Source organism: Sphaerodactylus townsendi, linkage group LG02, assembly GCF_021028975.2.
Source record: "Sphaerodactylus townsendi isolate TG3544 linkage group LG02, MPM_Stown_v2.3, whole genome shotgun sequence".
Lineage (NCBI taxonomy): Eukaryota > Metazoa > Chordata > Lepidosauria > Squamata > Sphaerodactylidae > Sphaerodactylus > Sphaerodactylus townsendi.
The window spans coordinates 126,241,263-126,384,801 of record NC_059426.1 but is presented as its reverse complement, the minus strand read 5'-3'; the positions used below and the strand labels follow the sequence as shown (position 1 = coordinate 126,384,801).

The 143,539-nt window shown below is 41.3% G+C and overlaps 6 protein-coding genes and 1 non-coding gene across 16 annotated transcripts; 4 read left to right on the top strand and 3 right to left on the bottom strand.

Moving 5' to 3' along the window:
* Positions 1–20,116: 20,116 nt before the first annotated feature.
* On the bottom strand, positions 20,117–21,238 carry LOC125426354 (prolactin-releasing peptide receptor-like). Its single transcript, XM_048484613.1, has one exon. It carries the CDS (start codon positions 21,236–21,238, stop codon positions 20,117–20,119), a length of 1,122 nt encoding a protein of 373 aa, XP_048340570.1.
* An 18,390-nt stretch (positions 21,239–39,628) lies between these two features.
* On the bottom strand, positions 39,629–49,749 carry CCDC32 (coiled-coil domain containing 32). 4 transcript variants are annotated; one of them, XM_048485887.1, is made up of 4 exons: positions 49,605–49,749; positions 45,697–45,952; positions 43,032–43,188; positions 39,629–40,917 (listed from the first exon to the last, which is right to left on the bottom strand). In XM_048485887.1, exons 2-4 carry the CDS (start codon positions 45,938–45,940, stop codon positions 40,779–40,781), a joined length of 540 nt encoding a protein of 179 aa, XP_048341844.1. In that variant the 5' UTR covers positions 45,941–45,952; positions 49,605–49,749; the 3' UTR covers positions 39,629–40,778. The 4 variants fall into 4 exon arrangements, with proteins under 4 accessions (XP_048341844.1, XP_048341842.1, XP_048341843.1 ...); XM_048485885.1 differs by having other exon boundaries at positions 49,510–49,711; XM_048485886.1 differs by having other exon boundaries at positions 49,485–49,641.
* Positions 49,750–50,409: 660 nt separating this feature from the next.
* On the top strand, positions 50,410–66,973 carry LOC125426145 (protein-L-isoaspartate(D-aspartate) O-methyltransferase-like). 6 transcript variants are annotated; one of them, XM_048484339.1, is made up of 10 exons: positions 50,410–50,552; positions 53,961–54,102; positions 55,636–55,740; positions 56,044–56,075; positions 57,184–57,288; positions 57,754–57,874; positions 59,424–59,509; positions 61,327–61,496; positions 63,515–63,776; positions 66,565–66,973. In XM_048484339.1, exons 2-9 carry the CDS (start codon positions 53,991–53,993, stop codon positions 63,756–63,758), a joined length of 975 nt encoding a protein of 324 aa, XP_048340296.1. In that variant the 5' UTR covers positions 50,410–50,552; positions 53,961–53,990; the 3' UTR covers positions 63,759–63,776; positions 66,565–66,973. The 6 variants fall into 6 exon arrangements, 5 of the variants coding, with proteins under 5 accessions (XP_048340296.1, XP_048340295.1, XP_048340297.1 ...); XM_048484338.1 differs by having other exon boundaries at positions 50,503–50,596; XM_048484340.1 differs by lacking the exon at positions 50,410–50,552 and adding an exon at positions 50,620–50,640.
* Positions 66,974–67,948: 975 nt separating this feature from the next.
* On the top strand, positions 67,949–74,578 carry RPUSD2 (RNA pseudouridine synthase domain containing 2). Its single transcript, XM_048484336.1, has 3 exons — positions 67,949–68,474; positions 71,062–71,358; positions 73,346–74,578. Exons 1-3 carry the CDS (start codon positions 67,992–67,994, stop codon positions 74,114–74,116), a joined length of 1,551 nt encoding a protein of 516 aa, XP_048340293.1. The 5' UTR covers positions 67,949–67,991; the 3' UTR covers positions 74,117–74,578.
* A 7,544-nt stretch (positions 74,579–82,122) lies between these two features.
* TRNAS-GCU lies at positions 82,123–82,204 on the bottom strand. The gene has a single exon. It is a non-coding gene; the product is annotated as a tRNA-Ser (tRNA).
* A 335-nt stretch (positions 82,205–82,539) lies between these two features.
* On the top strand, positions 82,540–119,071 carry KNL1 (kinetochore scaffold 1). 2 transcript variants are annotated; one of them, XM_048484828.1, is made up of 26 exons: positions 82,540–82,721; positions 83,382–83,426; positions 83,915–83,945; positions 85,063–85,122; positions 87,331–87,392; positions 87,609–87,637; positions 87,788–87,827; positions 88,455–88,492; positions 89,474–89,526; positions 90,996–96,074; positions 98,212–98,353; positions 100,623–100,687; positions 100,809–100,907; positions 101,902–102,017; positions 104,420–104,510; positions 105,439–105,555; positions 107,922–108,009; positions 109,389–109,472; positions 111,415–111,454; positions 111,554–111,655; positions 112,889–112,989; positions 114,072–114,143; positions 116,946–117,055; positions 117,575–117,693; positions 117,881–118,003; positions 118,101–119,071. In XM_048484828.1, the coding sequence occupies exons 2-26, from the start codon at positions 83,392–83,394 to the stop codon at positions 118,225–118,227; spliced, it is 7,023 nt and encodes a 2,340-aa protein (XP_048340785.1). In that variant the 5' UTR covers positions 82,540–82,721; positions 83,382–83,391; the 3' UTR covers positions 118,228–119,071. The 2 variants fall into 2 exon arrangements, with proteins under 2 accessions (XP_048340785.1, XP_048340784.1); XM_048484827.1 differs by having other exon boundaries at positions 83,375–83,426.
* A 6,358-nt stretch (positions 119,072–125,429) lies between these two features.
* On the top strand, positions 125,430–136,041 carry RAD51 (RAD51 recombinase). The gene is made up of 10 exons (XM_048484829.1): positions 125,430–125,587; positions 127,792–127,938; positions 128,722–128,859; positions 129,246–129,363; positions 130,247–130,338; positions 131,029–131,123; positions 132,700–132,813; positions 134,516–134,645; positions 134,830–134,951; positions 135,139–136,041. The coding sequence occupies exons 2-10, from the start codon at positions 127,852–127,854 to the stop codon at positions 135,260–135,262; spliced, it is 1,020 nt and encodes a 339-aa protein (XP_048340786.1). The 5' UTR covers positions 125,430–125,587; positions 127,792–127,851; the 3' UTR covers positions 135,263–136,041.
* The last annotated feature ends 7,498 nt before the right edge of the window (positions 136,042–143,539 follow it).

Sequence of the window (143,539 nt, the reverse complement as noted above, 5' to 3'; positions counted from 1 at the left end):
ATATTGTTCTCTTTCTAAATGAGTAAACAGTGCTGAATGTCTCTTTCCCTCAGCTGGGTGACTCTTCCAGCTGCTGCTACTGATAGACAAGTATCAGTATTAATATTAGTCTTGTTAAAATTTCCCAGGCTGCCAAGATTGCTGGCAGGAAGAAGATACCATATTTAGCTTGGACAAATGTCTCAGACCTGCTGAGCCAGATAATCCATAGTTAGTGAAGAAAAGCCCCAAGGAAATCATTAAGGGGAAGGGTTTCCAGAAGCCGTTCCAGTTGGCTTTTTAATGAGCCAGTGATCTGAGTGCCAACTTAAAGTAGCAACTAATAGCTCTTTTTCCAGACTCTTTGATTTCAAGAAGCCTTGTTATTTGCCTCTACGAGAGCTCAAGACATGTCTGATATGGCCATAGAAAGAAAAGCATGCCTACTCTCAGGAAAAGTGCATGCAAATTTTCATGGTGTGCAAAGATTGTATCTTAGGCAGACCATTATGAGTTGAAATCAAGATAGTGAACCAAGGCTACATTCAGGCAGCAGTTTCTCATGTGTCCAGTCTTGGTGGGCAAGTACCTTCTTTTGCATTTTCCCACTTCCACTGTATTGACAGCTCAGCCACTGCTGAGCCCATCCTTCCTGTGTCTCCTGTGGGCAGGGATACACTGTGGGTTGGAATCAGGGCATTGAAGCAACATAACCCCCACCCCCACCCCAAGCACTTCCTGGATGTGTCTTGGTACAACATCTACCTCAGGGCTCTTGAATATCAGCCCTGTTGAGGTCTTGTTTATTCACACATTAGTAGATGAATTTTCTGGGAACTGGATTCTACAGAGGGTTTCACAAAATCACTTTGCACTCATAACAGATTATTTAATAAAAGGAAAAGAAATAATTGTCCTTCCCTCCCAAAACTATATCATTCACATAGCGCTTGCCTTTCAAACACTGGACCTAGTTTAAGTACTTACAGAAATTATCATGTAAATGTAACTTTTTATTACTGGGGGCAGCTGGCAATCGTTTAAACCACTTCTGCCCTACTTCTGTGTGCATTCTATGCTTCTGCTAAGATTTCATTTTTGCCAGTTCATAAGTCTATATGAAGGTTATAAACTGTTTTGGGCAGTCATCCCAAGTTTTAAAATTTTAGCATTTAATGATGGCTTTGGAGTAGGATTTCATCAGTGCTGATGATCCAGCCAGCTGTGGTCCTCCTATGATGAGGCAGCCTCCACACACTTTAATTAGATTTGAATTTATCCTGTGTATTCTTAAAAGGTACCTCTAAATGTCATTCCAGTCTTTCTGCAAGCACTTCATGCCATCCTTCCTCTTTGCCTGTGTGTCCTCTCTGTTCTCATGTTCCTCTTATTAGTGTGCTTGTACTCTTGTGTGTAGTGTTTGCATGTTCCCAGTTGACTGGGAATGTAACACAGAACATCTGCCTTAGGTTAGGTATACAGTACATTTTTTTCCCATCATGCTTTCCTTTCATTAGAGCACTGCACAAAGTCACCTCATGCCAGTGTTTTTATGTGTCACTTTCTTTGTTGGGTAGGGCTGGGTGGGTACTGTATTGTGTGGGGAAACAAACATGCAGATCTGTGTATAATTGTTTGGATATACAAGCTCAAGCTAATAGTTCCTCCATGTGCATTTTTCATTGTGCACAATTTTGAGGGTTTTTAAAGAACAAACACGAGCTTATCAAAGTGATATGCATTCCAGGTTAACTGGTGTCATTTGTAGTTTCCTTCTTAGCCACCAGAATTGCTTGGACACTCTGATTCTGGCTCTCAGTTTTGTTATTCTATGCAGCACCAAGCATTTGGACATCTGCAGTCAACCCCAGAAAGAAACTGATTCCTCACACTTCCCCATCTACACTTCTGCCTGAAGATTACAGACCCGCAAAAATTACTTTTCCTTCCCACTATAATTGGTGTCATGACTAAGTGCAAGTGGTGGTGTTTTGTTAATACCCCCAACCTCTGATAGTTCAACCAATCATTCCCTTTCAAGTGAATGAACGGGGAGGCAAATCGTTTTCCTAATTATTGCTGCTGAAACACTACACTACACACACACACACACACACACACACACACACACAAAGAGTCTTGCTGCACCTGAAGAACCAACACATTTATTGTGCAACCACTGTCAAATATGCATGCACACCAGTACAGACAGGAGGACAAGAATAATTACAATAGAGAACCGAAAGGCCAACTCTCCAATCAAAAAAGTCAACTATCTAATAATAATGAGTGGATCATTCAGCAGGTGATGATAAACTGGCCAAGCAAGCTGAACAGAGTATCTTTAAGGACAGACAATTATTAAGAAGGGGCAAAAGGCCATAATGAAAAAAAAGTCCTGACCTTTTTAATACATGCACAAATGGGCAGCTAAATAACAAGGGTATGGAACTAAATAAATTGCCTGCCATCCACTGCACGTCAAACTGATTTTAAAGGCACAGATATTAAAGGAACCAGTTTAAAAGTCAACAACCCTAGTAATGACCCCCAGGCCCTACTTCTATTTACTTTTACTTTACCCAGGTTTATATCCAGCCCTACCCCAGCCAAAGGCTAGGCTCAGGGCAGCTCACACATAATCAATATACAATATAATAAAATGTCAGTCTAATACAATTAAAATTCACATATTGACAAATAATTAAAAACATTGGCGCCACTACACTCACCAACAGAAGGGATGGTAAAATTCTACAACTAAAATCCAAACTCTTCCAACCCCCAATCCTGACTGATCTATTTAATGAAAAGAAGGGGGAGAGAGAAGGGAAAGGGAAAACTAAAAGGCGGAGGGAAGGGAAGGGGAAGAGGTGGTCAGGCAAGCTGGTAGGGCTGTAGCTGCCTCAACCATAGGCTTGACAGAACTTCTCCATCTTATTGGTCTTGTAATGCCCTGGCCTTTATTATGCTTTCTGCTGGACTGAGAAGCTGAACATATATTCATCCATTTTGTTTCTGTCAGCCATTTTACTAATCCTGACAAAAATGTGTGCAGATGGGATTCCAATCCAATGTCTGTGGACCACTCCCTACGATTTAAACATTGGTCACTCTCAGAACACTCATAAAATACATTTTCAATGCCTGTAGGTGTAACCTCTGCTGGTGGGTTCTGTGGGGCAGAACTTGGAAGGAGTTTGCAACAACTGAATTTTTTTAATGGTTTACTTTTCCTTAACATATGACACTTATCATACATTAACATTTAACATAATACTTCAAGGTCCTATTCAAGTTTCATTCCAAGTCCTTCTAATTACAGCAGTGGCAGAGCGACAAAGGGATGGGGGGCGCCGTGCACCGGGCGCACGCCTGGGGGGCGTAGAAAATCACTGCTACAGAGCAACATCCTTTACTGTGTGAATGCACAGAGGGCTGTGTATGTTTTAAGGAATTAGATCTCCCAACTCTCTGTAAGGCTTCAGATTGGCCAGGGGATCTGGACTAAGGACAGCGTTGGAAGGTGGAAGCTTTGAGGAGACTAGTTTCAAAGATGAGATTGGTCTCTGTCAATTTTAGGCATCCCCAAGTGTTACAACGGAGTAACAAATTAAAATAAGTAAGCTCAAAGAAGCTCAAGCCGATACAGAATAAAATTAGAGATCTTTATTCGACCAATTGCGGGCAAAGACAATAATCAGGGGAGCCATGCTTAAAATGGCGATGTGTTCTCACTTTTATAGTATTAATGACAAGCTACATTAAAATGGCAGCAAAGAATACATCCCAAAATGCCAACATCATCAATCAATCACACAAAAGGTGGAGATTTTCCCTGTTCCCACAGCCCTTTGGAGTTGTCCAGAATCCCCATTGGAAGATGTCAGCATTACACCTTTTGACGTTATATGAACCAAGAACCCTTGTTTTCTCTTATCATTGATGTTTCTAGTTGTCCTATTTCTCAGACAAAGAGCCTAAGCTTTCCCATAGGCCTTTATATTGTTTCAGAAAAGGGCAACTTTTTAAGGTATCTTTTGGGTACTGTCTTGAAAACAGTTTAGTTTTGCACATTTTACAATTGTGAACAAAGGGGCATTTTTGGAGTTATTATGCTAAGCTAGCAATAGAAAAGAATACGTTTAAGGCCTGCATGATTTCTTTGGTCAAGTCAGCTGCATTATGGTTGCCATCTCTCCATTATAGGAAAAATAATGGAGGGAAAGAAGAAATAACCTTTCTTGTTAAATCCAAAACCCTTTTATCTGTCTCTCTCTGACTTTCTACCACTTGCTCTGACTTCTCTTTTTTCTGCGCCTACACAATGACACTCTAATCACTACATCATGATGGCATTCAATCAATAAATGGGTAAGGATATCATGACTTGGTTGCATGTGTTTGCATGTCAGGCCCTTGGAGTGCTGACCATGCTTTGTTTTGAAGGTCTTCACTGCACAGCTGTTTCTGAAACTGTGGAGACACCAACCCTAAGAGTGAAAGATGCCAGTTCTGGGTGCAGAGAAAACAAAACTCTCCAAACCTGCAGCTTTAGCATTCAAATAGACACATTAGTGAAGCTTCCTGTTTTCCCCCTATTTATTTGTTCCTATGGTAACAGAGTGTTATTAATTCCAACTTCTACCTTTGTGTAATAATGACCTGCCTACCCTAATTTTCTGAGATTAAGATTGATGATCCTGCAAATTGTAATGTTTTTAGCATTTGGCAGCCCAGCATTGTGCTAATCAGCAATAAACTCCCTTTTCTATACAAACATACATACATGCATGCATGCATACATATGTTTGTCCAGAGCAATCAAAGCAACCATTGCAGTGATAAATATCCTTAAATGAAAAACCACTCTTGTTCATAATTTCTATACTCACTCTTCTTCCCTTTCTCCTTCCCCAAGACATATTCACTGTATACAGGAGCTTGAAACCAAATACACGAAACACAGTGTGCACACTTGATGAGAAATGCACAATCTGGTAACAATTTCTGATAATCCTTGTAAGGAAGCACTTCCTACCAGCAGCACTGAAAAAGCTCAAAAGATTCTAATGTAAGTACTCAGATGTAAAAGCAATCCTGTCTGGAGAACAATGCTGGCTTCCCCCACTGTCCTGGCAGGACACAATAGGAGTGATGCTAAATGGGTGGTTATCACCAAACAGCACCCATGGCTCTCACATTCCTCTTTCTCTTTCTGTGATATGTTGTTCTAGTTTTCCCCACTCTCTGCTAATAGTACCTAGTGATAGCATAACACTGAAATATCTGTATATCAATACAAGTAAGCACTGGATTGGGGTTTTGATGCTGAGAAATTATTATCTTAATACATTTCTTCCAAAATATCTACTCTTATGGTGGAAGTTAGTTGCTGAGATGACAACTCTGAGAAATGAGGGAATCTCAGATTACCAAAAATTGGCCAACTTTATATTTTCTCTGATCAAAAATCTCATTAAGATGGTCGAACATGAGATCTTGAACAGACCAGCAGCAACTATATGGTATCTACACTTCTTGCTCTTTGACTTGCTCAGAAGCAGCAGTGCAGACTGTACTCTCTGAGACCAGGGGAGAAGACAGTGAGAAAAAGATAGCTCTCACTATAAGGACCCATCTTTGGGGAGATAGCAAAACATAAGGTAGTGACTAGGGGCAAAAGTATTCAATCCTTAGGTCACGGTCTGGAGCTCAGTGAACAGGGCTGGGCTATAAAGAAGCAAGGCTAACTTGAATTTTTGTGGTCAAGTGCAGAAGGGGACTTTTGAACGGGAGGCCCAGAAATCTGTTCTGCAGAATTTAAGACACCTAAATATGGATCATCAAGGAGTTGCTGCTGTCACCTGCAACAGCTGTGAAATGTTTGCTTTTCTGCCAGGGGATAAGGGTAGCTACACCTGCAGCAAGTGCAAGTTGTTTATTTTGTTAGAAGAGAAGGTACAGCAGCTTGAAACACAAGTATCTATACTTCAGCACATTTAGAAGAATGAGACTTTCCTGGACAGAATGGAGCAGACAGTACTGGGTGGTGAACACACTGGGGACATCTCTGAGAAGGTGGGCAATTGGAGAAATGTAACGCATAGAAGCAGAAAGACCAGGGAGCATTCTGTGAATTTGAAACTACAAAATCATTTTGAGGTTCTCTCCCTTCTCGATGAGAATAAGGAACAGGCACAGGAGGAATGGACTCAGCTCTCAGAGAATGCACAAGTGACAAAAGGTTCAACCCATGAAATGTCACCTGCAAAACCCCAGAGGAGACGTGTGGTGGTGGTAGGGAATTCCCTGCTAAGGGGAACGGAGCAACAATTTGCAGGCCTGACAAGATGTGTCGAGAGGTGTGCTGTCTCCCTGGGGCAAATATCTGTGATGTCACAGAGAGGCTGAGAAAACATGTCAAGCCCACTGACCATTATCTTTTCCTTTTAATCCATGTTGGAACAAATGACACAGAAAGGATTTTGAGGCTCTCGGAAGGAAACTGAAGGAACTGGATGCAAAGGTTGCCATTTCATCTCTACTTCCAGTTGAAGGGCAAGAGCCCAAGCAGGAAAAAAGAATAGTGGAGGTGAATAACTGGATTCACAGGTGGTGCCACCAGGAACATTTTGTCTTCTTGGACCATGGTCTGCTGTTTCATGAAGAGGGACTCCTGGCAAGGGATGGGTTACACCTCACAGCTGTAGAGAAGAGCATTTTTGCTAGAAGATTAACAAACCTTATCAAGAGGACTTTAAACTGAGTGAAGTGGGGGAGGGAGACAGTATTCAAGTGGGAAGGAGTTCACCTAGTACTAGAGTGAATAGGTTGAAGGCTATAGAGAGAACAGAGTGAAAAGTGATGGGAATAAAACCTTAAATAAGCACCCACAGGGCATGAACCAAAGTCTTAGATGTCTTTACACTAATGAACAAAGCATAAATAATAAACAGGATGAACTGGAACTCTTAACACAGCATAATAAATATGATATAAATATGATATAATATGATATAACTGAAACCTGGTGGGATGAATCTCATGACTGGAATGTAATAATTGAGGGGTACAACCTATTCCAGAGAGATAAATCAATTAGGAAAGGTAGAGGAGTAGCACTATATGTCAGTGATGATTACACCTGTGAGCAGGTCCATGGCTTCAATCCTGGGTATAAGGTTGAGAGCATCTGGTAAATAATAAGGGAGAGAAAAACAACAGTGATCTCATTGTGGGGGTCTATTACAGACCCCCAAGCCAGACTGAAGAGTTGGATGATGCCTTCCTGGAGCAGATTACCAAACTTTCACAAAAAAGAGAAATAGTAGTAATGGGAGATTTCAGTTATCCAGATATTTTCTGGGAGTCCAACTCTGCCAAGACTACCTGGTCCAACAATTTCCTCACTTGCCTTGCAGACAATTTCATGGTCCAGAAGGTGAACAAGGCAACAAGAAGATCAGCTATTTTAGATTTGCTCCTAACCTCCTAAATGATAACATGATTAATGGGGTGGAAATGGTAGGGTCTTTAGGTGGAAATGACCATATTCTCCTGGAGTTTGTTAATCAGTGAAAGGGGATGCCAAGTCTAATTGGATACACGTTCAAAACTTTAAGAAATCTGATTTCAGTAAACCTAACAAACTACTGGGTGTGATCCCATGGTTAAGAATACTAAAAGAGAAGGGCATACAAGATGGATGGGAGTTTCTTACGTGAGCTCTTGAAGGCACAATTTCAAACAATTCCAATGAGGAGAAAAAAACAGGAGGTGTCTAGAGAAACCAGGATATATGTCTGAAGAACTGTCAAGTGAGCTAAAAAGGGATATGTACAAGAAATGGAAAATGGGGGAAATTACTAAAGAGGAATTCAAACAAATAGCTAAGACATATAGGGAAAAAGTCAGAAATGCTAAAGCTCACAATGAGCTCAGACTTGCAAGACAATAAAAAGGTTGTGGTGGGTTTTCCAGGCTGTGTGGCCGGGGTCAGGTAAATCTTGTTCCTAACATTTTACCTGCATCTGTGGCTGGAATCTTCAGAGGTGTATCACAGAAGTCTGTTACACACTGGCTTCTTGGACCATGGTTTGTGGTTCCATGAAGAGGGACTGCTGGCAAGGGATGGGTTACACCTCATGGCTGTAGGGAAGAGCATTTTTGCTAGGAGTAGCCCCCATCTCCTATTAGCTCCCTTTTGGGGGTCCATAAAATTGGATACCCGAAACCAAACATCACCAAACCTGGGTGGTATCATCAAGAGAGTCTCCTGAAGATAGTGCAAGTTTGGTGCCACTAGCTTAAAAATACACTCCCTGCAGGCCGTAAACCATAAAAACACCAAATAAAATCTAGAAATCTAAATGGACCCAAAAAAATTTCAGATTTTTTCGGAAAATCCAAAAATATTCAGGTTTACCAAATCAGATATTTGAGGGTTTTTTTCAATGATAATTGTAAAGCCAAATAAAGCTGAATCCAAATTTTACTGAATTTTTTCAGTATTGCTCAAGCTTATAGATGACGTTTTTTCTGCACACCAATCAGATGATGCAGGTGTATACATACAATTTGAAGTAGAAAGAACTATGTGCAACTTGAAAACTCTGTGATGCCTTGGTCTAGGCCAGTATTTTTCAAACTGGAGCCCTTCCCACCCCCATTCCCCTGTTCCACTGGTGTCTGTAAGTTATTAATCAATAAAGAAATTTCCCCCTTCCTCCCTTCCCCTGCATGCCACCCCTCCCTCTCCCCCCCTTCCCTCTCCCTCCGCTAGGGTGGGTGGGCCATGACCAGATGTCAGGCCCCCTCCCTTCCCTTGCATGCTACCCCTCACTCACTCCCCTCCCTCACTCCCCTTCCCTTGCATGACTACTGTAACTCGCTGTACGCGGGCTTACCTTTAGCCATGATCCGGAAATTGAAACTCGTGCAAAATGCGGCAGCCAGGCTCCTTTTGGGGACAACATCTAGGGACTGGATTACACCGGTCCTGTATCAACTACACTGGCTGCCGATCAGTGCGTGAGATTGAGTAGAACTTTGGTCAGGGTCTTCTGTGTTGTCGCTGTGTAAAACCAGCTACCCTCTAACCTGGATTTGTAGGCCAAGCATTTTAAAGTGTCTCTGGAAGAAAAACTATAAATGAAGTAAATAAAGAATAAATTATATGATTCTCACAGTATTGCTTAGAGGACACAAGAGGACTGAAGCCTCCATGGTCCATATATGGCTCGCTGGGTACAGCTGAAAAGGCCTGATCAGAAAATGGCAGACAATAGCAAGGGACTTCAGAGTGTGAAAAAAAAATTAACCAAAATCCAGGCCTTCATGTTGCTAATCTGGGGAACTGCTGATCCGGGGGGGAGGGGGGAATCCAGTTCCAGACCCCACCCCATGCCGTTATCACCCGCATCAGCCAACCAGGCAGCTGGGACAGGGAAGCCAGAAGTGGCTTGGGATAGTTGTCTCAGGCTATGCCTCTCTAGGACCGGGGACTCTTTCCCATTTACCCTTAGGGTGACTCTCTGAAGGAGGCTGAGAGGACCCAAGCCACGCGGAGCCGCAGTACAAGGACAAAAGAGCCGCATGCGGCTCCAGAACTGTGGGTTGCAGACCCCTGCCATAGATGGTTCCATCTCTCTTTTTTCATTGAGATGATCTGAAGGACTAAACTTTCCTTATGAAACTAACCTCAAAAGACCAAGCGGAGTTCCAGTTGAAAGCATGTGCATCTATTTGTGTTTTTACAAGCTTCCATCCATGTGTTTTTATTTTACAGCTAAGAGAAAGATGCTTATATATACTGTGCATTATTGGGAACTTTTCAGTTACTTACTATCACTAAACCCCAACAGCAGTAGATAAAAACATGCTGTGCTTTGAATGGCCTGGTAGAAAGAATTAACTATTGATTGGCTGAGAGTACCAAGAGGCTGTCTGAACCCTAGAAGCAGAACAGCTACAAAATTCCTGTAGGAAGACAACTTCATAAAAGCCAGCCTGGAGCCTCAAGCAATCCCCAACAAAGATTGTGACAAAACAAGCAGAAGATTGGGATGCCTGAGTTAGCTAGGAAATAACAAAATGTCACAATAAGCAACTGCAACTAAGAGGAGATTTCATGAAAAGATCAATGAAAGAGAGCAACAAACACTTAAAGAACTAGCTGTTTATGAATCACCTGTTGCCATCTACATTTTCACTGCAATGAGCTGATGGTTTTTTTCAAAATCAACAATAGTTGCCATTAGTTCCTTTGAATGAGAAATGAAAAGGGTAGTCTTAGAGAAGAAAGCCATTCTTCTATGAAGGGGTCAGTCAGAACTGCAAAAACATTTATGCCAGAGACATAATATGGTTTAATAGTCATTCTCACCACAGGGATTTCTGGAGAATGTATTTCTGAGAAAGGGACTGTAGGGTCCATTATGCATGCATTACTTACCTCGGACTTTACAAACAATCAACTTGCAATTTTTGATTCACATTCTGTGTTTGTGTTTTGCACCATCCTTTTTTGTTTTCTGTGGTTTATTTATTCTGTTTATCTAATAAAAAGGCAGCTTTTGCTTCCCTGGGCATGGGGTGTCACTAGTCACATGGTGAAGGAAGTGTGCCCTTTTTGTTGCTTTTACACAAGGGGTCTATCACAGCTGCACAGTAATGTCAATTGAATCTTGGCTCAGTGTGGCTGTATGCATTCTTGTGTTCCCCCCTACATTGTTACACAGCCTCCATTTTGGGTGCCCCCTCCCTGCAATTTTAGAGCTCAGTAGTCGGGGATTGTTCCTGAGCCACCATTCCACCCATTTAACCACCCGCTTTCTTTCCCCCTTCTTCATTGCCCTACAGCCTCCATTTTGGGAGGTTTTGGGAGGTGGAAATGATGGAGAGGTAGGGACAGTTTGAAGTAGTGTTTGGTGGGAAAGCAGCCCAAAGCCCAGTGCTGGAGAGCCAGAAAAGAGAAGAAATGTGGGTGAAGGAAGACAAGGAGCTTAGGGAAACTTCCCCCCCCCCTCCCTTTCAGGGCAGCCAGAGCATCTAGCCGCTTCACTGGTTCCAGAAGGGCAAAAGCAAAGCAGGAAGAAAGTGTTGTAATTTGGATCCCACGACAGAACACCACCATTCACTGGAGCTCAATTTACTGGTTAACATCCAGCCACCAGTAATGTATGTTACCCAACATCAGAAATGAGAAGCTAAATGGCTGCACCTAAGCAGGAGACAACTGAAAGTACTTTCTGTACTGGGCTTTGGCTCCTCCAAAGTGTCTACTGATGCCAACTAAACAAAGGCCATTATTTTCGCAGTTGATTACAAGAGACATATTCTAGAATATAAGACCATCAACGCCAAGAATGTTTTGACAGGGCAGAAAAATAGCGAGAGCAGGACACTTTTGAAATTATCTAAATTGCTTCTGTTAGCACGGTTGAGGAAGACACAAGGACAAAATTACTGCAAGAAGTTGGAGCAAAAAACACAGGAATATATTGACATTTCATCATGGAAATACGTGAGTAACATTACATCTGGCACTTTATTGTGCCTCATTGTTTTGTAGCTGTCAGAGTTATCCAAGCAATAATTACATAAAGTTAATGATGACTTGTGCTTGCATAACATCCTTCAGACAATTCTTTGGAAATGTTGTTCGGAGACAGTGAAATGAAGAATAAATTACTCTATAATCGCACTTGTGAAAGCCTGAAAATTGAGGACACAATCCAGTCAAAGCCAGGCTCTTTTAAATCTCACAGATTTCAGTGGGCAAGACTTAAGCACACATGTCACTTTCCCTTTCAAATGATGGGGCACAACACTGCTTAATTTTGATTGGGTCATGCTGTTACATACTTAATTATCAGGTACTAAACAACCTCAAACAGGAATTAAGCAAAAAAAAAGTGGAACTGAGGAGGGAAAGGATACACATAATCTCTGCTGAACGCAGGTTATATATTGGTAATTTACCAATTTTCTTTATCTGGATTCTTTTGCCTTTCACAGATAGGATAGGATATTTAATTTATATACCGCCCTCCCCCAGAGGGCTCAGGGCGGTGTACAACATAATAGGAATAAAAATAACATGATAATACAAAGCCATAAGGCTACATATAAAGACAATATCAATTTCAGTGGATCCACAATTAACAATTCAAGATCAAAATAATACTATCAGGTTAACAGCTCAGAGCAAATTAAACAATTTATGATAACATCCCCAACATTAATATAGCATTTCACAACATTAATATAACATTGCATAACAATATGATAATTACATAATAAAAGTAACATAGTATATCAAATTAAATAACAATAATGCAAGAACAACAGCAATATAACATAACAATAACCCCACTACAATTCCACAACAACCCAGCCTACAATGTATAAGTAGGAGAAAATCAACAGTTGTAGATCTCCCCATAATTAAATTTCCATGACTTCCATTTAAGTTTTTGCATGTCACAGCCCAGGAAAGACTGAAAAGCTTTGTTGGGGACAAAGGGATAATCCTATGCAGCAGCCATACAGAGCAATCCAGTTCAGAAGGGGAATGCTGCTGCGGCCAGAGGTGGTGCAGCAAAGGCAGTGCCAAGTCGTCTCCAAATGGGCTTTGGGCGAAGCAGAAGGCAGGAAAACTTGAAATTCCTCCCACTGCTTGACTCCCTGGAACTTCAGCTCCACCCCTGAGAATAATCCAGCCCTCCCCCTCCCTCACACCAGCATCTGAGAGGACGCTCGTGCTGCCCAGACTTTGGGATTTCACTACTGCAGGGCTGAGGGGTGACCACCCACTGGTGCCTGTGCCCACTCAGCTGACAGAAGTGACTCTTATGCTGGCCAAGGGGCAAATGTGTCAGCCCAGCCCTCTGCAACTCCCTGAGAGCATTCAGCCCCCCTTCCATTTGGATTGGGCTGCCTGACTCTTATGGACATGTGGTTTTCATCGGTTCCTGCCTCCAATTATTTAGGATTTTTTTTCCTTTTCCACATGCATTTCCCTACCTTTAGGGATCAATTCAATTCCTTGTATTTTTCCCCAGGGTTTTTGGGAGCACTTTCACGCCAATTTTTTCAAGCCAATTTTTAGTCAACTTTACTCCCCAAGTGCCAGGCTCCCTTTGGGGGGGGGGGGTTTCTGCCTGTCTGTTGCTCCCCCGCAATGCCCACCCACCCCCACCTATATCCAGTCTTCTGCCACTTGCTCTGCCACTTTCCCTCTCTTCTCCCTTTGACCCTGTGCTACTTCCAATTTTAATGTTATTTTTAAGAGGATGAGACTAGTGCTAGAACACTAATGGGAATGTGACGCCTATTTTTCTCCCACCTTCCCCATCCTTTGGTCACTTGCAGTTGGCTTGTAGTTGAATTTAAATCATCTTCCTTATTTTGTAGTAGACTGCTTGTAAAATTACTTTCAAAAAGGATGTTGTGCCACGTAATAAGGGATACAACAAACTTGAGCTTACAAATTGCATCAGCAGGGCCTTAGCTTCAGTTCAGGAAGTATTTCCAGATAAACCATTTATGGCCCAATCTGGGGGAGGGGGGATGAATGGCCTCCCAGATGTGGGGCAGGCCCATGCTGGCAGATTTTCCCTCCCCAGGGCAAGCACTTACTCCAGCAGAAGGGCAAACAAGCTGGCAGGCAGACACTGTGGCCCTCTGAGACACCCAAACACAACACTGGACCCTATGTCAGTGCTCCTGCACTGTAGCCAGCCTCATCAGTGCAGCAGGGGTTTGCCAGAGGCACTTTATCAAGGGGATAGTATCTATGTGATTGTGATGCGTTCCTGAATCAATGTAACCATTTAAAACAACAAACTGAAGCTGCTGAAAGATATACGTAACCAGCCTGCTATATGTAACCATCGTTATTTGGGGCATTCTTTCCTTGATCCTTACTTTATAACTTCACATGCTTTGTAGATAACTATGCTTCCCCTGGCATTCTGGTCCCATGAGAAAAATAATTGCATCTGTTATCTCATGGGGCAGGAAGCTAGGTAACGCTCTCTTACTATCTGCCACCTACCTTGGAGTGCCTCAGTTCCAAAGACTGTTTTTCTCTCTTTCACAATTTCTCGGGGAAACGGGAGGGGGGATTTACAATGGGGAATAAAGGGATGGCAACAGGCAGGGTAGCCAGAACTGGTTTTGCCAAGCTTGGGTGCTTAGGCGCTCTAATACCTCAACAATATCCAGCACCCTTACAAAACTATAATTCTTGGATTTTTGTGGGGTGATCAATGACAGTTAAATTAGTGTAAAGCCATAAACATGTGGTATACATTTGGATAAGCACATTTTTGCATTTACATTAATGAAACTTTAATAGGTTCCATTTCAGTTTCTGCATTCCAAGTTTATGTTCCATTATGTTAGCCTACTTGGAGGATCAGGATCAGAAATTCATGCTACTATTTCTTTCCTTCATTTTTGTCTGACTGCTCAGCAAAGTTTCATATGAAGCAAGTGCACACTATCCAGCTTTCTCAACACATATTAATTTGGACTGTGCAGCAAGGGCAGAGCGAGGGGGAACTGTGCCCAGGGCATGAGTGCACCCTGCGCCCCGCCATGCCCCTGTCTGCTCCTGCCATGCCCCAGAATGCCACACTTGTACCACATCCCCTTGGTGCTACGCCACTGCTGAACAGCCCCCATCTTTTACTGGAAAGATAGTTCAGTCTACAAGCATTTTATCTGAGCTCCATCCTAATCAAATATATACAAGGTTCCCATAAGAAGTGAATTGTCTGATGGAGTCAGTCTGTGTTGAATTGCATTTTTGAACTGCATGTTAGCCATCTTTGCATTGCATTGAATTGCATGTTAGCCATCTTTGCATTTATTTGCTGTATAAACAACTGGTATAATCAAGCTGATTTATTCAACTTTAAATAAGAAGGATCAATATTCCTGGGGATCAGAGGTGGAGCGAGGTAGAACTGCGCCCAGGGCCCTCCGCACCCTGTACCCCTGCCGCACCGCTCTCCGCCCCAGCCGCAGAACGCCCCTGCAACGATCCGCCACACCCCCTCCATGGCTCGGCCACACCCCCTCCACTGCTCCGCCCAGGGCGTCGCGCCCCACCCGTCCCCGTTGGCACTATGCCACTGCTGGGGATACATGGTTGATAGGGTATTAGTGACAGGGGAGCAGGAAAAAGAGAGAAGTTTGAGAGCAGATTTTTTTTTACTAATCCTCAAAAGTTTACTTCTTTAATGAAGTTCTCCCAACATTCCCTTTGGTAAGGAGTACTTTTTGAGTTCTCCTCTTCTCTCTGTACACAAGGACCAAATGGTGCAGTCAGCTTCTTTGTGTTGCTAGTCTTCAAATACTGTAAGCTCATCACTTGAAAAGACAGACAGATCTTCAGTCCTTTGGCTGCTATAAAGGGATGGTTTTGATTATGTGGAATTAACCTTTTTGCCACAAATGTAGCTTTTGGGACCAGTATTGGACTGAGCTTCTAAAATAGAACCTGGTTTGGGGAAGGTGACAAAAGGTAAGACTGAGTGGAAAGATGCCATTTGTTCTATACTAAAAATACATTGCACTAAGGAAGTTTCTACACATTAAAAATTCTGTCAGAAATCCTACACAATATGGCTTTTTAATGGCTTTATTGAATTAAAACATGTATAGTTTTGTATGTTTTGAAAAATATGCATGCACCAGCTGTCAAATTTATACACAATTTGAATCCATCCAGTGTAAAATGAATCACAAGCATTCTAAATGACATTGCTTTAAGCCATTAATTGGCCTCATACAGTTGTTTGTGAGCTGCAATAATCATCTTTAAAACATACAAAAGCCTTTAAAAACATAGTCATGAGATAGCTCTTCCACATTTGCAACCAGAATTTACAGGAAATTCACTATGTATTTATCCAACCAAATAGTCCAAGTTCTTCACAATGAAATGCATTGATAAGACTTTTCTGCTATATGGGCAGTAGCAGTACATGCTACTATGCCTTGGCAGGGGGAGGCCGTTTTGCAGCAGCCAGGGACGGTGCTGCTGCAGCACAGCTGTACCACCTTCACAGGAGTTTCAGGCAGCACAGGAAGTGTGAAAAACAGCAGAAATCCCTGCCTGCCATGAAACTCCCTATGCAGCCCAATGGGATGTGCCACACTTTTAGCTGGCATAAGTTTACACCTTTCAAAGGGGATGTTCGAAGCTGACTAAAGTTGGTTCCACACCCAGGAATGCCCCCACCAGCATGGGTTCCTGTGGCAGAGGAATGCTAACAAAGTGACAGGAGTGCTGGCAAAGTATCGGAGAGTTATGAAGCTGTGGAGTGCCCTGCCATTGGCATTAGTACCCCTCCCACTGACAAATTTACCTATTGGTGTTCCCTCATATCATCTCCACAACTTTTTCGCTTCTCCCCCCTGTTGACTGCACTCTTAATCTGCAAATTATGTTTACCAAAAAGACATTACTTCAACACAGGTCCAGTTTAGAAAAGCAGAGATGGATATAGCCAGCAAAACCCTCACCTCATATTAAGCCAGAGGGGAAAGCAAGCTAGCTATGTTCATATAAAATAAGATATATAGATATACTACATTACACACAGGAAAATCACAGAAATATTGTTAGAATACTTGGCATTCCTAGTGATTCTTTCAGTAAGTCTTTGCAGGAGTAAGATAGCTGCATTTGCTTGGTTGTTTCTGTTAATGCAAGGCGGGTGAGCTGCTAATAGGTAATTGGGGGTTTCCTTCCTTTTTACATATAATGGTGTAGTTTTGTATGCTTCTTACTCCTCCCCCTTTTTACCCCTTTACCTTATTCTTCTGCCGCTCTTTTCTTCTTATAACGTGCTTTTATGCTGTTTGGCTATTTGTTACTATGCAAGCTTGTTTGCTTGCTTGTGCATTTTTGCACATGATTATTTTTTGTCTTCCTTTTTTGTTGTATATATTTCGTAGCTTAATTTTTATGACTAGAATCCTAGTAAAGGATCATTCCCTTTTAAACTCTGTTGCGTTTTTGCTCTGCTAAGAACGAGGTAATTTCAGTTCTTCTATCAAATCTAACTAAATGGGAATGCTGCTAAAACCTGCTGCTGGAATCAATGGAACATTAAGAAATAGACCTTTGACTAGATCATGCTGTATATTTGTTTAGATCAGGGCTGACAGTTTTAATCTCTCTAATCAATAGATTAATCAACTGCAGGATTAAGGCTAATCACTGTAAATGCGTTGCAATTGCATTTGTTTGCTTTGTGAGTTCTGCAGGGTTATAATAAAAAGGGAATAATAAAATGTTAAGCATGACTGTTTATAGCATGGGATTATTATTTTTCCTGTGCCCCATGTATTCAATACTAAAGTTTTGATAAAGTGTAAATGTATTTAAATGTAATTAGTTATTTGGGTTATTGTTATTGGGTTATTAGTTATTGCCATGAAACACCTAAAATCATGGTGGTGGGAGGATCTTCATAAGAAAGGTTCCACCGTTAAGAGTTGTCAGCCTCTAGATTTAGCTCAGTTCTACAACACCTGCAAGATGGAGATGTTCCCACCATGCATTTGGTTAAGGCAGCAACAGTTTAGTAGACCAGCTGGCCTCCTGCTCACCATTCCTTCCTTTCCTTTCCCTTCCCTCCTTTCCTTTTTCTCCTCCCTGTCTCCTCCTTTTTGGAGGATCTCGTTGCTCTAAGACAGGGGTGTCAAACATGCAGTCCAGGAGCTGAATATGACCCCATGAGAGGACTTATCAGGCCCATGAGCCAGCTGAGGCAAACTGCCCCCCCCATCGTGATCTGGGAGCTCACCAATCCAAGCACCCACCACATTCTGCTCTCAAGTGTGTCCCAGTGGACCATCACCACTACCCCATTATCAGACCAACCCACGATGGATGGATGGATGGGGAGCTCTGATTTAAAACAGAAGTGTCCCTACCCATCCTACCAACCCTTGGGGTACCTAGCAGTGCTTTGCCAAAATGGGGAGCTCATTCTCTACATTGGCTAGTGTACCCACAAGGACAGTAAATCTTGTCTGGACTTACCGTCACCCAGTATCTGCCGCTCCCTTCTTAAAGAGATTAAAGCTAACACAATGTCCCTGCCCTGGAAATCTCTGCTCTCACTAATTCCCCACTCTAAAAGGGACAGACTACCATTTCGGGAAATGTCCCTGCCAATTTGGACTGGCAAACCTGCTGTGGGCTTGCCAGCTAAGGCAGCTACCACCCCAGTGCCAACAATCTTCTCTAGTGCCAATCTGGGCTGGTGAGGTTGCTGCAGCAGCCACTCCCCCAGAATTTACCACCTCCCCCAGTGCCCTTATGCACTGGTGAGCCAGCTGAGGCAGCCACTCCCCCCCCCAGTGCCGACCTCCTCCCCCAGTGTCATTCTGGGCTAGTAAGCCTAATGCAGACTTGACAGACAAGGTCCCCCCCCCCGTAGTTAATCTGGGCTGGCAAGCCTACTGGGGGTTTACAGGCCAAGGCAGCCCACATATCTCCAGGGCCCAGCCCAATCAAGTCACATTTATAACACATCTGACCCCTGTAACAAATACATTTGACACCCCTGCTTTAAGTTATTGTTGGCCACTGTTTATGCTTAACTCAGGACTCTTCTCTGTGCAATAGGCTTGCAGAGGACTCTCCTCATGTTTCTCTGTTTACACACAAAGAAGCAGCCCAGTGCCAGCTGCTTTCTGAAGTCTCAACACTCTCTTTTTGCTGCTTCTCTTAACTCCACCCATCAACAGCCTTAAAGGCACAGATCTCACTGATATTCTCTTCTCTTCCTTTCCCCTTCACACAGACACACACACTCCCACTCATTCACGCTCTTGCTGCTGCTGCTTCTGTTGCAAGAGAGACTTGTTTTAAAATAAAAGCTTGTCTGAAAGAAAGTTTTAAAAATGCCCTCTCAATTACCCAGGGGGGCAGGATCAGAGTGGGGGAGGTGGGGTGGAGCTAGAAAGAGACCCTGCTTGATATCAATGTATTGATTCCCCCGCGACTGACCTGTTATTAAAAGAATGTGCAGGAACAAGAGCAGTAAACATTGAGGATAAGATAATAAAGCAAAAAACCCAAGCTAAGCATATTTACAAGCATTGGTTCAAGATCCAGATGTTACCCAGGAAGACTGGATCCAACAGGCTTTCAAAGTCCAAGACAAGGGCTCCAGCCAGCACAGCTCACCCAGATTCAAAACATGTCCCAACATTGGATGTAATTCAGACAAAGGGATAAAATAGAATAAAAGGTATTTCCTTTATGCTCAATAACCCACGCTGGCATAATTCTAGTTGACCACTCAAATGTATAAAAATTATCTAAGTTGACCAATCAGGGATGTTGCTAACTAGGTACCTTAACTGATAACATAAGATGCTAACAGGCCTGACATTCTGTAGCTGTCTTCGATCCAAACTAACCAAGCGCCTTCTATCACCCATGGGTTTGGGTGATGGAATGAATCCTCACAAGTTCTTGTGACCTTGAAACAGCCAGGCCTAGGTCTGACTGGCACCCATATGTCCTCCCATCTCCTTTATCTAGTTCTTTGAAGCCAGAGCAGCTTGACCTTAGTTATCTCAGATTTCCTGCCTAGGTCTCAACCTGAACTGTTGTTTACATTGACATGAGATGTCAAAAAAGACCGGCCTCCTGATAGTCACTGTTGGGCTGCCTTCTGCTAGATGAGTCACAGGTTGTGCTAGGATGGAATCGGATAACCATGGATTTCCAATTCAGATAGAGAAAAGAAGGCAGGGATGAAAGGAAGGAGAACAGAGCTGAAGGTTAGCTTTTAAGGGTATAAGTATGTCTTTTGCTGGTTGTGGTGGATTTTCCGGGCTTATAACAGCTGCATTTCTCATATTGGTTGTTTTGTCGACCAGAAATCCCACCTGCATTTTTTTTTCTGATTCATTCACTGTGTTTCATTTTGTAATGCCACTTTTACCGATCTGGGATTTCATGTATGTGTTTTGTTTTTTTTAATGAATCCCATATTGTGCCTATATAGTTGCATGGCAGATATTATATCATACATGAAATAAACTCTACAAGAAGATGTCCAGCATGTCTTCTGCAACAGGAGATCAGCTCCATTCATATTTGCACAGTTTCTACAATTACCTTAAAAGGAAAGTTCCCTTGTTGAACAGTTTTCTCTGTTACCCCCACAGGGATATCTCCCAAAGTTGAACAAGTATTTAAATGAGAAGTCTTGCGAGACATGATGCTTGACCTCTTCTTATGATAAAAGTAGTTACTAATGTGGAGTCGGAATTTGTCATGCAGGGAGGCATAGATGAATGGATTGAAGCAGGCAGAGCTCATTGCAATCGCATGGCAAGATATTTGAATGACATTCACATACCTCTTGTCTAGGATTGCAAAATCTTTGTCAATATCTCTGATCAGGTTAACCATCTGAAGCGGGAGCCAGCAAACAGCAAAACACAGGACTGAGATGACCAGGATCCGAAAAGTTTTCTGCTTTTTTTGAGTCAATTTCTCTTTGTTATGATAGGCAGCTCCTGGGATGTTCCTGTTCCAGAGGTGGTGTGAAATGGCACAGTAAGAGATAGAAACAGCAGAAAGTGGGAGTATGTATGACAAGAGAAGGATCAGGCAAGAATACACCAATCTGTCTGTCTCCTGGTGCTTCCAAAATTCTTCACAGATAATCATGTCATGGCCAGCACTGTTGAGATCCACATAATGGGTGTGCATAGATGTGGGTATGGAGGCCCCAATGGAGAGCAACCAAATGAAGGCCACAATGTAGACACAGGACTTGCATCGAATCCTTTTGCGAATGGGATACACAACAACAATATAACGATCCACAGCAATAGCTGTGAGGGACAGGACAGAAACAAACACTGTGGTCACTTGCATGAGGGTGACAAAGTAGCACATGAACATCCCAAAGAGCCATCCATGAACCTCAAACGCATAAGAAGCGGTAAGTGGAGCACAGAAAATGCACATAATCAGATCAGCTGCTGCTAAGTTCCCAATAAGGAAGTTAGTGGTGCAGTGCAACTTTTTGGTGAGAGCGATGAGAAGGATGAGGAGGAAATTCCCTGTGCAGGCAACTGTCACCAGGATCGTGTAGAGGGGGATGAAGAGGGGCTTCAGTTCAAAGAGGAGGTCCAGGCCCTTGAAAACAGGAGTGGAGCTATTCAAGCAGGAGTCATTCGGAAGCTGATAGGGTGCATCCATGCTGGGGTTCAGCTGTGGTGATGTTTATGTAATCTTGGAGGGGGGGGGGTTAAAAAAAGAAAAGCGAAAGGCAGGTTGGTTAGGCAGAAAAAACCCTGACTTGCTGCAACAAAACAATGAAGATTGGATGAAAGTGTTTTGTTCTGGTCCAACAAAATAGGCCCACATCAATAAACCATTAGATATTAGACAGAGGGCAATAAAGGGATATCAACTGTGAGCCTCGTGTTACACAGACCTAAACCTCTTGTTCTTGCTTTTGCAACACTTACAAACTTCATCCTCTATTTTCTAATATCTGCACACTCTCCCTCTTTTTATAATGTGCCTTTTCTATTTCCCTTTATTATTTGGCATTCTTTTCTAAACTGTGTTGGGTTGTGTAATGTCATGTCAGTCCCATCCCTGCCCCTCCCCGCCCCCATCATTTCCCCATAAACTTTTCTCCCTTAAGATTGAGAAGTATTTACAACTATAAATATATTCTTAACTTCTGGCTCTCATTTTGTTCGCATCCTGCTGTCCACCTTTTCCTTTGTCTAATCCTAGACTGCTGCTAACAGGGTTCACATGCAGACTTGTTTTCTATTTTATGCTTGAGCAATGCTGGGCACAGAGCTGTTATTCTACATTTTTAAATATAAATAAGAAACTGCAGAGTTACTTCCATGAATGCAAATGGAAAATCCTTTCACATTTTCTTGCATGTCATTTTAGCCTCCCAATAACGCATTAATCCTGGTTCTCAGCATTGATGGTGCTTTGACAATGATAATGGTCTTCCCTTCATTCTTCAACCACTTTCAACATTATATCTTATATCTTGCCCAGTCAATTTTCATAACTTTAATCTCACTTTAGCCATTCAGAAGATGTCTCTGTTTGCCAGGGAGTCTGCAATGGGTATTTCACAGATCTGGGCCTTTACATAATTGACAGCAAGTAAAACAGGCTCACATTTATTCAGCACCATTTTAGTTTGATGATGTTCTGTGCTTACCAGTGATATAGACATCCATAGAAAAGATTCAGGAAGCTAAAAATATAGGTCAACTTTCCCAGTTTCTGTTTGTCCTTAAATGACAATTTTATCAGTTCCTCCTGTTTTTAATCTTTCCTCCAAAGGTCTCAGGGTGATTTATATGATTCTCCTTTCTTCCACATTATCTTTTCTGCCATAAAGCAGGTCAGGTTGAGAAAGAATGACCGTCCAAAGATTTCCTAATGAACGCCATGGCTAAGTAGGGATTTGAACCCTAGATCTCCCATGATCTAGTGCAGGGCCCAGGGTGTCCAACTCTGGCCCTCCAGATGTTCATGGACTACAATTGCCATATAATATGGGATGCTGTTAGGGGCTGATGGGAATCGTAGTCCATGAACATCTAAAAGGCCAGAGCTGGACACCTCTGTTCTAGTCCACATTAAGACACAGAATTTTTTCAAAATGCACAGATTAAAAACCATACCGAATTTAAGAGCACAAAAAGTTAAACATACAGATTTTAAAAGAACATAACCAAATCTGTTGAACTAGTTTATCCTCCACCAAACATTAATTGATTGCTGTAATTATGGTAAAGAAATAATGTTTCAGAATCCATTTGAAGCAGGACCAAAAGATGCAAGTAACTTTTTTCAGATGGAACTAATTGATTTGCAAGCCAGTGATCATGTAAGACACATTTACAAAGAAAATAGTCTATTCAATTTCTATTGTTGTCTACCTGCTATATTTATCAACACTCTTTGGCACCACAGAGGTAGCAGCTCCCACCTCCTTACTTTCATAACATTATTCCAACGTCAAACAGTCCTGCAGAAAGCCTAGCTAACAGTAGTTAACTTAGGAATTGTCCTGAGTTAGTAATCAAACCTTTTCACTCAACACTTGGGACACATTTTCATTCTAAGGGAACAAGATTAACAGAAACTTTTCCTCTTCAAGATTAAACTGTATTAGGAGGAGAAGGAAAAGAGGAGGAAGAAGAGTTTGGATTTATATCCCCCCCTTCTGCCCTACAAGGAGCTTCAAAAGAGCTTACAACCCCCTTTCCTTCCCCTCCCCACAACAGACACCAGGTGATAACACATCTGGTTACTTTTTAATATTGCATAACAATCAGAGATGTAGATGATTCTGAGGAATAATCACATGAACCACAGGAGGCAACAACCCACTCTGATTATAGCTCTTTACTGGCTAAGTAGAACCACCAGATAGTCCCATTTCCATCTGAGTACTGCATTCATTCTAGCAAATGGCTTTAGGCCATTTTCTGGCAAGATTTTAAAATCTTCCTTGAAACCAATGTACAAGATACAATGTAGAACAGAAATCAAATGTCTATTCTTACCAAAGTAGTTTTCCCATTACAATTCAGCACTAGACACTTTAAATGTTGAAGACACTGGATTCTGTTTGCAGTGAGGAATACTGAGGACTGAGAATCCAGCAGTGAGGAAGACTAAGAATCCCACAGGTTTCCACCGTGATTCACTGCAAGGTAATGTACAAAAGTGCAAAATTATACAACAGAACTTCAAATGTTCCATTACTTTTGTGTGACAGTTGTCTTTGGAGAGAAGAAACTATTTGGAACTAAAAAATGCTACTAACAGCAGGAGGGTTCTCCTTTAGAATCAGCAACCTGTCATTTTACCACCTTTAAAAGTTTTTACCACATGCCTCATTGTCCCTGCATTCTTTTCCTCTTTTCACCATCATCCTATACAGCTCAGTAAATCATCCTATACCACTCAGGTTTTGTCATGACTGAAGCTGAATGACTAAGGAACATCACTCATTTGAGAAGAGTGAAAAATAACAAAGCATAACAATTTTCAGGGACCTGTCAACCACTTCCTTCTCTCTAGAATCTCTAGGATTCCACTTCACTATTGTTTTAGCTGAATAATTGTTTTAAACAGCTTCAAACCTGTCAGATAGAGAGGTTCGCCATGAGCATGCCCACATAGCAAAGTCTCTAGAAAACCAAATTGCTGACAATAAATGTTAGGGTTTGAGTTCAGCAGAACCTTACAGACCAACAAGATTTTCTGGGCATAAGCTTTTGAGACTCAAAGTGCCTTGTGTCAGATATGACTAAGGGGGCTTTGACTCTTGAAAGTTCATACCCCAAAAATCTTGTAGATGTCTACGGTGCCACTGGACTAGCTCTTTTAAAAATTAGTATTTTCATTTATATACAGAAACTGCCTTAAAAGCATTATCTAGAGCAGATGTCAATAGGGTGCCCATGGGCATCATGGAGCCCACCAACATCTTTTCTGGGGCCCACCAAGTGCTTTTAAACACTGGGTGAGGACATTTGGGGCATTTGCCAAACAGGGCTTTTGATGGGACACTAAAGATCCAATAGGCTGAGCAAATTAACACAACCTTGTTTCAGTGGCAGCTGCCGCCACAGTGTTGGTTTTGTTCTCTTTGTGTGTGTTTTTTAAAATTAAACCCCCCCCCCCCCCCCCGTACTTTAGTGAGTGGTTCTGTCACCTCCTGCTTTGATGGTTGGCTCTGCCTCCTATGGCAGCCATTTTGTGATTGTACCCACCAACCTCCAAGCTTGGAAAGGTTGAAGACTCCTGCTCCAGAGTACTGAGAGTTGAAAAGAGACTCTGGTGATCCCTGATAGTGCTGAAATGAGATTCTGGCGATCCCTGATAAAGGTGATCCCTGATGGCTAGTTCTAAAGGTAACAAATCACCTAAAACACGGGCCCTATATTGTTCATTTGAGACCATGATGCACTGTTTTCTTTTTTCTGTGACTTCATTCTCATTTTATTTTGATCATTTTAGCTCCCAGTTAAGTGGTTTCTGAATTCTAAGAGATCTAACCTTTTGCACCTCTTCTTATTTTTCTTCTAAGAAAGATGAAGGTTATTATTTTGATTCTGTACTGGTTAATGTTTCTCATTTATATGAAAAATATACCTTACATTCAGATGCATTCGCAAGAAATATGCAGTCATTTTATCTGAAATAGAGGAAATGTCTGTTCCTAAAAGATTATGTTTAAATTGTAGACTAGGTTGCACAATTCTGGTGAATTTTTTGCAAAGATAGGAACATTAACTTAGAGTTAGAAAGTCTATTGTAATGGGAAAATATAGTTTCAACAAAAATCCGTATAAATGAAGGAATAGGGACTTCTTTTCCTGTTCGTTGGTCAGCTGTAAATTGTTGTTTCCTGCTTGAAAGAAAATCTATAAAGACAACAGCTGGGGCCAGATTGAAGCTGAGGCATGAAGGGCCATTGACAGAATTTACTTGTACTTACGCCCATTGTGAACTTTTGCCTGCCATTCTAAGAACTCTTTCCAGGAGTAAGCCTCAATGAAGATACTTGAGTAGAATTCTGAGGAGGCTCTCTAGGAGACTTGCTGCCCAGGAACCAAGCCACTTGGAATAAGGTCCAGCTAGGCCACAGCTGACAAATATTTCCAACTTTTCCAACCTCTCTGTGAAATAATAATGCTATCTTGAATCTTCTGTGATAGTGCAAAGTACTCTAGACAGTTCACATTATGTATTTATTTACTTCATTTGTACCCTGCCTTTCTCCTTATTGGAAACTCAAAGCAGCTTATATGATTCTCCTCTCTTCCATTTTATCCTCACAACAACCCTGTGAGGTAGGTTAAGCTGAGTGTGCACAACTGGCCCCAAATCCTCCAGCAAGCTTTTATGCAGAGTGGAGGCCTGAACCTAGTTGGACACTGTATCTACTTTACCACATTTGTTCTGATACGTCACACATTCTTGACCAGATATTCTCTGTTCATATTCTACTCCAATACAGTAATGCAGGTAAGCCAATGTAGTCAAGAACCTCCACAAGGCCAGAGTTAGTTTTGGATGCTAGCAGTGACATATTCCTCCCTGTTTTCACAAGAGCATATGTCATTGTACATTTTTAGTTTCTTTTTTCCTAAAATCTTCAGTGCAGAGATGCTACAGATGGGTCTCCATTGTTAAAATTCATGATTTCCACAAAAGAGAATGCTTCCTCTGCCTGAAGGTATAAATTGTATTAAATAATAGAATTAAGAGGAGATTGTGACCTCCCACCTTGTAAAAGCCAAAGACAGCCACTGGCGGATTGCTTAGCCACATTGATAACAACTACTAGCCAACAGGTTGTTTACAAGGAGCAGGGTAAAGGATCAGGTCCCCAATTGACAACTTCATCATGCTAGTATACTTCCTTTTTAAATCTCAGGATATTGTTATGTTCTTAGCAAAGCTGCCTTGTTTCCATTCGGGCGGATACTTCCGAACGATAGGACTGTACCGGAAATGTAGCTGTTGGTTAACTCCTACAAGGTCTACTGTTATTTTTTGCCAAAAGCTGATCTTCTACAAAGTCTTGAATTAGTAAGTCTTGTTCTTGGCTGACTTTTGACACGGACAAGCCAATTACGGTCTTTTCAACAAATAAAACAAAGACTAACAGGTCCATCAGAGCAGTTATATTTTGCCTGAATGTCTGAACTACCACAACCACTATCCACTCCAACCATGACTGAAAATGCAGCGAGTGACAATATGAGCGATTAAACCAGTTCCGCCATTTGACCAAGGTCAGCTGCCTGGAAAACCCACAAAGATTGTGAAGATTATCAGTGTACAACAGAGTGCATTGATCCAGCAGTCTGATGAACTGAAATGGAATTCCTTAATTGTTATAGCCATCTGTCAAATAAGGAAACATTTTTTTGGGAAAAATATTACTTCAATAACACTTCTAATTTATGACTTGACAAACCATTCTTTTGAAAAATTGAAAATGGTTTGATACTCCACCTCCCACACTGATGCTATGTGATATTTTGAGTTCAGGTCATTTAAAATACTGTTCAACTGGTTATCATCATGTTTAATAATTTTTTTTAAAGTCGAACAATTCAATTCCCATGCTCTGTGCATTTAGAACCAAAGCGGGATCATGAAGTCCTTTTACTATATGATTTTAAATGTGAAGTGATGTGGATGTTAACTATGAGAATATAAAAATTGTTACTCCCACAAGTAGTTAGGGGTTGTCAATGGTAACGGGATTGAGCTGAGAATTTCAAGGATGCCAAGTTCTCTACCTTCAGATAATCTATTCCATACCTTGTCACACGGGGGAGCAAAAGATCTTCAGAACAGAGAGCAAGTAATGCTTTCGACAATACAAGTAATGGTTTCTTCATTAGCAAAGCTTTATATGGTGAATTAAAGAGTACGTTTCTTCATGAAGAGAGGAAAAACCCAATGTATATCAATGCAAATACATAATGATAACAAAATTTATTGCGGTCAGTAGATTCATGTAAAAACACAGAGATTATACATTTAATTTAGCTCATACAACTAAATACATGACAATTATGAAATATATACATCTGATCATTATAGATAGTTTGTCTCAAGTAATCTCTGATTCTTACTCCTGAGAAACCCCGCTAAGAATTTTGCCAGCATTAAGGTAATATGAAGGCTTTTTATCCTCTAATAAGAATTTCATTCAAGACTGCACAGAATTAAAGTTTAACCTCATCAGTAATGGAGAAATCCTGCTATACCATTCACATGCATAGTGATTACAAGTTAAAATAATGTGTGACAGGGTTTCAAGTTCCTGAAGACTGCAGGTACAAAGTCTGGACTGATACAGAACTCCCAACTATCTACCTTGGAGTACTTCTGGCAGGAAAAGATTTAATCTAGCTTTGGTTGGAAAGCAGCAATAATGAGCGACTGTTAAATTCTTTAGGTAATCTGCACAGTAAAAAGATGTAGCACGACTGTAGGCCCGCATGACCTTTTGCAGGGCATCTTGTCTGTGTGTGGACCAAGATAGGGAGTGATGAAAATTTAAGCCCACATATTGGAAATTCTAAACTTGTTCCAGAGTTTGACCATCAAGTGTCTACCTGCAGTGTATAAATTTCCTTTCAAATACCAGTATGTTGAACTCCTGATAATTTATCTTTAGGTCATTTGAAGAGCAGTAATTTAAAAATGTCTTTAAAAGATACCAGAGTCCTCACCTGGAAAGAGAAAGTATGGATTTATCCTCAGCACACAGGAGGAGGGTAGGTGTTTTCCTGTTGCTGAGTCTAGGAAGATGTCCATCTGCATAATCTGCAAATGCATTATCACCATCTAAAATTCTTATAACAAAGTCGGCTAATATTTTGGATACTTACATCTGGTGACTGGAGTTGTGAACAGGCAAGACAGATCTTTCCTTGAAAAGGGCCCTATGTTTGCAGAAAAATGTGAAATCTAAACAAAAAATAAGAGAAGGGTTAAAAACCCAAAAATGATTAAAAGGAGCACCCGCAGCTTTAACAAACTGATTCCCCCAGTGGCTGAGAAAGGGACAGCAAAAAGGATGAGGATATAGGGGTTGTTGAAAATAGGAAAGGGGAAATAATGCAGGAAGGGTGATACAAGGGAAAGGGAGATGCCCCCAGCAACTCCTATTGTCCATGTGAACTATCACACAACTGGGGTCCACACAGTTATGTGGAAATTTCGGTTGGGGCTGTATGGTCGTGTTCGGCAACATTCGCTCTCCCTGACGCTTCGCCATCGCATTCTGTGGTTCTGGCATCTTCAGAGGATCTTCAGAGGATCTGAAGATGCCAGCCACAGATGCAGGGGAAACGTCAGGAGAGAATGCTGCTAGAACACGGCCATACAGCCCAGAAACCACACAGAACCCCAATGATTCCTCAACTGGTCCAAGGAAAGCCTTCTGACAATACATATTTGGTCACAATAACCAACCAAGCTTCCCCAATTGTGATTTTCCTAGGTAAAGGTTCCTTGGGGAGGGGATGCTGTTGATAAAAGGCTGATAAATGTTGATAGGCTATTGGGGTGGCTAGAACAGAAGGAAGCAGGGAAAGACTGGGGGGGTGCAGGAAGGGGAAAGTGGAAATATTGGGTAAGAGAGAAATGAGATACCTACCACTCATCCTTGCAGGTTCCCACTTGTGTGCTAAATTTGAGGTTTGCAGCCCTATCTAAATGTTATGCGACAACAGCAATTGTATGAGTGGTTTAAGTCAGCCTGTTTGCTTAAACATAAATGGTGCTGTCTTCATGGGTGAGGCATAGGAAGAGGATGTACCTTCTATCTCTAGCAGTTCCAAGAAAGGAGGGATTGGTGGGATAAATGCTATCACAAGAAAGCTCATGGTGCATGTTCTTACACATGTGTACATGGAAAGGAAGGTTATCCTCTCTTTGAATAAAAAACCTGAACCCACTTACTTTCTTCTTTACTGTGATAAGTTTTATTACACTGTTAGCTCTCCTACATCCAGACTACATCCAATACTACATCCAGACTACATCCAGACTACATCCAGACTACATCCAATACTGAATCCAGAACAGCCTGTTTGGGAAAAAATAAATAAACACAGACTAGAAGAATTTAGACCAATTTCTTTGTGACTGCAATAAATTTCTTTTAAAACTTGTATGCCACAAAACTCGAAAAATCTGTACCAGATGTGATGTACATTCAGTTTGTCTCCTAAGCTCTCTATTTCATTCAACAACTTTCACTTACAGGGCACAAAGCTACAAAACAGCTACAAAGATGCTGTTTAATACGTTATGCAAAATCAAATGGAAGTGTCAAGCCCTGGAGCCTTTAATAGTTTGGTGGGTGGGAGAGAGGAGGAGTAACCCTTCATCAGCTGTTGTGAGATCTTGTAGCTGAGCCTCTGCCATGCCCCATGCTTGCAGGCAACTTTTGTAAACCTGAATTGGCCTGTTAAGTATGAGCCAAATGGCCTGAGAGTCACAGTCTGGCATAGGGGGAAGATCAGCTGGCAAAAAGACCTACCTTTGCATTTAGGACCCCACCCCCACCCCCATTTTATTTATTTACATTAGTGCTTTTATATTGTAAGCCATGTTGGATCACATTGGAGAGTAAAATGGCCTGTAAATGCTTAAATAAAGTGATCTTCTTCCATCCTGACAAACGCTCTGGAATGTCAGCTCCTATGATCTATTGTGGCAGGGGGGTTACAGGGAGGCATTCCCTCCAACAGCATTCAAGAGAGAAACACGTACTGTTGCTCTTTCAGTTGCCTTGGGCACCCAGTAATGTACAAAAGAGATCACAGAAACTGCCACAGCAGGTCTGCTTCACAAATGACATAGATAATATACCATCTAACACTTAAAGTCAGTCATGACACTTTTCAAATTTGTTTTTCCTTTCTTTCAGAAACAAAAGAAAAGAAGAATAGGAAATAAAAGCGTAAAACCCAGCAACTAATTAAAAAGGGGGGGAGGGGGGGAAATAGACATAAGCTAGAAACAAAAAGATCCTGAAGTGGTGGCAGTCTGGCAGATCTACACATAAGTTTCTATAAAGGATTTCCAAATAACTAAAAATAAGTAATTGCGCAGTTGGCTTCTATATACCAAGTCTTCAAATACTGATAAAATTATAAGGACCTCAATCCCTAAATTTACAAGAGGTGGGCATTTATTTATGTAATTTATAGTCTCCCCAATGTTTTTAAATCTGGAGGCTACTGACAGTTACATGGCTGTATTCCTAGCATGAAGTGAACCACCGACACACAGGACTGCCAAGTGAAGATCTACACATAATGTTCACAGTAATTCCTACAAATAAGTGCTTTCAGAGTAGGGGGTGTGTGACTTTGGAAATGGTCTTGAGGTCAGTAAACTGCTGGTTTATGTTTGATGGCACTGTAGTGAGTGTAAACATCACACCAAATATAAGCAGGTAGCCTTTATTTTTAAGACCCTACCCAAGATTAATGCAGTCATCTCTATCCCAACATTTCACCATGTGCGGTCCTATCCTTTCATCCCATAAAATGATATGCAGGTCTCTTTAAAATCAACATGACCAACCTATAAAATGAAAGACAATCAATGAAAGGGTGGCACTGGCACAGCTCATTTTGGTTTACTGAAAAGTCTCAAAAGGCCATTGTAGAAGAACATACCCTTTGCAAGTCTTGTGTTCAGCTCCTGCTATCTCCAGTTATGGGAAGGATCCTCAGTGAACAAAGCTAGAAAAAGCTATTGGAGCCCCATGCTGAGTGGATAATGGTCCCATTCAGCAGAAGGCAACTCCATACAGTCCTCCATAATGTGGTGTGAGTGTATCAATGTAGGAACTCCCCCCCCCCAAGCACAATCCAATATAGCTCCCTCAGCTGTCCAATAGTTAAAACCTAATCTTTATTAGTTTGTTTGCATGTCACTTGATACATTTCAAAGACATCTGTGATACAGTTTGTGTTGCCTTGTGATCCCTCCTAGAGCGCACAGCAGTATTTTTCTATTTCCTTCTGGCTCATGGAGGGAGACCAAAGGTGGCCGTGTGTCACTCAGCCCTTGTCTCCAGATTGTAGAAAACTGTTCTGTGGTCATGCCCCTTTCCAATAAGAGCTTGTTAACCAGCATGACAAATGAGGGTTGAAGACCTAGGCTGCTCAGCTGAATTTTAACCAGCTTCACTGGGCACTGCTTTGCACAGCACACTTACATTATACAGAAAGCACATTGAGGGGTCAGTTCCAACATCCTTGCATTTATCATGCTGCAAGACACATCAGAATAGACATGCATGCCGAATCCTTCCCCCCAGCTAGAACTGATTTCAGTGGAATAAAAGCATAATGGTGTGTGATCGAGATCTAAGGAAATTCTAAAGCACCAATAACAAGACGGATTGTGAGAGCCCCCTTCTCTGGAACAGGTGCTAAAGTTGTGAGAAATGCAGGAAGAGGGCAAGAGATCCCTAAAGAGCCCACCGCACTTTCTTTGGTTCGCTCTCTGGAGTTTAGCGAACCCGCTTTATCCCCCCCCACTCCCCCAGTCTTACTCACCGCTTACTTAGTTACCCTTGAATGAACCCCCGGTCCCTTCCTTCAGTCTCTGAGATGCAGGCGAGGATTCCGCAAGATGCGTTTCAGACAAAATTTAACAAGAGAACAGGAGGACAGAAAGAGCAAGACAGCGGCCGAGTCCTTTTCTTCGGCACTTGGGCGAATCGGTTGCTTCTCAAAAAACACGATTCTTAACTGCAGATCTCCGGTGTTCTGACCTGTTTGGCCGCCTGTAAATCAAGGCGGCATGAAGGCGCCCTTCCCCACCCCCGCAGGAGCTGTCCTCTCTCAGTGGTGCTGGAGCAAAGTGAGCGAGGGAGGAAACATCTCTTCCCTCTGCCGCCGCCTCTGTCTGAATCCAAACGAGCTGGCTACTTTTCTGTCCGCTCTTCTCCTACATGATCGCTCTTTGTATCAAAATTCACTTTGCTTTCCTGGAGCCGAATATGGGTGGACGGCTGGGTGTAAGCTACGCTACTGAAGGAATTAGTGTTATGAACCAGCTAGGGTGATTTATTCAGCTTTCTTTTCCTCCAGTAGTTGCAACGAAAGCATTCTGATACCTACAGGTGTCCACTTGCTTGACTTTTGTATCGTCAGTCACTGGATTCAATAGATTCTTTCCTATCTTTTCAGCAATTCAAAATGAAGCCGAACATTAACTCCCATGTCTAAGACAGCCACATTTAAAATCTTGTCGATTTCTCATAACCTTGATGTATTTATTTGGAAATTTTCACCACTCACCCTGTCTGTCTGTTTGTCTTTGCACCCTTCTAAACGTAATAAATAACAATTGTATGAATAATTCCCATCTAAGAAAATATGCTGCACATTATAGCAAGAAAATTAACCAAAAATAGATAACACATTCAATAATACCAAGAAAAATATTTCCTTTTGGGCGTAGAACACTGAAAGCCATTGTCTTCTCAGTGGATTTTGATCTGAACACAGACACTCTGCTGAGTCTTCCAAGCTAGAAAGAGGACATTGTAATCTAAGCAAGTACCATCCCCAGAACATCTCTGAGCCTAATTAGAGCATCTGCTGGCATGTGGCATCCTCAAGATTGCTATGGCAGTGGCAGATTATTGGGGCATACCCGTACAAGTGGGTGATACACTGCATCCCAATCATCATTCTTGATCATTCCTTTTAGCATCAGCAACTCCCAAGGCATGATCAGCAATCAACTCACAAAGCGATTGGTAGAATCTTGATGGCTGTAGTAGTTCTGTGTTCTGGGTTGACTACACTTTCTCTAATACACATGCTAACAAAAAGGGGCATTCAAAAAGCTGGAGGACATGAGATAGCAGACAAGACAGGTAGAGGAAAAGAGTCCCTTTTAGTGCAAACTGGTCCAGAGAACCATCCACTGCTTGCAAAAGCTCTTCATTGTCTCTTTTTCCCATTTAACATAGTCTGCCTCCAGTCTCTCTTCCAGTGTCCCACACATTGAGTTGCAACGTGAAGCCTTTTCTCAACAAGAACCCTGGTTTTTCATGGGTAGAGAGTTCTATGACCAAAGCGTGGACAAAGAGGAGGCTTGGGCAAGTAGCAGGCTTGGGCAAACCCAGCCATGCAGAAAAGGCAAGGGGGAGCTTTTGTGAGGAGAAATCCCTCTGAACCTGAATCTGCTGGAGCTACTGCCTCATTATGATATGTCTCCTGATCCCAGTGATGTATACCCCCAATTCACAGCATATAGTAGCCCTCAGCTATTTATTCTGTAGCTCTTCCCTCTTTAGATCAGGAAGTACTCTATGTCCCTTTGTTGGGCAGTGCTTCCATAGTCTAGAGACATATAATTTGGGGTGGTCTAAAATGTATTTGGGGTGCAGAGCTGTTTAAGTAACATCAGCATTTGTGGTTGCACTGGAGACTAAGGAAGCAGTAACTGCAAAGAGCAAACTGAGAACCAACTTCAGTCTCACAGTTTACAACTCCATACCTTCTGCAGTTCAGATAGTATAAGATCATTCTGTGGAGAAAGCAGACTATCTGAAAACAAAAAGAAGCTTAGGACCAAAACATATGTGATGCTGGAATTTCTGTGAATGAATTTCTCAGCATCCCCCACCTTTAAAAAAAATGCAGGAGTCTTTGCTCCAATTCAGACTGAAATTGTGGCATGGGATCAATGAGGTACTAGTCTCCCAACAACTCTGTAGAGCTGTTATTTGGATGGCAGGGCAACAATACAAGTCCTGACTATACCTGGGGAAACAGGTCAAGTTGAATGCTGCTGTGGTTATAATAGGGCATCTGCTTTGCATGCAGAAGGTCCCAGGGTCCATGCCCAGAATCTCCCCATTGGAAGGATCAGATAATATATGTTATGATGACCTATTCTTGAGATCTTGGAGAGCTACTGCCAGTCAGTGTACACAGTACTGATGTTGGTAGACCCAGTGATCTTATTCAGTATAAGGCAGCTTCATGCGTCCACATTTCTGCTTTTAGGTCCCACTGGTTTCCGTGCAACAGAGAGAAGTCTGGGTCTGACTTTCCCTTCAAATCCGGTAGGGTCTAAAATCCGATCTTGGCTGAATGGTGCATTATGTGTATTTGTTGCCGCATCTATCTTGACTACACTAATTTCCAAGAGTGAAGGCAAGGCATGGGAAGCTAAACAATCTCTGTCTTAAGTGGCCAATCCTGTTCCTACAACAAATTACAGGGAAACTGTCAACATTTATTTTGTTGTTTTTTTGCTGTTCAGAATGAACATGAAAAGGTATAGACGATGAAGCAGTAGGCATGAAGACATCCACAAGTGTGTTTACTTCTCACTTGGTGACCACACAAACCAAGCAAAGAATCAAAGCAGGATTTTCAATTCAATAGGTAATTGTGTGACCTTCAGAGGTTAATTGTTACTACAGCAATCAATACACTTTAAAAGCTTTTGGCCTTTTAAACCTTTTTCATACAGTAAAGTGGCAGAAGGAAATTATAGCTTTGTAGCCCCACTTCTTTGTGAAATATCGAGGCTTTTTAAAATCGCTTCTCTTTGTTGAAAGAAACAACTAAAACCAGGTTTTTGGTTTTTTTGATGGCTTTAATTGAACATAAAATGTGCTCTTTTGATTAACGAGCTTGAAGCTGATGTAGATGAGAATCTGTCCCTTAAAACGTTTAGCCCCCAAATTGGGCACTCATCTTTAGTGTTCTTTATTTTGAAAATGTTTTGTCCCAAATGAAAGATCTTGTCGTCTCTTTTCACACAGTGGATATCAAGGAGCTCAAAACTCAGCAGGAAGCATTCTTTGGTGCTTTGGGATAGGAATTGTTATTAATATCAGAGAAAGGACAAGAATTTTAAAAAATAGCCAGACGTTACTAGGACCCATCTCTTTGAAACCAAGTCAGAGTTACTTATACATTGGGAGGCAATTATCTTTAATTATATATCACTTACTGGGAGGAATCTTTTGCTCATCTTGAATATCATTTTGTACTGATAGAAGCAAATGGCCCTTTCAAGGTAATACAAAACATTTTCAAGCAGTGAATTCATCCTGATGAATGAGGCATCCTAGTTAGTAGGTGCCCTCTCAACCAGTATTTTCTGCATAAAATGTATTTGAAGCAAGTATTTTTGTGAACTGGGATTTATTCATTAAAATATTTATATCCTGCCTTTCCTTGTGGCTCCAGTGACTTACCAATAATAATTAAACATTTACAATTTTTGCATCAACATTTTATTTGTACTTCAAAATCTTTCCAACACATACAAAAATAAAAATTCACGAAGTGACAAAATACTTATTCTAACGGACACTCAAAACATTTATAATTTAAAATAAACAAACTAAAAACTTCAAATACCCCCCCCCAGACACTTGTTGTTTATTTTCCATGAAAAACCCTGGCAAATAAAAAGGCCTTATAGCGCCTCCTAAAAAATTCCACAGATGGCAACCTCCCACCTCCTCCAGCAGTGGGAACAACAAATGAATAGGTACCGGCTGTGGTTGATGCCAGACAGGTTACCTAAATTGGGGGAACTGCCAATAGATGGCACCCTGTGGACCACAGGTAGTACACGGGGAGATATGGCAGATGGTGGTCCTTTAGATATGAGTCCTCAGCCGTGAACTTTTTCAGGGTCATAACCAGTACCCTGAATTGGCAGTGTAGGTGTTTCAAAGGCAGTGTAGCTGTTTGAGGTGGGCAACGTATTTGCCATGGGCTAGTTCCTAAAAATAATTAAGCTGCTACATTCTGAACCACCACAAGATTTTGGGTTGTATTGAAGAGTGACCTTCGCTGGATAGCCCAAGTTAGCCCAATGTTGGAATCTAAGCAGGGTCAACACTGGTTAGTATTTGAGTGGAAGGGCACCAAGGAATACCTGGGTCACTACACAGAGGAAGGCAATGGCAAAACCACCATTGAATGTCTCTTGCATTCAAAACTCTATGGGGTTACTGTATGTTGGCTATGACTTGATGGCAAAAAAACATGGCAGCCCATCACAGAGTATCTTACAGTAGTCCAACCATGAGGTTAAAAAGCGGGGATTAGTGTGGCCAGATCATCTGAGACTAAGCCAAATGTAGATTGATAGAAAACACTCATGATCATTACCTGATTTTCAGATTTCAAGGTTAGACCCATGAATACCTCCAAGCTTTTGACCTGCTCTGTAAATGCCAATTCCACTCCATCCACTATAAGTGCAAGCAATCCCTCTAAAATATGAGCCTTCTCCACCAACAGCATCACCTCTAAGTTGTATGGATCCAGCTTCAGAATGTTCTACCTTAGTCAACTAACCAGTTTCAAAGCACAGGTTCAGATATGAGTGTATCTGTAGGCGTGGCTAATGAATTACAGAGCTGAATGTCATCTGCATATGGATGATGCCCAAACTTCAAGCTCTGGACTATCTCATTCAGAAGCCTCATACAAATGTTGGAGAGCATAGGTGAGAGAGTAGAACCTTGTGGCAGTCCACAGGACAAATCCCACATTACTGAATTCCAAATCCCTTCAACCCATCTATGTTTATCCATAATTATTCTTAAATGTTACAACTTACCTTTGTTTCCATCTTCTGTATTCTGTCATTTGGCATTCTTCAGCTGGTGTTTCCAACAAAAAATATCAGCCAAACAGAACAGTTTCATAACTTTCTCCATTTTGGAAATAATGAAATCAGCCATATACTTAGGTAACTACATCACAGAGTTTGCTTATTTGCATTAAAAATAAATGTTAGGTAGAGGTGTAGCTGGGCCATACTGTGCCCAGTGTCTGTAAAGAATGGAATGAATCTCCCTATCTTCTGACGGATGGCAAAAATCTGACATTAAAAATTGCAACATTCAAAAACCAGTGAGAGAAAAAATTAATCTCCCAGGTCCATCCATTGCTGAACTAAGAATGGCAGACTGGAAGAAAGAAATTATTAGGGGAAAGTACAAGATGACATTGTTTAACTTCAGTTAATTTATAAGTATAGAACAATGGACCCCCAGGGCTAGCTAGGAACATAGGATTCTTACATCACTACAGATGCTAAATTTCTGTCCCCAAGCATTTGCTCTCTCCTCTAATCGCACTAATTACAATATGAATCTTTGCATCCTTTATATTATTCTTTACAATATCCCTTCCACTTCTGGACTAGAATTAAAGAACTAAGAGATCTTCACTTCTCCCTTTGTTGTTTCTGACAAAGGAAGCTTTGACTCTTGAAAGCTTATATCGTGAACTTCATGTTAAGAACATAAGAAAAGCCATGCTGGATTAAGGTCCATCCTTCACAGTGGCCAACCAAAGACAACACAGCAACATTATCCTGCCTGTCACTTTGAAGCAAACTTCATCCTCATAGGATAACAGGACAAGTCCTCTTATGGACTGAGAGCTGGCTAAAAAAATAGGAAGCAGCAAGTTGGAATAAATATAGGGCTATCAGAGGAGCATACCTATTATTTTAGGGGCTGTGGAACACTTCACAGGGTGTTTGTTGTGAGGGGGGAAGGGAGATTGTAAGCCCCTTTGAGTCTCCTATAGGAGAGAAAGGGGGGATATAAGTCCAAACTCTTCTTCTTCTTCAAAGTTAAACAATTATTGAATAGGGAATGTGATGTTAATAGGACCTGCTCTTCCTAGGTTATATCCCATTAAAAATTGGTGCAAATTCGTACCCCCATGAAGTTGGCTGCATGTCCCCCTTCAATGTACACCTGTGTTTCTCCCTCTGCCCCATATAGATGTGCCTACCTGAATTTCTTCCACTTAACATTTCACCTCCTAAAATTCTTTGTCAAAGCCCTGTTGGCTGCTTTCACTACTCTGCTCTGCAAGTTAGGGAACATGACCAGAAGAATATACCGAATGCATGAGGTTGCCCTATACTGAGTCAAATCACTGGTTTTGTAACAGTAAGCAGCGTTGACTTTTATTGATGGGGCTCTCTAGAGTTTTTGACATCATCTACTACCTGACCACCTGACATGAATGGCCCAGGCCAGCCCAATTTTGTCAGCTAACCAGGGTCCTCACTTGGATGGAAGACCACCAAGGAAGTTCATGGTTGCTATGCAGAGGCAATGGCAAACCTGTTTACTATTGTTTGCTTCTCACCTTGAAAACCCATGAGGTTGCCATGAGTCGTCTGTAACTTGGCCGCATTTTCCAATATCTGACCCTTTTAAATGGAGATGCTGGGGCCTGAGGCTGAGGCCTCCTGCATGGAAATCAGATGCTCTGTCACTGAACCACAACCCTACCTCCAACATAAATAAAATTTCATCAGCCTCAAGAGTTTCCTCAGAATGTGGAAAAAGCCAATTAACAGAAGCAACTATTTAACTTTATTATAATTGATTAGAATAACTAACAAAATACACCTGAAAGGGGGTTCCTTGAAACTGCTCTGTTTGATCTACATACCAATCAGAAGTATTTACTACCAGAGCTATCCAGAGATTCCTTAATTTCAGAGTTGTGACCACTTTACTTGCTTCTTTTAAACCAAGAAATTGAAGCAGGGCAAGTACTAATTTATCATCTCAGTTTTGCAACGATATTGTTGAAAAAAGTAACGCAGCAAGTTGCAAGGTTATCCAACATATTCTGCTAGTTAGAGAAAAGTTACAATTAAGATAGTTTTAAAAATTTTAACTATGCAAATAAACTAATTAAAACCCATGCCACCAGTCCAACAGAAGAGTATACAGTTCAGAATTGGCCTAAACATGAAATTAAGTGAAATAATAAAAAGAAAGTTGGGGAGTTGTGTGGTTTCCGGGCTGTATGGCCATGTTCTAGTAGTGTTTTCTCCTGACGTTTTGCCTTCATCTGTGGCTGACATCTTCAGAGGATCATCTGCAAGTTTCTTGAATATTCAGATATTTTGTCTCATTTGATACTGTATTCCCTAATCATTTCACTGAAACTCCAGAACCCCTCAGAAATTCTGAAAAGAGGAAAAGCATCAAATATGACAGCTTCATATTTTTCAACTCATATTTTATTCAAATTCACTACTAAATAAAGGTTTTGTTCCAGGATTGCTTCAGAATTCATTGGCTTTCTCTCCTTATAATTATAAAAACTGAGGCTGAATAAGGAGAGATTCATGAATATATTGGCTAGGAACACAGATTTTTTGGAGAGGTCATAACACTCAAGTACAGAGATAATACAAATGATAATTCTAGGAAAATCAACTCCCAAACAGTTTTAAACTCAAAGTTATACAAAAATGATTGTGTAAAGTCATAACTGTTTATCAATGGGAAATCTTTGTGCAGATGAAAACACCAGTTTCAACTGAAAGGGTTTATTTTGCTGGAAGATATTTTTCATATATCTAAGGCTGAACCTACACAACAGAGGGCTACTCAACACTGACCTTCCCACAGCTGCTTTTCACTCATCACAAGAAAAAGATTCAGATACCATTTGGTTTAAAAAAGAACAGTACTGGAAGAAAGACATAACGTGACTGCAAATCCTGAGGAGCATCAGCCTCAGGAATTACCATTAGGGAATGGCATGCTGTAATGTAAGGAATGTCAAATATGTTTTTATCAGTATCATCCTAAAATGAATTATTCCCTTCTAAGTACATTGAAGTCGAAATGGGCTTAAAGGTGCATCTCTGCTTAGGATTATACAATGTATTCTGGAATTTCAAAATTCAATCTTCTACACATTTCAAGGAAAGATTAGGGCCTGGTGACACAGAGCGCATCACACTTATAGAGACATTATACAAGAAATCCATATTTATGTCAGTCTTTCAAAAATAATACAGTAAGATGTTCTGAGAACAATGCAGATGCAAGGGAAAACCCAAGGAAGGGGTGGGGAAAATAATAGAAGCTAATGATCTTGCACATGCAACTCTAGTTCATCATGCGACTCTAGTTCATCGTATTAGCCAACACTGCAACCTTTCAGCTCAGATTATGCCTCAGCAAACTACAGAAGGCTATAATTTTGGAACACGGTACCCTGGAACAGCTGCGTAAGAGAGGAAGTACTGTGGAGGGGAAAAACTGAGGCCTAGTTTAACAAAGCATGGGCATTTCCCCTCCCCCCTCTTTTCAAAATACAAGCCCTACCAGCCCTGATACGAGGCAAGATCGGAATGCTTTTCACTGTTCTGCCACCATAGACTCTTCTTCAGTGTCCTGCTTCTCTACATGGGCTTCCAGGGGAATCAGATACTGTACTTCCTCCGTGCTGACTGCCACTTTATCAGGCTGCAGCCAGCGCTTCAAGTGTTCCAAAGTGCTGAAAGAAAGAAAAAGAGTTAAGTAGAAATACAACTTGCCAGCAGGGGAAAACAATACCATAATCATGCTATCAACAATCTACCATTGGTAGGTTAAGGAAAAAAATATGAAAGTAAGAACATCCAATCCGTTCATTGTATTTATTAATTCAGAATATCTTTATCCCATACTGATAAGTTACTGAGTCTTGGCTACCACGTACCAACTCAAGTAAAATAATTTTTTGCTGCCTTTGGCTAAACTCCAAGGACTGAGCAGCTACTGAAGAACACCTATTTAAAGGCGGTTCAACAGAACCATGCCACACTGTCCTACCGAGACTACATAATTTCAGATGGGGGTGGGGTAGAGTGTATTGCAAGCTTCCAGATACTAAAAATGCCTTGGACAAATAGGCTACTTTTTGGTGTGTTAAATTTCTATCATCAACCGTGAAGCTTTGCATAGTGGAAGCAATTCAAACATTACAGATGAACAAACAGTGACCTGCAGGCAGTACCAGAGGGCAGGGAAAGGGGCAATGAAAATCCCCTGGGCTAGTTCTCCCTTCATGCTACCTTAGCCTTCCCCTCACCTTGTACCTTGCTACCTTAACCTTCCCCCCCACATGCTTCCTTGCCTCCCTCCTACCTTTCCCAGTCTTCCATCTGCAACCTTCCCTTCATTCCTTCCTTTCCTCCCCCTTGCAGCTTCTCCTCTCTCTCACCTTTCTTTCTTCCCTCCCTCCAGCCCGCATCTCTCCCTTCACTTCATTTTCTTTCCCCCACTTTCTCTACTCTGACTTTGCTTCAGCCCTCCCATCTTCCTTCTGGTCTTTCCAGCTTATTCCTTCCCCCTCGAACTTCTCTGCAGCCACCACTTTAGTTTACCTAGGCAACTATGTTAATCCATAACAGGTACCAAAACCTTTAACTTTCATTTTATGCCTTTTTTTCTTGGAAAATTTTCTGAAAGCCTGAGGGTGACCCCAGATTTGAGAAATATTTCCCTCTGCTTTATTTGGCCCCATTCTGCAGCTTTTTAATTTACTGCACACTCTAGGACCAGGTTCAGAATGAAATGAATAGATGTTCTTCAGAGCTTTCTCTTGGCTGATCATGATATAAGAATCACAGTGCAATACAGTCAAGGTATGATTCACCTTGCATTGTACCTGGAAGGCTAAAAACTTCACAGCATAAAGTGTACTTCTGGAGGATCACTCCTAGAGCACCAGCTATAGGGTTTTTTTAAAAATGAAATAATATATCAGTTTCCCCCAGTTTTCCCATAGCTCTACATGCCACCAAGTCCTTCTTGTCTTGCCCCCTACAGAGTTTCTATTTTTGCACTCAACATTAACTAACCTACAGAGAAACTATACACTTTTAACTTGTAGTTAAAATTATCCACATAAAGAAAAATACTGTCCCTTCACCTCTCTGACTGCAAAGGTTGCACCCTAGCCCAGTGGTGTAGCGCTGCGGGAAAGGGGGGGCAACGCACCGGGCGTGTGCCGGTGCGGGGAAGTGGCAGGGGCATTCAGGGGAGGGGGGCGTGGCAGGGGCATGGGGCACACACATGCCCCAGGTGCAGTGCCCCCTCGCTCCGTCCCTGCCCTAGCCACAGACATGTGAAAGTATGAGGAAAGTAGGCAGCACTTACTCAGCAGTCAGAAAATGTGCTCTGAGTTGAGTGCAAACCCTGGCGTAAAAGAAGCCACACTAACTACAAGTTACATAGGAAGAGATCAATCACTGGATGGTCAGGCACTGCTTTTATTTTTACTGATATATAGCTATTGGAGGCTAAGTAGCAGCCACTTTGAGATGGGAGGGAAGGTGTTTAAAAAGAGTCCCATTTAAAAATGTGATCCTAAGAACACTTCCTAGGAGTAAGCATCATTTAATAAACCTGAGTAAGACTCTGAGTAGACTAAATTAGGACTGCTGTCTAAATCACACACATGCAGCAAGCTTCTATCAGACTCACAGGAAGAAAAAAATGCAGGCACCACTGGTGTGAACAATCTGGGGATCTAGTCACAAATCTCCAACAGGAGGTGCTGTATGGCCCTAAGGCGTACAATTTGAAGGCACTGTATGAATCAGACCCTTGCTGCCATGTTATCACCTCTCATCAGGTTCCGTTCCCTCCATATAATAGTCAGACTCAGACTTCTCCTGCAGAAACCTGTCCCAACATTCCTTCTTGGCTTGAGCAAGGGTATGCAGCATATCCTTGGAAGTTACTTCCTGAGATAAACCCTTGATTCTCATCAGTCTTCTCTCTAGAGACAAGAAAGAAAGGGGAAAGTGCCTTATTGGAACACAATGGAAACAGATGGATGATTAAAAGTAAGAGGTTATCTGCTAAAACTATTAGATTACCCTTACTATGAACGGCAAACACCACTGAAAGAATCCATTTTGCCATGACAGGATATCCAGAGATTTCACTTTTACACCCTCAGTTCTGTTTTGTCAGAGAGCAAACAGAATCGAGATTTTTCCTTCACTGTCTACTTGGTGTTCCCATTCTAAATCCCACATCAAGAATGTGACCCTACAGGCTAATGGTTACTCTACTACAGACATCAGAAGAGCTGCAAGACCAATGGACTCCACAGGCTAATGGTTACTCTGCAACAGACATCAGAAGAGCTGCAAGACCAAGAACAAACCACAGGAATGAAGATAAACAGCCACCCAAGGGGAAGGTGTTTTTACCATACATCAAGGGAATCACTGATTGTTTAGGGAAACTGATGAAGAAACGTAACCTCCAAACAATCTACAGACCCACTAAGAAAATTCAACAAATTTCAACAAACGTTCAGCAAAGGATAAGAGGGTTCCTCTACCTCTGCAGGAGTCTACTGCGTACCGTGCAGCTGTGGACAAGTCTACATAGGGACCACGAAATGCAACACCCAGACACAAAAAAATGAAAGGCATTGCATACTACAAAAAACATGAAAGGCATTGCAGATTAATTCAGCCAGAAAAATCAGCAATAGCAGAACACGTGATAAACCAAGCTGGACACACAATGTTATTTGAAAACACAGAGATTCTGGACATAAGAACATAAGAACAAGCCTGCTGGATCAGACCAGAGTCCATCTAGTCCAGCACTCTGCTACTCACAGTGGCCCACCAGGTGCCTTTGGGAGCTCACATGCAGGATGTGAAAGCAATGGCCTTCTGCTGCTGCTGCTCCTGAGCACCTGGTCTGCTAAGGCATTTGCAATCTGAGATCAAGGAGGATCAAGATTGGTAGGCAAAAATTGACTTCTCCTCCATAAATCTATCCACGCTCCTTTTAAAGCTATCCAGGTTAGCAGCCATCACCACCTCCTGTGGCAACATATTTCAAATACCAATCACATATTGCATGAATATGTGAACCTTGAACCTCTTATTCCTTGGATCACTCTGACAACCACTGTCAGACTACACAGAGAAGTCATTGAAATCCACAAACACATGGACAATTTCAACGGAATGAAAGAAACCATGAAAATGAACAAAATTTGGCTACTAGTACTTAAAAACACTAGAATCAAGACAATGGTTAGTTAACACCACCCAGACACAGGATGTCTCCAGGCAGGAAACAATCAAACGGATTAAAATGCCAGGCAACTACTATGCCAGTGGTGGCGAACCTTTGGCACTCCAGATGTTATGGACTACAATTCCCATCAGCCCCTGCAAGCATGGCCAATTGGAGTGCCAAAGGTTTGCCACCACGGTACTATGCAGATGCCGTCGCTAATTGATTATTCAACCTTATTGTTACTTGCATATGCTAAAATGGGTGGATTCCACTCAACACATGCAAATCACAATTGCTAATTGCACCCTTTACACTTGTTAACCAATGCAAATGGTTCTTTCTCCCACTCTGGACATTCTGCAGGTATATATACTCCACTTGCTTTACTACCATCAGATCCTCTGAAGATGCCAGCCACAAATACACAAAGCATCAGGAGAAAATGCTACTGGAACACGGCCATCCAGTCCAGAAACCCCACAACACCCCAATATGACCTTACATCAGAGCCCCATTTACACTTATTATAAGTTGTGGAATTGCATCCTGGGATTCAATCACAGCTCACTTGGTGCCTGCCAACAGCTGAAAAAGAATCAACTGATGCTATTCCATGCAGAACGATATCATGGAGATCTTAAAATTCTAGTTTTTGGAAACTCAAGTTGCTGTGTCCCAATTAGACATTAAACAGAGAAAGATAAATTGCATTTTTCCCTCTTAACTCAAGATATTAGACAGAAGGATCTCATATACCATTCCAGACTCTATCAAAGAACAAATCAAACAGAACTTAAAAACCTAAAGATTCTTTTTCTCACACACACACAGTGTCTCTGACAAGTCTGGAGGGAAGTGAATAGATTACTCTGCTCCTTCCAATTTTTTTAAAAAATGATATTTTATATTTAAAATATTAAAAGTATCCGAAATACATATATGTGGAAGAGATGGTCAAGAAGGTTAGATGAAAGAGATGGTCAGGAAAATCTGCAATACTTTTGTAGTCCACATCCCATTATTGTAGACCAACTCCATCAACTTGAGGACTACCTTCAAGTAAATGTTTTTTTTTTAAAATGCAGCATTAATTTTCAGTTTTCTACAGCACTAACACCTTGTGAGGGATCAAGGACATACATACAATACTTTCATTCATAGGTTACATTAATAATTACATGCAATATGCTTCTCTGAAAGACTGCACAAATCTCTACAATCGAAGAGAATCACTGACCTAAAGATGCCAAATAGACCTCTGAATCTTTTAGTGGTGCCCAGGGCTTCAAGTTGGCTTGAAAAGAGGTGTCCATTACATCATTCTGGCTTTCTATGTGAAAGTAAGAATCTGTAAAGGAATCTGCAAATGCATTGCTTGAGTCTTCAGTCTGCTCTGGATGTGGAAGAGATGAACAGATTTCAGCCCAGAGGTCCTGGCTGGAGATACTGACCACTGAGTCGACACTTTCAATCATTATCATGATGGAGAAATCCTGAAAAAAATAAGGTGGCTTTAATGAACAGACAGTTCAAATTTTCTTCCTCTTTTAACCCACAAAAAGAAGTCAGGAAATGTTTAGTTCTCAGGTTTTGAATGAGAAGTTTAACTTCTTAAATGACCCTGAAAAAACTTCTTAAGAATAAAAAAAAGTGGATCAAATGTCTCACATTTAGGTATTGTATTGTATTGTATTGTATTATTCGATTTATATACCGCCCTTCCCCCGAAGGGCTCAGGGCGGTGAACAACAACTGGGTAGGCGCTGAAGTCAGTTTCTCTTCCTCTGTAAAACTTAGAAAACCACAATGGCTCATAAGCTTGGCCAGAATTTTGAATGCCTACTTCTAAGTAACCATGCATGTGATCAGTCTACACAGGGCTAGCTTCTACAGCATTGGAGAGTTTTAGCTTTAAAACACCCTTACAATCTAGAAGTATATTAGAGACTGAAACTAAATTCTTTAATCTACTTATTTATGAAACTACTAGAATGTATTGTCAAAGGCTTTCACAGCCAGAATCAAGTGGCTCTTGTGAGTTTTCTGGGATGTGTGGTCAGACCACAGCTACACAGCCTGGAAAACCCACAACAGCCAGACTACTTGAACTTTATAGATAGACATTCTTCTGAAATAGTTTATAGATCAGTCACACCAGTTTTTAAGTTTACTCCACTTTGCAAACAAACTGATAAAAACTGGGTCCAGAAAAATTTGCATAGGTGCCTTTCACTTCCATCGAATCAGAATTTCCTACTCTGATAACCACATTTTTTGTCAAACGATGGCATGTGCAGGGTGTACATGCCTATTTTTCTAGAAGATTATAGTTTACGAAAGCTTTACAGTCTACAGTGAGTATCAAGTCACTATAGATCAGATAAACAGAGACTAAAGACAACGTCTTTACCTGGTCTGTAGAACTGTAGCTACAAGAGGTCAGCTCTGAAGTATGGAAATCACACCATTGATGGAAATGTAAAGTATTATTTTTTAAACCCAAAGGAACTGACACACAGAATATTCTGAAGAGAAGACTGTCAGACTGACCCATCAAACATCATTTCACTTCTGTGTGAAGTATAGGCAAGGAAAATTGGTCCTCAGCTTTTCATTTTATGAATTACACATTTATATTTGCTTCTGTCAATTCCAGTATGTCATCTCTAGGCATAACCAGGCAAACACTAAAGGGGTACACATTACAGCATGAACACAGGCAAAAAAAACACAAACCGCAGATCAATCACTATTCTATGATTGTGAATAAAGGCCAAATCCAAGTCCCAAATGCATTTTAAACCCCAACATTTTAATTTATCACAGTGTTTACACTTGCTTTTTTCTGGAGACTCTGGATGGCTAACAAATGCAAATGCAAAACTGCAATAAGGTGCTAGCAGGCACATATAAAACATTAAACAGTCTAAAATCCAAAATATTCAGAATACTTTAAAAAACCGCTCTGAAATAGGACTTGTATTCTTGAATACACAATGATTGTTTATTCTTGCATGGCAGGGTGTTGGACTTGATAGCTCTTGGTCTCTTCCAACTCTATGATTCTATGATTCCAGAACCTTTTCACAGGTCTCTGGACAAAACTGGGACTGATGGAATGTTCTCAGGTAGATCATTCCATAACATCAGTCCAACAACCAAGACACCCTTGCCAAGGCAGAAATGGTGGAGGCTATAGGAGGTACAGGCAGGATTCAGGTAGTGCACATGGGTATGACATTACAACAGTGGGACTGACAATATAGCATAGCTGTGGATAATTAGGAAAGGAGTTGATAATAAAACTGCAAGGATTGTCATGCCCTTATATAAAGCAGTGGTGCGACCACACTTGGAGTACTGTGTTCAGTTCTGGTCGCCACATCTCAAAAAGGATATCGAAGAGATAGAAAAAGTGCAGAGAAGGGCAACGAGGATGATTGAAGGATTGGAGCACCTTCCTTATGAGGAGAGGCTGCAGCGTGCAGACTCTTTAGTTTGGAGAGGAGACGTCTGAGGGGGGATGGGATTGAAGTCTATAAAATTATGCATGGGGTAGAAAATGTTGACAGAGAGAAATTTTTCTCTCTTTCTCACAATACTAGAACCAGGGGGCATTCATTGAAAATGCTGGGGGGAAGAATTAGGACTAATAAAAGGAAACACTTCTTCACGCAACGTGTGATTGGTGTTTGGAATATGCTGCCACAGGAGGTGGTGATGGCCACTAACCTGGATAGCTTTAAAAAGGGCTTGGACAGATTTATGGAGGAGAAGTCAATCTATGGCTACCAATCTTGATCCTCTTTGAGATTGCAAATGCCTTAGCAGACCAGGTTTATGGGTTTTGCTTAATGATTATTATTGTTTTCCTACTAAATGTTTCACAAGCTGTTTTTGGGTTTTGCAAATGCCTTAGCAGACCAGGTGCTCAGGAGCAGCAGCAGCAGCAGGCCATTGCTTTCACATCCTGCATGTGAGCTCCCAAAGGCACCTGGTGGGCCACTGCGAGTAGCAGAATGCTGGACTAGATGGACTCTGGTCTGATCCAGCAGGCTAGTTCTTATGTTCTTATGTTCTTATGTTCTTATGCTTGGTTAGGACATGACAGACCCCAGTTTACATACCTGATCAGACATAAGACTGATCAAAGTTCACACATGACATGCATGGGGGGGGGCATTGTTTGTTTGCTATCAAGTTACAGACAGCTTATGGTGACCCCACAGTGTTTTCAAGGCAACAGATGTTTAGAGGTGGTTTGCCATTGCCTGTTTCTGCCTCATCGCCCCTGATTTCCTTGGTGGTCTCCCATCCAAATTTACAAGAGCCAATCCTGCTTTGCTTCTACAATCTGATACAATCAGACTAGCCTATGTTATCCAGAACATTTTTATGCTGCTTTTCCACCCATCTTCGGGTTTCCAAGATAGCAAACAGTAAAATAACATTAAAAACAGCTTGTGAAACATTTAGTAGGAAAACAATAATAATCATTAAGCAAAACCCATAAACAGGAAGGAAGGTCAGCAAGGAAATTCTAGACAAAACAGATACATCTTCCTCCACTGGCCAGAGATAACAATAGAAGGGGAAGAACTCCATGGGGGCAGAATGCATAATTCCAAATATGGGCAACCTATGACTACTTTATCAGATTTTACTAACATTCACAGATATATTTACACATATAGCACAATGTTTACATTCGCAGAAACAGGGACCAGTCACAGATTATCTGGCATTTCAGAAAGATACCTTGACAGTCACATAGCAGACAGTTATCTACTTATTTCATCGTCTGCAAAAGCCCCTGAAAAACTGCCATCCAATAAACCACAGTCCCATTGACTGGTTTGGTTTGTGGGGGCAACTCAATGAGTTGAATTATAAATAAACCTACACAGGAAATCAGAACCAGCCATCTTCAATAGAATAACCGCAGATCTTGGGACTGCAGGCTACGGGCACTTCAAGACCCAAAACGGCATTTCGGGCAATAGTGACCAGGGCAGGAGAGCCTACCTGGTGGCCCGGAAGGCTGACCCACCTGTCGGACTTCCACAGGACTTGGCCAGTCCCTCGCTTCAGGTCTCCACGCGCATAGATTGGCCCGCCACTCTTCTTTCCCCGGTCCTCCCCTACCTGGATTGGTGGCGTCCACTTTGCGCCCCCCACCCCCTTCCTTGGTTTTCAGGGGTCACAAAAGGCAGCCAGAACACTCGCTCTATTGTTGTCCCAAACTGGCCAATCAGGAAAGAGGCGGGGACATGTCGCAGCTTTATGCTGCTATAGGCGGCAAAAAGAATCAATCTCCTCTTTTCCTTCTATGATTAAAGAGTATGGGGACCTATCTAGGTTTCTTCGGCACTACGTCCGGTTTCCAATTACAAGTGTCCATTTGCGGGGCAGGCGATGTAAAATCACACAAGAATTAATGGAACAGTCTCAACGTAGGCAGAACAGGGACTGTTCTTTGTTGCAATGCTTAGAAATATTAATGGCATAAAAAAAGCTAGACAAGGTTGACCTTTTCCTCCGACAGTTCTCATGCTTTTCAATCTCGTACCAAACAGAAATTTTACAAATGAAGCCGTGAAGAGAAAGCTTACCCTAAATTTAATAGTAGAGGAGAAAATAACTGGGGCAGGGTCCTTATCCCGTGTTCTAAGGGGCAGAAATTCAACTAGTACCACTTTATTAAATGCATGGAGTAAACTGCACCCGGAGTGAACGATTGCTTCAAAACACAGTAACGAATAGGGACTCTAATCCTGTATTCTTTGCTGTTTCACATAGTCATAGATGTATTTCTACCGTTCTTGCCCCCACATTGCGGGGAAAGTTCTAATCGGAACCGGAAGTGAAAGTGTCTAGACTCTTTTTGCCGCTTTAGACGCTTTTGAAAAAGCGCGTGAGGCTGTTCAGTGTAGTTAAACACGACATCTTGGTGACTGGCGGAAGAGACCTATTTTGCCTTTTGCGTAACTGACCATACTGTTCTCTTCTTTCCCTCCGCCCCTTCCTGTTTCAAAGTATTAATATAAAAACAACTGCTGTAAGAGGCATGGGAGCAAGAGTGCGGCTGCGCAGGTTAGGGTGTTGGTACATTCTTCACTGCGTGGTCCCTGGAAGTGGTATTTACAGGACTGGGGGCTTTTCTTGGGGAAGCGCGGGGCTGGTAGATTTGACTGATTGATGGTCTTTCTAATTTGCTTCTGATTGTCTCTAGCTTTTGGATTTTTTTTTTTGTGTGTTCAGCTAGGAGAAAGGGTTATCACTCCAACAGAGAAGGAGGAAAGTGGGCAACCCGAGCTCCAGGGCCCTGCCATCCCATGCAGTGGTGGGATACAAATAATTTAACAACTGGTTGGTTACAAGCACCATTTTAACAACCGGTTCTGCCGAAGTGGTGCGAACCTGCTGAATCCCACCACTGACATTAGGGTTATCACCTCGTGATCTGTCATACATAGGGAGAAAAGGTTAAGCCCCTGGTGCTCCTTTCAAGTTACCCTCTTGGCATAGGTTACTTTTCAGAAGAGATTGTTCTTCATGTGACTTTGGAAATGTTTGGGGGAAAGCAGAGAAGAAAGAAGACAGTGATCCAGTCTGCAGCAGTGATGAAAAAACTCAATGTGGGGGCTTATTAGGAAAGGAAGTGAAAATAGAATAGCAAATATTGCTAACGGCCTTGTACAGAGCCATGGTGCAGCCTCCGTTGGGAATCCTGTGTGGCGGTCTGGTTGCTGTATCTCAAAAATGATACTGCAGAGCTGGAAAAGGTGTAAAAGAGAGAAATCATCAAGGTCTCTGAGCACCTTTCTGAGGAGGGAAGGCAGAAGATTCTGGAGCATTCTAGTTTAGAAAAAAGGTTATGGAAGACATGTAGAGGTTTATCAAATTATGCATGAGGAGGAAATGGATAGAGAGAATTTTTTCTCCCTATTTTATAATACTAGACCCAATGAAGTTCATGGGCAATAGGTATAGGGCAGATAAAAGGAAACAGTTCTTTACTCAGTGAGTAATTACATTGCGGAATTCACTGCCATTGGAAGTAGCGATGGTTAAGAGCATAGATACCTGTAAAAGGGGATTGGGCAGATTCATGGAGGACAGGTGCATCAGTTGTAGTAGCCAAAAGGGAATCTATGTTCAGAGATGGTAAGCAAGATCGGGGAAGGCTTGGTCTTTGAGGTCTGTCCATTAGCCTTCCAGAACAGTGGATTGGCTGCTATATGAAAAAGGAGGCTGGACTATAAGGGCCACTGGTCTGATCCAGCAAGGCTCTCCTAATGTTCTTGAAAACTTCTGAGAGTGTTCTGGAAACATATCAGTTCCTTTATTCAAAATGTAGCAGTAAAATTGACAAACTTCATTCAGGACAACTTGATGATTATTTGCATCTAATGCTTTTCTAAAAGATAGAGGCTACAGGAGGAGTATTGGGAAAATTACTACATCTTGTAGAAAAATGGGAGGTTCCTCTATGGACAATACAAGTAACACAGCAGGGCTGCCCATGGACACTGCATGTGAGGCTTCAAAGAAAAAGATGGCTGATTATATTAACAGAAGGAAAACCTTAAAGGTTGGACTGATGCAGCCTGAAAATGTTCTAGCAAGGATGGAATGTTGAGAACAACTGAGTAGCAGTATAGGGACATTAGTCTCCCTAAGTGACTTAGAGATTGTTAAATCCCTAAGGCGGAGGTTGTTGTTGGAGAAGTAGAGGGCATTGTTAAAAGAATCAAAGTAAAACAAAATAAATCAAAGAACAAACTAGATCAACCCCAAAAGAATGTAGAACTTCAATATGCTGGGAGAAAGAGTATAAGCACATGAAATACATGAATGGATCAGGGAAAGGGGGAAATGGCTCATGGGCCTCAAAGTATTGGGGAGGTGTTGCATGATTGGCATAGCGTTGAAATGCCCAGGTTTCTTTTACAAGCAATACAAGTTTACCAAGGGGACATCTGGTTGCAATTATCATAATTGCCCAGTGTTTGCTTAGCTCCAAATTGTATGCCTCTTGCAGTTGAAATTTAACTGGGGTGCTGTGTGGTTTCCGGGCTGTATGGCCGTGTTTTAGCAGCATTCTCTCCTGACATTTCGCCTGCGTCTGTGGCTGGCATCTTCAGAGGATGGTAAATCTCTGAAGATGCCAGCCACAGATGCAGGCGAAACATCAGGAGAGAATGCTGCTAGAACACGGTCATACAGGTGGGAAACCACTCAGCACCTCAGTGATTCCGGCTGTGAAAGCCTTCGACAATACATTGAAATTTAACTTATTATAATTTTAGGGTTTGGTTTGGATTCCAGAGCTACAGTTCTCTTGATCTATTTAAGTATGGTCATATTAGTCTTTATAGAAAATAAGAAAAAATTTTCCCACCTTTGAGTTTGTATCTTTCTATACAGATTGTGTGCTTTTGATAGGCTAGTACTGTTTCATCAGAGACTACTGGGACTGTTGGCACTTCATACTGTGTGGTCTTGTGCCATTATGTGATTTTTGCTGTAGTACTTTCTTTATTTGATTTAATGTTTTCCATTTTGGCCCCAGTCGCCAACTTTTTCCTCATATTATCCTGGCATTTTAGTATGTTGCTCAGTGTTCCCCCTGGAGATGAAAGCATCATATCATTACTTGCCAGTGGAATAAGAGTAGGGAAGCAAACTGGAGGTCTTCCCAAGAACAGCAACGTAACACCACTTCAGAAGAAAACCAAAAAAAGGGACATGAAGAAAGACTTCATTCTCTCATCTGAAATATCAGAAAGCAGAGATCAGGTCAATTGTGACTTCAATAACCAGCAGAGGTTTGATAAAATATAAATCTTCTCAAGATAGTACCGTACTGATGCTGGCTCCAGAGGAAAATTGGGCACATGAGCCAGCATCAGTACGGTACTATCTTGAGAAGATTTATATTTAAACATAAAGCGGTGGTTGGAATTGGAGGTGGAACTTTCCCCCTTTCTCAATTCTTAAATAGGTTATGTTCGATAGGAATTAACTAAACATAAGCAATAATATGTCAGATGGTGTAGAGAGGACAGATTTTGTCCAGTTAAGAATTGCCAGTAATGTTTGGTCCCTCCTTCTCCTTGCTTTTATAAGTAGGATACTGTGAAAGTTGCTGTGCAGCTTGCATTCTTGGCAGTTCTTAAAATAATGGCATGATAACCAATCAAGATATAATAGACAGGATCTGGGGTAGTCTAGCTGTAATAGGGTGTTGCACAGTACTTGTAACACAAAAAGAACGCTTGCCAAAATAAAGTAGCACAAATTGCCCTGCTGCTATCAAGTAGTCTGTGTTTGACTTTGACAGCAAATGTATCATCCAGTTTTCTTTTTTATGTCTGTGCATCTATTCTTAAACTTGGTTGCATCTGCTTACAGAGGATTAGGTTTCTGTTGCGTGTTACATGAGCTTGCCTTACACAATTTTTTTCCCTCTTTGCTTCATCATGACTGGCTGTTCAGGCCTGGGAACCCCCGGTGCATTTTTGTGTGATGAGCTATACAGTGCCTTTTGCTACCTTGCTGATGGGACTGCTGCTGAGCAGAACCATGGCCTGGACCTCGACTGGGAAGACACATGCTGAATTGATCAACAACCTTTACAGTGAGTACAGGAAGCTGCCTGCATTTTGGGTGCATTGGCAAAGAACTGGCTGAAGTAACTGGATATATGGTTCATTGTATGCTTCTTTATTTAAAAAAATCAGAGTTATGCTGAATGAATTAGTCTAAGACATGCTAATTTATTCTTAACAATGTTGTCTCTGTGGTGGTGGAAAGTGCCATCAAGTTGCAGCCACCTGTCAGATTTGCTAGGCAAGAGATGAACAGAGGGGGTTTGCCATTGCCTGTTTCAGCAACACAACATTAGTATTCCTTGGAGGTCCTACATTCAAGTACCAGCCGGGGCCGATCCTTCCTAGCTTCCAAGCTCTGACCAGATGGAGCTAGCCTGGGCCATCCAGGACAGTGTGTTGCCTCTAATTTTTTTTCAAATGCACATGACTGTATAGCGGTCTGTGGAGATATGGAGTGCCAGTGAGGTATAGTTGTTAGAGTCTCAGACTAGGATCTGAGAGACCCAGGTTCAAATCCTCTGTGCCATGGAAGCTTGCTGAATGACCTGCGGCCAGTCACGCACACTTAGCATGGCCTGTCTCACAGAGTAGTTGTTGTAAGGATAAAATGGAGAGAACTATGTAAGCTGCTTTGGGTCCCCACTGGGAAGAAAGGTAGGGTATAAATAATTTTTAAGAATAAATATTTTAATTGGACATGGGCCACAAGACAAATAACGAGTCCCTGTCTTTCTGGTTACTTTGGATTTGTGATTATTAATTTCATGAGCAAGAAATGAGCTGACCAAGAAACCTGTTCTAAGCGTCTAGTACAGGGGGAAAAAAACCTGTCCACAAAGATGAAGTGGCTGAGCCCCACTACACCTGGAGTAGATAGCTATTTCTTCTACTAAGTTTCCTTTGAAATACAGTCATGCTGTATATTCTTGTGCTTTTCATACTAGTGATCTGAAATGGGAGTACGTACATGTCTCTGCTACTTGTATGACAGCAGCACCACTGTAAAAAGAAACCAGGTGGCTGGACTGGCGAAGCTCTTGTCTGTATCCTGCACATCCCACACGATCCTATAACTTATCTTAGGTTGGAAACTGAGAGATGCACCTCACCATTGGGGGGGACTGGCTGGCTTTCTGTGGGCTCTTTCAGCATGCAGCTTCTGATGTTTGAAGGCATGTGGATAGGACCAATTGCATGGGTCTTTCCACTGGGCTCAAACAAGCTAGTCAAACAAGCTAAATCTTGGTAAATTGACACTCTTCCTCCAGTCTTCCTACTGTGAATCTGACCCAAACTGACCTCTGAGGCAAAACCCAACCCCTCTTATTGGTACTTTACCATATGTTATGGCTTGTAAAGAACATCTTCCTTGAACTGGAGTAGTCAGTGTTAGTTTTACATGAGAAATACTTTGTGTCAGTTTTTTTAATGAGAGGTCCAGACATTGACCCAAATATATGCTTGTTGTAAGACTATCCTAATTACAATTTGTGTTCAGGCTTACATGAATTTATATATATCTACTTTGTTTTATTCATTTCTTGTTCCCTGTTCTGTAGAAAATGGTGTGATTAAGTCTCAGCGAGTCTATGATGTATTACTGGCCACAGACCGAGCACACTACACCAAGTATTTTCCATATATGGATTCTCCTCAATCCATTGGTAAGAAATGCCATAGACAATTACCAGTTAATAAAGAATGTGACACTTTACTGATGATCATAGAGACTTGAACATGACTTCCTTGGAATCTTCAGCAATTGCGAGTTCTGCTTTGGCTGCAGAAGTGGATCATGGAAAGTTTTTGTGGATAGATTATTCTGCTAACACTATAGGAGACACATCAGGACATCTTTGAATTGCCTCGGAAAATGGGAGAGGGGGTTAATTATGATAGCAACAATTCAAATCCATAGAAAATGCTCAAGTTACTATAAAGTCTTGACATGAAAATATTTCTTTCAGGATACCAGGCTACAATCAGTGCACCTCACATGGTAAGGCCCACTTTCAGATCTGTTAAAGCAGTGCTTGAGGACAAATGTGCACTAAGTGTTTAGTGGAGGGACCACAAAAGTACTGAAAGAAATGAAAGTGTTTTGTGCTCCATCTGATCATTTGCCCATCTCACTTTGCACTGTCTGCTCTGACTGACAGCAGTTGTCTTGGGACTCCAGCAGTGGCATCTTCCAGTCCTGTTCCGTTTCAGTAGAAATACAAACAATTGAATCTAGAACTTCTGCATGAAAACTGTGTGTCCTGCTACTGATGTATGGCCTTTCCCATTCTTTAGAAGCATGGTTCAATTATTATTTGTTGTTTGTGTGTATCATCAGGTCACAGCTGACTTATGGCAACCCCATAGGTTTTCAAGGGAAGACACATTCAGAGATGGTTTGCCATTTCCTGCCTCCACATGGGCTGAGGGAGTTCTGAGAGAACTGTAACTGAACCGAGGTCATCCAGCAGGCTTCATGCAGGAGTGGGAAATTGAACCTGGAACTCAAGAGTCTTCCACTCTATGCCTTACCCACCATTATTCTCATATGCCTCATGGATGCATTGTATCTCCCGTGAAATTGATATCCTAAGAACCTGTGCTGAAGGATTATTTTAGTTGTAGTGTCGGTTGGTGTCAAATTTATCAACCTGTGTGCACAAATGCTACAATCTGGTGGAATGGGAGTATAACCTAGGTGTAGGCATAATACAGTGCAAAAACAGTGCCCTTAATTGCAAGCCTTGTTCTCAACATTCTGCAGCTGCTTTCCTTTACCTTTCATGTGGATCAAAAAGCAATAACAGTCTGTTTCTTAAGACATTCAGGGAATGCCAGTCAGTGATATGGGTGGAGTGGGTGATCCTTAAACCTACCTGTGCTTGTGCCATTTATCTGCAAAGTCAAGCAAGATTGTCCAGGAACTATGTGTGACCTTCCTTCTTATTTGTCTGCCAAAATGAGAGATTTGGGAAATCCCGTTATATACTTTCTATATCTTTATTGCCAATTTGTTTTTACTATATTCTTTTATTGGCATTGGGCACGGGGACCATAAGGTACATTTCTATGTATTGGAAATTATGAAATATTGTTTATTTTTACAGCATGCTCATGCTCTAGAGTTACTGAAGGATCAGTTAGTGGAAGGAGCCTTGGCACTGGATGTGGGATCAGGAAGTGGATACCTCACGGCGTGCTTTGCTAGGATGGTAAGCAGAACGTTTTCTTGCGAATTTGTGGCGAAAACATAGACATCCAGTTTTTGTTAAAAACCTGAGGCTCTTCTCAGAACTGCTTGTGAGATATCTAAATATTTACAGCTATTAATGTCCAGCGGAGTATTCCCTTGAACCGAACTGATGTTTGGATAAATTAAATGAGGCTATTGAAGCAGGTTTTGCAGTTTTAAATAATGTGCACATGCTAGTCCTAGCAACTGCTGAAAATGTCTTTTCCGTACCTTGGACATTACCGAACAATCATGTAGGAACTTAGCCAGATTTCCTTTGCCACATTTTATATTAATGAAGAGTATGTCTAGGGATAACCAGAAATGTACTGAATAAAGTCATTGTTGCATATAAATGTCCAGCTTATAAAATAATCACAGTAAGAGAAATTATCAGTTCTTTAATTTGTAGCTACAATGTAGCTTGAAATGGTTCCTCTTACAGGTGGGTCCCACAGGGAAGGCAGTGGGAATTGAACACATTGAAGATTTGGTTCATGAATCCATCAGAAATGTCAGAGAGGATGATGCAACTTTGCTTAGCTCTGGACGTGTGAAACTTCTAGGTGAGCTCTTTGGATTGTAGTAGTGGTACAAATTCCTTTATTTGGGGCCATTTACCCTTATTCATTTGGTATAGGCTTCTTCAGCAGCGTGCTGTCCAGCAATAACACTGAGGTGCGTTTGGTTAGGATGTGAGAAGTAGATTGCCTTGTTGTTACTAATATCAACTCTTATGACAAACCAGACCTAGATCATTTATCTTGGAGAACTGTAAGTCTCCTCCTCATACACTGCCATTATCTAAGGGAACCCAGAACCGGGTATTATCTTTGTTGCAGGCTAGACTGATGACAAAGAACTAGGACTTCTGTATAGAAAAACCCTTACTCTGGAGCTCCATCTGCAGAGAGGCCTCAGGCCTCTTTCGTTTTAGAAGGTTGGTGGGTACTTTTTTTTTTAAGCAATTCTTTAGGTGAGTGTGTGAGATACTTTGTGTCCCCTTGGTGTCTAAGCAGATGGCATAGGTTATGGAGTTGGACAGACGTGTTCTTTTGTGTTTGACTCTGCTGCCAATATGTATTCTGCATGATGTGGTAACTCTGCATTTTCAAACTGATAACTTGTTAATGGCCTGTGCCATTCTGTGGAACCATATTTGGCAGGGCACACACTTTAAAATGCATGTAATTGCTCTTTGTTGAATATAAATTAAATAATTAGTTGTGCTACCTGAAAGTATGTGGAGAGGCAGATGGTACACAATAAGTTGTTTCAGTTTTTTGCTGATGCACTTTCTGGATATTCTGATGTAAATAGACTGGCTGGACAGTTGGATAACACTTTTACTTTGAAAATGCCACTGAAGCAGATAGCCTTAACATATACTTAGAAATATAGGAGGATGTGGAAATGTGTTTGAGATGTGGTGTGTTATATGTGGAAGCTAAATCAGGAACTGGGAAATCTAGTGGTCCCAGTTGGCAGAGACATGGAATAAAAATTGCTTAATTCTGTTGTGCAAGCCTAAGAGGCACTTGCAGTTCTCATATTACTACATCAGGTGTTTCTGTTCCAATTCACAAATTCAAAATTATTTTTTTATTTCTAACACAGAAGTGATTCTATATTTAATTAGGATCAAGTTCTAATGAAACCAGTGGGGAGTTATATGGAATTTCTAATCCTTGGTTATGCTCATACAAAATGGCTATTTTGCCCAGCCTCTTCAACCAACTTAAAATCAAAAGCAAATCCTGACAGTTTTTTAAAAAGTAACCGTGCATAGGATTGTGTCTTTGACGCCAAATATCTAGAAGTATATTTATGTGATAACTAGCTACTTATAATCTAAGATCCATCTATCTTTTCCCTCTGTACCACTTCCTTTGCTTTTCCAGTTTCATGCGGCCTAGATCAAAATATTGGAAAGCTACATATCCCTCAGCATGGCTTCCACATTGTGTTGGGACGTCCCAAATGCTCACATAATCTGCATACAGGTCTCTCCTACATATAGGCTTCAAGTGAAAGGAAAGGCAGAGGCAGAGGCAAATGGTTTAGAAACAGCTACCATCTGAACAAGAACCTTCACTACACATTCTCTCTCCACAGTTGGGGATGGCAGAAAGGGGTACCCTGAAGAAGCCCCTTATGATGCCATCCATGTTGGAGCAGCTGCACCCACAGTGCCAAACGAGGTAAGAAAGAAAGGGGAAAAAACAGCGTCCTTCAAGACACTAGCTAGAGTTTTTAAATAAGTTAATTACTATATCTTTTACTAAGTTTAGATGATTTCTGTGGAAAATGACATATTCTTTCTTCATGGGAGAGGATGGAACAGAGAAGCTTTGGGATTTCCATACAACAATAGTTTTGTGTCTAGAGTTTTGATTCTTTGTATCCTGCAAAAAGGATATGTCAGGGAAAAATCTATACAATCCCCTTTTATTAGGATCTATCTGCCAAACCGCAAAAATATTCAAAAATTCTGCTAAATGTTAGTAGTCTGTGCCTCTAGAACAGGGGTCTCCAACCTGCAGCTCTCCAGATGTTCATGGACTGCAATTCCCATCAGCCCCTACCACCATGGCCAATTGGCCATGGTGGCAGGGGCTGATGGGAATTGTAGTCCATGAACATCTGGAGAGCCGCAGGTTGCAGACCCCTGCTCTAGAAGATTTATTTAATTCATGCTAGAGGCCTGTTGAAACTGGACTATATTAGATTTTGATAAAATCATAATTAAAATATTATGAGATAAAACTAACTAGATTCCCCTGAGTCTATTTGGTTACTGGTGGCTTTACCAGAAAATTTTCCCACTGGGAGGTTTCCTCATTGCAGCCAGACTGACTGTAGCAAGAAATCTGAATAACCCTAAATAATACTGTACCATTCAGATATACTTACAGAAGATATAGCATTTAATGAATCTTAAGTAAAACAACTGTCTCGGAAAATGAAAACTGCTTTGGAAATCTGACCACTATTTGTGATTTGAAAACTGGGAAAACTTATTGACTCGCATATAAGTCAAGGGTGAGAAATGCAGCAGCTACTGGTAAATTTCAAAAATAAAAATAGATACCAATAAAATTACATTGAGGCATCAGTAGGTTAAATGCTTCTGTCAGGGGAGGAATGTTTATGTTAGTAGTACCAACATTTCAGAGTATCTTTAGGAGACCCTCCTGCTGACACCACCCAGGTTTGGTGAAGGTTGGCTCAGGGGGTCCAAAGTTATGGACCCCCAAAGGGGTGCCCATTCCCCATTGTTTCCAATGGGAGCTAATAATAGATGGGGCTACATTTTGAGGGTCCATAACTTTGGACCCTTTGAACCAAACATCACCAAACCTGGCTGGTATCAGCAAGAGATTATCTTTGGACCCCCTGAGCCAACCTTCACCAAACCTGGGTGGTGTCAGCAGGAGTCTATACTGATTATACCACCTAGGTTTAGTGAAGTGTCACCTGATGATACCCTGAAATTTTGGTGCTGCTAGCCTAAAAGCTGCGCCCCCTGGCGGCCGACAAAGTAAAAACCTTAAAATATTTTTTAAAATACACCTCACTCGCGTATAAGTCGAGGGGGGCTTTTTCAGCACAAAAAGTGTGCTGAAAAATCAATTTATATGCGAGTATATATGGTAGGTGACAAAGTGTCACTTCTTTTGTGACTATGACATACCATAATGAACAGAGTCCTTTTCAAATCTGTTTTCTGTGCAGAATAATTTTGCTGAGACAATGTTTAATTGATACTATTTGTTCTAACCTCTGAAACAGAATAGCCACTTCCAAAGTAGGATGTCAAAAACAGATTGAATTATATCTCTTATTGTCATAGGAATAAGTAATTGTTAGTGTCATCCCAGCTTGGGATATAAATAGATGAGGTTTGCATTTTCAGCAGATCAGCAACAAATAGTTTGTTCTGTGCTTGCTGTACTGAATTTTTCAGTTTCCATGTTATGTTCCATTCACCTAATTGATTCTGTTTCCCTTTTTCCAGCTGCTGAATCAGTTGAAACTTGGAGGACGACTAATTTTGCCTGTAGGGCCTGAGGGTGGAAACCAGGTTATGATGCAGTATGACAAAACTGAAGATGGAAATATTGTGGAGAAGCAACTTATGGGTGTAATCTATGTTCCTCTGACAGATAAGGAGAAACAATGGCCTCGGTAAAATATTAATGAGCTCTTCTCCTCTTTTGCAAGGCACAGCTGTAAAAAAGTTCACTTTTCCTATAGTTACATCTTAATAGTGAAAAGAAAATCCCTAACCACTACCCTTTGTACTAGGCAATGCAAAGAAATTGGGTGCAGTGCAGCTATTATAAGAGTTCATAAAAGTAGAAATAGGAAAGTGCCTTGGGAACCACAGAAAAGAAACTCGTAGCTTCAGTTTCTTATTCCATATAACGATGTCAGTATTTTTAAATCTTTGCTGCAGACACAAACCGTCTAAACTAATAATAAATAACAATCACACTGATCTTTCATGCTTTGTCCAATGAGCTCAGGACCACGTATGTGACTAGTCCCATTTTATCCCACTGCATAAGAACATAAGAACTATGGGTGTAATCTATGTTCCTCTGACAGATAAGGAGAAACAATGGCCTCGGTAAAATATTAATGAGCGGCCCACCAGGTGCCTTTGGGAGCTCACATGCAGGATGTGAAAGCAATGGCCTTCTGCTGCTTTGGGAGCTCACATGCAGGGAGCTCACATGCGGCTGTTGCTCCTGAGCACCTGGTCTGCTAAGGCATTTGCAATCTCAGATCAAGGAGGATCAAGATTGGTAGCCATCGACTTCTCCTCCATAAATCTTTTTAAAGCTATCCAGGCTAGTGGCCATCACCACCTCCTCGGGCAACATATTCCAATGTTTCCTTTTATTAGTCCTAATCCCCCCCTTCCCCAGCATTTTCAATGAATGCCCCCTGGTTCTAGTATTGTGAGAAAGAGAGAAAAATTTCTCTCTGTCAACATTTTCTACCCCATGCATAATTTTATAGACTTCAATCATATCCCCCCCAGACGTCTCCTCTCCAAACTAAAGAGACCCAAACACTGCAGCCTCTCCTCATAAGGAAGGTGCTCCAATCCTTCAATCATCCTCGTTGCCCTTCTCTGCACTTTTTCTATTTCTTCGATATCCTTTTTGAGATGTGGCAACCAGAACTGAACGTGGTGCAGTCGCACCACTGCTTTATATAAAGGCATGAGAATCTTTGCAGTTTTATAATCAATTCCTTTCCTAATTATCCCCAGCATAGAGTTTGCCTTTTTCACAGCTGCCATTCACTGAGTTGACATTCCCATGGAATTATCAACTAAGACGCCCAAATCCCTTTTCTTGTCTGTAACTGATAGCACTGACCCCTGTAGCGTGTATGTGAAGTTTGGATTCTTTGCCCCTATGTGCATCACTTTACATTTTGCTACATTGAAGTGCATTTGCCATTTCTTAGCCCACTCACCTAATTTATCAAGGTCCACTTGGAGCTCTTCGCAATCTTTTGTGGTTCTCACCACTCCCTACATCCTTTGTGGTTCTCACCACATCCCTACATCTCTCCATTGTGAGAACTTCCCATTTACACCCACCCTTTGCTTCCTGTTCCTCAGCCAGTTTTGAATCCATAGGAAGACTTCCCCTCTTATTCCTTCATTGTTGAGTTTTCTTAATAGTCTTTGGTGAGGAACGTTTGTCAAAAGCCTTTTGGAAATCCAAGTAGACAATGTCCACTGGTTCCCCCTTATCCACATCCCTGTTTACACCCTCAAAGAACTCTAGTAAGTTTGTAAGACAGGATTTGCCTCTGCAAAAGCCATGCTGACTCTTCCTCAACAGGTCTTGCTTTTCTACATGTTTTATAATTTTATCTTTAATGATAGATTCTACTAATTTACCAGGAACAGATGTCAAACTGACTGGCCTGTAATTTCCCAGCCCCCCCCCCCCCCCCGGTCCTTTCTTAAAGATTGGTGTGACATTGGCCATCTTCCAGTCTTCAGGGATGGAGGCTGATTTCAGGGAAAAGTTGCATATTAAAGTGAGAAGATCAGCAATTTCATGCTTGAGCTCTTTAAGAACTCTTGGGTGAATGCAATCTGGGCCAGGCGATTTGGTAGCATTTAGTTTATCAGTGGCTGCCAGAACTTCTTCCTTGTCTACCACTATCTTCACTAGTTCCTCGGATTCGCCTCCTGAGAAGCTTGATTCAGATGCAGGAATTTTCATCACCTCCTCTTGGGTGAAGACAGATGCAAAGAATTCATTCAACTCCTCTGCAATCTCCCAGTCATCTTTTAGCACACCCTTTGTTCCTTCATCATCTAACGGGCCTACAGCTTCCCTAGCTGGCTTCCTACTTTTGATGTACTTGCAACAACTCTGTGAAATAGGCCATGAATGCGGATCTGTTGTCCTGTGATCCTGTGCACAACTGCAAGTAAGCCCCACTGTACTGAATGGGATAAACCTGCATGAAATCAAACTGCATGTATTATAATGCACCCTGCACTGGGGCAGCTTAATTTCATTGACTATTTTTAGGCTGAACAAATCTGTATTTACCCTATGGCAGTGATGGCGAACCTTTTTGAGACCAAGTGCCCAAATTGCAACCCAAAACTCACTTATTTAGCGCAAAGTGCGAACATGGCAATTTAATCTAAATACTGATGTTTTCGTCTAGAAAAAACAGTTGGCTCCAAGGTATGCGTTACTCAGGAGTAAGCTTGGTGGTAGTCGGTGGCTTTGCTTTGAAGCAACAGTGCAATGCTTTGAATGGGTGAATCATGACCCTAGGAGGGTTTACTCAGAAGCAAGCCATTGCCAGCAACCAAGCTTACTCCCAGATAAAGGATAACGCTTTAGTTCTTCCCATGAAAATCAGTGTAGTTTAACACCGCTTAACAGGGTTACCTACACTGCTTCCCCAAAACTAGGTCTGAAGTATAATGCTAATAATCTCCCTGAAATAGTTACCCTATTATCACACTGGGGGCCTGGCGGGGAAAGGGGAAGGGGGGAGAGGGAAGTAAAACTTTCACTTTCTGAAACCCAATAACCCTACCACCACAAAACAGAAGTAAAAAGGCAGTCAAGGAAGGCAATCCTAAGCATGAATGCTATGCAAGGGGTGGGATAACTTCAGGAAAGCTAAATTGGTGGAGCAACCATCTGATCTGCAGTTTTTTCTTCACATGTCATCACAGCACTTGACTTCCCACAAAATGTAACAGGAACAGAAAAATAAAAGCATAGAGAATATTTTGAAATGAACCTCTCTGTCCCACATTTGCCTCTGTCAGAATGGCCCTAATTCTAACAAAGGGGTTGGGGAAGGGATGCTCCTCTCCCTTTCCTGCCTGTCAATTCTTTATCGGTGTGAAATGCCTTTTGTCTTTTGTCCTTTTGCTTTGATCCTGTGGGAACGGGATTGGCGTCGAGCCTAGGGACCTTGCAAGATCTCTCCTCCCCACCCTGGGTTCCCAGGCACTAAAAGCCCCATCACTCTCTCTCCCAGGGGAGGGGGGCCCTTAACAAACAGTTCACTCCAATCAGGGCAAGGGCCTAAATCCCACCACTGTGCCTGCCCTTCTCTTGGCAGACGCACTCCTCCCAATGGAAGCTCCTCACCTGGACTGCTGCTTTTTAATCCTACCCCCAAAGTTTTACGGGGCTTTTTAATCCTAACCCCAAAGTACTCCAAAAGTTACACACCAAGAAAAGCATGCCAGCCTCCAGTCTCCCAAGCTTTGTGGGAAAGGGGGAATACTTGTGGGCCATTAGATGGTACTTACAGCAAATCAGGTCAACTCAAGAGGAGCGCCTTGTGCATGGCCAGTGTGACTCCCAACGCATTTGCTGGCAGCCACCTCTGGCTGGGGGAGGGGGAGATGACGGCATGCGGGCCCACAGAGATGGCTCTGAGTGCCACCTTGGGCACCCGTGCCATAGGTTCGCCATCACGGCTCTATGGTATAAATAATGCTTGAAATCATTATTCTTGCAGCTTCAGCTGTAGTAAATTACTGTTTATATTTAGCCCTTGTTTAGAGGAAGACAGTAGGACCAAGTGTTGGGTATAGTACATCATTATTTAGAGGATAAGGAACTACATTACTACTTGAGAGTAATATATGGATAGAATAATTTCCGTTGTAGAATCTATGTAAAAGAACTATTGTAGAAGTATTCAAAAGAGGGTAGTAAACTAATCACTAAAACTCAACAACTTAGAAACACAGCTCAACAATGTCTTGAGTCCGAATAGCATATATTCAGGGAAGTTTAATAAGTATAGCAATACGGGCATAATCCTTTCCCACGTGGTGGATCCCCCGGCATGAAAATGCTGCACAAAAAGCTTGGTGTAGTTGGAACAGAGGATTTGATGGGTAGACCTTGTCCTGAACTCATGCTGTACTTTGTAGGTATTTGGAGGGCTTTGAGAAGTCACAGCTAATATGTGAAACAGCCCTTTTCCTCCCTGTGGGGTGACAGTGAAGCTGTGGCTCAGTGCTACAGCCTCTACGTGGCCTGCAGAAGATTCCCAGTTGAGCCCCCACCATCTCCAGTTTAAAGGATGTGGTAGTAGGTTATGTGCAAGACCCCCCACCACCACCACCACCACGACCAAACATTTTTTGCACCAGGTCATCTCAAAGTCACCAACACATTATAGAACATGCCCCAACACACAAATCTGAACACACCCAGGGCTCCCTAGTTTAAAAAACATTGAAAGTGATGCTATTTTTTGGAGGGGGGAATCCACCCTGAAACAGCATCACTTTTAATGTTGTTTAAACTAGAGAGCCCAGATTCTCCTTTTAAATCCACCTTAAAGGGAGACTCTGGGCTCCCTAGTTTAAACAACATTGAAAGTGATGCTATTTCAGGGTAGATTCCAAACAGCATCATTTTCAATGTTGGTTATTGTGGGTTTTCTGGGCTACGTGGCTGTGGTCTGGTAGATCTTGTTCCTAATGTTTCACCTGCATCTGTGGCTGGTATCTTCAGAGGTGTATCACAGAGAGAAGTCTGTTATACACTGTATCCAGACTTCTCTTATAACAGACTTTTCTCTGTGATACATCTCTGAAGATGCCAGCCACAGATGCAGGCGAAACGCTTCAGGAAAATTCCTCTTGACAGCAAGTGTGAACACCACATTTTGGAAATTGACATTCAGGTATGATATTAACAATCCATTGTCTCTCTTTCTCTAGGGATGAAATTTAAATGAGTTAAATCACTTGTAAAGGATCTCTTGGAAAGCCTGTCAACCGTGCTTGGATCAGGCATTCATATGCTGCATATACACACATATAAGGCTTTGGGTTTTTTTAATGAACCTTTTCTCTACGCCCTTGGTAATATCACAAATACAATTTTGGGTAATGAGACTGTCTGGAGACAGACTCCCCAGAATCTTTATTCCCAAGAACTGTTGCAGCTGTGACCAATCATTTAAGTAAATTTAAAAATAACTTTAATGTTGGTTCAGCTGTCTTTTTCTTTTTTTGTAGATTATGGTATATTTTAAATGTACCTTTAATGCTAGTTGGAAAATGTTCCTGTTTGAACATCTACTGCTGAAAGTGACATAGTGGATCAGTTAATAAAAAATTAAACCTGGCTCATTTTCTTTCTTTCATTTACTCATTGGATGGAAGTCTTACATTGTGTTAAATTGAAGCAGACCAAGTTCTCTCCAGTCTTAGCATTGTATTTCCACAGATGTCCACCTAGTTGCCACTGGATAATCAGAAGAACACAATGTTGTTAATTTTCCCAGGCTGTGTGGCATTGGTCTGGTAGATCTTGTTCCTAACATTTCGCCTGCATCTGTGGCTGGCATTTCCTTTCTCACTGGACACAATGTGTAACAGACTTCCCTCTGTGATACACCTCTGAAGATGCCAGTCACAGATGCAGGCGAAATGTTAGGAACAAGATCTACCAGACCATGGCCACACAGACCGGAAAACCCACAACTAGTTGAATCCGGCCATGAAAGCCTTCGACAATACAATGTTGTTAGCTTTCCGTTTTGATCCCAAGATACTGCACATACAAGCTGATCTGCCTAAATAATAGTTAATACTATCACTATAGAGTGGTATATTGTACACAGAGTATATGCTTTGTAATCCTGACATCAGTTTAGCATGTTATGTAATGACAACCTAAAGTGGAGAGGTAATAGCTTATGGAGGTGGCAGAATGAAATGCATCACTAGCATCTTATCTCATGGATGTCCACTTCCCATTAGGAATATGCAAAGAAAACTAGAAGAAATCGCCTTCTCCCCCTTTTTGCTGGCCTAGTTTTCTCCCTTGCAGGAACACATTAGCTAGGTGAGCACTGCAGAACCCCCTCTGCCATCCTTTCTGCCACCTCCCCAGCTATCTGAGAAAGGGGGCCGTTGACTCTGGAAAACCTCCACCCTGGAAAAGCTGAGCTGCCGGACTCGAATCTTGTTCTTCTTCTGCAGACCCACAGGGCTATCCGCAAACTTACTCCTGCCTTAAGCTTACGGAGGAGAAACTTGGCCGTCCTGGGGCTCGTCCTCCTCTTCGTTTTCGTCGCTCACCTGCTTCGTCACCGAGGCGCCAGGCCTTGGGGTGGCACGTGGGCGGAGGTTGGCCGAGCATGCATCGTGGGCGGCTTCCGTCTCTCGTGCCTGCCTGGGGAGGCCGGCGCGGTTCACCGGTTGCTGTGGGCGGCGCAGGCATGGCGGAGAAGCTGCTCTCCGAGGCCAACGAGCAGGCCGGCTTCCCCCCGCCCGCGAAGCGGCGGCGGCGGCGGCTGTTGCCGGAGAAGAGGGCCGGGCTGCCGGAGGAGGGCGAGAAGCGCTACGTGCCGCCTCCGAAGAAGCGGAATCCCGGCGTGGGCTTCAGCGAGGCGCATTTCGCCGAGACCAGCTACTATTTCGAGGGCGGGCTGCGGAAGGTGCGGCCCTACTACTTCGACTTCGAGAGCTACTGCAAGGGCCGCTGGCTGGGCAGGAGCCTCCTGGACGTCTTCAGCAGCGAGTTCCGCGCCCAGCCCCTCCAGTACTACCGGGCCGCGGCCAGCGCCGGCCGCCTCCGCCTCAACGAGCAACCCGTCCGGGACCTCAGCGTCGTCCTCAAGGCGAGTGAGCAGCAATCAAAGCGTTTGTTTAACCAGATTAGGACCAGCACTTCATCAGTTTCGTCAGCATGGGCCAATTGGGTCATGCTGGTAGGCTGATGGGAATTGTAGTCTTAAACATCTGGAGAGCCGCAGGTTCCCTACCCGGTTTAAAAGCACATCGTAGTCCAGCCCGTCGCTTCGCAAAAAGTGCGACACGCGTGGGAGCTAATGTCGAAAGACAGCATCTGTTAAAAAAAAAAAAACCAAAACAAACAAGACCTTTACGTACAGCAGTTCAAATGTAGTCAGGACTCTTTAAACCAGTAGTAAAAAACTCCTAGCGCTCGTGTTATGAGAGGTGGACAATACCTGTTTCCAGACTGTACTATTTCGGAATGTGTCATATGTCGGCACCTTTCCAGAACGGAAGAACAGAAACGCTGCGTGCAGAAACCTAACGTGTCGGGAATAGGGGATTGGTTCGGTTCTTCTCCTGACCCTCCATCCCCCTTGCTTTTCTTCCAGGGAGATGCAAGCTGGATATGGGGTGGGACTGCAGCTACAAACAGGGCTGCAATACTTCTCTGTTGACCTTGGTAGAGTAGAAATTTCAGTTCAAATTCTTATTTCCTTATCTGCTGCTTTCTCACCCAGGAATGGTGAGTGGTAGAGGGAGAATGGCCAGTGTATTGCATTTATGGTCTGCTTGTCTCACTGATGCTCAAAGCACTTTACGAAATTAGGAAAATAATGGAATGAAGAAACCTGCATAGATATACTGTAAACTTGCAGCAATTAGGTTACCAAGTCATAAACAATGCAGTACAAACAAGGTAATGCATGCAATAAGCAATGCTATAAAGCACAACCGTATTCCATCCTGAAAGCACCCCTCCTAACCAATTCCTTTTATTACACCTTTTATAAAAATGCTGTCTTGAACAATTCCATTTTAAATTCTGTGTGAAAATTAGAAGTGTGGGAGCCACCTTGACGTCTTTGGCCACCTTAACTTCCTTGGCCCCAAAATGGCCACAACAGAGATACTTGAGTGTAGGCAACTACTGATCTCATCCATTTGAAGAGTGGTATCTTCAGAAGGCTTCAGTCATATATTTCAGTGGGGCATATTGGGGAAGAGAATCCTGATATCTAGTTGTCCATGCAGAGAAAATGTTTCCCTCTAGGGATCAAACATATATAATCCCTCACTTATGAAGGGAAGTAGATCAGGATGTTAGCTGTCAGATGTAGAGCTCATGTGTACATTTGGGTGCTGTGTGGTTTCCGGGCTGTATGGCCGTGTTCTAGCAGCATTCTCTCCTGACGTTTCGCCTGCATCTGTGGCTGGCATCTTCAGAGGATCATGATGAGCCACAGATGCAGGCGAAACGTCAGGAGAGAATGCTGCTAGAACACGGCCATACAGCCCGGAAACCACACAGCACCCAAGTGATTCCGGCCGTGAAAGCCTTCGACAACTCATGTGTACAATTTGTATTAACTCCAAAGAGTCACATCAGTGTTTGCTTCTTGTTTCTTATCTCTCTTTCTAACACTTCCTATTTTTCTCTCTTCAGTATGAAACACACTCTCCCTTCATCGCAGTCTTGCATGGCTCTCTTCACACTACCCCCAACTTGCAAACTTTGGTACTTCTCCCCTACTGGATTTCCCATAGCCAGTACCCCATGATATCTCCTTCCCTTTGTGCCCATAGCACATGCTTTGCACCACCGTCTTATTACATCCTCTTTCTTTCTGCTCCCAGCTCACAGTTTTCTCACCACCTTAGGCTGGCTGAGGGTAAAAATGACCACTTGTTGCGTGGAGGATTTATATGCATTTTTTGGTCTTTTTTCTTCTGGTCAGTGGCCAGAAAAGTGAAGAGCAAAGTTGTGGTTTTCTCAGTTCAGCATTTTAAATAGGTTTGTGCGGAGCTTCATACTCACTCAGATAGATTGGACTAGTTGCTGGCACTCTGTGTCGAGCTCTGTGTGACAAGGCGTTCACTCCTCCAACAGTTCATTCACTGATGTAGTCTTGACACAAGTTCAATATGACTGGTTCGCTGCAGGAGGCTAAAAAGCCAGTTTTCTACCAAGTACCTTTCATATATGGATTTGGATCCAGAGGTCCTGTTTCAGCAATGTGCTGGTCCTTAAAATAATATAGCAGCAGTTTTTAGGGGAGAGGGAATTTTAAATCTGGAATGCTGGGCGCCAATCACATATTTCTAATTATATCTCTATTTACTGAGATTATTGTGTAAATTAAATTTCTAGTTTTATCGCTGCTTTTAAATGTTTAATTATTTTATATTGTTATTCTTATATGCTGTACACCGCCCAGAGCCCTTCAGGGATGGGGCGGTATAAAAGCCTAATAAAATAAATAAATAAATAAATGGGGGGGTATTTATTTGCTGATTCTCTCTTCGTTCTGCAGACCCAACTTGACTTACTATTCTTCACTATTCTTTTTCTAGCTTGTTTTTTTACTGTGTACTTCCTTGGTTTACTCTGTGGAATTTAACCATAAATTCTGGAACAGACTATTCCTGAATATTCTTTGCTATTTTGAATATAAATTGCATTACTTACAGAATAATGACTTCCTGCAAAACACGGTGCATCGCCATGAACCCCCAGTCACAGCACAGCCGATTGAATTTCTGGTAGAAAATGAGGAGGTGGTGGTTGTGGATAAGCCTTCATCCTTACCTGTCCATCCATGTGGCAGATTTCGGCACAACACTGTCATCTTCATCTTGGGTAAAGAGCATAACCTGAAGGAGCTGCACACAATTCATCGGCTTGATCGCCTGACCTCAGGTGTCCTTATATTTGCCAAATCTGCAGAAGTGTCCAAGCGGATTGATGAGCAAGTTCGTGAACGACAGGTGAAGATCTAGCATTGTTTTGATATACTTTTTTTCTTTAAACGTTTACAATAAATGTTACCCTTGAATACAGCACTTGAAATCTTTTTGGGACTAGTTCATATAATTGGTGGATTCCAAAAGGGCTTCTGGAAAAATGCTCAGTCCAGTTGCCTTGCATGCAATTGCTGTTCATGTAAACTGCTGCCTCTGGCTGCAGAACAGATGTGCAGTCAGTTCCATTTTTCATATTTGCAGCCTCTCATAGTGGTTAAGAGCAGCAGGGTTCTAACCTGGAGAACCTGGTTTCCTCCACATGACGCCTACTGGGTGACCTTGGGCCAGTCACAGTTCTCTCAGATCTCTCTCAGCTCACATAGAGGCAGATAATGGCAAACCATCTCTTCTTGAAAATCCTGTGGGGTTACCATAAGGCAGCTGTGACTTGACAGCATGTGCACACACGCAAAAGAGCTTGCTTTGATTGTCCAAATTGCTGCATTTGTACATCCTGCTTCTTATCACACCTGGGTCAACAGCAACAGGCCTTCCTGGTTAGTCACTGCATTAAACATGATAGCACAGTTGCTCTTAGGTTGTTTGTGTTATGAAATTAGTGCTTCTCTACAACAGTGTTTCAAACCTGCAAGCACCCCTGTCAAAAAGTGGGAACAGCCAGCTGCCTCTGCATAATTCTGTGTATGGTCAACCTGGTAGTGTCATACATTTTTCACTTTCAAATTCTAAAACTGGCAGTTGGAGGATGTGCATTAATTTCCTTATTACTATACTTTACAGCCCTGTAAATGTTGGAAGATGTGTGTGAGTGTGGGTCTGCACTGCAAAAGCATCTAATCCTGTAGAACAGAAGTGTCCAACTCTGGTACTTCAGATGTTCATGGACTACAATTCCCATCAGCCCACATTTAGAGTGTAGTTTCCCAGTATGCCTACACTAATTTCCTTTATATTAGCTATAACATTTTAATGTCAGAATTTAGAATGCTAAGATTTCAAATTGGCAGCTGATGGTATACTAAGGGGAAAAGGAGAGTGACTTAGATGGTGTTCAAGAATTCTGGTCCTTGGTCATTAGCTTACTTACAGCTGTTCTGCAAATATTTGTCATTGGTTTGCTCATCACTGTAGCTGTAGATAGACTGAAGGAGAGGTGGGACCGTCTAAATGTAATAAAATGACTTAATTAAAGGAAGATCAGTATTGCCTAATTAATCCAGTGCATTACAGCTTTCTTCAAAATAAAAAGTCTCTTGGGTATATTTTTTCAGCCCTTTTCACCATGTTATCTAACTGGTGCTGCATGTTGTGCATAGGATTAATCTAGTTCTGATGACAGTGTTTGGGTTTTGATAGGATTTTGCAATAGTTTCCAGTTTTTGCCTTGGATCCAGTAGAGAAGGGAGTGTATCTTCCCCACCTCTGTATTCTTCCTGCTGTCCAAAATACGCCTTAAAAAGCTGATCCTGGGGAAAGGGAACCCCCCCCCCTCTGGAACAGCATCAAGGGAGAGTTGGTGACACCTACCCCTGCCAATATGAGAAAATTTTCCACAAGATGCAAGCTGTAGGGGTGCATGGATAGCCATCAAAGCTAGTATTGTGGAAATAAGTATTTATTCTGATTTAAGGTGTAATTGATACCCTGAATGCTAAGTGAATACAGAAATATTCTTAGCCACTGAATGGATTAGGGTTTTTTTCCTATGAGGTCTTTTCAAAAGCCCGACTATATATAAACTGAGCTTTTTTTCTGTTCAGCTCTATGTTTAAGTTTTAAATAATGGGTCAATGAGATGCAAGGTAAGTTTTCAGATAACAGGAGTTGCCTAAGGAAGCTAAACAACAAATGCTGTAGGTGCTCTAAAATGAGAGGAAATATAATTGACTAGGCAGCACTGTATTTGTCACTTATATCTGCATTCTAGCTCTTGAATTGATGTTGATTCTTGATTTTCATCTTGCTCCTTTCTCCACCCCCACCCCCCAAGCTGGAGAAGGAATATGTGTGCCGTGTACTTGGAGAGTTTCCAGAAACTGAGGTGACCTGTGAAGAACCCATCCTGGTTGTTTCCTACAAAGTGGGGGTGTGTCGAGTCGACCCCAAGGGTAAAACCTGCAAAACGGTTTTCCAGAGGCTAAGTTACAATGGCAAGACTAGTGTGGTGAAGTGCTTTCCATACACCGGGCGTACCCACCAGATTCGTGTCCATTTGCAGTTTCTGGGGCACCCTATTGTCAATGATCCCATCTACAATGCAGATGTCTGGGGACCTGCAAAAGGTAAAGGTGGCCATATTAACAAAACGGACAAAGAGCTGCTGCAGGCATTGGTTAGAGAACACCTTTCGAAAGAGAGTGGGGGTATCTTGGACATAGCTGAAGAAGATCTGACACAAACTGTGGGAGATAAAGAACACGATAGCCACGGGAATGGTGTGAAGCCTGCACAGGCCAGCTCTGTAAGCACCAATTCTTGCAGAAGTGATGAATCAAAGAGCGAAAGTGAGGGTGAAACATTCACATGTCCTCAGAATTCTGTCCTTCAGTTACAGGCTCATGAGTCAGAGTGTGGAGAAACTCACACAAGTGAGCAGCAGGATGGAAAGGATCATTTATGTAGAGAATGCAAAACAGTGAGACCGGACCCATCACCAAAAGATCTTGTGATGTATCTCCATGCCTTGTGCTACAAAGGGGCAGACTTTGAATATTGCTCCAAGATGCCTCAGTGGGCGCAGGACAACTGGGAAGAGACCTGAGATTATAATGTTTTGTAAAGACTTAAATTTGTATACGGCAAGAATGTTTCCCACACATGCTGTTTTTTAATTGTTGTAATCGCTGGTTTTGTTGAACAGTGGAGGAAAAGGAAAAACTCTTGTCTGATTTGTTGTAGAAGCCATGCAAAAAAATTAATGTTTTGCAAACTAGCTTTTGCAGTATGATTTATTTCTTTTACAGAACCTTGAAAGATGACTGCAGTGGTCAGGTAGGTTCACAAGGAAGCATGTAGTCAGGGTTTGCCTTGCATTTTTAAAATCTTTCTTGCAAAAAAAAAAGTAATGAGAAAATTACAGATAATGTTCTTAAAAAGATTTGATGGTCACCTGTATTCATTGTTTACAGAATGCCTACAACTGGAATGTTATCTCAGTGTGTAAGAGCTGGTGGAATGTTAAAGTCTTTAATCATAGCTTGTGTCAACAGATTTCATATAATAAGTTGGTGCTTTGTTGTCTTCCTTCTTTCTCAGTAAGATGATGAACTTTCCTCAATCCTGTTCATCAGTGAGCACTTAGACTCACTCTGCCTTCAAAAAACTGCCTGAGTTTAGTGTGGCAAATGTGAGACTTTCATCCTGCCATCCATGATCCATCTGTAATGAATTTGGTCTTTAGCCTTAGTCTGCATGTATCTTTAGCTCCAACAGTATATATTTATTTATTCATTGGGTTTATAAATATATGTATATGTATACAAAACACATGTCAGAACATAGAAAAAGCATAGCTTCTGCCAAAAGGTTTATGATTTAATTCAGTTCAGAACAGCCTCAGATCTGCATTTCACTTGAAACTTAAATTTAATGAAATTAAGTACTTTGCAGCGTTCTTCGTTAGATTTGCCTCATCAAGGAGTCCCACACACACACACATTTAAATTGTTTTATATCGAACCATCTTTTTTTTTGGTTTTAAGTTCTGCCATGTCTCAGGATGTTACGTCCATTGTGGAATCCTTTCTGCCACCTGCTGCTGAATCTGAGTAGGACATCTAGTTCCTCATTACAGCATCACTGATGACAAAATGCTAGGTTTTCTGCATGCAAGGAAAATTATACTGCCCTGCTTACTTGATCACATAATCAAATATATTTACTGTCCACACTTAGCGTTACTACATGGCTGTTTTAAGGTGTAGCTTCCAGACTTCCACTGCAGAGGGAAATGGGGCAGCCACAGCTCTGCCAACCCATTTCCTCCTTACTTGCTCTGGTGAGCAAGACTCCAGGACTGTTGCACATTAAATCAGCTGGGAGTAGATGACTGGAGCAGATACAAGGGACCATAACTGTGTTGTCTCTCTATAGGATGTGTAAAGGGTGTCAGACTAAGATCTGGGAAACCCAACTTCAAATCATTACTCTGCTATGGAATCTCACTTGGTGACCTTCAGCCAGTCATAATCTTTGCCTAAGCTACTTCACAGCATGGTGGTTGTGAATAAAAATGGAGGAGCAAAGAGCAATGTTTAGGCTGCTCTGGGTCCCCCAAATCAAAATAAAGGCAAAGTGTGCTATCATGTTGTAACTGGCTTATGGTAACCCCATGAAGTTCCACCTCGTGGGTTTTCAAGGCAAAAGATGAGCAGATGTGGTTTGGCATGGTCTTCCTGTGTGTTGCACCTTCAGTGTTCCTTGATGGTCTCCCATCCAAGCACTGCCCTGCTTAGCTTCCAAGCTATGATGAGATTTGCCTGGTCTGGGCTATTAGGGCTTCAATAAAAGGCAGTGGAAAGGTGGTGGTGGTTGTTTGCTTTGGTGTCAAGTTATAGTTATGGCATCCCTGTAGGATCTTCAAGGCAAGAGACATCCAGAGGTGGTTTGCCATTGCCTGCCTCTGCATCACGACCCTGGTATTCCTTGGAGGCTTCCCATCCATACACTTGCCAAGGTGAAGGCTAAGAGTGTGTGACTGGCCCAAGGCCACCCAGCAAGCTTTCATGGCATGAGTAGAAATGAATCTCTAAATTGCCCCTATGCTGGGAGAATTTTGTGCATGCTTCATACCCTGTTTATACTTCTAAAAAATTTTAACATTGAAGAGTAGACCTGCCTCGTGTAAGACACCCCAGTTGTGCATTTTAGAGCACCATCTACTGAATCATATTTTCTCTGGACAGCAGCAGGCCTCAGAACGATGTGTTCAAAAACAGATCATACTGGGTTGCAACAGGTTGGTATGAATCTGGATTAAGTAGGCAGGGGGCTGCATGGTTCAACAAGCCTGGAATACAACAGATTTTTAATTGCTGCCTATTGCCATTCTCACTTTACTATGGTTGGCTACCATTCTGCTGTTTTGTTCCTGGATCACTGCACATTCTCATTCCAATAAATTAATTGTACAGTGGGGCTCGCTGAACAGTTGTAATGATTGTTAACCTGAAGAGCAGAATTGCCCAGTGGGAGTTTTTAACTGCCAGCTTCATGGCTTTCAAAATCCTGGCTTCTGAGCAATCATTTGCGGTTATAATATCTGAAGCCTTTTAGGAAGAACTGAACCAGTTCCAATAATACACATATCAAAATGTCTTTATAATTATTTGGGCACAGTCTGTATGCTTGAAAGGGCCTGAAGCCTGGACCCAGCAAATGCAATGGTGTCTTTAGTGTTCTTCTTTTGAAGCTTGAGTGACTTACAGTACACCTACATGATTATCATGGTAAGTGGAAGAGGAATTACATTACTTTCCTGCAACAAAACTTAATTCTGAAACCATGTCACATGCTGACAGTACAAGTAATAATTTGATCTGAGTTTTCTGGATTCTTTGCAGCAACAAGAAATACATTAAAAATTGTTTGACAAAGGCAGTTTCCGATCATGAAAAGAAATCCTGCAATATTTTTCGTAGTAAATATGAGAAAATAAGTCCACAGTAGACAGAAGTCCTATCCAATCTGAGTAACTAGAAAAATAATGGCATGTGATATCTAGTGTTAAGCATGTAGAAATGTGCACAGGCAGAATAATATAGTGTAAATTAATGTATTAATGAGTGCACATTAAAAGTCAGATTTTTATGTTGAAGTGTAAAAAATTAACTGAAAACATTTATTCTGTGTGCTGCAGCAATGTGGGGAAAAACAACAATTGCAATTGTGAAAGGTGTTTTTGGTCATTTCCTAAGTCTACATATGTGGACATAATGTGTGCATTTCTGGTCACTGTACATCTAAAAATGTAATGCAAAAGATACAAAAAAGAAAGGGCTATTTAAAAATGATTGGGATGGGCTATTATCTTTGTGAAGAAAGCATAAAAGAGGGGTGGGTTTGCAAAGAAAGTAGAAAAAACACATACAATAATGTTTTTATAAAATAAATAGCAGTATGGGGAACATTCATAGATGAAAAAAGCTTCAAAATACACGAACACTAGAACTGATAGATAGCAAGTTGAGCTGCTCCTTAACACAGTTCAATTGATGGGGTGTTGTGATGTGCTAATTCAGTGGTTCTCAACCTGTGGGTCAGGACCCCTTTGGGGGTCGAACAACACACAGGGGTCGCCTAAGACTATCAGTGTTCTCCATCTGTAAAATGAATAAGTATTAGGGTTGGGGGTCACTACAACATGAGGAACTGTATTAAAGGGTCGCGGCATTAGGAAGATTGAGAACCAATGTGCTAATTTGTCCTTGCAAGGATTAGAAATTAATAACTGCATGAAGGAAACAACATTTAATTCCTAGAAGTCTTAATGTAACCTCAGCTTGTGGGTTCTGTGGGGCAGTACTTGGAAGGAGTTGCAAAGAACCAAATTTAAACAAAACAATTTACTTCTCTTTACAAATAACATTAAACATCAACATTTAAACATTACAATTCAAGGTCAGGTTGCATTTCAAGTCCTTCTAGTTACAGTTTACTGATACTGCCAAGTCCAATTCTTCTTTGCAAGTGGGTTGGCTCCTGAAGACTCCAAGGGCTTGATGAACAGGATGCAACATGATGAAGGTTTCCAGGAGAACTCTCACCCATTACAACCACAAAAAGAAAACCCTTAACAAGGTGTTAAGGGCTTATAGAACCAAGGTCCGAGTCTGGTAGTCTTGTCTTCTCCAAAGAGCTCTGCAGCCTTTCTGCTGCTCTGAGTCTCCACCCCCTTACTGGTTCAACCCATTCTGGGCATGGGGGTTACATTAACAACCCTGATCTGGATGGTTCAGACTGGCTCAATCTTGTTATGTCTCAGAAGATAAGCAGGGCTAGCCCTGATTAATACTTGGGTGGGAGACCACCAAGGAAGTCTGTGGTTGGTATGTAGACACGGGCAAATGCAAACACCTCTGAATGTAAATTGCCTTGAAAACTCTATGAGGTTGCCATGAGTTGGCGGCAACTTCATGGCACTTTCCACCGTCAACAGCCCGAATAGCCAAAACTATCATTTCTATTTTTGGAGACAGTTTATCAAATGGATGCTTGCAGTTCACTGCAGGAAATAGTACAACCACATCTTTGTAATCCTCGGTGAAGTAATTAGCTAGCTACTGTCATAATAAATTGAAAAAGAATGGAAGATTCAGCCATGCATGGTCATAGTGAGGAGAGCAAATGACTATTTGCAGGTGTGGAATTTACTTCTGAGCCATGAATTGAATGGCTTTATTTTTAAAATGACTCCCTTAATTAATCAACTTTATTTACAGGATTAGTCAGCTCTCCCTTTACAAAAACTTAATAGGCAAAGGAGATTTAATAGCAAAGCAAGCATCACAAGTTGTGTTGAACAAAAATTAGCACAACATCTGAAAATGGAAGCTTTGCCTTACAAGACAGAATTCATGGGAAAATGTTAACAAATACATAAATGCTGTGAGCTGCACAGAGATTGGACATCTGTCCAAGTATATAAAGTGGCAACTACAACCTCATGCAAAACAGGGCTATCCTGTTGCCAGGAAACCACCAGTCCCTCTGCATTGCCTCCTTGCCTCCAGGCTGACCATTTAAAGGTCAACTGGTTCTACTTGGGCAGAAGTTTGGCCGTGGGGTCTCCAGGTACTGAGACTGATTGTGGTGTGATAGGCTAAGTGGTAAAGTAGTGATGCTTAGATGTGCTGCTGTAGTCTTTACCATTTTTAACAACCCACCAGATTTTACATTTGTTTCCCTGAATTCTGTGTCACATTAGTCAGGATGCCCATCATTCAGGATGTGTTGGTAATAAGGCACTGGGGAGGAGCGAAATAGCATGGTGACAAACAGTATCAAAGTTAACACAAAGAAAATTCATTCACTGCACTCCGCGCGGGTGTGTGTTAAGTGCCAGCAAGTGACTTCTGACTTATGATGACCCTTTGAATTAATATCCTTTCAAAAGTCCTGTTGTTAACAGCCTTGCTCAAGCTGGGGTTTCCTGTATCAAGTTTAATCCATTTTATGCTGGGTCTCCCTGTTTTCCTACTGCCTCCAACTTTTCCTGACCAGGACTCTTGTCTTCTCATTGTGTGACCAAAGTACAATAGTCTCAATAAGTCATGCATGTTACTCAGAAGAAAACCTCCATGTTTAATGAAGTTTGCAAGCAAGCAAGCAAGCAAGCAAGCAAGCATAGAACCTCACCATTACAAATCCAACCAGAGCATTAAAGCATCATAATTTATGGAGCAGTTTAAAATAAGTTTGATAAAACTGTAGAAGCAAATTATATTAAAAAATCAACCCCCTTAACTAAAAGCCTGAATAACAAGAAATCTGGGGGGGGCACTGGTCCTTAAAAGAGTTGGGTAGGTGTAAAGCAAGCTTAAAGAAGGGTATTCACAGGAAAAAGGTCCATGGCTGAAACAGCTCCATCTCTGGTCACTGCCTGCTTTACCTCTTGAAGGCCCAGGTTTTGTCAGGAAGATCTTAGCTGGTGGAATGGACAGTATGAGAGGAGGTATATGTAAGAACCAGCAACTTTTTAAATTAAAGAGCCAGAGGGGTGTAGGATAGGTGTACTCTAAGCTGGAGAACAGAACCACTTAAGTATACATCCCTTGACTTATAACAATCAGCTTCCTCTCTATGGTTGATTTACTTTAATAGACTTGGAAGGATGAAACTCTGGGTTGGATTGCACTGTAAAACTGCAGTTCTATGCTTGCTTGCTTGCTTGCTTGCAAACTTCATTAAACAGAGGTTTTCTTCTGAGTAACATGCATGACTTATTGAGACTATTGTACTTTGGTCACACAATGAGAAGACAAGAGTCCTGGTCAGGAAAAGTTGGAGGCAGTAGGAAAACAGGGAGACCCAGCATAAAATGAATTAAACTTGATACAGGAAACGCCAGCTTGAGCAAGGCTGTTAACAACAGGACTTTTGAAAGGACATTAATTCAAAGGGTCATCATAAGTAAGAAGTCACTTGCTGGCACTTAACACACAAGGTGCCTTGAGCAGTTTATGTGTAAAGGTGGCATAAATGTTTTACAAATAAATAAAATGGGTGTAACAGCCCAATGGGGGGGGGGGGGCAAATTGGCTTTGAGAGGCAGCACCCCCCCCCCCCCCCGCACACCGACAGATTTGTCCTCCCTAGAACACTTTCCCAGGTGAAAGGGCAAACATGCCTGCTGTAGCCCCTCAGATCACTCGGAAGCAAGAGCACTTCCATGCATCTTCCTGCCCTGTTGGCATAGCGGGGGCATGGCAGAGGTGTTCCCAGGGGAGGACCTGACAGTCAGCTTCCACCTCAGGTTTGCGGGAAGTTGTGCCACAGGTCGGGGCATAGACCTACGGTGACACCCTTTTGGGTGGCAGAAGTCCATTAAGCCCTATGAAGGGCTTTCCGGCAGTGTGGGTTGCGGGGGGCGGGGGTGTCTCTGTCCCCACACTACCAGAAGCCGCAGCAATGCCATCCTTCTGCCCAAGGCTCTGGATTGGGTTGCTCATCTGTTTAGGATTGCACTGTGAACAGAGCTAAATGATATGTGGCAGCAGCAAAGTTGTTTTTGATTGCACGAGTGAGAATTACATGTTAGGAAACAACTAAGTAATTGTGCATGTCACTGTGTTACAGTGCAATCCAAGGCGAGGTTTGGGGGTGTCTCTGGGGGCATGAATCGCTGGTATCAGCATGCGTACTCCAGTGCTGGCATAAATGCCCCATAACCTGGTTCAAATGAAATTTACACCAGTGATTTCCACTGTTTCCAGAAAGAGTGGAGGGGAGCAATGAGATGCCAGCTTTAACAGCCACTGTCTGCCTCCACTGAAGCCTGCTAATCATCCCACCGGTATCCTAACACAAGCACTACCAAACAGTCCCTTGAAAGATATGTTGTCTCTCCCCTTTTAATTGTGTGCCCCATGAAGAGTTATGAAGAGCTCAAAAGTTTGTGTTCTTTTAGCTGGTTTTAATAAAAGGTATGATGTGGCTTTTGCTTTGGACCCTTGGAAGGTACTGAGTTTTGTGGTGGCCGTGCTGGGCGTCAGCAATGTGTCTCCAGGAACAATCATGTCACCTGAGGCCCAACATTTCTCAGTAAATAAGTATTCTCTCCAAAATGAGGATATTTGCAATATTAAATCGAAAACATAGCTGGATTCACAAAGGAAGCAAAGTAAAACAGAAAATTCCCAGTCCCCCGATGAATGATGTTCTTGACTGTGCTATATTGTTTTTAATTATTGGAACATTTACTGGCAATAGGAATTCGAGTGAATGTTTTGATCCTGTTTGAGAAAGAACAGTGTATTAACAAAGAGCATCTATGCTTTTCCCTTATATCAAATATTTCTTTTTACAAGCACTGAGCCTTGATACATAAATTTATTCCAATTTTTAATGGTTATATTGTACAGAATGTCTATTTTATAGTATTTTAGTAATATAGCACTGTCTACCAACAGCTACTTAATACCAACGTCTAAAAAAGAGCTCAGGATTGCAAGTGTGTATCAAAACACAATGTCCAGTTGGCAAATAAATATTATAAAAACCAATACTGGATATGATCCCCTGAAGCTGTTCATTTTCAGGAAAAACTGACGACGAGGATGGGATTCGAACCCACGCGTGCAGAACACAATGGATTAGCAGTCCATCGCCTTAACCACTCGGCCACCTCGTCACAGGAATTTTATTTCCTTCCAAGGCCAGAAGAAACTGCTACTGCCAAATCTGTGCTTCAATCGTATATTTATATAGATGCAGTTTGTTTTTCAACTAATAAATGCAGAGGATACGCAGAACCAAAGCAGTCATTAATGACAACTCCTTCGAAAACCTCGCAGATCGCTTTCTCGAGCCTCCTTTACCTCAACACCTTGCAATTGCGGCGGAGAGCTGAACTGGCCTACCTACTTGGAAGCCACCATATTGTACGGAACGTGAATGCTGCCATGTCGCAAAGGCGAGCTACGGTCTATTTTTACGGTATGCCGCGAGCCAGGCGCATGCGCACGATTTGGCGGTTAGTTTGAATTCTCTGGCGGCCCCAGTCAAAATTCATGGGGGTGCTGAAGGGCGGGTTTCCTCGCTAGGACGCGGTGGTTTGAGGGCGGCCGGGCTCATTGGTTGCTCTGCGGCCTCCTCGTGCAGCCGCTGTCCTCGCCGCTTGTAGCCGAAAGTCGGGACGTGGCCTTAGGGTGAGTCTTGCAATGGCCGCCATTCTCTTTGCTATTCCAGGGCCGCTTTAGCTTCTCACACTCTTCCTTGCGTCCACAGCAGCCCTGTTCCGTACATGCTTACTCGGAAGCAAATCTCACTTTGCCCGTGGGTTTGCTCCCTTAAGTCGTTGTGTGTCCCAAGACGTGGCCTAGAAGCAGCAGTTTTGCCAAATGTGATTCTTTGGCCCAAGGGACAGAGTTGATTGGAGGTGGCAAGAATCGGCTGTGGGGAGAGTCAAATGATTAATGTTTCCCTGCCCGCCCCCAAACCTGCATCAGGAAGAGCAGTTCTAGCTTCGCCCTGGCATTGTTTTATTTGCTGCCCGATTCTCTGAATGATTACTAACAAAAGTGTGTCTAGGATCGCGGTCGGAAGGTGCGGGGGATATGTTGTAATCCTAGGAATTATGTTCCCAAGTTTAAAATCATAAACTACATTTATGATTGAATCCCAGGACTGTGGTAATCTGAATAAATAGTACACCTCCGTTTACTCTTTGTGGTCATTTTGAAAGGGGAGAAATAAATAAAATGAGTCCCCAGAGAGGTCTCTTTAACTGTTCCTTGCTGTTGTTGTTGTTGTTGTTGTTTTCACACAATATTTTGAGATACTAATGTTATGGCTGTTGTAGAAACCAGGCCCTCCAAGATGGACAGAATTTATTCTGAAATAATTGCAGAAGAGTAAGTTGAACTTTCTCAACAAATGTTTTTATGGTGATTTTTTAAAAATTGCAGTCTTATTTGCCCAGAACACTGCCTCCTTTATCGGAAACTGTGATTCTTTTGCAAGCTCCTGCATATGTATGTGACTAGAGATGCACATTTTTTCTGGAATTCTTCAAGCTGTTCACATGGCTATCTTGAGAAGGAAAGAAGTTTAGAGAGAAATCGAAACATATGCAATACTAACTTTCTTATGATACCTAAACTAATTTTAAGAACATATCATGAATAATTCATATTTTTCTCAGTATATGATTGGTATGCAAAGTTTAAAATGTGTGACGTTTAAAAGTACAAGTACTGTACTTAGCTCTAATAATGGTCAGTCTACCAAATGGGTGGAGGGTATGGCGTGTGCTATCTAAGAGCATCTTAGTTTTGGGGATTATGAGGAGTTTATGGGATCATTTTGCTTGTACATTGAGTTCCTTCTTGTTTGTTTTTAGTGACCATACAACTAAAAGAAGAGTTTCATCAGTAAGTATTATTTATTTATTTATTAGATTTTAAACCGCCCACCCCCAGAGGGCTCTGGGCGGAGTATACCAGGCCAAAAATGAGACAAAGGTCTGTTTTTTCTCTTGCAGAGATAAGTGGTAATCCTTTCATTTGTATAAAGAGAAACATTAATGCAAAGCAAAACTGCTAAAGAAAATGTTATAATTTTAAGATGTATATTAATGTATTTGTTAAGTGGTATCAAGCTGCAGCCAACTTATGGCACTCCTAGAAGGTTTTCAAGGCAAGAGGTGTTCAGAGGTGGTTTTCCATTGCCCGCTTCTACATAGAGATCCTTGGTGGTCTCCTATCCAAACTCTAACTAGGGTTGACCCTGCTTATGTTTAGACATCTGACAAGATCAAGATAGTTGCGCTATCCAGGTCAAAGCTGTTTATTAATGCCTATACAAACATAGTAAAATGGTATCCCTTTGATAAAAGATCGAGCATGTTGTCTATTGCTAGCAGAACAATATTTCGTCATGGAGTAAACAAAATGACTTAACAAGGCATGCTTACCCACAATAAAATGTCATTCTTTGGTGTAGTCTTGATTTTAAAAAATGGAGAGAACTTTGTGACACTGAGTTCATTTTTATCTGCAGTTCATATGTTGCATAAGTACTGTAAATAAATAAGATAATTAAAATTACATCCTAACTTTCCACTATGCCCAAGGTGGCTCTATATGTGTATTTTATTTGACTTATACTATGCGTTTCTCATCTGGATATGAGCTCAGATAAATGGCCCTTTTCAGCCAAATGCCCTCTATTTTAAGGTGCATTGTTAAAACTTTACACTCCCTGCTTTATGACCTACAACCAATAATGATCGGTCAAGAAATTTTTCTCAGTTAATCTGCAGATTTAAATTGGGCAATGATTCAAAGGAGCCATTTATGTACAGGCAAGGGTGTAACCTGTGGCAACCAGACTTTTTTCTGGAGCTCTTATTATTGTAGCTGCCCTGTCAGCAAAGCAAGCCAGTATCAGCTGTAGAAAAGTGTGTTTAGTTAAAACATAACAGCTGACTTTAAAAAAAAGAATAGTTTGCACTGAAAATTTTTTCATCTATACTAATTTTCCTATTAGATTTTAAAAGTCCCCCGAACTCCTCTTCGTGAGCTAATGAGTGGAAATGAGTGCATCCAGGTAAATGTCATTTTTTTACTCTGTTAGTATTTTTTTTAAAGGCTGGTCTCTAATCTACTTCAGAACCTGCAACATCCTGCTGATTAAAATATCTATAGTGATATCTATATAAGTAGAAATAATATCTTGACACATATATATGGAAGCAAGCTCCCTTGTGATCACTAGGACTGAATGGTGTTTGGGATCAGATTGCAATACTTTATAGATATTTTCTATAAGGGTTAATCCATACTGCTGTTTAGCTCTACTTTCTGTATCAGATAAGATTTCTTGAGTTACATTGTACACTTTCCGTATCAGAAGAGATGTAGAACTTAAAATTATTACTGATTTGGCTGTTTATGCTTAGAAACCTACCTTAGAAAGATATAAAACATGCAAGATCACTGCTGTTTGGATCATGAGGGGATTAAGAGTGTTTGCGGGGGGGGGGGGGGGTTTACCTTGAAATAAAGCTCCAGATTGTGATGAAATGACCGTTATCCCAGAAGTTTGGTATCAACGTTCATAGCTCGACAGAGTAATCACTGAGTTTGATGCCATTAAAGCTGTTTTAACTGCACACTCTTTCAGTTATGATTGATGCTTTTGCTCCTGATAGTCTAGATGCATTACTAAGTGCTACCTTTATTTTACAGAACGTTCATCTTTTGTCACAGGGTGATCTAACTGTTCAGTAACTCAGTTTCCAACAAATTTGCTTTGCTTGCCAAACTATCTTTCAGTCTTTATAGAAATACTAGATGTTATCTTCAAGCCAGTGAAACCTCATAGGTTAGTTAACTACAAAAGAAGAGTTGCAGTTCTAGTTTTTGTCCTCTTCAATTGCTAACCTGCACATATTTGTGTATAGAAGAGGTGACAGTATGTAGAGAGAAGTTGAGCCAGTCCAAACACACAAAGGAGCCTTTTTGGTAGGTACGGAAGGAACCCCCATGCACCTCTGAGGTCTGTTCTGCACAGCACAAATTAGACATCTGGGGGACTTCTTAATTTCACTCTGCACACCCAAAATAAGACGTCCTGGGGATGTCTTTAAAAAAATGCCTCTCATTTGTTTTCCGGACAGCACAGGCATCAGAGGAAAAAAGAGGCTTTTTTTAACGCCCAATTCTTTTTGCTCTCTAGTCGGCTTGCACCCGACATTTTTTGTGCTGCAGAAGGGGTTCTCCCAGCTTCCATTTGCTGAAGGTTGTCCTAAGGCATTTGGCCTGCAGGCTCTGATCCTGGGCGCCTTTTCAGCCCAAAGGGGATATAGTTGTACTCAGCTCATCCTACCGATTCTAGCAATATATAGTTTTCCTTTTAAATTTTTTTTAATGAGCTGTCTTTGTAGCTACGCAGACACGTGTCTGAGAATCTTAAGCTGCTCGGAATACGGGTCTTCTGCCCTTTGAAAAGCACTGGGTAGAGCTGCCCGTCACTGACTGACTTAGTTTTTTACTAAGTCGGTCCACTGTGGGAAGGTTTACCCAATGCTTTTCAAAGGGCAGAAGCAGCTAAGATTCGAAGCAGCTTAGATTCTCAGACATGTGTCTGCTTAGTTACAAAAATAAGTCACTTAAAGTTTTTTTTTTAAAAAGAAAACTATATATTGCTGGAATCAGCAGGACAAGCCAAGTACAAACTGTGTACTCTTTGGGCTGAAAAGGTGCTCAGGACCGGAACCTATGGAGCAAACGTCCTCGGGCAACCTTCAGCAAATGGCGGCAGGGAGAACCCCTTCTGCAGCACACAAAATGTCAGACGCAAGCAGAGGGTGAAACTGACCAGAGAGTGAAATGGTCGGGCAGGAAAAATAAGTCTCCTCCTGAGCTCCTGCACTCCGCACAACCAGGCAAGAGAAGTCTTGCAGGTGACTTAAGGGGGGGAAAGTGTACTTTGAAGCATTAAAAAAATGCTTTGAGCTGAAGTAAGGCATCCTGAGGACACCTTGGGAAAGCAGCTCTGTGGAGTGCCTCCCCAAGAAGCCTTTTTTCAGTCCCCAGGGCATCTTATTTGGCCTGTGTGAAACAGATGTATGCAAAATACAGGCAATGTGCTATAACTTTGCCTCGCTAGTGCTTAATATATGAAGAAGGTTTTATGATGATGAGTAGTATTCTTAATATTATTTATTTTAACGACCTATATATGATAATTGGAATACTTTCATATAAAAGAGAATTTGCGGTCTATGGTTTGATTTCTGTGTTGCATGTTCAGGGTTGCGATATCGAGAAACGTCAGAAAAACTCCCGCCGTGTCAGTTTTGCAGATACAATAAGGTGAGCTTGTTCTTTTAAATGCAGGATGATTTGCCTGAGAAATCTGGCTTCTTAATTTTTTCCCCTTTTGTAATGTGAAGGGTACTAGGTGACTTGTATGGTGCTATTGAAATACTGGCAAGTGACATGATGAAATCATTTGATAGTATAAAGTTGTGCGTGTCTTCATAAAGAGATTTTCCCTCCAAGCAATTAAAACTGTTTGTGGTTTTTTAGGGTTTTTCCAGCAGATCTTCAAACAAATGGTGAGTCAGATTATGCAGGCGGGAACTTCTGTTACAGTTGCATCCATAATTGACCAGAAATGATAAATGAAGCCTTTTTATATGCACTGTTGTGATAAATGCATGCCACGATACTGATGCTTTTCATGATGTTTGCTTTTCTAATTTTAGAGGAAACTGTAGCAGCAAGGCATCAAGAACCATTTGATCAGTAAGTTTTCAGTGAATTCCATGAACAAGTAGTCTAGTTTGAAGTGTTTCCAAGTTGACGTTAATCTAAACGATACTAGCACCATTGTTGTTCAATGCTTAATGCAATATTCTCCACACTTCTTTGTTTTGCCCACAAAGGTTTATTTATAGAATATTCTAAGATGATAAGTGTTGGCATCTGAAAGCAGGTAATGTTGTATCTTTGTGCTGTAATCACAGCAAGTGCAGAGGTGCAACAGAATTAAACCTAAGCTGACTAGAGCAGTAAATCATATAGCAATGCCACGGACAGCCTCATCTGACATTTGAGTATTTTAAAGCTACAACAGCCTTTCACTGTTCCTCATTATGCTCTAGTATCCTCACCCCCCACCTCCCACCCAAGTATACTTTGGGAATTATCCAATCTACAGTATAGAAAGATTAATTACAAACTTTTGAAGTTGTAGGTAAATTCCTGCTTCCTGCAGCAGGTATTTAATTTCACTTGTGACATTGACAAAGCATTCTAAAAAGTATATTTTAAGTTTATTGAGATTTTAGGTTACATAAGAGTAGGTCCAATTCAGTTTTCTGTTAATGATCAGTTTTGCTACATTGCTAAATTGTGTGTGCTTTTTTAAAGAAAAGAAAAACCAGAGACTGTCCAGTGTGAGATCACTGGTAAGTATAGAGATGAGCTGTGCTTTTAAAAGCTGTATATTTGAACAATCTTTGGAAAACAATCAATCTCTTAAGTAATTAGACTTTGTCCTGAGTCATTCTACCTAAAGACAATTACTGCTACAGGCAATTAAAATATTCTGTATTTTGTTGTACTTGTGCCAGCGAATTCTCTGATCCTAAAACATTTTCAGTAACATTAGGGAAATTGTCGGTTTCCTGGAACATAATCCTTAACGCAGGAAGGCAAAGGACTGGTAAGAGGTCACTACTAACAGGGAAGTTAAAAGACAAAAAGGCGGCAAAGAGAAAAGGTACGAAGCAGGCATCAGCCTGAGAAAGGAACTCAAGGAAGGTTAGATGCGGAATGGGGTTTGCGGGAAAGCAGCAGAGCACCCATGGAACAGAAGTGGCAAGAGACTAATCACAGAGAGAGCTCTGAAGAAATATCACTGGCTCAGCATTTGAAATTAGGAGGACTTGATGCTGTTGGAGAGTAAAACAATACTAAAAGGCTACTCGAGAGAAGATAGCTAAAGGAAGCGAAACAGAGCAGACAGTTGTCCGAAAAACAGGAACTCAACAAAACAATTAGCAAGGGTGAGATGGAACTGAAAGGGGAAAAAAGAATGAAAAAGTAGGACTGGTGCAAAAACATCTACATTTCTCTAGACCCCCTGTGTGCCATCGGCAGGCAGGAAATAATGAGATCGTGGTTGCAGCCAAGAGGAACGGGCTTATAGGTTTAATGTCTGGACCATAGTAGAGGATTTATCCCAATTGTAGCTTCTGTGTTCACTGCAGCATTGTGACCTAACTGTCCCAATGGGGGCAACAAAGTCTTAGAATGTTACCAAGGATGAGTTTCACATGTTAATTTTAACTAACCAATCAAGTTGTTGACTGGAAGCTTCTTGTTTTAAATCTTCATAATACAATGTTGATTGGAAATTAACATTTTCTTTATCTTTTTCCTAAAAGAGATGGACACTTTACTTCATGCCCCAATCCAGACACCTTTGCAACAGATGGAGGTAAAATGCAGAACTTTCTTACGTTCAAAGACTATTTTAAACAAGAGGCTTAAAAACATAGGTGGGGGGATCACTCCTCCCTCCCCTCTTGCCTTCCTTTCCCTCTCCACTGGTTTTGTCTCAGGGCCCACTGATCTCCCCTCTCGTGGCTTTTGTCACTACAGCATTCTGGGTTGCCAAGCAGCCTCTCAAGAGTTGGGAAGCTGTTGCCATGATTAGGGTTTTGGCAATCTGCTTAAATATTGTGTTGCCTTCTAACTAAGCATCAGGTGATTTGCTTGGAACCCAGTGCTTGACAAAGGGGACTAAAACCTATAATGTGAGGCCAAAGCCTCACCATTAAGAGGGGACTAAGATTCTGTGAAGAATTCACAGTTCTAAAGGGACAACAAAGGCACAAAATATTTGGGTGACGGTGGCACCAAGGAACTTTGGCTGCATTCTACAACATCTCTACATACATCACTGTTATGGTTTTCAGGTTATTTTACTCCCCCTGGTTTTTTAAAGTATTTTTATATTTTTCTCTTTTGGAACCTTGATGCCAGTTTCTTTTATTCTTCTTGGGAGATAGATCATGGATATCAGCTCATTTGAGAGTACAAAGCTATAACAGTTACAAAGCTATAACTGTCAGAACCTATTGTTAAAATAAACTACTCTGTTTTCCATCCATATTTACCTCTAGGACAGGAGTCTGCAACCTGTGGCTCTCCAGATGTTCATAGACTACAGTTCCCATCAGCCCCTGCCAGCATGGCCAATTTGTAGTCTATGAACATCTGGAGAGCCACAGGTTGCAGACCCCTGCTCTAGGAGAAAGCACTATGTAAAACAGGTGACATATCCATTTTTATGGCTGTTGCTTGATTTTTAAAGAAATTCATCTAATAAATGAATAAAGATTATTTTTATAGTAAGGAGTTTCTATCTTCACCCAGGGGTTTGTTTTTAGGCCTTTGCTTTTGTTTCACTACACATTGTCCTCGAGAGTCCTGAACAAATTCCATGGGTTTCAGTTCACATACATGTAGATAACACCCAACTCTATCCCAAAAGTTTTCCCATTTCATCCAGTTCTGAACCTCGAGCAATTGGGCTGATATTTCTGTTTGGATGTTTCATTACCATCTCAAACTCAATAGGTCACATCAGCATATTGAGAGCCACACTGAGACCCAGCATTGTGTAGTGGTTAAGAGTGCTGGACTATAATCTGGAGAACTGGATCCCCACTCCTACACTCCTACAAAAGAAGTGTGCTGAGTGACCTTGGGCCAGTCACAGTTCTCTCAGAACTCTCTCAGTGCCACCTATCTCACAAAGTGTCTACTATGAGTAGGTAAAGGGAAGGTAATTCTGAGCTGCTTTGAGATTTATTAAAGATTTATTATTAGAGAAAAGTGGGGTTTAAAAACCAACTCTTTTTCATTTATGAACATCAGTTACTTTGTTGTTGTTTATTACAGAGCCATGGTCAGGAATGGAACAAAATGAGTAGAACGCTTCTCTTCTCTGAAGAAAATGAAATGGATATGACCTCTGGTCACACTGTAATGATTACACATGATATTGGGATCTATGAAGAAACTGACAAGTCCAGGAAAATAGACTTCAAATCATTTTCAGCTGAATTAAAACCAAATAAGGAAAATTCAGAAGTGAATGAATTCAGTTCCCTCCATGGTCCTGTACAAGGGAATGAGACTTCTCCATCTCAACAGAAAACAAACATTGGTAACACAAAGAAAATTAAATTTGATGACTTTTTGGAAAGCTTGAAATCAACTAAATTCTTTCCCACACCTGCTGCTGAAGTATCTTTTCTGCCTTCAGAGGTCCCAGAAAGAAAACCATACTCTTCAGAAATGAATGCATCTTTTCAGATGCAAGGGAAAAGCATCATCGCTAAAGTCTCTGAAGGACTAGATAATAAAACAGCGGGTCCACAGTATTGCTTATCTAATGAGAAGACCATTGCCCCTCTTACAAGCCATGCTTCAAAGCAAATGAGATGTGGGGCAGTTGCTGTGCAATGTAGAGATGAAAGCATGGACAAGACTATTTCCAATACGGAAAGAGTTATGTCAGCTGGATTTGGCTCACTTACTGTAGCAAAACAACATCAGAACCTTGAGAGTGATTATTCAGTTTCTTATGATAGCTGCAGATCTAAGCCTTCTAGTCACCCCCCTCATATTCAACAGCTCCAAGAGATGTGTGTCAATAAAACAACTGTTAACAATAGAGAAGCAGGTATTTCCCCCAAACATGCCAAGTTGATAAGCAGCGATTACTCACTATTCTCTTATCAGGAAATGTCTGTGACCCAAAAATCTTTTGGATCAGTGCCAGTTCTTCATGGTAATAAAAATACTGTTTCTTCTAACATCTATTCAGATATGAATGTTACTAGAAATCAGAATTTCATTTCTGATGCTAATTCTAAGGAAATTAGCAAATGTGTCCATAGAACTGCTGAAAAACAGAACAAGACTGCTTCTGGGCTAATGGAAAGAATTGTTTTGAGTGGCAGTAATATGGATGCGATGGAAAATCAAGTTTCTACAAATGCTAATATGAATGGTATGCCTCATTCCATCAATTGCAATGAAATGGCTGCCTCAAAGCAAAAGGGTGTTTATGGAAATAAGGAACTTCAAAATTTAAGCATAAAACCTGGTTCTTCCCCATCATCCCATCTTGAGAGGAAAGAAGACACTTTGCTTGTATCATTACCAAGTGACACATCAGCAGTCTTCTCTGCAAAAAGCATAGATTTAAGTAGGAATTATGTTGCCAGGAGAGAGGCAAAGCAAGTAGAATGTCAGTCTCTTCTGTCTGATGAAAAGGCAGCCTTTGCTGAACTGAATGGTAAAACAGTTGTAAACTATACAACTAAAAGAAAAAGCAGCTGTTCAGACAATGGAATGCCTCCAGTTCCTGCAGATAAAACTCTTACGTTCACAGTCAGTGAAGACATGGAACTAACGAAACCCACAGTGTACCTGATAGATAAGTCTCTGAAAACTGCTGGATTTTACAAGAAGCCACAGGAAGAAACAAGATCTGGGAACTATAATGTTATTGGACCAACTGGTAACAAGACTGTTGTATTTTCCCTTGAAGACAATGAAATGGAGATTACCAAGAGCTGTACAGTGGCAGTAAACCATAACTTTATGCAGCCTTGTGAGAGAGATCCTCATTTGTTGCAACCTGTTGATAAGACTGTTTATACATTACATAATGACATAGATTTGACTGAATCAAATACATGCATAATAGACCAGTCTCTAGAAAATGCTGGTGCCCGGGCTGTGCACAAACTACTTAACAAGGCTGATAGAAAAACTTGCACAAAATCAACCAAAGACAAAACCAAAGTTGTATTTTCTCTTAGTGATGAAAATGAAATGGAAATTACTAGGAGCCATACAGTGGCACTGAACTATGGTGATGCCCCCCAAGGTGGCATTATCCCCACTGCAATGCATGTGGCTCCAGATAAAACTGTCATGGTTACATTTAGTGAGGATATGGAGATGACTAGGCCTGTTGCAGGGGCAATGGATAAATCTCTGAGACGTGTGACTGGTACTCCTGCTGTACCACAACAAGCTACAGGAACTGGAAAGAAAAGCATTCCTGGAATAATTAGTGACAAGACTGTTGTATTTTCCCTTGGCGAAGGTAATGAAATGGAGATTACCAAGAGCTGTATAGTGGCACTGAACCATAATGTTAGGCAGCATTGTGAGACAGTCCCTCAAGCATTGCCTTTAAAATCTGTTGATAAGACTGTTTATATCTCACATAATGAAAAGGATAAGACTCAACCAATTTCAAGTATAATAGGCCAGTCATTGGAGAATGTCATTGCCCGAGATAACAAAGCTGATGGAAGAACTCCCATTGGATCAACCAGAGACAAGACAGTTGTATTCTCTCTTAGTGAACACAATGAAATGGAAATTACCAGTAGCCATACACTGGCAGCTAATCATGATACTGCTCCACAAATTGAGGTAGTTCCTCAGGAACCTGGCTCATTTCCTGCAGAGAAATCCTTCAGACAGGTATTTAACAGTAACATGGCAGTAAATAGATCTTCACATTTTATTCCTGCAGACAAAATAAAGATGCTTATTTACAACAATGACATAGAAATATCTAATCCCATAGAACATGTAACCAATTCATCTCAGAAAAATAAAGAAAAAGGAATTGATAAGATAACCCTGCCAGGATTTGTCAACGAAGAGAAATTTAAATTTTTGCTATGTGAAGACAATGAGATGGAGATTACTAAGAGCCATACGGTTGCAGTAAACCATGATATCCAGCAAATGGAGGGTGCACAGCAAGAGCTGTCCCTGATTTCTGCCAAGAAAACCAAGCTTTCTGGACATAATGATAACACGGCCACAAGTTTTGTTCCTGCAGGTAAAACTTTGATGCAGATGCACAGAAATGACATGGAAATAACAGAATCTTTAACAGATAAATCACTGAAAAATATCAGTTCCAAAACTTTGCCACTGAAGGGGAAGGAAATTCACCAGGCAATGCTGTCCGGGCCTGTTAAATGCAATGCTATTCTTAAGCCGCATGATAATGAAATGGAGATTACTAAATGCCTCACAGTTGAAGTGGACCATGATATATTTTCTCAGTGTGAAAGAAGACTCCCAGTGCAATTTTGTCAAGATAGTATGGACATTACAGGATCTTGTAATGACATGAAAAGTATGCATGCAAATACAGTGGCACTGGGAAAGGAATCTAAATGGGAAGCATCCGCAAACCAAATGTTGGCATTAGCTACTGGTGATAATATAGAGAGTGCTAAAAGGCATACAGTGCCGATGAATCACCAAACAGCTCAGCAGCATCAATCAGTTAGTAAAGCTGGGCTCTTAATTCCTTCCAGCAAAAGTAGCGTGTTCGCATGTTTCCAGGATGGCAAAGAAATCACTATGTTGCTTCCTGATGCCACTGCTGATCCAAGCTTGAACGAGAAACAAGCACCAAATAGAAACACAAAGCAGGTCTTAGGTAATATGTCATTCTTTACCAATCATGGAATAACGCAAGATATAGACATTACTAGAAACCACACTGTTCATATTTATAGTCCCAGTTGTTATGTACCTAATCCTGAAAAACCAGGACTGAACTTTGCCACAAAATCAAGAGAAAACACAATTGCATATTCAGATGGTGAAACCATGGAGATGACTAGAAACCACACAATTGGAGTTGAGTTTATGGATATAAATAATTGTAACAAAGAACTCAGCTCTTGTTCCCAGGCTGAATTTCACTCTAAATGTTCTCCTTTAGATGTCCCACATGGAAAGGAATTGGGCATTACTAAAACTGACAAATATATGCCTGAAAAGTCAGTTTCATCTTCTCATGTGGAACTGTCTATGCCTGTAAATGATGTCAACAGACAGAATTTGGTGAGAATCCAGGAGAACCAACTAGAATCTCATACATCTAGAATTAACAGACTTTCAGAAGCTGCAAATTATGTTCATTGTAGGGAAGAACATGAGTCCATGTTGCTAGCTGAAATGCCAGTTCAACATCTAGAGTTATATGATGTAACTACTCTTAATTCGAGCAGAGAGAGTATGTCCATGTTAGTTAATGAAAGCAGAACTTCAAAAGATTATCCAGAAAAGGGATTTCTATCAAGACATGAAAGTAACCCCGCTGGAGTTACAGAAAATCTTCCATTTGCTGAAACAGCAACTAAGATGGACAGGGCTGTGCTGTTTCAACCAGATCAAGTTACAAAAGATTGGCAAAATAATTTGGGTCCTCCTGTCAATAACCTCTGCTCAGAGAAAGACCTAGCCCTTCAGCCTGAAGTACCTAGTATAATTAATGATTGTTCAAAAATAACTGACATTGGGAAGAAGCTAGAACTTGGCTTAAAATCTCAAAATAGTAAGCCCAATCTTAGAGAAGAACTAAAGAAGCCAAAAGATCCTTTGGAGTTAACAGAAGATATCAGAATAAAATCCACTAATTCTGTTGTTTCGAATGAACTGAAAAATAACTCTTCTACAGAGTGTGATCCTTTCAGTGTACCCTTCAATAATATGCAAAAGAACCCCTGTCAGATAAAAAAGGTACCCCTAGGTATCTTTCCACCTAAACTGCCAAACAAACGAAAACTCACCGTTTCTAATGTAGAAGACATTGGTGAAAGAACAGAAGCTCAAGACTCAGAACATTCTCTGCTCATTAAGAAATTCTCTGGTCAAACTGCACAACATTTGAGTCCATCTCACTATATAAGTGAAGAATCACTTCCTCCATGTCTAGAGGAAGTGGATTCCAGTGAGCTTCTAAATAGTGAATTGCAGGAGAAAGTTTGTGATGTGATGGATGAAAAAGAAGTCCCTGATGGAAGACATCTAAAAGGAACTAATAAGCAAAAAAGATTTCAGAATAAAGAGGGAGAAGAGCTTCAGAAAGAAAAAAAGCTGAAAGTTGATGAGGGCTGGTGTGGTACTACAGAGCTGAAGCCGGTAAGTATTGATTTTTTAAAAATTTAGCTTATGGTGTAGATAAAGCAGGGCATTTTTTTCCAGATGTGAACCCTGTCTTCATGTGCGGATAACAAAATGACTTGGGGAATAAGAGACCAAATTAAACATATTACATGCATCTTTCTAAATTGCATACCAGCACGTGTACCACTCTGTACATACTGTTGCTTAATGGGTGTTTTGGGATGTTCTGCAGTGTGGCCAGAGCACAGTGTTTGGTGTGATTATGTCATTAGAGATTGGTTCTGAAGGGGCCTGGAATGCACAGGACCAATTCTGTGATACCTGTTGGCAAAAGTAGTACAGTGTCACGGGCAGTGTTCAAATCATGATTCACCGTATATACTCGCATATAAGTCGAATTTTTCAGCACATTTTTTGTGCTGAAAAAGCCCCCCTTGACTTATATGCGAGTCAGGTGTATTTTAAAAAATATTTTAGGATTTTTACTTTGTCGGCCACCAGGGGGCACAGTTTTTAGGCTAGCGGCACCAAATTTCAGAGATTTTTCAAGAGACTCTCCTGATGATACCACCCAAGTTTGGTGATGTTTGGTTTAGGGGGTCCAAAGTTATGGACCCCCAAAGGGGGTGCCCCCCATCCCCCATTGTTTCCAATGGGAGCTAATAGATGGGGCTACATTTTGAGGGTCCATAACTTTGGACCCCCTGAACCAAACTTCACCAAACCTGGGTGGTATCATCAGGAGGATCTCCTAAAGATACTCTGAAATGTTGGTACTGCTAACATAAACATTCCTCCCCTGGCCAAAAATCCAGTTTTGAATGATTTTAATTCTTGTGTTTTAGCTTGGTTGCTGGTTGAGCTAAGTTTTTGTTGAGTTATTGTTGAGACCATATTGTTTTTGTTGACCCTCTTTTCCACTTACAGAGCTAGTTTACTGTTTTTCTTTGACATAAATATTCAAAAAAATTAACCTACTGATGCCTCAATTAATGTAATTTTATTGGTATCTATTTTTACTTTGAAATTTACCAGTAGCTGCTGCATTTCCCACCCTCAACTTATACATGAGTCAATGTTTTCCCAGTTTTTTGTGGTAAAATTAGGTGCCTCGACTTATACACGAGTATATACAGTAGTCACAGGTATGGTGATGATGTGTTTGCAGCTCTGTGTAAGATCACTAGCACGTGATCACTCTTGTTAACTCTTTCTGCATCAGCTTTTCTGCGGTATAGGGTAGTGAATTAAATTCAAGGACTTGGATCCACTGGAACATTTCTGCCTGCCTGCAGAATGCATTTTCCCTTCTGTTGTACAGCATAATACCCCCTGAAGACTGCAGAGGGAAGAGAGAAACTTGTGAGAATTGCTCTGCATGTGGAAACTCTAATGGATTCAAGCTATAGTTGGTTTTATCCTGAAGCAAGCTGATATAATATAGTGGCTGCAAACTCACTAAAGCTAGTAACCTCCCTCTCAGGGATGTGGGAATAATACCCAACTAGTGTAAAAGCGATTAAGGCTTATATATATAAGCCTTTTGAGAGAGAGAGAGAGAGAGTTTTCTGTATGAGGGTTTTTTGAAAGAAATTATGGCAATAATGGATTTCCAAAAAAAGTTACCCAGAACGAGCTTTGGAACTGGCTTTTTATTTTGTGATAATTGTGCTGAACGTGATTAATAAAATATACCTGTTAGTCCACATGGCTCATTTATGACAAGTATTTGTTATTTCTATTTCCCTTTTCAAACATAGTTGATGGGACTACTTAAGTAACAAATGAACAAAGCTGCAAGTCAGTCCATGGCTTTATTTTAGAAGTCTATGATAAACATGAATATGTAATTGAGCCTTGATTTTTTTTTCAAGATTTTATATCATATGTTGCATGCTTAATTTTTTTCAAAAGTGATCTAGTGAAATCAGGTGTGAAGGAATACACAAGTACCAGATTATATTTGTGGTGTTCCTTTTAATGAATCCAGATCAATTGATATAATGACATTTTAAGTTGCATTTGAATGTTTGTTGTATTTGGAAAACTTCTGTAGTAAAAGCAGTCTAGGGGGGAAAAACTTGTGATTATCTCATGTGAGATCTTGCTGTTTTGGATAACCTAAAACTGTTTTTTTAATGATTATTTTTAGCTGTTTTCCAGCACTATAGTAGTTAATGAAGAAATTCTTGAAGGTAAAAACAAGCAAGACATGATGGCCTCAAATATGGAAAAGACACCCAGCAGTAATGGAAGCTGTTTGGATTCAGTCAAAGCCGATTCAGATCTCAGTAGTAAGAATGCTTTCTAAACTGATTATTTTAACTTCAGCTAATCCAGTAGGTCAAGAAACTGTGTTGTACGTATGTGAGCATGAGACTTACATTTATGTGAATGAGGTACAACAATGCAAATGAGAAAAAGATCTATATACTAGTAGTCTCTCTCTCTCTCTCTCTCTCTCTCTCTCTCTCTGATCAGCACCTTCAATTTTCTAAAGCCATTATGGGAAAATAATGAGGTTGAAGAATGGGTTAACCTGTAGGCCTCAAAATAGCCTTTTCCTCACACACCCATCTCTGGCCTTGCTACAGGTTTTTTTGCAGGCATAAGTTGCCATGCTCCAAGCCTCGAGACTCGCCCAGGGAAAATGGAGGGCAAAACAGGAACCAGTTACTGTTGAAAAGGCAGAGCCGTGAAAGTGCATATAAAGACCGGGCACTGGGAGATGGGCTGTTCACTTCCGAAAGTTAGGCTGCCTTGAGGCTGCTGTTGGATGGAATTCATCCCTTGATACTAAGTGCACTAACCTAAAGGGGATCAGGTATTGAACCAGAATGAAGAGTCCAGTCACATTAAGTTTTTCATGGAAATTTCACTCTGTGTGATAGCATACCCTGTGTTAATTGTTCTGTCTCTTTGTCAATTGTTACAGGCTTTAGATAATAAATTAGTGTTTTCTTGTCTGGTCGTTTATGCCTTGTACTCATTCTTATAGCGGGCCATGCCCTGACTGAAGAGGAGCTGTCCAGGGAATTCTGGGGGTATTATGGGCTCTGCTCAGTTAAGCCCTTGAACTAGAGTGGAGACAACCAGCCAAGACTTTGCAAGTGTGTGTAGGAAAGGGTATGTCAGGTGTATCTAATTCTGGCGCCCCAGATGTTCATGGACTATGATTCCCATCAGCCCCTGCCAGCATGGCCCCTCAAAAAGGACTTCCCATCCACAATAAAACTACACAACCTCACCCCTTCCCAGAATACTTGGCCACAAAGATAGTATTCTGCCTTGCATCCATTTTTAGTTGGGTGATTCAATAATGATCTTGGTGTGAAGTTGCATCTTTCCTGGGTGATGAGGAAAATTAAGTGAACATTGTTATGAAAAATGGTTTTTACCAGTATCATTTGGCACAGTGGCTTTCACACCTATAATCCACCTGTCTGGCTTCTTGATCAGTGCTTGTTATTGCAGCACACTGGATGAGGGTGTGCTCTTGCAGGCAGCTCAGAGACTTCAGTTGCTGTAAAATGCAACACTTCACATTTGGGCTGGGGTGAACTGGAGTTGTAGTGTTGGAAGCCGCCCTGAGCACTTCACACCAGTTCTGAGACTGCTGTTGTATCGATTATCTATTTCAAGGCGCTGGTCCTTATCTCTTGAACCATTTTTATTTCCTGAGACTGACCCTTCCTGTATTAACCTATGTGCTGGGTACACTCCACCTCTTAATATTTGCTTACTGTATTATCTCCCTAAGTGATGGGAACAGCCTCTCCCTATTCTTGGGTTTTTTCTGCAGTAGGCTTGGCTTTGTAGAAGAAGGTTCCCTTTCCATGCTTTCTGCTTTTAGAAAAGATTACAAGGCGATGATGCCTAAGAGGACTGTCAGATAATAGTGTCTATAGTCAATTTTGTAGTATTTTCTTCTACTGATTATGTGGATTTTCATTTCTGTTGTTTTTATGAGCTACCTTGGCCCCATCTAATATCCGGGGAAATACAAATTCGAAATTTAAAAGTAAAATAAATAAAAGTTATCTGGCAGCAGTTTCAAGAAACTTACTGATAGAGCATGGTGAGCATTTCGCCTCAGAAAATGGCAGCTGTTGGTTCCAGACACTTTTACTGGATGATGTAAGGCTCTAATATTTTGAGATAATTGTTCTATATTCATTATTTCTGTTGCTCTATTCATTCTTTATACCCTCTTTATAGTGTTCAGGCCTCTCTAGCGCAGGATGAAGCAAATCTGCTTGGTGGATTGCTTGCCTTACTGTTAAAATCTCAGTAGCACTCGATCTAAACTTGCAAGGATCCCTAAACTTTTTGAGCTTATGGAAACATTTGGAATCCTGACACATGTTGTGATGGGCGCAACCACAACATGGCTGCTCTGGAAAGCTGAACTAGCCACAAATGTCTGGGAGTGGGCAAAGTGTTGGGACCCCAGTTTCAATTCTAGGCAAGCAACAATATCTTGTTGGTTCTAACTACAGTGATCTTTACTTTGTGTGTGTGTGATACATTTTCCTTTTGATCATGCTTTCTTTTCTTCCCTAGTTCCACAAAATGTTGACATGGAGGCTGAGCTTATGAACAGTAGTTGCGAACAAAATTTGTACGAGGTATGTAAGAAGTTTAATAACTCTTAATTTTGTTTTCTAGTAAAAACTGTATTAATGGCTTTAATGTAAATTCCTAAGTTTATATATGCCTGCTCTGGGAATTTGAACTCTTCATTTTCAGAAATTGCAGGATGGTGTTATCACAGTCGGGGAATTTTTTACGCTTCTTCAGGTTGATATAGTCATACAGAAACCTCGTCAGAGCCTGCTCCCACCAAAAGTAAGTTCATAAATCTACATGTTTATATCTCATACAGGGCACATACCATTTAAATTTTTAATTTGACCGAACACCAGTTCAGCAATACAGTCTTTTAATCTTTATAGTCTCACATGGGCATTGCAAAGGCCAGCCACTTAATATTCTGGAGCTGATTGGAGCATTAGATGCTCCTTCTTCTCCAGCTAACCATTTGTCCCACATGCCAATCATTTGAGATGTGGAGAGGTTTATCAGAAAGTTCTGCTCGTTAGGATGACAAAATTAAAGGACAGATGGGCCAGATCCCCCACTGGATTAGTCTCTTGATGAAAACATATAGGATAACAGAAGTTGAATGCCCACTGTAGATCCATGGCTGTTCAACCAGAATTCAGGTCTCTTCAACTGCCTTTTTGAGAGGAGTTTCTATAGAGGGCGTATGCAGAGTTGCTTCTGGTGGGTCCTGCATTTATCAAGCATTACTCAACAGAAGTAATGTTCCAAAGGAAAATGGAAGTGGAGAAACTGTTACTTAGCTGGTTCAACAGTGAGCCTCACATTCACCATCTAATTCAACGTTAGCTTGCTTGTTTCTCATGTGGCATTGCCCAGAGATTATGACAAAGAAATCAGTTGTCTTCTTGCTCTGTGCTGTCCCACATCCTTCTGTAACAAGAAATACTTACAAGGATTTTCATCCTCTCCGAAGAATTTAGGAGTGAGTTATGTTCCTTTTCATGTGACCCAAAAGCAAGAAGAGTTATTAGAGCGAAGGGAGGGGCAACTCATGCTTCAATGAGGTCAAGAAGGGAGGGGCAAGTCTGGTCATGCAGACTTCCTATTTCTTGCTGCAGCAATTTGGAAGAGGCAAGCCAGTGCACAATGTGATCAACTGCTTATTATTTCCCCAGGACTGCTGCAACAAAAAACATTGACATTTAAGCTCTGGCTGTGCACCTGCATCTGAAAGGCATACACTCATGTTGTGTCTGCTTTTTTTAATCTTTCCTAGTACATGGTCAATGACTCTCCTACCCCAGAAGATTTGCTTCTCACAGAGTATGTTTACGCTCCTAAGTTGCAGATTTACAATGAAGATTGTCAAGCTCTGTCCAAGATACTAGAAGAGTAAGCTACTGAGTTTTTGTAAATGTGTTAATGTGTAACTAAAACCTGGCAGACCTACAGTATCATTGGTATTCATAAGATTTCTGTTGCCTCTCAATAGTGTTTGCTTGACATTAGCTGCTGAGTTTTGCAAGTTCTTTGAAATGTGGGTCAATGTTTCCTTCCCTTCATTGAATATGCCCAGACGATAATACAAGCCTGATCACTTTCCTGCCTTTTTCTGTATTTCCTTGATCTTCATCCCTCCCTCCTTTTTATGGCGCTCCTGTCTTTCAAGAGTATAATAGAAACCCCTTGCCATAGCCATCAGCAAAACTCTCTTGTTAATTAATATTAAAATTTAACATCTTATTAATTAACATGTGGTGGTCTTCAGTGCTCAAACATTCTCAGGTAGAATCTTCTCCATAATGGCTTTGGTGTTTGTACATTCCTGTAGAGCAGAACTGAGAAAAGGGGAGGTGGTATAAATTTTGAGTTTCAGAATGCCAGAAGGTCTGAGTAAATAGTAGGCAAAATTGTGATGCAAAATGCTGGAGTTTGCCCCTGTTAGAATGAGAGAATTAGCAAGGGCAGACCTTGCATAGTGAGAGGGGGCAACTAATACAAGATCTTTTCCACCAGAATTTACAGATGTGGGCTTCTGTAAGAAATCTACAGAAATTGGGAATAAAGTGTAACAAGTTTTATTTGTAAAAATAGAAAATAATAAACTTACACATGCAGATGATGACAAGCATGCAAGACGTTCACACAGTCCTGGGATTTAGAAAGAGGTGAGGGGAAAGATCTGGATAGATCAGAATTTTTGCAGCATAAAACCATAATTCACTGATGGTGAAAAAGAGATCCAGAGAAGCAAAGTTCAGTGCCTCGACTGAGCTCCAAAAAGATGGGGTGTAGACAGCTGACAGGATGTGTAACTAGACCAGAGGTTTAGTCCAGAAATGCTGAGCACTGACTGCAAGGTGGGCAGCTAATGTCTAAGGAAAATCAGCCCTCTAGCTATATTAGGAGAACTAATCTTCACAAGACCAAAGCAGCTCTTGTTCTCTGGAGAGGAACAAGACGTGGACACTTAGGTTTAATGTTATAAGCCTGGGGACCATCCAAGGATGATTAGTTTTAGGGTGGAACTGATACAATTACAGTCCCAGGATAATGCCACTGCAAATGGGGGGGATCCAATGTAGAGTAAGCTACTTACACATATTCACCAGGATATTTGAGCCCTCCAATCTGCCTGAAAGCTATTCTCAAAGCTTGAGTGATCTTCCACAGTGCCTTCTGACTACAGCCAAGAGGTTGCTGTCTGATGTATCTCCTGTTCATTTTAATTATTTATTCCCTCACAAACTGCCACTACCTTTTCAAAGACTTATGACGTCGTGTGTTTTTCTGTCTCATACTTAGGCTAGTTGGGAATCAGCCAAACAAACTCTTTCTTTATAAAAGTCAGAAATATATGCACAAAAGAGGTTTATTGAAATAAAACTCATAATGGTTTGGAGAAACAGAAAAATTGGGTTAGCAAGGAGCTTTCTGAAAATAAACTTGGCTGGGAAAAACAACAGGAAAGACAAAACTTCAGAGGTTTACATACGATATAAGTTTTGTAATCAGAATGTATTTCACAAACAGGGGTTGATACTTTCCATATGTACTGAGATAGAATTCACTTGGTAGTAACTGCTTAGTTGAAACAATAGTTCTTAAGTTGGGGGAGTTAGGAACAAACACACAATTTTCCCTAGTTTTAAGAAATAAAAGGGATCACTGCCTTCACTTAGGGCTATTTCCTTTAGAACTGGTTAGGGATCACTCTTTTCATTTAAGAGCTATTCCTCTTAGAGCTCATTAGGGATTAATTTCTTTACATAAGAGCTGTTTCTCTTAGGGAAGGACACTCAAAACACTCCCCTTACACACAGAGGAACTTTTTTTGATCATAAGCTAATGTGTTCCTCCCATTCTAGGTACCAGCTTCAACAGTCAATTATTAACTGTCAGTTTCTTTAAGGGTTTCTGTCAATTACTACACGTAGAATTCTCAGTTTTTTCCCCATTTCAAACCTGTCATTTAAGGCTCTATAACCAGGACAGCTTATTCTTATGCAGTTGTCTGTCACACTGTCCAAAGAGGAAACGGAAGGAAATCCGAATGCCTTTTCAGGGCTCTTCTTTTCCTAGCCAATGTGCTTCTACAGGCCCCATACTCTGAATGGGTTCTACTAGAACCATGGGAAAAATATTGTAGTCAAGGGCCAATAATCTACAGGTAATATAGCAGGCCTTAAAATTTTTATAGAAAAGATAATGAATACCAGAAAATACTCCAGCTCATTTGATACTCCAAATCTGCAGACTCTTTCAAAATATGTACTTTTTTATTAATGTTTCAGACTGAAGTTGTGTGCTGATAACAAAGATAAACTTCTGGTGAATGTAAATAAGAGTCTGTGGGAAGTAATGAGAACTTGCTCTATTGAGGAGGTACGGGCATGTATTTGTGTAACTGTAATTATTGAGCTGTCTTAACATTCCAGTGTTGCTATTTTTCAAGTGTTGTTTCTTATATATATATACTTGTCTGTCCACTGTTATTTGTGCACTGCTTGTCTGCTCACTCGTGTGTGTTTTTTAGAACTGTAAGTGTAATGAACGGAGACATTCCAATCACCTTTTCACAGTAAGCGGTCCTTCAGAGGTGGATCTTTTTAAAAGAAAGATTTGTACATGTACACAGACAGCTGAGCACCCTTAAGCTAATCTTTTTGCTAGAATACTGAGAGTGGGGGTGGGGGGGATTAATAGCCTAGGATTCAAAAGTCACAAGGAGCCATACAGTATTAGAAAAAGGGGCGATCTGTTTCTTGTTGATAGATATAATTGAATAGATGGGAGTAGACCTATTCAGGAAAATGGCTAACATGCAGCACTGTGAAGTGATTGTCCAAACCAGCATGATGAGAAAATGTATCTGTAGAGCTTATGTGTATGCACAGAGGGATGGGGAGGGGAGGGGATTCACTTGCCTACTAAACCCAGAGGTGCAGCATTCAACAGCACACTGAATGAAGTGCAAACTAAATCAGTCACAAGTAAATCAAAAAAAATTGGGGGACATAATAGTGACTAGACCTGATCAGTGTAAGTCTATTATCCAAGGTAATCTGGCCATAATCTAAACATTTTGCTGAGCATTCCAGAGCAAAAGCTGTCCAGAAATGTATACTCCTAGTTAATCTTGCAGAAACCCCACTATTTTTCAAATATAGGTTGATTCTAATTTAAAGAGATATTTTAAGCATCTTTAGGCTTGAAACTATTCTGTCATGACTGCAGTGTGCTATTGCCACATTCTCAACCAGATCACTTTTCTTCTTTACTCTTGTTGATACTATCTTGAATTCTACTGCAGCTGAAAGCTTTTGGAGCAGAGCTGAACAAAATGAAATCCTATTTTGTCAAGAAGAGTAAAGTACTGGCTCACAGAAGGAAAGAAAAAATGTACCTGAAGCTGGTGCACAGTGCACAGGTAAAACTGTTTCAGAAACTAGTGTGAGGCAATCTGTTGCTCACACACACACACACACACACACACACACACACACACACACACACACCCCAAATCTGTTTTTAATACCTTTATTTCCTGCCTTTTCTCTAACAAGGTTTGGAGTGGTGTATGTAGGGTTTCTTTGTTTTCTCACAAGAACCACATGGAGTAGCTGGGACTGCACTGGTGGGATTTTGATCAGAAACTCAGGATTTTCAAATCCTGCATAATGTTTACTTTTCAAACTATCCATAAATGCATAGAACAAATCTATCTTATTACATCTCAGCTTCTTGACATCTTACCTCTTGGTTAGAGCAGGAATACCTGTTGAGAAAGAGGATTTTCCTCATGTTCTCCTTGAGTAGATATTCTCTGTCCCCTGGATGTTTCTGTTTAGCTACAACAAGGAACATAAGAACAAGCCTACTGGTTCTGACCAGAGTCCATCTAGTCCAGTACTCTGCTACTTGCAGTGGCCCACCAGGTGCCTTTGGGAGCTGAGGAATAACTATATAAATGGAATAACAATAGAACTATATAAAAGGAATAACTGTATAAATGGATGGAAGGCATTGGATCATAGGGTTTGCAGTTAACTTTGAAAGAGAATAAATGCAGAGACTAGAGCAATCACAGTGTATCTCAGTGGAGCATGGGAATAGCTTGAAGCCATGCTTACTCTACATCTCTTACTAAAATATGTAATCTTGTTTGTTATCATTTCTAGCCTCTGCTAGTTTGCAGGGTATTTTCTCATCATCTCAACAGACATGGGAGGTAATGAGCAAGAGCAACATCAGAGACTACCCTTATCAAATGAGCTTTGACTTTGAATAGTTCCACATTAAAACCTAGTTTCAGAGGGTACCATGTTGGTCTGGAGTAAAACAGCTAGACTCGAGTCTAGTAGCACTTTTGAGATAAACCAGATTTACCTTTTTTTTAAACAAAATGTATTATTTTCTATAAAATAACATCATAGCAACAGAAAGCAGAAAAAAAGAACACAGAAAAGAGAATAGTAATATATGGATCTGCATTACCAGTAATAATGAACAAATTAAAAAATAATTAGCATAAGAAGTAATAATATTTTGATGTAAATTGGCAAATCTTTTTGACTGTCTTATAATTTGGTTTAGAATTGCTTATCAATATTAGTAACAGTTAACTGTTAAAAATATGCCTGTGTTTATCCACTTATGTATTGAAATCATACCACCTGCACTTGGAATTAAATAATACTTTACATTTTATAATAAAATAGGATTCCTGTTTTTCTTTAAATTCATGTGTAGGTATTCTGTTTACAAAACTGGTTAGTTTCGCCATACAGCAGTGAGAGCGAACCTTTTCGAGACTGAGTGCCCAAATTGCTACCCAAAACCCACTTATTTATTGCAAAGTGCCAACACGGCAATTTAACCTGAATACTGAGGTTTTAGTTCAGAAAAAATGGTTGGCTCTGAGTGCGTTACTCAGGTGTAAGTTTGGTGTAGTCGGTACGTTACTCAGAAGTAAGCTTTGGTGATAGTCGGTGGTTTTGCTTTGAAGCAACTGTGCAACTCTTCCAACAGGTGAATCACAGCCCTAGGAGGGTTTGCTCAGAAGCAAGCCCCATTGCCAGCAACGGAGCTTACTCCCAGGTCAAGGATCGCGCTTGAGTTCTTCGCATGAAAATCAGTGGGGTTTAACAGGGCTTAACAGCGTTACCTACACTGCTTCCCCAAAACTAGGTCTTAGGTTTAATGCTAATAATTGAGCCCAGCAGCCCAGGCCAGCCTAGATGGGGGGGGGGGGGGGGACTTTGTTTGCGCATGCCCACTGTAGGCATGCTGTGTGGTGAGGATGAGTCTGATCTGAAGGGGATCAGGTGCCATACAGTAATACTCTTGTTTCGTCCTTCCAAATCTCTTGGGAGGGGATATTTCCCATTTTCCAGGTAGAAGCATAAGTAGTTCTTGCTGCTGTTATAAAGAACAAAAATAGTTCTTGGTGCTTTTTGGTAGATTTCTGGGTAAAATATCCAACAACATGATTTTGAAATGTAATTGGGTTGGTCTCTAAGGGACTACTGGATTCAAATCTAGTGCATCAAAGCTTAGTTGTCTAAGCTCAGGCAGCAGACTAACCTTTTGTAAATCAAATGACAAGGGGACCAGTAAATGGTCAGTGATACAGTGATAACTTTAATGCAGGTGTGCTGATCCAATTTGCTAGTTAGATAATTAATTCTTTAAAAATGATTTGTTTGGGAGGTAAGCAAATAGAGGCCTTGCCAAAATGCAGTCTAGTCACAAATAAAAATTAGGTTCTAAATATCCATTTTTCTTCCATTTAAGCTCCAATGGGAAAAACTACAATCAAGATTAAATGAAATGGATGAACTTCTCGAAGAAATGGATAACTGTCTTGTTGCTCTAGAAGCAGGTACAGCCTCAAACTTTTTTTGACCATTCTATTTCCTAGTAGAGCTAACTGCAATTATCCCTTTCTCATGAGGTACAACGACATGCTGAAAGCCCATTAATCTGATTTACGGTTGAATTGAAGTGAAGCTGGTGGTTCTTTTTAACAATAGTAAATCCAATCCCTGTAGTCACAATTTGAACTAGAAATACCAGAGATTGAGTCTGAGATCTGATGGGTGCAGAGAAGATGCTCTGCCACTGAGCCACAGGTCTCATCTCCCTGCTCCCCATTCCTGTTCTTTCTGATCAATAAAAGCCTTTGCTGGAGCCCAATGTAGTCCCTGTATAGGTTTGATATTCCCTCTGGACCCTTCTCATGAAGTGAAAATTGAGACTGAGCAGAGAAGCAGCCAGTAGATTCCAAGACAACCTTTTACTAACGTAAAGATCTCAGCTTTGCTTTGCATTTTCTTGCATATGTGTCCCAGGCACTCTTCAAGGACTGGGTTGGGAAAAATGAAAGGGAAAATGGAAGCAATTGCTGATAAGGAGAGTGAGAGTATATAAGACTCTGCACCAGAAGGGGAGGAGGTTTGCTTCCTGAAGATGGGCTGCAGTGGGGATGTTATTAGAGGGAGTTGATCCCTTACTGTGTGGTGAGGATGAGTCTGATCTGAAGGGGATCAGGTGCTGAAATAGTGACGAATCCAGTGAGATAGTCATGTTAAGGAACCGTGTTTTCTAACCAGTTTCTTTTCCTGGAATTTTTGCCCTGTGTGTGAACAATGTACACTGTGTTTATCTGCTCTTTCTAAATACTTGTTTTCTTTAATAATTTTTTTTGGTTGCCTGAGTCCTTTATGCCTCATATTCAGCCATACAGCAAGGCATACCCTTACCAAATAAAGAGCTGTTGGGGGGTGGGCAGGAAAGGTGCTGTGGGCCTCTCTAGTCAATCCCTAGAACCAGAGTGGTGCAGCTAACAAAGACCCTTGCCTGCCTTCAGGCTGAAGAGGAAGGGGGTACCTCTTTCTGTGACAGTCCCAATGGCTGACCTTGTGTTCTTCTTAAAAATCTGACCAAGATAAACTGCACCCCTTCTTACAGGATCTCCTGCAGCATGGTAACTAGTATATGGGTGATTTGTATTATTACTCATATCCTAGCATATATTTAATGATACTGTGAAAGCAAAAATATATCTACTGTTGTCGGAGGCATTCTTATATTCACTTATTCTGTTCGGCTGTTTGACAAAAGTTGGGAGGGAAGCTTGGCTAAATAAAACCTCTGTTTACTGGAAGTTGAATTCCCCAAGTTATTGCTTGGTTTTCTGCTGGATTCTCTTCAATAAAGATGAGATTTTTATTGACTATTCTTGTACTGCTTGCTTTTCAGAAACTACTAAGTTTGAAGAGTTTGAGCTTGAGGTCAATGACTCTGTGGCAGAGTATGAGACCAAACTGAGACAGACTGAGCAAGGTAATGGGGCTGTTCTGCATTACATTGTAAATGTATTGTCAGTTGTGAATAAATGCTCTGAATTTTATAACTGCTTCAAAAGGGACTGTCTTATAATTGCTTAAAAATAAAGATTATCTTCTTGAATGTTTAGGCCAGCTTTCTAGCAAGTGAGGACCTGAGAGGACATTACCCAAATAATTTTTCTTCTGTTTTCCCCCTTCTTCTCTGCCTCTCACTCTCCATCCTGCCTCTTCTTCTCTTAATCTTCTGTAATGTTGTCCTATTACCCCAACTCTGTTTGTGACCCCCTACCCCACCTCTACCTTTCTGCCCCACTACCCCAGCTCTGTTTGTCTTTCTGCCCCACTACTCCAACTCTTTCTCTGCCCTGCCACCTATCTCTGTCTGCCCACTTATTCCAGCTTTTTCTTTCTCTCTTCCTATCCCAAATCTCTATTCACTATGGCTGATTCTGCATGGGCCAAAAACAGCGGTGTGAAAACAGTGTGAAAATGGTGTAAATCCTTTTACACCATTTTAAACCCTTTTACACCATTTTCACACCACTGTTTTTGGCCCATGCGGAATCAGCCTATGTTTCTGCAACCCTACCCCAGCTTTCGTTCTCTCTTTCTGGCCACCTACCCTAACTCTCTTTCTTTTTCTGCCTTTGCCCAGCACTAATTCTCTTCTCCGACTCTTGGTCTCTCTTTCTCTCCCCTACATCCAATTATTTTTTTCTGATAGGTTGCTTGAGTTCTCTGGGTGGACTCTGGGTATCCTGCATTGGTTAGACCTCACCTGGAATATTGTGTACAGTTCTGGGCACCACAGTTCGGGTGGGATATTGACTGGCTGGAGCGGGTCCAGAGGAGAGCAGCCAAAATGGTAAAGGGTCTGGAGTCCATGCCCTACAAAGAGAGGCTTAGGGAGCTGGGGATGTTTCGTCTGGAGAAGCGTAGGTTAAGGGCTGACATGATAGCCGTGTTTAAATATTTGAAGGGATGTCATGTTGAAGAGTGAGCAAGCTTGTTTTCTGCTGCCTCAGAGACTAGGACACGGAATAATGAATTCAAGGTGAAGGAAAAGAGATTCCACCTAAACATTAGGAAGAACTTCCTGACCGTCAGGGCTGTTCGACAGTGGGATTCACTGCCTTGGAGAGTGGTGGAGTCTCCTTCTTTGGAGGTTTTTAAACAGAGGCTGGATGAGCATATGTCAGGAGTGCTTTGATTGCATGTTCCTGCATTGCAGGGGGTTGGACTTGATGGCCCTTGTGGTCTCTTCCAACTCTATAATTCTATGACTTGATGAGGCCTCTCCCTCCACAGTCCCACTCTCACTGCCTCAGTCAGAGCCGTTCCAGGTGCCGCACGGCCTTCACCCTCCCGCCTAAACAGCCTGAGGTGGAGTGGCTTATTCAGTTCTGGCTGCTGGTGCTGGGCTTGCTGCTGACTTACTCAAGAGTTGGCTCAGGCAAGAAATAGGGCAGCTGTGTATTCCTGCATGGCAAGGGGTTGGACTCGATGGCTCTTGTGGTCTCTTCCAACTCTGATTCTATGTGCAAGGACCTCTACTGGAGATTTGGCTCAGGGAAGGAATAGGACAACCCTGCGAGGACCCCAGAGTTTTAAGAACTGTTACCAGCTGAGAGAGAATTGTAGTCCCATCAACCCCTCTATACATGAGAAATGGCACCCCCTGGACTATATCTTTCAGAGTCCTCTGCTTTTTCTGGTTCGTCATCAGGAACATGCTGCTCAATTATATAATAAGATAGGAGCTCAATAACATGCACATTGGTCTTTAAGAAATGTTCATTTGAGTCTTGTTGGGAACTGTACTGTGTTAATCAAATATTATATATTATGTATTTGTTTCCTGCTGTTTGACTCTTTCTGGATAGGGTGGGATAAAAATGTGACTAAATAAATAAATACTGCTTTTCCCCCATTAATAGAACTAGAAAACTGCAAAGCTCAAGAGGAGGCACTCCAAAGGTAAATTTTGATCCATATTCGCATCCAGCAAGAAGTTTCTTGGTTAATTTATTTAGGATATTTTGCTCATAGTGTTCTTTTTGAATTCTGTGCTTGCAGAGATCAGTCAAATCTTAGAGATCAACAGCAGCAGAAAGTTTCTGAAATAAACCGTCTCCAAGAAGAAGTCAAAAGTTGTCAGGAACTTATGGAGAAATACAAGTAAGAAGGTTAAATTTAAAAAGCTTTTATTTGGATGCTACCCACCAGCCAATTAGTTCTCTAGCAGCATATCTTGTTGCAATGTATTTAACATTAATGATGTCTTTGAGTTTCATCCTCAGTAGCAGTGAATCTAGAATTCAGGTGTCCCTGTCACCTTCTGAAGAGGGAAGGCTGGTTTTGTACAGATAACTTTTCCTGTCTTGAGAATACGTTTAAGAATTAACGTTAACATACAGATTCTACATTGAATTATGTTTCATTAGAAACTGAGGTCTCAACTTTAATTGAAGTATGTAAGTCATCTCAGTAGCAACCAAAAATTACATTGAAATTGAAAGTACCTTTTTGTGTACAGCTGCTACTGATCTCATAAGGGTTACTAAATAGTAAGTTTGTTTGGAGCTTCAAATGACAAGAGTACTCAAGGTTGTCACATGGCTTCTTTTCCTTCCTGACAAAAATGCTGCCTAGTATAAGGTTCTGTAGCTTATTATTAAGTTACTTTTAAGAATAATGACAGGAAACTTTCCTAACTCAAAAGAACGAGGGACAGGATGGAGGGCAAAGAGCGAAGGCAGTTTCTTCTTTTGGTTCCCTCTCTATTCAGCTCTTTCTCTGAGTCCGAAGTGCTCTAGCCCTGTATAGATTATGGGGATTTAGTGGGGATGAGGACATTGCATGCTGACTTCTGCACTTCGGCTTTAAAATTGTCACATTGACTGCAGATTGCTCTTCAGGTAATCAAATGTTCACCTCAGTCTGACTGAGTTAGCACCTATATGTTAGTGTTCGCTCCAAAAAGTATTCATCAACATAAGAGCAACATGTCATGTCTCTGCCATTTGGGAAAGAGTACTTGAATCCTTGATGTCTTTCTACAACAGTGAGGAGGAGGTTTTGTAGATGGTGACAGCTTCTTATTCTGCGTCTGCCCTTAGATTCATAACTCTGCACTGAGACGTTCTCAAAGAAAGAACAAACCGAATTTTCTCCACTTGGAGCAATAGGGAAGGATTCTATAGTCCTCTGTTCAATATGCAGAATCGAAAAACAATTTGGAAAAAAGTAGTCCATAGCTATTGAGATACATTTTATGAATTGCATTTTAACACTCTTAAGTTTGGAAACTCCTATCATTTTTTAAAAAGCAACTTCAGAATAAGCTACAGAACCTTACTAGTGTGTCCTGATTTTCTTTTGATAAATGATGGCTGCAATATCTTTTTGTAGCTTCTCTGAGTGGGTGATGAAAGAATGGAGTGATCAGCAGGCAGTTTTCACTTTCCTTTACGATTCTATCAAACTCACTGTTGCACTTGAACATCTAGGGGGTAAGTAGCAAAAACAGGTAGAAATTGTTTTGATGTATAAAGGAATGCTCAATATCATCACTGATGAATGTATGTTTTTATGTTCCAGTGTAGTAAATTTTTGGCCTGATCCATATAGCCCAGGTTAGCCTTATCTCATCAGATCTTAGGAGGAGGAGAAGAAGAAGAGTTGGATTTATATCCCCCCTTGCTTTCCTGAAAGGAGACTCAAAGGAGTTTACAAACTCCTTTCCCTTCCCCCTATGTGGTAGGTGGGGCTGAGAGAGCTCCAAAGAACTGTGACTCGCCCAAGGTCACCCAGCTGGTGTATGTTGGAGTGCACAGGCTAATCTGAATTCCCCAGATAAGCCTCCACAGCAAAAATGGCAGAGCAGGGAATCAAACCCGGATCCTCCAGATTAGAGTACACCTGCTCTTAACCACTACACCACTGCTGCTCCTTAGAAGTTAAGCAAGGTTGACCCCGGTTAGTATTGGGAAAACAAAGGCATACCAGGGTCCCTATGCAGAGGCAGGTAATGGCAAACCACCTCAGGACATTTCTTGTCCTGAAAAGCCTCCAGAGTTGCCATAAATTGGCTATGAATTGATGGCAAAAAAATCTAAATTATTATCTGTTACAAGTAGTGACAAAACCCTTACAGTAGAGGCCAAAATATCATTAAAATATTTAACACCAGATCAGATAAGTCATAGCTAACTAACTGGGGAGCAGCTGGAGATCTTTTTGATCAGAATATCAAATCTATAAAAGTGCATGGTTTGCAGACTAAAGTAGTATTTTGTTTTCTATTCTCATGTCATAACTGAGATAGTCAGCCTTTGTCTAAGTTGTACAACTTACATGTGAATCTTCAGATGTGAATTTGGTTCCTACAAAACCAGTACTTCAGTAGAGAAAGTTAGATGTCAGGGCAAAAAGTTTCAGCCAACCTTCTCCTGCCCATGCTAGTTTCTGTGTTCAGAGTTTTGATATTATTGATGTGAGCCCTCCTTTGTGCTTTAATGTAATATTACCCAGGCAGATGCTTATGACCTCAGAAATCCATCTCGTACTTTATCTTGTTGCTACTTTTCCATAGATACTGCTGTTTTCACCACCAAAACATTCTGCAGGAAGATAATTGGTGTAAACGTTGAATCATTGTTGGATGGTAAGGTTCTAAACTCTTCTGCTTCTGAGACCTTCCCCCACACTCCCTGAAACAGATTTAAATTTTTCAGCCCCATGTAATATATTGCCAGCGTGTCCTTCAGTAAAATATTTAAAAATCTACTTTTACAAGCGCTTAACAACTCTGCAGTAGAACAATGAAATTGCCAAGCTTTATCAATACTGTAAGGCTTGTTTTGGGGCAGTCAAGCAAAATTTGAGTTTTTAACATAAAACAATTTGGAATACATGTAGGTTAAATAGAGCAGTTCTCTAGAACTCTAGAAGAAAGTGTCCTGATACAGGAGATGCCTTATTTCCATATCAGCAGGCAGGATTTTCTAGGTGCTGTTTCTTCAACTCCTGGAAAGAAACCCTCCAATTTATTTTGAGCCTCCACTGAGCAAATAAGCTGCCTTGTGGATCTTCAAGCACGCAAGGCTGTATCTTCTTTCAGGCTGATTCCGCACGGGCCAAACGCAGCAGTGTGAAAACGGTGTAAAAACAGTATAAACCCTTTTACACCGTTTTAAACCCTTTTACACCGTTTTCACACTGCTGTTTTTGGCCCATGCGGAATCAGCCTCAGATATCTTCTAGTTGATTTAGTAGCTAAGTGAAAGAGAGGTTTGCTAAGACTTTGCCTAGGCAGAAAATGTACAAGAGTGCAGCAGAGATCAAGTTGCACAAAGAAGCAGTGTAGGTCTTGGGGTCCCCAAATACAGATTCTAGGAGGAATGCTTCTTACTAGAGCTCTCTTTCCTCAGGATGATGTTGTTTGATCAAGGAATGTGGAGCAAAAATAGAGGACTTCATATGTGAAGTCTTTTGCCACAGATGCAAGCAGTTCACCCCATTTGAACTATTAGCATCCTGTTTTCCGGCATGTCTGCCCCAGATAGTGTCATTTTTGGTGGTGGCTATCACTTTTACCCAGAGGGTAAGTGAGCTGGCAGCCCTTTGTGTAGAGCCACCATTTTTTAAAGTGTTATTATAGCAGAGTGGTTCTTTGTCCCAGTTCAGAGTTTTTACCTAAGATTGTGACCCAAGATTACCAGTTTTCTTTTCACAAAGTCTGATGCTGAAAAGAAGCTTCATTCAATGGATGTGAAGAGAGCACTATTATATTACTTGCACAGGAGAACGACTTTGAGAAAGGACAGTCTCTATTTGTTATTCGGGCTCAAGGAGGGGTCTGCAGACTCTTCACAGCCAACATCCAGATGGATGCTGATGGCAATTTGCTCATCCACTGGTCACAGGTGTCCACTTCAAATCAGGGCTTACTTGGCAAGGTCCTCGGGAATGTCTGCTGCTTTTCACAGGAAAGTGCCTCTGCCGGACATTTGTAGAGCAGCCACGATTGTCCAGAGAACACATTTATTCTCCACTATCCCATTGATTTGGGGGCAGGGAAAGGCAGATGTTGGAAAGGCAGAGTTACAATTGCTGCTCCAGTAAGAGGGCACCTGGCTCCTCTGAGTGAGTATCTAGCTAAAATCCCCAATGTGGGATTACACCGGAACCAAAAATGCAAACCTGGTTGCACTTACCATAACTGATGTTCAATGGGGTCCTCAATGCAGACACACATCCCTCCCTCCAACCCTCTGTATGCCTTCTTCCTGTATGCTGTTTCTGGGGCGTACAGCAGCAGATAGGAAACTCCACCCATGTATATTGAGCTTTTCCTGGTAATGAGAAACTGAAGTCCAAGCATGTACTTCTGCCTGACTTCCTCCTCCTTCCTCTTCTGCTCCTAGCCATATGCATAGGTTTCATCCTTAAGGAATGAGAGTGCTGTACAACGTGTGTAACTTTTATTTTAAATTTTATTTATATAATTTCTGTTCTTCATTTCGCCTAAAGAGCTCAAGGCAGGTTTCATTTTTATCGAAGCCATTTCTGTTCTGTAGCCAGGCCTAAAGCCAGACTGAGAAAGGTTGAGCTGTTTTGAAAATAGGTCATTTTTTCTCAGCTTGTCCACATTCTCAAAACTGGAGCCACTTCTTAAGGAAGAGAAAGAAGCCTTGAGAAAATGCTAGCTGCTGAAGTGGGTGGTAGGGATCACCTTCCTCGAACAACAGCAGAAAAAACCTCCACCTATAATAAATAAACCTAATGCTTGTATCCCTACTGGTGATGTCAGGGCAGAGAGTTGATGGTAAGATAGCTCTTATGCATTTTCTCAATGTGACACTGCAATGGTCTGAAGTGAAGGTGGTAGAAGTATCAAGAAAGCAGTGAGAGGAATACAGAGTTGACAAGCAGTAGTACCAGCAATTTCTGAGAGTGCACGGCTGTTTTGGAGCAGTAGCTGCAGCTTTGTCAGGCCTGTACAGCTGAGCAATGTTTGCCCTTCACTTAGTCATTTTACTACTAAGACCCTGTGCTCACTGAGGTGGGAAGGCTGCATCTGGGCTGTGTCATATTTTGCCTTTCTTCCATCATGGAACTCAAGGTGACTTCCCAAAGATTCCCAGGCATTCACCAGACCCAGACCTGCATAGCTTCATCCACATTGCTGTATCATGTGCCTCCAGATGATACTTGAGATATTTCAGACTGTATGTAAGGGTTCACATGCTTCTCCATTTAAAAAAATCTCTACACATAGAAAACTAGCATGTTGAGCAGAAAACTAGGTTAGAACCCTTCTCCTGAGAACCATTCAGTCCTAGAAGGCACAGCCCAGCACAGGTTTACTGCTTCAGTGAGAACTAGGCCTGCAACAGTTTTACCCTGTGAATGAAATAACTTGGATATAATGTAATTGACCATAAGGTTGTGTTTGTTCTTGCAGAAGCAAAAGCTCCAGCTTCTTCCAAACTAGTACAAAGGCTCATTTTCCAGTTTATTAATGATCAAACTTCAAGGCAGGAGAAACACTTAGAAGTGCAGCACCTCCGTCAGGTAATTGTAAATGAAATATTTTTCCAAGTTAAGTTTAGAATGTGCTCTGCTGGTAAAACCATGCTGGTAAAACCAATAAACATTTTAAATTTTGTGGATTTAATCAATCAACTGTTTATTTTATTAAAATTTGGGATGGGAGTAGAGGTAGACAACTGAATTCTAAATGCAGAATAGTTTTCATTGTGGCAGCAGTACTGGTTACCTGTGTTGGTATTAGGCGCCCTATTAGACTAATTTCAAATTATAACCGAAGGAAAAAACAAAACCAGAACTATTGTGGACAGTAGTTGATTGTAGTCTGTGTTTATTTGATGCAGATTTTTTTGTAAATTTCTGAAATTTTTAGGACTAAAGAGTTTTCTAGAAAACTCTGTATTCTGTGCTTTGCTTTGATTATTCATATTTCTGATCGCCAAAATAATTCATTCAGATTCCATCTTGGCAATGAAATAATGCTCTATAGATTTGTAATTTTAAAATGTTGTCATTGATTGTGACTTCTAATTGTCAAACCAGTTGCTGCACGATATCTCTCTTGTGGTGAGTCGCTGTCAGCTCCTAGGAGAAGAGATAGAGTTTCTGAACAGATGGGGTGGGAAATTTAATCTTCTGAAGACAGCAGTGAATGATACAAAGTAAGTGGTTAATGTCTAATCATATAAAATGTATAGACTCAAATAACACTCGTGAAGGTTAAGATGGGTAATGATTTTTGAGGATTGTGTGTGCCTAATGCAAAACTGACACATTTTACCACAGCTAATTAATGTTCAGGTAATAAAATATAACCCTAACTGTTTCTATATTTTGTTTCATACATAGAGTGAAACTGTTATTTTCCAGTTCTCTGGTTTTTGCAAAGTTTGAAGTTGAGCTGTCTCTCTCTGCCAACTACCCTGTATCTCCAATGGCTTTCACTGTTCAAAAACACAGAGGCAATCTTGGGTAAGTGAAACAAAGCAGAGATCTATATTCTGTGAAATTGTTTTAAGAGACTAATTGGATTCCCAGAACTATACATGTATGTGTCTTCTCTTCCCAGCCAAGAAGAAATTTCTGAAGTTTTGTCAAGCATTCCAGTGGGTGCTGACTATTTGAAGAGAATGGTCAATCAGATTCATCATTGTCTACTCCAGAATCCCTCAAGAATTCATAGACAGCAAAAATAGTTCTTATGAGCAGCTGTCTGATGGGACACTCTGACTCTTGAATGCTGAGAAATGTGATATCAGCTGCCAAGAGATCAATATTTGTGGTTAGATCTTTAGACACACAAATACTCAGAACTGCAATGTCTACTGAAATCAGTAGTGACAGAAGAATTTCACATGGCTCCTCCTTGGTTCTGTATGTGTGTGTCCCTGCCCCCCCAGTCCCTTTTTATGACTTCTGGTGCTTTTTATTTCTAGGAATCCAGCTCCTCTAAGCCATCAAACTGATGTAATTTGATTTCAATAGAGTTTGCAACTGAAAAGGCTTCACTGCCATTACAGATACCTTCAAAGGTTTTTGTGAGTATGTAGGTGACTAGGATTAACCTTTGACTGCCATCATAAATAATGGGGTTTTATTTTCATACACTTGCTGGAATACCTCCTAAACTGAAATCTTATGAACTAACACTACAAAATCAAAATATTGTTAATAAAATGAAATAAAATTAGGAGCTGGAAGGCCCTTCTAGTTTTCCTACGAAAAACAGACTTGACACCAGGATAAACCTGAGTAATACAGCTTTCACACTTGGTTTAACAGAATTCTTCAGCTTTTGAAAAGATTTCAGTTAAGTCACTAGTGATGTATTTTAGATTGTTACTGATGTGGTTTCATCACAGGCATATACACAGGTGGTATTACCACACTGTAGCACCCAGAATTTCTCCACTCTGATGTATAGTTTCTGTATGTATGTAAAATATAGCATTTTATAATATTTTTGAAGGCTGAGAATGAATATTTTTATGAAGAATTTTTTGTTTATAGAAATTTAATAAATATTCCTACATTAATAAACTTGTCTCTGAAGTGACTTAAAAGAATAAAAATCTACTCTTTCTTCCTAAATGTAGTATTCTGTGTCACTTATAACTTCATTTTGGGAGCTTTAGACACCTTCCCCTTTCTAGCCCCCTAGTTTGGACATTTTTGTATAGCCTTTTAATCTAGTACTATACCTTTTTCAGCATAAAGAAGACAGTGCAGTTGTGCATTCGTTGGTGGAAGCCGAATGAACATGCCACTGCATTTCAAAGAGGTCTCAACTCTCTTTTAAAGACAGAGAATTATATGGAAGTGCTGGCTTCATCCAAACCACTATCCTTTGCAATGTTAAACAAGCTTATAGCAATAGTTTAGCTTTCCTACACTTGTGCCTGACATTTTGTAAGCTCTGTGCTGCCACAGGAAACAAAATGGTGGGTGCAACTGTAGAAAAGCAAAAGTATTGCTGTAAGCCATCCAGAGCACTGTAAGTGCTCCTTTATGAAAGCGCTCTGTTTAACCTTGCAACAGATAATGGTTAGGACAAAGCTGGCACTTTTGTGGGGAGGCAAGCACTAGGACACGGCAGTATTCCTTCAACCAAAAGGTCCAGGGAAATGTAGCATATTGATTCCCCCATCTCCTGCCTTTATGTTGAAAAAGATGTAGAAAGGTTATTTCCTGAACTTGTTTCAAGAATACTTGTGTAATAAAACTGTGTTAAATCTTTTCTTTTCAATAACTTTCAGTTTTATATCCAAATCCAAAGCCTTTATTGGCATTATAAATTACAGAGTTAGTAAAAGGGGGCATTTATCTACTAACTGAGACATTAAAATATTAAAATACATTAAAACAGCGTTGAACATTCACGCACACATAAAATAATTTAGCCATTACTACTATGTAGGCAATGATTTGTACTATGTACAAATAGTTCCTCAAAAAACTTGCAACATTCTCACATACAAGATCACAGGAACCATTGAGTAGAAAATTCATAACAGTTGTTAGCCTAACATCATTTGAGCTCTCTATCAATGGACAGATGTATGTAGAGCGTAACGACTTGTACATTGGACATTCCAATAGTACATGTTGAACAGTCTCAACAACGGCCATATTACACTGGCATAACCTGTTCTCATATGGAGTGTTGTTATACCTGCCAAGAGTCATGGCGTTAGGCAGAGCGTTAAAACGAGCCAAAGTGTATGCTCTGCCTTGTTTGGGATTGCACAAAATGTACAATTGGTTGGCACAATGGTCTGATCGGACAATTCCCAAGGCCTGTGGAGAGCAGCTTTTCCCCCCTTCCTGCACCATTTCCAGTTTCTCTCTTTCAACTAAAACAGATTTGATTTCATTTTGAATTCTGATGGCAGACATAGTTTGGAACTGGTCAGCTGTTAAGCCCATGTTGTTAAGTTTCTTATCTATGTCAGCCAACCATTTCACAGAAGCAGATTCTGATAAGAGTTGATGTATAAAGCTATTGGGTTTGGGCTCAAAATGAATTTGGGTCCAGTACTTAAATGTTCTTGTCCATGCCATATCAATTCCATGCTATTTTGTCCAGATTTCTCTCTCGTAGGGTGTCATAAGGGACACACCTTGGTAGACCCTAAAATTTCTTCACAAAAAGTATGTCTGTACTTTCGACTCCCAAATGGTGATTTAATTTGGGTAATCCCATATTGGGGCTCCGTGATAATACGCGGAGGATATCTTTGCATTGAAGATTTTCAGTGCAGCGGGGACAAATTGGTGTCCTTTAGAATAGAAAATCGAAGAATCGCTGCAGCGTTCACACTTAGCTTTGTTCTCATGCTTGTTTGCTGTAGGGGACCCAAAGATAGGATTTGTAGTATTGAATAGGAGCCCTAGATATCTAAACTGGCCTTACTTGCTCTAGGACATGGTTGTTCACTTTCCAGCTGTATTTACGCCTAGATTTTGCAAGATCATAACTTTTGACTTGTCATAATTGAGCGTCAGCTTATTTACATGACAATAATCTGCACTGCAGTTTAGTAGGCGTTTTAAGCCTACTTGGGAAGATGACAAAAGAACAGCGTCGTCTGCATAGAGCAGGGTAGATATATGTAGGGAACCTAAACGTGGTGGATGGCCATCAATTTTGGTTAAGGTTGCAGGGAAGTCATGAAGAAATAGACAAAATAGACTGGGTGCCAGTGGGCAACCTTGTTTAACCCCCAGTTTTATATATTAACTAGCACTGAAGCCCATTGTTCTAGTGCTCTAGAAAACTAAATGGCAGCATTTGGTCACCCAGTGTACCATACAATAAAACACCACCTCCATGTTATGGGTTTGTGTAATTTGATGATGAGAGAGGAGAAACTACATGTGAACTACATGCTTTCCTTCAAGGCTGTTTACAAACTTTCTACAGGGAATCTGGCAGCTTCCCCCATTCTTCCCTCACAAGGCCCACCTTCATGCTCTTTTTCAATCAATGCTATCTGGAGGTGTTAAGCAGCCACTCCTCCCACTCACCCTCCCTAACACAACTGCTGCTGTTGCCTTCTTCTCCCCTCACAGTCACCCTCCACATGAGAGTCCCACCTGCCCCCTCAACACTTCACTGCTTATGGAGCCCATGGCTGCCCAGGTGCTGCTGCCACTTCCTGTATGGCTGCCCTGTCTGAGCCCATGACTCTCCCATCCTCACACTTCCCTTCTTGGGCAGGACTGTGGAGCTGCTGCCATGGTCCATCTCAGCCTCGAGAGCCTTCCTCTACGACACCCTCACAAAGGAGACTGGGAGTTATAGTCCTGTTGGCCCCTCTACGGGAGAACTGGCGCCCTCAGGACTACATTTCCCAGACTCCTATAAGAAGGAAGTTGTTACCAATACAGCTTGCCTTTTATATAGTGGGAATATTACATACACAATTTCTGAACTGTCCCTTTGTCTTATGTTTCTGACATTTTCCCTCACAGTATGCATTTGTATTTCCAGCATGTTTGCAATTTTTTAATTGCATTAACTTGTGCATTAGTTTTTAAATGGCTTTAACCTATTAACGTGTGCATCAATGGGATAATATTCTCTATAGGCACTAAAAGCTCTTAGTGGTAACACTCCACTCTTAGCGGTATTCGGTAGTACAATATCATCTGTTGCTTCCAGCTTCCCAGTTTTTATCCTCTGATTCCTTTCTTGATAGTTCTTCCCGCACCCCCATTTAATCTTTTTGTTCATTTCTTGAACATTTTTCTTGGCTTTTCCATCAAAATCCTTTAATTCATTAGAGAAAATATCTTTACTACATGTGGCACTTTCATTTTCCATATCCTGATGTTTACCTACTAATTGCCTTGCTAAGCCAAAACTCATGCCCATAGCGGTATATTACTTATCTACTAATTGTTGTTTCAATTAAATATATTTGTGCCATGGTAGCAAAGTTAACACACTATGTTAACCCAAACACAGAATTTGCATTCCCTGCTGTTGCTGCAAGGAATGCAAATGCAACTACAAATGTAAATGGATTGATAACCCCACCCGCAATACAATGCACTCAACCACACCTTTGCATAGCAGGTTCCACCCAAAGACTTACTGACTGGTTCTCCACCCTGGGACATGGACAATATATACCCCACTAAACTTTCCCTTCTCATTAGACAGTGTAAAACAGACTTTTCTCTGTGATACACCGAGTGGTGGGATCCAACAATTTTAATAACAGGTTCCGATGGTGGTGGGATTCAAACAGTGGCGCCGCCGCACACACGCACCTCCACTCCCTATTGGGCAGGGAGGTTGCTTTAGTAACCCCTTCTCGGCACTCAGAAAAAATCAGTAACCACTTCTAGAGAAGTGGTGAGAACTGGTTGGATCCCACCTCTGGATACACCTCTGAAGATTCCAGCTACAGAGGCAGGCAAAATGTTACTACCAGACCACGGCCACACAGCCCGGAAAACCCACCACAACCAGTTAACACATATTTATTAGTGAATCAACTCAAAGAGGAGTGGAACCTATGGCACTCCAGATGTTCATGGACTACAATTCCCATCAGCGCTTGCCAGCATGGCCAATTGAACACCTGGAGTGCCATAGGTTGGCCACCACAGGACTAGGTTCTAGGAGTTCCAGGTTTGAATTCCCACTGTGCCATGGGTGACCTTGGGCTAGTTACATCCTCTCAGCTAAACCTATCTCACAGGGTTGGTGTGAGATTAAAATGGAGGAGAGAAGAACAACACAAGTAATTCGGTCCCTGCTGGGAAGAAAGGTCCACTAATAACGGAATGTAGACTGTGGAGATGGACCAGAATGTATGTAAAATCTTTTAAAATGTTTTAACATTTCAAACTGGTAAAGAAAAGTTTTATGATCTAAAAGTATGTAGATTCAGAGCTGCATGCCCTAGGGACATCTTTCTCTGGGAGCAAACCAAGAATAACAAGTTATTCTTGAAGGCAGAAACTAGTTTTATGGCTGCCCTTTGCATATGCGCAGAGAGAGGGCACGCGCTAACAGTTTGAGTAACAGAAGGAATGTAATACGTAGAATAGAGGCTGTCTTCATGTGACCAGGAGACAGTTCTATCCAATGAGATTTTTAAAGTACATGCTTGTAGCACGTGAAAGAGGTATGGATCATGTACGTAACTCTTATGATGATGATTGTATGATGTCTGTATTTTGTGTCTATAAAAATTGGTCCCTTTGTATCAAGGGTGTGCCTCTTACCCTTAAGGGGACACCCTGGTCAGATACTTATGCTGTCCAGTAAACTTATCTTCTGTTTCAAAATTGCTTCTTGGGTGTTTTCTAATTTAGTCTTAAACTAATTCAGCTGTGTAGGACCAGAGACGCGGTCCTGGCCCCACAGTTTATTTCAAATATTTTCTGAATTCCCCAAAAAATCTACTGAGAAAAAGATGCTTTTTGATGCTTATTTTCTTCACTGCTGTAATTCTGCATAAGTAGGTGAGGAAATTATGGTAGGAATAACAATTCAGTGCTTCGGCTACTGAACTTAAACTGAAGTTTTAAATGTTATGACTGTAATTAATCAGCAGAGGGCACTCCTACAATATTTCATAACAGTTAAAGCTAGTGGGACAAAGGTGTTAGAATACATATGGGAAATGTGTGCATTAAAAATATGCAGTTCTATATTAACTTTTCTCAGTTCAGTCCTTATATCGATTTTATTCCAAAAGCAAGTATGTATTTAACTTGATTTAGAGACTGAGGCCAAGCATTGATGCCTAACATGTTGTCAAGTTCAATTGATTCCACTTTTGCTGTCTGGATGCTGCCTTATGGTAACATATTGATTCTGTGCTTCTGTAATGGTTGTTATACAAAGCCTTAAACATTTATTTGCTTGATTACTCTTATTCTGAAATGACAACTATGCCTGTATTTCTGCAATACAAATCATGATTTTTACATAACTAGGTTTTATCAGGTTTTGTGTCTAAACATGTAAACTGGAACTTGACCTTTCAGGCTTTCTGTGAAGCAAATTTGTTTTTGACATTTTCTGCAAACTGCAGAACGAATTATTCAGGAGGCCTTTTCTAACACAAGCAAGAGGGTGGCATTGTACAAAAGACTTCACAGTGTTACTTGGATAAATTACTGGACTGTGGTCTGTATCACTGCATATAGTTTGCTGTAGGTTGGATCCTGTTACATAATTTTGCTTGAGTCCTAGTGAAAAAGGCAGATTATACACTTAAATTTAACCACCTTGGGGTAAATGTGCTTTACGTATGATGCTACGGCGCCAACAGTAGTTTGACTGTAGCTTTCACAAAATGTGAAATTATTTTAAATGCTTTTTCACCAGAATTCTTTCTTCCCTGCATTTATATACTACTATTGCGTAGAAAAGCTGTACATTCAGGCTCAATTAAAAGCAAATAGTGATATGACAAGTCACATGACGTTCCCAAGTGGAAGGAATGGCACCCATCACAGGAAATCTAAACTGCTTTGGTTTGCTTTAGGGAGGCAGCTGCCACAGGCATGTTCCGGCTTTCAAAAGCCAGTGAGATGCTCCAATTTCAGCCCTTTTAAGGCCACAGTGGGTCGCGGAGCTTACTGACTGTTGGGAGACGATTTCACTGCACGCTCACGTGCCAGTGTGCACACAGGGAAAACGGTAGGCCAGGTGACTGACCCTTTCTCCTGGTCATTGGGAGCCAGCTTAATTCGCGTGGCGCCTGCGTGTCTCCTCTTTCTTTCACTCTAGTGTGGGAGCCTGTGTGCATAACCGGAGCGGGCCGGTATAGTAGCCAGATAGTTTCCCCGCGGACAAAACTCGCGATCTCATCCAGAACCCGCTTTCCCATTGGAATCCTCTCGCGGGAAAACGGCACGAAACATAGGCCTACTCTGACTCGCAGGCGCATGAAGATCTTCAGCCAATCAGCGAGAAAACGAGGCGGTGCTGTGTGTTGACGTACTGTCACGTGACGCGCTGGCGGGCTTTTCTGAAACCGGAGGCGGACAGTCCGACCGAGGTAGTTGTGGAAGGACAAAACCTCTGAGGTGACCTGGTGAGCGGCGCCCGCCCCTCCCTCCCTCCCTCCCTCTACCCCGTGGCGGCGGGAGCGGGAAAGTGGGCTTCTCAGGGTTGGCCTACTGCCTCCTCTGACCAGGCGAGGCAGAGAAGGAGGCGCTGGTGGCGGTTAGCAAGATGTCCCTCGAGCTGTCCTGGCTTTAAGCCGTTAATGAACGGGACGGAGTTCTTGAGAACATGGCAGACGCTTGCTGGGTCCCCTTGGTCTAGCAGCCAGTTTTAGGCAGACCCCCACCAGTTGTTCTGGACCCAGGAGGAACAAACTAACAGTTCGTGGAGGTCGAGGCCTTCCCTTTCCTGCCGCCGCCGCCTTCCAGCACTGGCATTCAGCGGTTTAATGGCTCTGGTACAGGAAACTCCCTTTAGTCATTATGGATGGTAGTTATTGATGGGGATGTTTCTTCCGTGAATCTGAGTCTCCTTTAAAGCTGTCTCTCCTTCAGGCCATCACTGCATCCCCTGGAAGTGAAGTCCACAGTTTAATTGCTTATTGAGTAAAGAAGTCTTTCCTTTTGTTATTTTGTACCTATTTGAATGGATGCTCTATAACAATTTGATTGGATGCCCCGGAATTCTATTATTATGGGAGAGAGAAAAAGCTCCCTTTATCCACTTACTCCATCCCACACAGAATATGATAAAACTCTGCCATATCTCCCCTTAGCTGTCTTCTTTCTAAGCTGAAAAGGTCCAGTTTCTCCAACCTTCCTTCATAGGAAAGGTACTATAGGTCCCTAACCATTGTGGTTGTGCTCTTCTGTACTTTTTCTAGTTCTGCAGTGTTCTTTTGGAGATGCAGTGGCCCGAACTTCACATTGTATTCCTAATAAGACTACGCCACAGTTTTGTGCAAGAGTATACAATATTAGCTGTTTTATTTTTAGACTTTTTCCTAATCATTTCCAGTATTAAGTTTGCCTTTTTCATTGCTACTGTACATTGGGGCAACATTTTCATTTAGATTTCCACAACAAACCCCGAGATCTTTCAAGCTCAGGCCCCATCAGCATGAATTTGTAGGATTTTTGTTGCTGTTCCATTATGCATCAGCCTACAGTTCTCCACACTGAACTTCACTTACCACGTTGCCCAGTCACTCAATTTAGAGGGATTCTTCGATAACGTCACAATCTACCTTGATGTTCAACATCCTGAATAATTTGGTGTCATGTGCAAATTTGGTTACTATGCTACTCAGAGATCATTCCAAATCACTTACGAACAAATTAAATCACACAGGTCCCCACTGCTCACTTTCCTCCATTGCACAGTCTATTTGTTCCTATTCTCTAACCAACTTTTAAACCTGTGAGAGGACCGGTCCTTTTATGATTGGTAAATTTATTCTGGGGTCTTAGGTGAAGTCCCTTATCTAAAGCCTTCTGGAATGAAAGTATATGCCTACTGGATTGCCCTACCCACATACTTGTTAACCTTCTCCAAGAACTCCAAAAAGTTGGTGAGGCAGAACTTTCCTTTTCAGAAGCAGGGTGATTTTCCCTCAGCAGACTTTGTTCTTCAATGTTCTTAACAATTCTCTTCAATATTAGTTTATACTAATTTACCTGGAACAGATGTTAGGCTAACTGTCCTGAAATTTTCTGGATCTCCTCTGGACCCCTTTTTAAAAATTGGAGTGACATTTGCTGCTATCAGTCATATATTACAGAAGCTGATTTTAGCAACAAGTTTCATGTACTTGTTTTTAGTCCATCAGCTGGAGGCTTAGAGAGACTGAAGGGGTGTATGCCTACTGCTCCTCGCTTGAATCTAATCACACTTGATAAAATGTAGTTATCCAATTATGGTATTTGCCATCCTAAGCATTTGCACTTTTTAAAGTCCCCTGACTTCAGTGGGCTTAGAAGGGTGTAACTCTGCTTGGGTTACAAAATTTAAGTTAAGTATCACCTTAACCAACAATATTGACACACAATATTTTCCAGGATACAAGTTTTTGTGAGTCAAAGGTCACTTTGTCAGATACAAATGAGAACAAAGATCTATCAGCCCTTATTATGTCTGGGTCAGAAGGTCGGAGGGGCATTAGAAAGGGGTGGTGCTGCATGAGAGTAAGGTTTGATCCAGGCTCTGCAGTTGTCAGATTTGTTGATTGCAGCAAACTCTTTGAACACAAAATTGTCAGTTTTATTTTCTCATCTTTCTTTTGTAGGATCATTGACTGAAAAACTTGTATGCCATTAAAGGTTGAATTGACTGAAAACTTTGTGCCATGGCCATGCAGATGCAGTGTGATGAAAGTACAGATTTGTCAACAGATGAGGGAAGCTTTGGTCCTCAACCCATTTCACGGTTGGAGGTACTTCTTTGGGAGCTAGTGGTTTTCAGGGCTGCTTTATGTATTAGCATTTCTGTGTGTAGCATGTTCCTAATCTATGTACATTCAGAAGAAATACTCTTGCATGATTATGAATATATTATAAAACATACTGGTGGTTATTTATTTCAATTTTTCTGTCCCCCATTTCCTTGAGTTTCAAGGTGGAACCACAGGTTAGGGCTATTTCAGAATTTAAATTTTATTTAAATTTACTGATTTTAAAGCATTATAGCAGTGACAATTTTTGTGTGAAATTAACATTCTCATTTTAAAAGTTTTAAAGTTCCTATGATGGTTAGTATATTTCTGAGACAAAGGGCATTTTCATTTCTTCCATTCTTACCAGACTGTGAAGGAATGAAGGTACAGAAATGTGAGTTGATCTTAAATTCAGATTTTGCCATTTAGTGTTTCAATTTTTAACAATTGAAATGGTGTTTCAAAGGTACTAGTTTATCATTAAGTATTAACAGATATTTGTTTCAAATAACTATCAATCTAATTCTTAAGGAGGGACTACATTGTATATAGTAATGCATTATGCTGTTGAGCAGGCAAGCTAGGAGGAGAACTTGCTTTGCCTCCTGGTATGTTATATTAATATTAGAATAAATAACTGAAGTGTAAACAAAGAAGTGTGTTTGCCAGCTGCTGCTTATTTTGGTTGAATGGGAAAATAATCTTCATATTTTATCATATAATTGGAGTGTCTTGCTTCTGTTTCGAATGCTTCATACCCAATAACCTTTTTTTTTTGCATAGCAATGTGGTATAAATGCAAATGATGTGAAGAAATTAGAAGAAGCTGGATTTCACACTGTTGAAGCTGTTGCTTATGCACCAAAGAAAGAATTGCTCAATATTAAAGGCATTAGTGAAGCTAAAGCTGACAAAATCTTGGTAATTATACATTAAAGTTTTTAACATATTAAGAAGGCTGCTCCTTGCAAACTGTGCTACATTAATTTTTTCAAGTAAGATTAGATTTGAAAATATTCAGAAATTGAAGGGCTTTTTAACATTCTCTTCAAAGTGTTATAGCAATTCAGGGGGTATGAAAACAGCAAAGACGTGGAGAAGCACAGTAATGTTGGTACTGCTGCAGAGTGTAGCAGTATACTTCTAATGGCTCACTTGCCACCTCTGAAGTCGAAGACAAAAGATCCCTGTGACTTTGTATTCAGATACTGTGTTACACCTTGTTTCAATAAACACTAGCCTTTGTTGCTCCATGTAAATACTCTTATGCTCCATGCAAATACTCTTACTCTCCCTATCACTGTCAGGCAGAAGCAGCAAAATTGGTTCCAATGGGCTTCACCACAGCAACAGAGTTTCATCAGCGGAGGTCAGAGATCATTCAGATCACCACTGGATCCAAAGAACTTGATAAGCTCCTTCAAGGTGCAGATCTTTAAAATTCTTGTTTCCTGCAATATTATGTCTATTAGATGTTTAACTACACATAGTCTAATACACACAAAATTTATATCACATTCATAGATTCAAAATGCTAGTATTAGACAGGAATTTGTTTTGAGACCCCACAGTCTTTAAAGAGGAAGTCCGGTAGATGACAGGAAGATCATGGATCTTTTGAAAAGGTGGTTACCTAACTGGCTCATGAAAATATTTGTTTGTGTCATATTTCATACCGGTAGTAAGAGAACCTATTAAAAAATAACAACTTAGGAGCACATGAATACTGTTGCATAAAGATCCCTATTTAGATATTGAATATTACTAAACATTTCTAATAAATGTGCAGTTTTGGACTGATATTTTTGACTGATGCAGACAGAGTCCTTGGGCTTTTGAAGTCCAGCAAATCTTACTTATCCTAGTTGAATTTACATTGCTGTTTCCCAGAATAGTAAATTTTCTTCTGGTGTAAAGGACTTTTATGAAGTGGGTGAAGGAAGCTGTTTTAAAGCCATTTCTAAAGAAGTTAGTTTCGGGAGGGATCTTGCTAGTTGCAGACCTTGAGCTTTATGGAATGTGCAGGATGCAAATACTGAGTAATAGTTTATCATATAAATATAATCAAAAAGATCAGTTGCATGCTATTACTCTCCTTTCTCTAAAAAAATGCTATTAATTATGTATTTCGTGCTTGGAACCTGCTGAGTTGCCTTTCCTGAAGTAATCACTGATCAAAAGCCATTGTTCAGCAATAAGAAATCCATATGACCTTAACATTCCCATAAACTGACATACATGCATTTGTGATATATATCTGTTCTAGATATTATTTGTGAATGATTGAAAATCATTGTTTTTTATTAAGGAGGCATAGAAACTGGGTCTATAACAGAGATGTTTGGAGAATTCCGCACAGGAAAGACTCAGTTGTGTCACACATTAGCAGTAACCTGCCAGGTAAGTTAATGAAACAACTGAAATCAAATATTATACAGAAAATACTCCTGCTGAATGGGATGTAATTTCCATGATGCAGAAATTATAGTTGTGTAGACCTTTGACACTGAGAATTTAGCCAGAGGTTTGGAGAAACACTTGAGTCTGGGCATCCTGTTTACTGCTGAACAGAGCTGCAAAGTTGGGAAGTGTAATTTACAGCAAAAAAAATAGTGGGGGGGATATGCTTATTTCTTTCCATATCTGCCACTTCTGCCTCTAATCCACTTCCTCTAGCTACTGTCACCACAATGAGGCAAATGTCTTCAGAGGCTTGGCCAGTGGAATAGCAGGTGAAGGGTGGGGACGGAGCTGTACTGGAGCATTGGTGGGAAAGTACTCCTCTCCCTCCCCCCCTCCCCCGGCTGCTTCCCTTGCTTAACAGCTGCTGGATAATATAACCTGAGCTGCTGAGCAGATCTACAGATCTGAAGTCATGGTGAGTTTCCAGTCCACAACTGTTTGTCCTTTCTACAGTGAAATACTTCAAAAATGTCTGACTGATAATGTCTTAGTCCAGTCCATTCATTTCCCAGGATTGCAATGTTTAAATGTTCCATTTTTTGTTTTACTATTTTGAGCTTACTGGTTTACCTTTTCAGAGATCAAAGCCCTTTTGTGATACTCTGGTGTTTTCTCCCACTTTCTTAGCTTCCGATTGATCGAGGTGGGGGTGAAGGGAAAGCTATGTACATTGACACGGAGGGCACTTTCCGACCAGAGCGCTTGCTTGCTGTGGCTGAAAGGTCTGTGATCATACCTTCTGCTGCTCCACAAAGCTGTGTCACAACAGTGCCACCTTCTGATGACAAATCAAATGTGTAATAAGCCTGGATTATTTTAAGTCATTTCAAATTGCTGAAAGTTCTTTACTGTTTATTTTAATCAGCTTAAAGGTAAGATTAGTACAGAATTGTATACAATAAGTATTTTTCTAACACTGACAGTGTAAACATAACCTGCATTCTACAGGCATAGAAAATATATTCCTGGCTGCAAATCTGTTGTGCTGCAAAGACCGATTTAAGAAGCAGTATAATTCCCATTGGAATAGACTTTTCTGTGAGACAGTCCCAGCCCATATTACGAGCTAAACTTGCACTGCAATCCGGGGGGGGCGGGGGGCGGGGGCGTTGTTCTGTGTCCAGAGATGGTGAAGGCAGTGCCACACCGTCTCCAAAGGGGCTCTGGGTGGCACAGGCAGGAAGAAAATTCAGAATCCCTCCTGCTGCCCGAAGAGCCTCATAGAGCTCCATGCCGGGCGTTCCTGGCATAAAAGCCTGGTGGAAACCAACTATAGTCAACTTCAGCCCCTGCCGCACTGGCCTACAGCTTTAGGCTGGTGCAGCTCTGCAGGGCACAGGCTCTTCTGTGTTGTGCGCCAGCGAAGTCCACAGCACCTGTCCGCCTCCCAGTGCCACTTACACTGGGAGGGGTGGGCAAATGTGGTGGTGCATCTCTGCGCTGGCACCAGGAGCTGATTCGCCCGCCCACCCGCACCCTGGATTGGGCTGCCCATGTCTAAGTTTTAGGTACTGATGTTCAAAAACTTCCATTTCGGACTTTTACAATCAGGTTGAATCAGACACAAAAGTGCCAAATTATAGCTGTCTGATCACTGTAGGCGCATCTATATGATTTTGAGAGACACTTTTAAAAAGGAATTAGAGATATTTGACTGTGTGCGCTAGAGGTTTTTTTCTGGAACCCATGGAACTATTCTAGCTATTTTGGTATGGCCATGTTCATTCCAAAACAACTATTTATTTGCTAATTGATCAGTTTCAAACATTAGTCACCTTTTAACTTACAGAAATTCAAGTTGGCAAACATGTAAATAATAAAAAACACAAATTCATAAAAACCGCTAATTTAAAATGAGTAATTTAAAACTGTTGGTAGGGACAAGAACTGAGACTGATTGAATGTAGTGACGAATAAATCCATCTTCTATTGCCTCCTAAAGTTTAAGTGCGAAGGGACCAGGCACACTTCTCAGGGAGTTTGTTTTATAATTTTGGAGCTGCCCTTGAAAATTCCTTCTCTCAGTGTACCCATTTGCTTAATGGAACAATCAGGAGGGCCTCTCTTATCTTTACTCCTGAGCAGGAACATATGGGAAAAGACTGTCCCTGAGTTTATCAAATCAACAGGAACAGTCTCTCTTTCATGCAAAGGGAGCAGCACAACAAAAATTGGTAGAGAGAGGGATTATGCAAACAGAAAAAATACAAAACTGTCTGGAACAGTCAAGCAGGGCATCAGACTCAACCAGATGCTCCTCAAAGATACACTTGCCTTTTGTTTGATTTGCTTCCCTAGGTATGGCTTATCCGGCAGCGATGTGCTTGATAATGTGGCATATGCTCGAGGTTTCAACACGGACCACCAGACGCAGCTCCTATACCAAGCATCTGCTATGATGACAGAATCAAGGTAACAAATATAGCATGTCTAAGAGGGCTGCATCCTTTATCTGAAGGCCACTATCTTGCATTCTGCAGGCATAGAAAGGGCATATGACACAGCAATTGTAACATTCTCTAAAGATGGCAGAACAATGGCCTAATAAGAGTCTTTGGCTTTTTTCACCAGAGCCATTTTAATTACATGACTGTCCTGTAAAATATGCCTTACTGTCTATATAGGCAGTTTTCCCAATTTACAGCAGTGTTCTGTTGCCATAATAGAAATTTTCAAAATTTCTGAACATTTCAGTTAAGTGCACCTTGCTGAGGAAAAGATGACAGCAAATATTTGCTGCCTTTCCTCAAAGAGATGCTGTGTGTGAAATAAATGTGGCAAACAAATAGAAGACATTGGGTTGGCTCTAGCCAGATTTTATAGTCAATCTCATCAAATCCTCCTCTTTACTACATCCCCATCCCTTTCAGGTCCTGTGATCCCCAGCAGGGCAGTCTTCTTTGTAGTTTTAAAAGTAAATGAGATTAGAAGCCAAGTATGTTTGTCTGAGGTCTTATCAGAACAGATTATGGGACACATTTGTCTCATTCTGAACTTAATTCTGTTCTACACGATAGGTATTTTATGTGCCACAAATATGGGTTCATCTAGGTGAGCCCTTTTGCTTTTCATGCTCTGATCTAGCCCTAGAATGAGCTTAACATTTGAAAGACTGTTCAGGCATAACTAGCCATCACACTAGAAGCACCATTTTTCTTACCATATAGGTAATGCCACATGAGAACCAGGTGCTTCATTGTAATCTGATTCTTCACCCTTTTATTAAAAGGGATAGGGTACAAATAGAATTATAATTCCACATATACTAATTACTAATTATATGTGGAGTATCTAGCTCACAAACAATATCTGTGGGGGATTATTCATTTCACCAAGCAAAATCCATTTCCAGCCCAAGAATGTATGAACCAGACCTAATTAACCAGTTTGGTATCCGTACTTTATTCAGAATTATAGCCACCATTCTATCATACATTAAACCCAGGTAGACAAAAAATATGTAGCTAACACACTGAAATTGCTTAATGTTGATAAACCATGTATACCCTTTCCTTGTATAATGCAGCAGTCCTTCCAGTCTCGCAAAGAACATTGCATCCAAATATTTGCAGAATAACAGAAGCAAAAAGAGAGATCTTAGAAAATACCTTGGAGGGGGAAATAAATTAATCTATATAAGCAAACTAACATGCTAATTTATTTCTGACAGCAGCAATGATATCCATGTTAGAGCAAGGTAATAATCGTGTAGAAATTCACCTGTTAGTTTGCGAATAGACAGCATTCTTTTCAAGAGCAAAACATATGCCTCACTTGCACAGCATCTGAGGAACTGAGTTTGAAACATTCATTCCCACAGCCTTTCCACAGCTGGTTTTTTTTTAATTAGCTAGAAAAGTACACTTTTCAAGGACTACCACCTGGAGTTTTTAACCAATCACAGTTTTACTAATTTAAGTTTTTGATGAGGAAGGCTAATAGGCAGTCTGTGTTATTTTATTAAGGAGTGTCAATAGTAGAATTAAATGGACATAGGATCAAGCCAGTTCAAAAAGGAACCACGGAGGGTTTCATTGGCTGAAAACTTGATCCCTTTCTACCTGATATGGCTATTTTAGAACACATTTTGTTAACATTCTTGTGTTTTTTCCAGGTATGCTTTGCTGATCGTGGATAGTGCCACAGCTCTTTACCGGACAGATTATTCTGGTCGAGGTGAATTGTCAGCCAGACAGATGCACTTGGCCAGATTTTTACGCATGCTGCTTCGACTTGCAGATGAGGTGAACTAATCTGACTGTATTTTGTTCTCTTATTTTGTTCCATTTACAGTGTTCTCCAGGTTGTCATAGGAATGAATGTGATTATGTTATATAAGCTGACAGAGGCAGACCACTGTGGCTGTTTCCACTTCTGGCAAAGAAGCAATTAATTCTGGCAATTAATTTTATACCTCTCTTGTGACAGTTTGGTGTGGCAGTCGTGATTACAAACCAGGTGGTAGCTCAAGTAGACGGAGCTGCAATGTTTGCTGCAGATCCCAAGAAGCCTATTGGAGGGAACATTATTGCACATGCATCAACCACCAGGTAAGATGGAAGAATTGTAGTTTTAATTGATGTGGCTTTTCTTAGGTTCTGGTGGGTTATCTGTCACAGCGTGGGGGTGAGAAAATGGTAATTAATATGCAGGTCATTGATGTAAAGCCAGGTTACTCTTTTTCTTAAGCTGTAGGTGGTCCTGATTCTAATCCATGCTTTAATTGATTCCTTTTAGACTCTACCTGAGGAAAGGTCGTGGTGAAACAAGGATATGTAAAATCTATGATTCACCTTGTCTTCCTGAAGCTGAAGCTATGTTTGCCATTAATGCTGATGGAGTGGGAGATGCTAAAGACTGAGCAACCCAATGTATTCAGCGTATAAGAATGGACTAATCAAAGGCAACTGTTCTGCCGACGATACTCCTCCTCATGTTTTGTGACTCCCACAAGAACTGTCATAAGCGGGGGATGCCCTGACTGAACATTTGACCTTCCTTGTCAGAGTTTCTATACTTTGATTTAAAAATAACCCTTTGAACTCTTGACCTATTGACCTTCTGACAACTTTTGCTGCATTGAATCATTTCATTCTTAATGTTGTAGCATGGCCAGAACTCCGAGAAACACCTTATTTGCCAAGTGCATGCACAGCTGATATGAAGAGTGAAATACTGAACTTTTACCTGACTAGTCAAATGCCGAAAACTATGGAACAAGTCTAGAAGAATGGCATGTCAAGGATTAGTAAAAGTTCAGGAAAAGATTCTTTGTGGAGACTGAGAGTATGCTTTGTCTTAACTATTTCGTTTGCTTTTAAAATTGATTTAGAATTGGCTTGAAAATCTAAGCAAAAAGGCTATGACAGCATTAAAACTGTGAGCTGGAAATTTTTTGAATTGCAACTTCAGAACTGAAATTACTAGGTGAAACTTTATTTTTCTAAATCTGTCTTCTAAATTAATTCATTATTCACCTTATCCCAAACAAGCCAAGCATTGTGTTATCCTTGTGCTAAACAAAAATTATAGATGTCTTTCTGTCAGCATTGGTGAGGTCATATCTTCTACTTGTAAATATTTCCAAGACACTTTGATTGTTCTAGCATTTAAGACTGATTAAAGTAAATCTTATACCTACATATGTTCGCTGTGGAGATTAAGCTTGAGCAATACCGAAAAACATTTAATAAAATTCACACTCAGCTTTATTGGGCTTTAAAACTATCATTAAAGCCAAATAAGCTGAATATGTATTGTCGAAGGCTTTCACGGCCGGAATCACTTGGGTGCTGTGTGGTTTCCGGGCTGTATGGCCGTGTTCTAGCAGCATTCTCTCCTGACGTTTCGCCTGCATCTGTGGCTGGCATCTTCAGAGGATCCTCTGAAGATGCCAGCCACAGATGCAGGCGAAACGTCAGGAGAGAATGCTGCTAGAACACGGCCATACAGCCCGGAAACCACACAGCACCCAAGCTGAATATGTGATTCGGTAAACCCGAATATTTTTGGATTTTCTGAAAAATAAAAAAAAATTCAAGTTCGTTTGAATTTTTAGGGGGGTTTTTTTGGGGGGGGGGACTGTAGGGGATTCATTGTTAAGCTAGGAGACACTCTTGATGATACCACTTGGGTTTGGTGAAATTTGGTTCAGGCGGTCCAATTTTATAGACCCCTGTCTCCCATTGTTTCCAGTGAGAGCTAATAGGAGATGGGGGCTATCCCTTTGAGGGTCCATAAAATTTCACCCCCTGAACCAAAATTCACCAAGCCTGGATGGTATCATCAAAAGAGTATCCTAAAGATACCCTGTAATTTTGGTGCCACTAGCTTAAAACATGAGCCCCTTGAAAGGCACCCCAAGAAATTTCCCTAGATTCCCCCTTTGAACTGACCTGGCTCCATTGCAGCCAATGGGAAATTTCTGGGTGTGTAAGCAGGGTGCACATTTTTCAAGGTAGAGGCACCAAACTTTCAGGATGGCTCCAGGAGACACTCCTGGCAAGAGCACCCAGGTTTTGTGAACTTTGCTTCAGGGGGTTCAATTTTATTGAACCCCAAAAGGGTAGGGCCCATCTCCCACTTCCCCCTGAAACCAAGTTCAACAAACCTGGGTGCTGCTATCTGGAGGGTCTCCTGAAGTCACCCTGAAAGTGTGGTGCCTCTACCTTGAAAAATGTACACCCTACAGACACCCCCAGAAATTCCCTATTGGCTACTCTTGATGATACCACTTGGGGTTGGTGAAATTTGGTTCAGGCGGTCCAATTTTATAGACCCCCAAAGGGGGTACCCTGTCTCCCATTGTTTCCAATGAGAGCTAATAGGAGATAGGAGCTATCCCTTTATTGGCTACAATAAAGCGACGTCAGATCAGAGAATCTGCCAAGCACTTCAGCAAGTTCTATGATGGGAAAAAGTAGTTGTTATTTTCCCACCATAGACTTAAATAGATCTTGCTGTTATGCCCAGCTGACTCTGTGCTGGAGATTTTATTGGGGGCTCTGGTGGGGGTTTTGTTCTGGGTAAGGGCACCAAATTTCCCACATGGCTGCTGATTAGTCTTCTCAAAGGAACCAGCCAATTTTGCTGAAGTTTGGATGGTTGGGGACTCATTCTGTGGGCACCAGGTTCACTTTCAATTGGGTGCCCATACCATTTGCCCCTCCGAAGCAAATTTCACTGAAGTTGGCTGGTTCCTTTCAGAAGACTCACTAGCAGCCCTGCAGGAAATTTGGTGTCCCTACCTAGAGCAAGCCCAGAGCCCCTCCCCCCTTGAAATCTCTACCACAGAGCCAGCTGGGTATAACAGCAACCCTCACCCCATCCCATACCTCCCACTGTTTCAAATGGAGGTGACTAAGCATAAGCATTTTATTGTCATTGTGCATGCACAACGAAATTTAAGAGCCAAACGAATAACCAAAGCAAGGCTACTGAGCCTGGAATAAACACCCCCCCCCCCCAAAAAAAAACCTTTAAACTAAAGTGGGAAGACCCACAGCAAGACCTACCAGGAAAACCAGCAACAGAAGCTACTTCTAAGGAAAAGCAAAACCTAAACCTCTAAACAGTTTGGAATGAAAAGCTAAGACTAGTCAAACTTAACAGCAAACACAGGGAGAAGTTCATGAAATTACACACTACAAATAGGACTTAAGAGTATTGAATAGCAATAAACAAAAAACACAGCCAGTCCTGCTGCTTAAGAACACAAACACACAAACTTTGATACTAATTTACTAAGTGAATTGAAAAGTGAAAATAAGTGCACTACTGTCTAAAACATATGAACGTACATAAATGCAAAAAGTTACAAAAAATACAAACTACTAAACAATATACATATACAGAAAATATTGTTGTGTACAAAGGAGGAATTATGATCAATGAATTTGTTTTGTTTTGCTGTGTAATGAAAAACATTTAATTTAAAGGTTAGGTACAGTAGTAGTTCTCTGCGCTGTGATAATAGAAAGCAAAACTAAATTGTACAATATTCCAAACACAGTATTCTACTGAGGAAGAGCTCATGAAAATGTCTCATCGCAAGTGGCATTTTAGGATGCCTTATTCTGGATGTTTTTGCACTCCTAAATGTTGGAGGGCCTGAGTGCCTGGGAAATGCTCGAGTACGGGTGCACACCGCCGGAAAAGGGTCTCTCACACTCCCCCGACTGACCTCTCCTAAGACTACACCTAAAGAAGGTGTACAGCTATTGTAACCACTAATATCCTTTATGTATGCTGACAGTGAAGGATTGTATCTTTAAATTCAATCTGTTTCATTACCCAGCAAAACAAGAATTCATAGATCATAATTGTTCATATGTATACAGTTATATTTTCAGTATATGTATATTGTTAGTGGTTTGTATTTGTTGTAATTCTTTGTATTCAGGTATGTTCATAGCTGTTTTAGACAGTAATGCACTTATTTTTACTTTCCAATTCACTTAGTAAATTAGTAAGTATAAAAGTTTGTATTCTTAAGCAGCAAGACTGGCGGTGTTTTTTGTTTATTAGAAATTCAAATGATCCAAACCTTAAGCAAAAAAAGCAGAAGTGAAGTTCTAATCCAAACTACAGTAAAGCAAGAACAGAAGCGGTGGTACGTTGGGGGGTTGGGGGAAGAAATCAAACTGGAAGACACTTATACAGAAATTTAGCAAAAGCAAACTAACAGTAAAGCAAGGGAAAACTACAAGTTACAGTCCTTCCTTAAGTAGACTTTAACCAAAGGCAGGCCTGTGTGGGCTTGGCCTAAGGCCTAAAACACACATCCCAAAAAATCAAAAACCTGAACTGAAACAAAATGCTGCTAGCAGCAACTTAACAACAGGAAACAATTGAACAAATCACAAATTAAACTCTAGAAGAACTTTCGGCCTACGCCATCAGCCTCCCTCCACCACCACCCTACCCCACCACCAAACAACAACTGGAAAGCAATAAACTTTTAACTGTTAGTAAAATCAAATGATTTTTTAAAAGTAAAACTTGGTTAGTTAAATTAAAATCAAACCCTTTGGCATCTTCCCTCCAGGCAGGTCTCCTCTGCAGGGCTGGTGTGTCTCACAAAGGCAAGCTCTGACCAGTCACCAGATAGAGGGAGGACAAGTTCAAGGCTCTTGAACTATCGCTCTATCTCTCTGGAATCTCTGGCATAGAATGGGCTGGGTAGGAACCAGCACTGCAATTTATACTTTTGGGCCGGCCAGCCATACTTTTGGGGATATCAAATCACCATGTCTAGTGGAGATCTCTGCCTTTTTGTATTCATTTACCTATTTGTCTCTGTTATGAAGCTAGCTATGCAAAACAGATTAAAATTAGGTTCAGGTAGACAACTAATATAAATGGCCTGGGACATGCTGTGGATCTTAAGAATTCAAATTTTGTTCCTCCTGTTATGCAAATGTCTGAAAATCTTTCCTTTCAGTGTCTAAGTTTTGCAAGTTTGGAGAACTTACACTGTCAGGGCAATAAAGAATGAGCCAGGAAAACAATGCACAAGTCTGTAGAGGACTGACAGGAAGGAATAAGCTGTTCAGAGGACAGTTCCATTAACCTTCACTTATAATTCTTCAGTTTTGAGCAGGTATAATGGATTTTTATCTCTGCACACTAGGTTTTTATGCCCCCCAAGTATGTACTAATACACAAGCATGAATACTGCTTGTGCTGCAATACTGCAATGATCTGAGATTGCAAATGCCTTAGCAGACCAGGTGCTCGGGAGCAGCAGCAGCAGAAGGCCATTGCTTTCACATCCTGCATGTGAACTCCCAAAGGCACCTGGTGGGCCACTGCGAGTAGCAGAGATTTGGACTAGATGGACTCCGGTCTAATCCAGCAGACTCTTTCTTATGTTCTTATGTTCTTAAGCATGTTCAAGAGTACTAAGAGACTGCTATTAATTTTCCTCCATGTACACATACACAATTTTAACATATTCATTCGGAGACAACCCACAAATTGCTATAAATGTACAATTTTAGGAAGCTAAATGATCAGATATTGCCCCCATAAGATCCCCCCAAGATATTGGTAAAGTTCCTCCCAAGCATGTTTATCACTTACATGATACCAGCCTCTAACATATACCAATTTTTTGGATTCTTTTTGGGAACCAAATGTGGGTAGTGCAGGCATCTCCAACCTTTTTGAGCCTGCAGGCACATTTGGAATTTGCATATGGCATGGTGGGTGTAGCAACAAAATTGGCTGCTGCAGGAGGCAAAGCCAGCCACAACCTGATTGCCACAGCTGAACTTCAGTAAGTAGATCCTTATTCTGTGGTGACGGCTGCTGCAAAATCAACATTTTAATCTGTATAGCCAATCAGAAATCTTGCTGGGCAAAAGCCCTACTTGGCCCCATCTGTTTCCTAAAAGGCTTGGTGGGTCCCAGAAAAGGTGTCGGGGGACCATAGCGCCCACAGGAATCACATCTTGTTCACATCTGCCCATTTTTCGAGTCAATACTGTTGGAACCCTGTGACTAATTTGAAAGGCTCCTTACAAGCAAGATTTTAAACAGTACTTGCGTGATACTAGTATTGCTGTAGGAGTTCTCAAGGGATAGCAGGAGAGAAAAGGAAAAGTGGTTGGACAAATAAAAACTTCATTCTTTGCGAATTAGTTTTTGCATGTGTTCCTCTCCCCCACCCCCGCCCAAATTGGAAGGGAGAGGAGGCATTCTACTGCCTAGACTGACCAAAACTGTTTTTGGTACACTGGTTCAGTTATCAGTCACGAACATCCTGCTTGCCACCCTTTGGAGGTCTGTCACATCTGCTATGCATATCCTGAAGAACTGGCAGCACCATTGGCTGTGCAATTAGCATGTTGTACACAAATTGGAATCCTGCTTAATATATGTGAGTTGCGGATAAACCACAGGGCCAGAGGAACGGAGCCAGACTCCCCGTTGGGAGGAACAAATGGGTTGCCTTGCATTGTTGAGAAATCTGTACTCTCATTTCTAGAAAAGAAAACCCACATATTGTTACAAGTTTGTGGGCAAGGAATTGGCTGGAGTTGATACTGTGTGTGTGGTCAGTGCAGTCTAGTTCTCTGCCCAGCTTTCAGAAGCATATGCTAATTTTTTCCATATGGGGCTTAATTGGTGTAAATATTGAGAATATGCTACGACATGCCATTTATATTTTAATTTTGCCAATAATGGGCTACAATCAGTTGATGAATTCTTGCATTTCAATTGCATTATTATTACAGCCATGGATATTTGTTTACTGGGGGTGGGGGGGAGTAGACAACCTCCAGCCCGTAGCACACCAGGCTATTTAGCTTGGCACACAGGACCAGTTCTCTGCCCAAGCAGCTCAGGCGAACCCCTGATTTGCTGGCAAAACCGCTAGGTCTAGTGTCAGTTTGTGATCCTCTGTTGCATCTGGAGAGAGGCTTGACCAGTTCTGTATACTTTCTTTTGGCAGTTGTCAAGACCATGTGCAATCTGTGCATATGTATTAAATGGTGTCATTCTGCTAAATTTTATTTTTCTTGGGTAGGAACAAAAGGGCCTGGTATCTGTATAGGACAGCATCAGAGAAAGCTGTACAGCCGTGATGTTGAGTTTGAGCTGCCAGAGACAGGCCAGAGGTAGATCTTTCCCCATTTTTCTCCTTCATGGTCAGAGTATTAGAAGCATTAGGCAGGCTGGGCACATTCCACCAAAATTTCTTGGACAAGCCCCACTGAAATGAATGGGAGCTGTGCAAAAGCACTAGTATGCTCACAGCTCACCTCTATGCAAAAGAACAATTATGGGTCTGTAAATATGTGCTTGCATTTATGGGCTCAGCCATCTCAAGGGCTGCTTCCGCACGGAGGCGGAAGCGGCCGGGTTGGCGTAGTCGACGCCGACCCGACGCCGCTGGGACCGTCCACATGGATGGTCCCAGAAAGAACTGGGAAGACGGAGCCGCTGGGCGCTGTCGCCCGGTGGACTTACCTGGTCTCCGGCCCTCCGGCGTGTCGCCGGGGCCTGGGGACACGCCTCCCCTGCCCTGCGCGCCTGCAAAGTGCACTTCCAAGTGCACTCTGGAAACGCTGGCTTGGCGCCGGTCGGGCGGCGCGAGGGCGGCGTGGCTGCACAGCAGCTGCGCCCCCTCTGCAAATGGCTCCCTGGGGACGGCGTTTTTGCCGTCCCCAGGGCGCCATACAATGCCCATGCAGAAAGGGCCAAGGACAAAGTAACCATTTAAATGCATGAATACAGGTTGGCATATATCTTACCAATAATAAAGCGCTATGGGGTGGAATGTCTGACAATGAACCCTCCACCAATAAAAGAGCGGGAGTCATGAAGTAAGTTGTTAGTGGTGGAGGGTTTGTCCTCAGACATTCCAAAAGCCCCCTTGTCCTTGCCCTCCTCCCCACCCCGCCACCCCCATCAAGCCCTCCTGGCCCCTACCTGCCCTCACCCCCTGCCCTATCTAGGTCCACTGTATTTCTTACCCTACAGTGGGCTTTACTGCTAGTATTAAAATATAACAGTAAAACTTCACTTGTACTAGCTTAACCCTGGAGCCTGTGTTCTTGATAAATATTGGTCTCTCTTTATATTAATCAGTGTTTTGTGTATATTGGGCTGAGAGAGAATGCCTTTCCCAATGCACATAGCTGAATGGTGATTTGAATGTGATTTCACATATCCAGACGCTAGCTTCAGCTCTACGCACATATGTTCATTTAACGATTTTCAGAGCAACTCAGGATCTGTGAGAACCTTCCACTGTTGAAAGCTGGTCCTCAAAGTTTACAGTTCCCTTGGGCCTCTGCATCAGGGCAAGCCTAATGAACAAAGCCAGTCATACAGAAGGAATCACTAACAAGACGTTAAAGTTCCCAGTACCTGGTTCTTAGGAACTGTTGGAGGTTTTGCCTGAAATGGAAAGCAAAGAGTTAAGCATAGCCTGTCACAGTGGAAGCCGGCTGGAAGGGAGAAGGAAGGCAGTCACGCAATGAAAACAGCACTGGCTCCAAGGGGGCAGGGTTCTCACGCAGTGCCGTGTAACCATGTCATCTATCTTGTCACAGTCCAGGCCCTCCTGTCAGCATTAATCCACACCGACAGTGGATTAATCTTCCCCTCACACACACTCCCCTCCTGA

Bases quoted from the DNA above. Each gene is read 5' to 3' on its own strand.
- LOC125426354 (XM_048484613.1), bottom strand. From the start codon at position 21,238: ATGGATGCACCCTATCAGCTTCCGAATGACTCCTGCTTGAATAGCTCC.
- CCDC32 (XM_048485887.1), bottom strand. From the start codon at position 45,940: ATGATAATGATTGAAAGTGTCGACTCAGTGGTCAGTATCTCCAGCCAG. The intron at 43,189-45,696 runs GTCAGTGATTCT...TCTTGTCTCTAG, and splicing joins GGTCTATTTGGCATCTTTAG to AGAGAAGACTGATGAGAATC. The intron at 40,918-43,031 runs GTGATAACATGG...TCTTTCTTTCAG, and splicing joins GGAACGGAACCTGATGAGAG to CACTTTGGAACACTTGAAGC.
- LOC125426145 (XM_048484337.1), top strand. From the start codon at position 53,013: ATGTTTTCCATTTTGGCCCCAGTCGCCAACTTTTTCCTCATATTATCC. The intron at 53,175-53,960 runs GTAACACCACTT...CTGGCTGTTCAG, and splicing joins GTCTTCCCAAGAACAGCAAC to GCCTGGGAACCCCCGGTGCA. The intron at 56,076-57,183 runs GTAAGGCCCACT...TTATTTTTACAG, and splicing joins CAATCAGTGCACCTCACATG to CATGCTCATGCTCTAGAGTT.
- RPUSD2 (XM_048484336.1), top strand. From the start codon at position 67,992: ATGCATCGTGGGCGGCTTCCGTCTCTCGTGCCTGCCTGGGGAGGCCGG. The intron at 68,475-71,061 runs GCGAGTGAGCAG...CATTACTTACAG, and splicing joins ACCTCAGCGTCGTCCTCAAG to AATAATGACTTCCTGCAAAA. The intron at 71,359-73,345 runs GTGAAGATCTAG...CCACCCCCCAAG, and splicing joins AGCAAGTTCGTGAACGACAG to CTGGAGAAGGAATATGTGTG.
- KNL1 (XM_048484828.1), top strand. From the start codon at position 83,392: ATGGACAGAATTTATTCTGAAATAATTGCAGAAGA. The intron at 96,075-98,211 runs GTAAGTATTGAT...GATTATTTTTAG, and splicing joins GTACTACAGAGCTGAAGCCG to CTGTTTTCCAGCACTATAGT. The intron at 111,656-112,888 runs GTAAGAAGGTTA...ATCTTTTTGTAG, and splicing joins GAACTTATGGAGAAATACAA to CTTCTCTGAGTGGGTGATGA.
- RAD51 (XM_048484829.1), top strand. From the start codon at position 127,852: ATGGCCATGCAGATGCAGTGTGATGAAAGTACAGATTTGTCAACAGAT. The intron at 127,939-128,721 runs GTACTTCTTTGG...TTTTTTGCATAG, and splicing joins AACCCATTTCACGGTTGGAG to CAATGTGGTATAAATGCAAA. The intron at 130,339-131,028 runs GTAAGTTAATGA...CCACTTTCTTAG, and splicing joins CATTAGCAGTAACCTGCCAG to CTTCCGATTGATCGAGGTGG.